The 128,656-nt window shown below is 43.5% G+C and overlaps 14 protein-coding genes across 30 annotated transcripts in view; 5 read left to right on the top strand and 9 right to left on the bottom strand.

Moving 5' to 3' along the window:
- The window catches only part of LOC114830309 (DNA ligase 1-like), a 15,000-nt gene extending 14,192 nt beyond the window's left edge, over positions 1 to 808 (top strand). The window contains exon 2 of the mRNA XM_029117690.2: positions 312 to 808. Coding sequence (XP_028973523.2) covers positions 312 to 315 — 4 coding nt within the window. The 3' untranslated portion in view covers positions 316 to 808. The remainder of the gene's footprint in view (positions 1 to 311) is intronic.
- A 10,821-nt stretch (positions 809 to 11,629) lies between these two features.
- Positions 11,630 to 16,552, bottom strand: LOC105031477. The gene is made up of 18 exons (XM_010905937.5): positions 16,402 to 16,552; positions 16,260 to 16,315; positions 16,016 to 16,102; positions 15,746 to 15,873; positions 15,496 to 15,639; positions 15,328 to 15,399; positions 15,057 to 15,230; positions 14,866 to 14,962; positions 14,269 to 14,492; positions 13,993 to 14,146; positions 13,700 to 13,911; positions 13,471 to 13,588; positions 13,116 to 13,321; positions 12,920 to 13,037; positions 12,647 to 12,816; positions 12,352 to 12,440; positions 12,118 to 12,236; positions 11,630 to 12,033 (listed from the first exon to the last, which is right to left on the bottom strand). Exons 1-18 carry the CDS (start codon positions 16,422 to 16,424, stop codon positions 11,789 to 11,791), a joined length of 2,436 nt encoding a protein of 811 aa, XP_010904239.2. The 5' UTR covers positions 16,425 to 16,552; the 3' UTR covers positions 11,630 to 11,788.
- A 1,602-nt stretch (positions 16,553 to 18,154) lies between these two features.
- Positions 18,155 to 23,730, bottom strand: LOC105031495. Of its 2 annotated transcripts, none has more exons than XM_020043336.3 (16): positions 23,550 to 23,730; positions 23,363 to 23,415; positions 22,825 to 22,914; positions 22,476 to 22,600; positions 22,235 to 22,378; positions 21,891 to 22,097; positions 21,686 to 21,782; positions 21,348 to 21,565; positions 21,112 to 21,265; positions 20,736 to 20,917; positions 20,491 to 20,611; positions 20,064 to 20,293; positions 19,221 to 19,338; positions 18,960 to 19,129; positions 18,742 to 18,830; positions 18,155 to 18,387 (listed from the first exon to the last, which is right to left on the bottom strand). In XM_020043336.3, exons 1-16 carry the CDS (start codon positions 23,597 to 23,599, stop codon positions 18,177 to 18,179), a joined length of 2,259 nt encoding a protein of 752 aa, XP_019898895.1. In that variant the 5' UTR covers positions 23,600 to 23,730; the 3' UTR covers positions 18,155 to 18,176. The 2 variants fall into 2 exon arrangements, with proteins under 2 accessions (XP_019898895.1, XP_010904266.1); XM_010905964.5 differs by having other exon boundaries at positions 20,733 to 20,917; positions 23,550 to 23,726.
- Positions 23,731 to 23,850: 120 nt separating this feature from the next.
- si:dkey-19b23.7 lies at positions 23,851 to 27,286 on the top strand. 2 transcript variants are annotated; one of them, XM_010905938.3, is made up of 8 exons: positions 23,851 to 24,345; positions 24,737 to 24,808; positions 24,918 to 24,989; positions 25,193 to 25,386; positions 25,676 to 25,727; positions 25,805 to 25,970; positions 26,099 to 26,296; positions 26,528 to 27,286. In XM_010905938.3, the coding sequence occupies exons 1-8, from the start codon at positions 24,328 to 24,330 to the stop codon at positions 26,650 to 26,652; spliced, it is 897 nt and encodes a 298-aa protein (XP_010904240.1). In that variant the 5' UTR covers positions 23,851 to 24,327; the 3' UTR covers positions 26,653 to 27,286. The 2 variants fall into 2 exon arrangements, with proteins under 2 accessions (XP_010904240.1, XP_019898899.1); XM_020043340.2 differs by lacking the exon at positions 24,737 to 24,808.
- A 302-nt stretch (positions 27,287 to 27,588) lies between these two features.
- si:dkey-19b23.8 lies at positions 27,589 to 32,161 on the bottom strand. The gene is made up of 3 exons (XM_010905939.3): positions 31,816 to 32,161; positions 29,412 to 30,179; positions 27,589 to 29,201 (listed from the first exon to the last, which is right to left on the bottom strand). Exons 1-3 carry the CDS (start codon positions 31,829 to 31,831, stop codon positions 29,116 to 29,118), a joined length of 870 nt encoding a protein of 289 aa, XP_010904241.1. The 5' UTR covers positions 31,832 to 32,161; the 3' UTR covers positions 27,589 to 29,115.
- A 10,301-nt stretch (positions 32,162 to 42,462) lies between these two features.
- LOC105031480 (diamine acetyltransferase 2) lies at positions 42,463 to 46,740 on the top strand. Of its 7 annotated transcripts, none has more exons than XM_029117691.2 (8): positions 42,464 to 42,785; positions 42,906 to 43,002; positions 43,377 to 43,428; positions 43,560 to 43,643; positions 44,210 to 44,288; positions 44,975 to 45,032; positions 45,293 to 45,333; positions 45,672 to 45,789. In XM_029117691.2, the coding sequence occupies exons 1-7, from the start codon at positions 42,691 to 42,693 to the stop codon at positions 45,314 to 45,316; spliced, it is 489 nt and encodes a 162-aa protein (XP_028973524.1). In that variant the 5' UTR covers positions 42,464 to 42,690; the 3' UTR covers positions 45,317 to 45,333; positions 45,672 to 45,789. The 7 variants fall into 7 exon arrangements, 5 of the variants coding, with proteins under 5 accessions (XP_028973524.1, XP_019898904.1, XP_028973525.1 ...); XM_020043345.2 differs by having other exon boundaries at positions 42,465 to 42,785; positions 44,210 to 44,311; positions 45,672 to 45,729; XR_004575368.1 differs by having other exon boundaries at positions 42,463 to 42,785; positions 44,975 to 45,333; positions 45,672 to 45,755.
- A 4,383-nt stretch (positions 46,741 to 51,123) lies between these two features.
- tnfsf12 (TNF superfamily member 12) lies at positions 51,124 to 59,529 on the top strand. Its single transcript, XM_010905946.3, has 6 exons — positions 51,124 to 51,811; positions 53,088 to 53,169; positions 55,140 to 55,196; positions 55,405 to 55,428; positions 55,906 to 56,036; positions 56,190 to 59,529. The coding sequence occupies exons 1-6, from the start codon at positions 51,611 to 51,613 to the stop codon at positions 56,454 to 56,456; spliced, it is 762 nt and encodes a 253-aa protein (XP_010904248.1). The 5' UTR covers positions 51,124 to 51,610; the 3' UTR covers positions 56,457 to 59,529.
- Positions 59,530 to 59,874: 345 nt separating this feature from the next.
- Positions 59,875 to 92,401, bottom strand: chd3 (chromodomain helicase DNA binding protein 3). 6 transcript variants are annotated; one of them, XM_029117686.2, is made up of 39 exons: positions 92,011 to 92,400; positions 89,908 to 90,035; positions 89,432 to 89,611; positions 89,182 to 89,306; positions 88,673 to 88,950; positions 88,410 to 88,561; positions 88,183 to 88,315; positions 87,782 to 87,963; positions 87,329 to 87,598; positions 86,947 to 87,150; positions 86,502 to 86,719; positions 86,279 to 86,410; positions 85,685 to 85,781; positions 85,393 to 85,584; positions 84,928 to 85,128; positions 83,623 to 83,760; positions 83,390 to 83,511; positions 82,794 to 82,967; positions 82,515 to 82,656; positions 82,022 to 82,153; positions 81,746 to 81,863; positions 81,524 to 81,648; positions 81,016 to 81,247; positions 80,489 to 80,706; positions 79,962 to 80,139; positions 79,323 to 79,409; positions 78,910 to 78,998; positions 78,566 to 78,699; positions 77,402 to 77,546; positions 76,731 to 76,941; positions 76,386 to 76,543; positions 75,929 to 76,277; positions 75,568 to 75,708; positions 75,076 to 75,184; positions 74,566 to 74,698; positions 73,660 to 73,855; positions 71,825 to 71,988; positions 70,360 to 70,486; positions 59,875 to 61,847 (listed from the first exon to the last, which is right to left on the bottom strand). In XM_029117686.2, exons 1-39 carry the CDS (start codon positions 92,174 to 92,176, stop codon positions 61,744 to 61,746), a joined length of 6,384 nt encoding a protein of 2,127 aa, XP_028973519.2. In that variant the 5' UTR covers positions 92,177 to 92,400; the 3' UTR covers positions 59,875 to 61,743. The 6 variants fall into 6 exon arrangements, with proteins under 6 accessions (XP_028973519.2, XP_028973520.2, XP_028973515.2 ...); XM_029117687.2 differs by having other exon boundaries at positions 79,323 to 79,388; positions 80,489 to 80,658; XM_029117682.2 differs by lacking the exon at positions 59,875 to 61,847 and adding an exon at positions 65,874 to 66,106 and having other exon boundaries at positions 92,011 to 92,401.
- A 1,063-nt stretch (positions 92,402 to 93,464) lies between these two features.
- LOC105031483 (cytochrome b5 domain-containing protein 1) lies at positions 93,465 to 96,347 on the bottom strand. The gene is made up of 4 exons (XM_010905947.4): positions 95,915 to 96,347; positions 95,763 to 95,839; positions 95,460 to 95,678; positions 93,465 to 93,891 (listed from the first exon to the last, which is right to left on the bottom strand). The coding sequence occupies exons 1-4, from the start codon at positions 96,033 to 96,035 to the stop codon at positions 93,661 to 93,663; spliced, it is 648 nt and encodes a 215-aa protein (XP_010904249.1). The 5' UTR covers positions 96,036 to 96,347; the 3' UTR covers positions 93,465 to 93,660.
- An 84-nt stretch (positions 96,348 to 96,431) lies between these two features.
- naa38 (N-alpha-acetyltransferase 38, NatC auxiliary subunit) lies at positions 96,432 to 98,576 on the top strand. 2 transcript variants are annotated; one of them, XM_020043346.2, is made up of 3 exons: positions 96,432 to 96,518; positions 97,189 to 97,360; positions 97,632 to 98,576. In XM_020043346.2, exons 1-3 carry the CDS (start codon positions 96,474 to 96,476, stop codon positions 97,754 to 97,756), a joined length of 342 nt encoding a protein of 113 aa, XP_019898905.1. In that variant the 5' UTR covers positions 96,432 to 96,473; the 3' UTR covers positions 97,757 to 98,576. The 2 variants fall into 2 exon arrangements, with proteins under 2 accessions (XP_019898905.1, XP_010904251.1); XM_010905949.3 differs by having other exon boundaries at positions 97,183 to 97,360.
- Positions 98,384 to 105,784, bottom strand: dnajc3b (DnaJ (Hsp40) homolog, subfamily C, member 3b). Its single transcript, XM_010905948.4, has 12 exons — positions 105,276 to 105,784; positions 104,762 to 104,872; positions 103,849 to 103,973; positions 103,649 to 103,723; positions 102,608 to 102,751; positions 102,338 to 102,519; positions 102,108 to 102,227; positions 101,658 to 101,763; positions 101,323 to 101,443; positions 100,968 to 101,100; positions 100,610 to 100,758; positions 98,384 to 100,243 (listed from the first exon to the last, which is right to left on the bottom strand). The coding sequence occupies exons 1-12, from the start codon at positions 105,358 to 105,360 to the stop codon at positions 100,101 to 100,103; spliced, it is 1,494 nt and encodes a 497-aa protein (XP_010904250.1). The 5' UTR covers positions 105,361 to 105,784; the 3' UTR covers positions 98,384 to 100,100.
- A 525-nt stretch (positions 105,785 to 106,309) lies between these two features.
- cldn15a (claudin 15a) lies at positions 106,310 to 109,200 on the bottom strand. 2 transcript variants are annotated; one of them, XM_034290616.1, is made up of 5 exons: positions 108,498 to 109,200; positions 107,894 to 108,058; positions 107,292 to 107,373; positions 107,024 to 107,131; positions 106,310 to 106,909 (listed from the first exon to the last, which is right to left on the bottom strand). In XM_034290616.1, the coding sequence occupies exons 1-5, from the start codon at positions 108,712 to 108,714 to the stop codon at positions 106,804 to 106,806; spliced, it is 678 nt and encodes a 225-aa protein (XP_034146507.1). In that variant the 5' UTR covers positions 108,715 to 109,200; the 3' UTR covers positions 106,310 to 106,803. The 2 variants fall into 2 exon arrangements, with proteins under 2 accessions (XP_034146507.1, XP_034146508.1); XM_034290617.1 differs by having other exon boundaries at positions 106,310 to 106,900; positions 108,498 to 109,179.
- Positions 109,201 to 113,567: 4,367 nt separating this feature from the next.
- Positions 113,568 to 116,233, bottom strand: fis1 (fission, mitochondrial 1). Its single transcript, NM_001310899.1, is given in 5 exon segments — positions 113,568 to 114,462; positions 114,593 to 114,698; positions 114,811 to 114,887; positions 115,070 to 115,202; positions 116,177 to 116,233. Coding segments are annotated over 5 exon segments (468 nt in total). The 5' UTR covers positions 116,222 to 116,233; the 3' UTR covers positions 113,568 to 114,355.
- A 541-nt stretch (positions 116,234 to 116,774) lies between these two features.
- zgc:103586 lies at positions 116,775 to 123,863 on the bottom strand. 2 transcript variants are annotated; one of them, XM_010905954.2, is made up of 9 exons: positions 123,753 to 123,863; positions 123,442 to 123,504; positions 123,292 to 123,342; positions 122,970 to 123,161; positions 122,590 to 122,712; positions 117,867 to 117,989; positions 117,660 to 117,771; positions 117,444 to 117,501; positions 116,775 to 117,171 (listed from the first exon to the last, which is right to left on the bottom strand). In XM_010905954.2, exons 2-9 carry the CDS (start codon positions 123,482 to 123,484, stop codon positions 117,061 to 117,063), a joined length of 813 nt encoding a protein of 270 aa, XP_010904256.2. In that variant the 5' UTR covers positions 123,485 to 123,504; positions 123,753 to 123,863; the 3' UTR covers positions 116,775 to 117,060. The 2 variants fall into 2 exon arrangements, with proteins under 2 accessions (XP_010904256.2, XP_010904257.2); XM_010905955.2 differs by having other exon boundaries at positions 122,605 to 122,712.
- Between the last annotated feature and the right edge of the window lie 4,793 nt (positions 123,864 to 128,656).

Below are 128,656 nucleotides of genomic sequence, written 5' to 3'. Positions count from 1 at the left end.
TTTTAGCCTCTTAGATTTCTGAATAAACCAAGGCTTTAGCCTCTTATAGCATCTGAATAGGAACAGGGTTTAGCCTCTAAAAGTCTAAATAGAATCAGGCTTTAAAGTAATTAGAATCTGAATAGAGGCTGATGCGGAGTGCATTCACTGTGCATCTGCTTTGCTGTTCCATACCGTTTATGTATCTCTCAAGTGTGATACTATATAATATAGCCTCCCTATCCAGGCTTTGAGCATTATTACACATGGTTCATAAAGTCAAGTATAGGTTTGTCTCAGAATCAAAGCTAACTGCTATGTTTGTGTTACAGGTGAAGACTAAATGCCCAGTCACTTGACATGCAACAGATTTCAAAAGGAGTTAGGGAAGGAAAGTGGTAAAAAGATTGAAAGCTAAGAGACATCTATTATGGATACAAGATGCATAAGAAACATCTACTAGCAGAGATCTTTATATGACACCTAAGCAGCTAAAAGATCTTAAATTGCCATCACCATAATCTTATGTCTTTGAATAAAGGATTACATGCAGCAGCAAAAGCCAACATTGTATCCAGATCTGACATTTCTAAATAGATAAAACTTTACATTCTGCTGTATTGGTTGCTTGTTTCAATTAAACAATTTTCAAATCACCCTTTCTGGAAGACAACAAGACAAAATAAACTCCCACGACTCTCCCATTTTACTCAGGGGGAAGTCATTGAAAGAAAGACCTTCATATTTTGTTGAATAGTAAAAGCTGGCAATGTAAAATGTAAAATGGTATGTGTTCCTGGGTCTAAAATAAAGTTAATTATGCCCAACGACTCAGGGATGACTCCAAGGTCATGTGTTCCCGGGCCTAACCAAACTGCTTTGAGAATTCCAGGACTCAGGGACTCCAAGTCTGGTCGCTTAGACTTACTAATGAGTGTGTAATTACCAGTATCCCTACGAGCTTGAGTATGGAGATGAACGAGGAGTGCCATCGTAATCTATATTCCAAAGTAACACAATTTATTCCACTTGTTAGAAATCGGCCGTTTTGTATAGTGGTTGTAATAATTAGCATACCCGTTTGTCAGGGGAGAGAGAAAGTATATTATTTATTGCAGCATTAGAAAGTCTTGTTCATGAGGTTACGGACCTGATCTTCCTTACACAACCTCAATCTCATCTCAGTCAATCTCTTCTCACTGTAATGTTGGTTACAAGCTGATATATACATTGAAGGGTGTGTCTACCTAGCAAAGATCAGGTTTCCAAGACAGTAACCCCCATGCCAAATGGCCAATCGTAAACATTCTTTTGGTCATTAGAGCACAACCTATAGAGAGATAATCTAAACAGAGAGGTTTCTGTTGTTCTCATTATCTAGGCACATGCACTTCCAATGAAATGTACATTCATATTGTAATTATCAATGCTCATATTCCACACACTCAAGTAATAAAGTTACAATACAAAACATAGTTACATGCCAACACGATTCAACGTCCTCCCAACTAGCCTAACGGTCTACTAATTATACCATAAGTATTTAAGACACTATAGCATGAAGGTATGCTAGGAGCTTCTGTTAAAGATAGACTTGCAGAACTAAGTTCAATCACTATTCATCCCACCCAGACAGGCTGTACTCGCCCATTGCATCTATAATAGGATCACCTCACCTTGGCTAAAACAAAAAAAACAAATAAACTGGCATTCACACATTTACATATATCCAATTAGCACCATCCAAAGCTGGACACATGGTTTTGCATTTTTCTTCATCTGGTAAACATTTACCTGTAACAAATGTTACATGACATGTACAGCATTGAAACCTATTGGAGAGTTCATCCCTTTATGGGACACACATGAAAAGACCAAACATCAGTGCAGTTAATCCAACAGAAGTCATACTTCTACTTTGTTGAATTTTCCATCCTCACACCTGGTTTGTCTGAGCAGATGGGGCTACCTTGACCCCCACAGTGTATGTCTGTTCCTTTCAGGATGTAAATAGGCCCATTGGTGTGAGATTAGGATGTTCCACTGAGTTGAGACACCAGAAAACACAGTACCTTCACAAACCTTCCAAAACACATCTTTCATTACACTACATGTTCCATGAGAAAAACTTTATTTTTCCTGAAAATAAAAGGGAAATGACCGTGGCATCAGAATAGCCTTTGAATAGCAACCTGTCAAACCAAAATAGGAACATTAGTTTGCAATGGGAAAAGTTTAGAAAAACATGATGAGTAAAAGACATCACATTCTCTTCCAAACCAAATCATGATCTTGCATATTGCACCCTGCAAGTTTTTTAATTGAGTTTATAATGTGTTATTGCTGAAAAAATTTAAATATTTGTTTATGACCTTGATGAAACTATGTACACAGCTAGTCTATATGACCCGACGTCTTGTTCTAGATGTGGGCACCTATATCAAAGGGAACAGGAGAGACTCCATGTTCTAAAGCCAGAAGAAAATATAAAAGTCCATCTTTCTTGCACCCAGTTTATTTATATGAACACCACTACATCATTGTCAGAATAAGAATTGCCCCTGTGCATCCCTCTGCCTAGAAGGCCAGCATCCCAGAGTTGTCTCTTCACTGTTGACATTGAGACTCATGTTTTGTGGGTACTATTTAATGATTCTGCCAGTTGAGGACCTGTGAGGCTTCTGTTTCTCAATCTAGACACTCTAATGTATTTGTCCTCTTTCTCAGTTGTGGACCGGGGCCTCCCACTCCTCTTTGTATTCTGGTTTGAGCCAGTTTCCGCTGCTCTGTTCTGTGACTACTACACATCGTTTAACGAGATTATCTTTTTGTTGGCATTGACTTGCCCTCATTTCTCTGAACATAAATAGACTGATGCTTTTCAGAAGAAATTATTTGTTTCTGATTAGCAAAGACAACGTGCCACTGGAACAGAGGGGTAATGCTTTCTTCAGCCGTTTCCAGCTACAATAGACTCTACAACATTAACAATGTCAACACTGTAGGCTTACATTAAATATGAAAATTAATAAAACTTCAGTTAAACCGTTTATTTCTAACATTGAAAAGGCCATAATCTGTGATACACTTCAGAAGGTTACCTGCTTTCCTACATTTTCAACAGTAGACTACAATGCGTGCCTTCAGGTTCCACAGTTCCACTGAGAATGTATTGACACTTATTAGGGCAAGTCGGTGTAATTCCGAGCCATACAAATACGATATTCAGATGTAAAACAATTGAACTTCTACCAGAGGCGTAGCTATGATCACAATATATTCGGGACTTAGCCCACCCCCCTGCCCCGCCCGGGACAGAAAGTACAGGCTTTTGAATGTTCATGCGGAAATGTTCGATGTACACGCTAGCGGCCTACTTGTCATAATGCGTGATCGGAATTATAGATGAATAGATTAGGGGCTATTTTTTTTTATTATTATTTTGGGTCAATTTGAGATCCGGGGCTATTCATAAAAGATCGGGAGCTATAGCCCGGGACGCCCAGGCCTACCGACAGGGGCGTCGGACTGGGGGTAAAACCGATACTGATTACCAGCGCCCAAGGGGAGAGAGGGCCCTTGAAAAGTCTGGAATATACTTTATTTCACCTGAATATTTTCATATCCTAATTACATTTCATAATGCATGTCAGATGAAATGTAAAGTGTATTGGCTGAATAACTTGGTTGATTGACTGACTACATTTTGTATACAAAAAATAATATCTAAGGTCTCACCCACCCCTTGCTAATGCGCCAAATGGTTTAGTCCACCTGCACGCATTTTGTTTAGTTCAGTTGAGCATCTGGTGGAGACGTGGAGCGCTAGGTGGAAAATAAAGGAAAGACAGGATAAAGAGAGAAAACTAAATGAGTGAAAGCAATTGCTGCCTGACTTATTTTCAAAGAAAGGTGAGCACAAACTAGAAAAATGGTGCTAAACTACTTGAATATCTCCGCGACCGTTAGTGCTAAAAACGGATTGAGACAACCAATATAAGAGCAGAACATACACTTTCAAATGAAAATTTGGTTATACATGAAATCTGAGGTAAAGGCTTAATTAATAAACTCCACTAACAATGCTGTTTGCATACAACACAACATTATAGTATCCTAATTAAAAACATGTTTAATTTTAAATTAATAGGCTATAATATCTATAATTAGCAATAATAGGCTAATCAGTGTCATAGGTAGCTTGGTAGCTCATTGGTAGATAGATATCCTGTCAACATTATAGTTATGTCAGATTCAGTAGAAGCAGATGTTAACATTGTGAAACACATGGCCCTCAGTTGAGGTGAGCTTATATCAATATTAAAACAAACCATGTTTAGCCATTTTGACTGAAATGTGTCAAGTAACACTAATATCTTAATGTATTTTATTATATCACATTACAATTAGGATAAGAGATCATTATCAAGTGTATCCTTCTTAGAGAAAGATGATAGAGAAGATGTAATTGAGGATGATGGGAGTGAAGACAGCAGGGAGCACAGTGGAAATGAGAGATGAGGAACTGGAAAGTAGGCAGAGCAGTACAGAAGAGTTTTTTCCAGAGGATCCAGGACTATGGCCAGATAAATTAACGAAAAATTTAGTAACCACAGTAAAGTAGGGTAGAGAATGTTGGGAAAGGTTTGAAATGTGTGTAGAGAAATTATCAGGCTACTCTAAGCAGTACAGTTAATAGTTATTACCCTATAAACATCTAGGCCTACAGATTCATGTGTACAGAGGCCTGATTATTATTAATTTTAATCAGGACTCTCTATGCATAGGGCCCAGGATCTTGTGCTACGCCCCTGCCTACCGATGCCACTGACTTGTACTAATTTCAGTGTTGAACTTGTTTTGTTGATTACACATGCCAGCACGGAGTTGATTTGGTCTGCGTTATTGTGACGTGTGCCGGGTGACAACGTCATGTCTCATGTGGGGAGTTGATTGAGAATCGGTTCAGATTTGAGTACGACACCGCTGCTATAACTACGGTTCTATTGTGACGCGTGCCAGGTGAGAATCTCTCGCGTGCCTGGTCACATCTCTGTTTAAATGGACAGTTGATTGAAAATTAGTTCAAATAGAGTTCGACACCGCTGCGATAAGTAAGTTGTAGCCCAGACCTACATTTGATTGATTTAACGACACGACCCTGAGATATTTATTCTGATTGAACTATATAGCACAATAATAAGACAGAGATTGACACATAATATGTAAGTCTATTAATAACACCATGGGTTAAATTATATATAATTATGCGTAGTCCTTTTGCAGAATGATTGCATTGGAGTTTCCATAGCATTAGTAGGACTTGGTATGTGCCATTTTTTCCAGGATTGTGTGTAATCTTAATTCTTAATCCCCAAGTAGTGTAGTGGAGATTAACACCGTGTCAATTAATGGGACGCGTTGAAAATATCAGAATAATCTGCTTACAATATTGATCAACTTTTTTAAAGTTTAAGCGCATCGTGCACGCTGATAAGGACACGAATTTGAAAATGTAATGCCGCACATTCGAGCGGTTTCCTGAGTGACAGCTAATAGCTGTAGGTTACATGGTCTATGCACTTTCTTAATAACTATAAGAAACATATGCATACTCATTCCTGACTTCAGAGTACTTTTATGTCCCAAACAGTGAGTGAGAATTGAGTGGGCTGTACAGAATCCATTGTGACCAAATAGTAAATAATATTGAATCCACCAATGGCAAAATGGTAGGCCTACCTTGATTTGGCCAGTGACGGGTGTTCATTTTAGGCCCTGTTGTCTCTAGTAAATGTTCTGCCCTCTTCTATTTGTACTTCTGGTTAGATGCTAAAGGCATTTCGTTGTACTGTGCTTGTACTTGTTCAATGATAATAACGTTGAAATTAATCTAATCTAAAAAATGTTTATATTGTGTGTGTGTGTATATATATATGTATATTCTTTATTTTTCCTTTTTTTTTTAATAAAATATATTCTTTGTGTCAGTGTAACAGCACGATGTCTTGAGGGAAAGAATTGTGATACAATGAATCAATTGTTGACCCCTAGTTGCTTCGACACATAAAAAGAGTACTGACAGCCCTCACGGAGCTGATGATGAAGAGGAAGAGCCAGTTTAATTCGGAGAGCGACAAAGGCCCTTCCCGAAAACACTCAAAAAAACGAAAACAGGCCACTGCCAAGAGTATTTCCCCGGTGCCCCCTGGAGTGTGTAGTCCCCGTTCAAGGGACTTCCCCTTCGTGTAGGAGACGGGTGATTAAAACCAGGGCTTCAGCCACAAGGAAACAGCCACAGGCATGCCGGTCAGTCCAGAGTTCCAAGAGAAAGAGGGACACCTCTTCCCTGGACTCGGACACAGAGGAGTAAGTCACAGTCAATGCTGGTCAGTCTATTGTCGGATAGATTGGACTCAGTCTGTGAGTGTTGGTCTACCTAGCAACAGCAAGCACATTCAGACCAATGCAGTGTGCTTATCAACTTCTCTTTAGCCTAGAACATTTTGCATGTGTGTTGACCAACTTGGCTTAGCCTGGAACACCATGACTCTGTGTTAACCGACCTCCCCACTTTAGCCCGAAACGTCACACAGACTGCCCCTGGAGGTGGCCCTGCATTTGCTCATGTCCCAGCCCCCGGCGTGTGACCCCATCGCGGGGCTTCTGGATTGGTTCAACCAGCCCGACCAGATCGTCCTGGTCATGGAGCATCCCGCGCCGTGAGCAGACGTGTACGACTACTTGTGCACCGTGGCGGGCGGGCCTCTGTCTCAGGCACCGTTGAGTACTGCCAGCCGGAGTGTTTCACCAAAGGCATGTACAACGGGCACAAGGCCACCGTCTGGTCTCTCGGCGTGACGCTGTTTACCCTGGTCAACGGGAAGCTGCCCTACAAAGACGAGTACAGCATCCGCAGAGGACACAGGCTGTGCTTTAAAGCAGGCGTTTCTAAAGGTATGCACACAGGGAGAGAATGGTACGGTTTCTCACCTTGCATGGGATTTGAACCAACAACCTCTCGTTTACTGGTCCAACACTCTTGACCACTAGGTGACCATTCCATGGGGATTCTGTCACAAAGAAATTCTGAAAACAGCATAGCCTGGTCTAATTATTAACGGTCATCAAAATGGCTGATTCGTCTAAAGGCAAAGTCCATGTTAGAATTTCTCCCAGATGTCTCCTGTAACAATCTCTACATTTGTGAAATTTCCCACATATTCCTCCCAGAACAAGGATGCATTTTGTGACTCCACTGTTCTTGCTAATTCTGTTTTCCCATAGAATGCAGGGATGTGATTCACTGGTGCCTAAGACGAAATGCTAAAGCTAGGCCAATGCTTGAGGAAATCCTGCTAAATGATTGGCTGTTGAACTAAGGTCAGTGTCTTTTGCAGGTGTCACAACAACATGTATATTAAATTCTGTGTCACCAGTTCCCTATTATATCAGATTCTGTATGATTAGAAACCTACCAGATATGTTGATACTGTATGATGTCATACTTGTCAGGTCTTAGAAACTGTTTAGTGTCACGTCAATCAGATTTCATGTTTTAAAAAAGATTATGTTATAGCTACCTATCAAATTGTATGTCCCTGCTTGATGATATACCTACCAGATATTTACGTCTTTTAAATTTTGTATCTGATATATATATATATATACACACACACACACACACACACACACACACACACACACACATATACATACATATATATAGCCTTACATTTAATTGATTTAACGACACAAACCTGAGATATAACTATATAGCACAATAATAAGACGGAGATTGACACATAATATTTATGTCTATTAATAACACCATGAGTTAAATTAAATATAGTTATGCATAGGTGTAACGAATAACGCTGTGGCCTCAGGATGCAAGTGCTCAAAGAAAGGTTTTAATAAACAAATATTCCAGCGAACACAAAACACTCCTTGGAGCGATATAACGTCTAGGCAATAGGATGAACAACTGAGACAGAGAGTGACCTGGGTTCTGACCGAAACAATACTCAACATCCGTGAATCCGTGATAGAGGCGTACCGGAGACGACGATCCTGGCAACTGGGAAACTGCGGTACGGGGCATGGTGCACTGGGAACCGGAGGACTGTGCTCGTGATACTGGCGTGACAGACGTTACAACAGGCCTTTTGCAGAATGATTGCATTGGAGCTTCCATAGTATTTGTAGGACCGTACACTTTTTTTTATATATAGCTCTGGAAAACATTAAGAGACCACTACAAATTATTCTTAAATCAGCATCTCTACATGTATGGTAGCCATTCCATTCCAGTGTCTGTTAAACTCCAACACAGGCACACCTCATTTTACTTAATGAGGTACTGATTAGGTGATTACCTGAACCATATCTAATTTAACGAGGAAAAGTAAAAACCACTGCTGTGATCATCATTATCCTCTTACAATAGGACCAGCTGGATGGCAAAAACAGTGCATGTAGTACCTCAAAGGTACTTTGAATAAAATAATTACTATTCAGCTTGGCAAAAGAGTTTAAAAGAAAAGCTTTGAGTGAGGAAAAGAAGGGTTCAATTCTGTCTTTACTGGCAGAGGGATACAGTGAGCATCAGTTTGCGTCCATCCTGAAAATGTCAAAGACAGCGGTTCATAAGAACAAGGCCAAGCAACAGACATTGGGGACAACAAAGCTACAGACTGGCAGAGGGCGAAAACGTCTGTCCACTGACCGAGATGACTGTCAACTCATTCGAATGTCACTCAACAACCGTAGGATGACATCAAGTGACCTACAAAAAGAATGGCAAACAGCAGCTGGGGTGAAATGCACGGCGAGGACGGTTCGAAACAGGCTCCTAGGGGCAGGGCTAAAGTTGTGCAAAGCTAGAAAAAAGCCCTTCATCAATGAGATGCAAAGAAGAGCCAGGCTGAAGTTTGCCAAAGACCATAAGGATTGGACCGTAGAGGAATGGAGTAAGGTCATCTTCTCTGACGAGTCAAATTTTTCTAATAGTTAGACAGAGACCTGGAGAGGCCTACAAGCCACAGTGTCTCGAACCCACTTTTAAATTTGTTGGAGGATCGGTGATGATCTGGGGATGCATCAGCAAGAATCGGGCAGATTTGACACGTGAATCAAGCCAAGTACAAGGTTATTCTGGAAGAATACCTGCTTCCTTCTGCTCTGACAATGTTCCCCAACTCTAAGAATTGGTTCTTCCAGCAGAACAATGCTCCATGCCACACAGCCAGGTCAATCAAGGTGTGGATGGAGGACCACCAGATCAAGACCCTGTCATGGCCAGCCTAATCTCCAGACCTGAGCCCCATTGAAAACCTCTGGAATTTGATCAAGAGGAAGATGGATGGTCACAAGTCATCAAACAAAGCCGAGGCTACTTGAATTTCTGTGCCAGGAGTGGCATAAAGTCACCTAACAGCAATGTGACAGACTGGTGGAGAGCATGCCAAGACGCATGAAAGCTGTGATAAAAAATCAGGGTACTGTGCATGTGTGCAATTCTTTATTGGAACAATAACCTATGAGCTTCATATTCATTGTGCCTTCTGACACCACCCCCATATAACACCATGTTCATTTGTTTGCTGATATCTGAAAGCACGGCGAAAGGGCACCTGCCAGAAATCTGACCATTTTCAACACAAGCTAATGCTAATAAATGCATTTACAATTCTTCTTTTGAACTGTACATCGGATTTACTTGCCAGTAGATTTTCACACTCTAGGGCATACTTCTGAACAGGGCTGATAATGAAACTAGTTGGTTTGTCAAAAGTCGACTGAACAATGACTTCACAAAGTTTGCCCTTTATGCTAACTCCAATTACCACTCTAAAAATGCCATTAAAATCAACCGGTAATCCGATTGACCTGACTGTTGGTGTACAGGTGTCTCATATGTGCCTCCCTATAGGGTTCTAAGGAATAAGAGATATATTACAAGATGACGGACAAAATGGCTGACCTGTGTAAAACGTATCGATACATACACTTGGCACAATGAAAATACAAATCAGGTATATCATCCACACTAACCCAATTCCTCCACAAGGGGGTACCACAGGCCACGCCTTCATGCATTTCCCCCACAAATATGCCATTTCCACCCCGACTGACCTAGAATGCTGATTTTGTGTACTTGCCTCATTCCCCAGGATTTACAAAATTGCATCAAGACCCTATCATTTCTGCCATGTTAGATATTTTTTGGTGAAAATTTCATGAAACCTCTAAAACATCTACATTAACACTGCAAATGTGTCTAATAGGTGTCTCCCTATAGGGTGTTTAAAACTAAGAGAAATAATCCAAGATGGTGGACAATATGGCTGACCACAGTAAAAAAATATATGAAAGTACTACCCATGTGATTATTTCTGCTGCCATATGCTTTCAACGTTGACTGCTACCCTATGCTCACCATATCACAGCAGACCCAGTCTCATGGTTGCTTACAACTACATTTTCACCTTGCTTTGACATCTTTGTGGACTCATTAGCTGGTTGTTTCAACATGAGGGCTGTCTGTGTTTTAGAGTAAACAGGGTCAGTGCTTTCATAGTATTGGACAGGTTTAAAAGCTTGTTTCCAGAGGCAGTTCATTTTCCTACTGATGTTTATAAGTGCATGTAGGCAAACCTAAACACAGACCTGCTTTATAGTAAAATCCTATTGAAAACATTTAGATTTGTGTGCACATCCAAAAGTTGGAGTATACCAGCAAACACCACATTGTGCTTTTGAATAAGTGGAGTGATTATTCAAATTCCTCTTAACCTGCAGAATGTCATAGATTGTTTGACACCCCTAGTTAAATTGCTTAAATCACTGTTCTAAAATTGTATTTATATAAACAAAGTATTTAATACCAGGCTTCATGATTGGATGTTGACCAGGCTCTGCTAATTAGAGAGCAGGCTGACTGAATACACAGCATGGTAGTCGATTGGGCTCCACTTATAAATATCAGGGCATGTGAAAAGCATACAGATGACCTAATAGATGTTTGAAGGGTGTTCTTTTTCACCTGTTTCAATGTGACAATTTAAAAGCTTACTTTCAGGATCCCAACACAGTTTTTTGTATCTGGCAGTTCCATAATCTTTTAAAGGCCAGAAATAATGCACTGTCAAGTCAATTCTCAAACATCTTGCTATATGTTAGTTTCCTGTAACAATTTGTCAATTCCAGGCTAGGCTGAGACTGCCATTTCACAACACTAAAGAACCAGCTGTGTGCTCAGCTTTCTCACAATGATAGAAGACTGCTTGGCTGAAAAATTGGTTGGTAGACTATGGTAATACCTATCACACTAAGGACTCTATTTTCTTGGCTGAAGGCAATGATTACAACATTGTGACAAGGACATGCCCTTCTAGAGCCATAGGTTTGAGAAAGGCAGATTACAAATTGCTTCAGGACTTAAGGTGGTTTCAAGACAGGCAGCACAAATACAATACTCAGGAGGACCTCAGCATCATGTGGCCTGATGTTTAACTGTTCCTGTCCTTTTAGAAACATACAGGTCACAACAGAAGAGCTAAGGTTTCCCCATTTTTACCTGACTGAACTGTTGTCAATGCATCACAAGACCATAGTAAATACAGCCCCCCAAAGAAAATGCCATCTATACCTTGCTGTGATGGGTAAGACTTTTATTAACAGACATTTAAAATAGCCTAACAGCATTTACGCAATTCAGTGGCTTCATTAATTATTGTGGAGACTCTGGTAATACAATAGAAGTGGAACATCTGAGAAGAACATCTTATACTATTTTCTAGATCAACTACAGTCTGGGTGTAGTTGGTTCCTTTGAATTGTTCATTTGCCAGCTGAAAAGTCTGACATATTCAGCTGTAGGTTGGATGGCAGGCAGATTCCTCCAAGGTGTTAATCTTGTATGGGGGTTGTTGACATAGCGATCAATCTTACTGAAGAGTGGTCTTCTGGGGCGTTTGTGAGAAGTGGACAGAGAGCGGGTAGCACTAATTGTAGGCTTGACAGTGGTGGGCAGAGACAACGTAGGTGGACCTAGAGGGGTCAGGAACAGAGGCTGTACCAACGCCACCCTCAGCTTCACGACCAACTACTCAATAAACCAGATGGGATACTTGCTTTTCTCTGGAACTTCAGTCACCATCATGGTGCCAACTCCAGGGGAGTCTGCTTCAAACCTCCGATAGGCAAACAGCTTGTGTAGCCCACTCAGGGGATACACACATCGCACCGTCACACTGGAGAAGAAAAACAGTTGAAGCAAACGTTAGAGCCAGAGCAGTTTCTGCAGTGATCAAACCGATGACTGACGAGACCATGGACGTGCCGCTCCTTAACTAAAACTTAACTTACACTAAGGGACTGGTTTTTACTGGTGCCTCGGAGTCAGACACCTGCTCAATAAGGATCTCGTTTTCATAGGCTACATGTGGGTAGTCAACCTGGAAGAGTACAAGATGAGAATTCAACTCTGATAAAAATGGCAGGTGGCCATTCATGTGTACATTGAATGGCCACCTGCAATATCTGAGAATTTAAGTCAGACTCAAAGCTGTAGATTCTTAAGTGAAGACATTATATTAAACTTTTGCATTTAGTTCAGTGACAGGTTCCCAGTAGCTTAAATCAATGATATTCTCAACTTTACCATGACTCTGGTTCCACAGGTGTCAAGACCAAAGTTAAAGAGAACCCTGGTGTCATCAGTCTCTTGGGGCCTGCACGTGCGATTTGCAAGAGAGGTCCTGCTGGGTTCTGCTTCCGGTATAACCAGTGTTACATCTTTCACTACGGTCATCACTCCTTTGGTGGAACATACTAGAGACAGAGTTACTGATTGAACAACATGCCCACAAGTTGCTATAAGTCATTGCTATGCAAACACCAAACTCAAGCTGCAGGTTAGTGTGGCACAAGGTACCTATGAGCTCAGTAGTTTGGAAGACACAGCGCATCGACAATGATCGTGCCACTTCCAAGGTCCTGGAAAATCTTGAGAGGATTTCAAATGTGCCAGAAAACTGCTCCAAATGGATATCCTGGAAAACACTAAAGGGTTAGAATTTCTGCTTTTGTATTAGTCAATGACCATTCAGTTTGACCGGCGAGCGTCTCACCTCATAGGTGTATCCAACAGTGAAAAGGGGCACTTCCAGGGTCAGACTATTGCTATCGTTTTGCATTACATAGCCACGCTTGGATGCCAGACTCGGGGTCAGAAGGTAAGGACCAATAGCCGCCTCCCACAGGTAGTCAAATGGCTGGTGGTCCATCTGGAAACTTATGTTCCTGGAGTTGCAGACCGCACTGAATACTGGAGCAACTGATGGAGAAACATTCCAAAGGCCGGGTAAGTTGTGTTTTACTTGTTCCAAGACAATAGCAGTCGTCAACATACAAGGTTGAAACAAACCCACTGGAGTAGGTTCATGCCATCCACCCTGAATTAAGTGACAGACCAAGTCCACTTACAGACATCATGGAAGTGAGCAACTATTGATGTCAGGTGGTAGAAGGGCTCCCCCTGGGGCAGGACAGCCAATGTGAAGTTGATGTACAACATGTAGAGGAAGAGCCCCTCTGTAGAGTACTACAGACAGAAAAAACAAGCTTAGCCACAAAGACCAGGGCAAATGGGCTCTTAATGCTGGAGACACTTCAGAGCAGTAATCCCTTTAAGCATGTTAAGGATTCATCTTACGAGTTTGTGGACAATGACGTCTTCAAACGGCACTCTGAGAATGTAGCCGTGCAGGGTGCTGTTCAACTGGTGGACCGCTGTTATGTTGTAGTTGCTCTCATTAGCCTCCTGCACGGTGAAGGCATGGCCGTTAAGCTTCACAGCCACGAGGTTGACCATGTCTGTGAGGTTCCCCAGGTACACCGTGAAGACACGCTCTGCCAGGTCCGTCTCTGCATTAGACCAAGAACAGGTTATTGAACCGGTCAGCGTACAACGTTGGAGCAACTTCATTAGTTCCCAGAATGCCTTACGGTTTATGACCGAGGGGTCCTGCCATAGAAGGGGTGTACTCATGGGTCTGTGGAAGCGGATTCTGGTCTCCACACCACCCTCATCCACCAGGAGTTGTTCAAAATAGAGATGGAGTATGTAGACCTCATGGTACGTGTTGTTCATCACAAAGCTCTGGAAAGACAAAAGACACGGTTTGAAAGACAAAAGACAAAAGACACCATGATAAACCAGGCCATGACTTCAGCCAGCTGGTCAATGGGAGGTAAACTCGACACACAAAACCGCCTACTAACATGTCTGTATCCTCCCTCTGCGTTAAAGGGGATGCTGAGACGGATGGTGTCGTCACTGATCTCCAGGCTGTAGCCACGGCCTGCTGCGGTCGCCTTGTCCAGGAGCTGGCCATCCACCCCCATGCTGACCTGCATGCTGTCCAGCCCAGCCAGTCCAGAAGCCAGAGAGGACAGTAGAGTGGGAGTCTCCCAGATCAGATCCACACCGTCAAAGACTCCATCATCTGGAAACACACAACCGGTTAGAACCGGTCAGACTTAATCATCCAGTCAGTTCACGGTGCTCTAGTGAAAGGTTAGGGCCCTTCACTGCCAGTCTTATGGGGCCAAACCGCCTGACAGTTTGTTACTCACCAGCTGTTCTGATGGCAGACTAAAGTGGAATGAAAAACTAGTGGTAGATCTTCATATGGCCCTCAAGGACCAACATTAAGTCATGGGATACACTTGAGCTTCCATTACTGCTAACTTCTTCCCAGTCTTTGTTTGTCTCACCTTATCCCAAGATCAAATGCCATCATTACTACAACGCCAGCTGGTGGACAGGATCACAGGCTGAACCTTAACAGATACAACTGACATGGATTTGAGACTTACTAGTACTGCAAGCAACGACCAAATCCACCATCATGACCACCCATCGCTGCCTGGAGAACAGTATTGGATGGACCTGCTCCACCCTGGTGCCATTCACCTAGAATTAACAGATCAAAAGGGTCCATGCTGATACTGTACTGGGGGGGGGGGGGGGGGCTTAAGTCAGGGTTTGAAAAGGAAATAGTTCTCACCATGACGAGAGACGAGTGTGGTTGTCTGTAAGGCGAGCGGAACACCAGCCTCCCTTGGGTGAGGTGGAACACATAGCCCAGAACCCGGGCCTCGGGGATGGACATGGGACTGAACTGCTGCTCCCCCTCCTTCTGGAACATCACCTGCCAGGCAGGAGTGGCAACACGGTGGGCCTGATGTGGGCGGGGAGACAGGGCATGAGATTGGACTCAGCAAGTGAGGAGACACCGATGTCTAAAGCCGTCAAATCCAACACTGCATGTTGCCTACCGTAAGTTGGGCAGCCATCCAGTAGTCCTCCGTTTTACTGAACACACAGGACATGTCATTCCTCACCGACACCTAGGTCACAAGAGAGGTTATTCTTCCACAGGCTTAGGAGGATATAGTGGAACTCCCTTCTAGAGAAAGACCCCTGGATACGCAGTCCCTCACTACCTCCATGTAGTTCTCCTCACAGCGGATTTCTCTGGGGGACCAGGGCAGAGGGAGGTAGCAGGTCTCATTTATTCTGTAGGTCATCTCCTCACCAGTCTCATCAGCTGCGATCAAGTTGAAACTAAAAACAAACACCTCATCACCCTGAGAGAATAAAAAAAGAAACAACGACATTAGTTTGTTCCCAATGCAACGGTCTGCACATGTTTAGGAGCCCTTGTAGCCTTCACAGGGAAGGGTTAGGATGTACCTGGTTGTCAGTGTGACAGGAGTAGTAAGAGGCTCGAAGCTCAGCATGGCCATGCAGGGGGAGGATACTGAACATGTAGCCACACTCTGAACCATACAGCTCTGTAATAGCATGAACACCATCGGCATCTGAAACAGTAAGAGTCAGTCACAGTCAAACAAGTCACCCACAGGGTACAAAATGCAGGCCTGGCACACTAAAGGCAATCTCATTAAACTCTAAGCAAAACAAAAGAAACACATTCATAAAAAGATAAATAAGTTTACTAACCAACAGCTTCAAAGCGTGGTTCATTCTCAGCAATTAGGCGGGTTGTTACCAATAGGTATCTATCCCGACATTCAGTCTCCACAGCCACTATAGGAACCGACAAGGTTAGGACCAGTTTGAATTAAGCAATTAAATTCACAATTGGTATGACAACTGTACATATTGCCAAAGTACAAACAATGTTTGCACATGTTTTTTTAAATCACTCCTTGCCAGTTCTGTAGTTTGTTCAAAAATGTCTTACCTCCTAGAACATCAGCACAACTTACTCTTGGCCACACAGATAGGAGTACCAATACTCTGCAAGAAAGAAAGTCACAAGTCTTAAGCTGTGTTGATTGATATGTACTCTAATGCATATCACTCTGCCCACTACAAACACTTACCCCAACAAAAACCCCAAAGCCATTGTCACTGATCAAAGAAGTGTCTCAGCCTAGCCAGGAACTGCTAGGGAACTACACCTACTGACCACACACTAACATAAATCATGCACTTTTAATATCCAGGACCAAACAGCAATGCATGAGTACTAGCCTTTGCTACCTGACACCTTTATATGAAGTTGGTGCCTTAATTGACTCATTAGAAGCTTAATGATGTGCATGTAGGCAATTAGCTAATTGGGTCGCATGTTTGGTCAGTTTAACACAGAGGTTGATAGAGGACTTATCTGGGTGAAAATACACATAGACATTTGCTTTTTTAATGTAGTCAGTAAATGTCTTAATGTTAATGTCTTATTGTTTTAAGACAGTTGTGAAAGATAGGAGAGTAGTGTGTTAAGAGCAGTGCGCTGGACTCTAACCCATGCTACAACTGTACATGTGAAAGATATAGGAGAGTAGTGTGTTAAGAGCAGTGGGCAGGACTCCAACCCATGTTACAACAGTACATATGAAAGATATAGGAGAGTTGTGTGTTATGAGCAGTGGGCAGGACTCCAACCCATGTTACAACAGTACATATGAAAGATATAGGAGAGTTGTGTGTTATGAGCAGTGGGCAGGACTCCAACCCATGTTACAACAGTACATATGAAAGATATAGGAGAGTAGTGTGTTAAGAGCAGTGGGCAGGACTCCAACCCATGTTACAACAGTACATATGAAAGATATAGGAGAGTTGTGTGTTATGAGCAGTGGGCAGGACTCCAACCCATGCTACAACAGTACATATGAAAGATATAGGAGAGTAGTGTGTTAAGAGCAGTGGACAGGACTCTAACCCATGCTACAACAGTACATTTGAAAGATATAGGAGAGTTGTGTGTTAAGAGCAGTGGACAGGACTAACCCATGCTACAACAGTACATATGCAGTGGAGACTGCAATTTAGACCACTGGACCAACCTAGATAGAGGGGCACTCAACTTCACATCACAGTTGGGAAACTAAGACTCTATAATGGGACAATACGGATGCTTCTGAATTTTAAAATAGCCTTTGTAGATTTGGATGTGACCGAATTTAGATGTCATTTATGTGAACACAGACAAATGGCAAGTTAAATTGCAAGGAATTAACAGAAATGCAGCCTGCAGCTTGTCCTTCCCACTGAAGTGTTGCCATGACAAATGCAGTAATCCTGGTGCATTGTGGAAACGTTCACCTGACAAGCTGAACATGTACAAAGCAATGGATTAAAAGCCAGGGTGATGCACTGCACTATTTGTCCACATGGAATACACTTTGCCTTGTCGGAGTTATTTGCTCATTTCCAATTTGCAAGTCAGGTTGAATTCATAACCATTGGGACAATAAAAACTGTGCCTAGGCATGCATTTTTATTTTAACTCTTACTGTACCAGGTAAGTTAACCAAAAACACATTCTAATTCACTGCAACAACCTCCAGCAAAATGAAGGTTAACTACCTTGCTCAGATTCAGACCAGCAGTTCAATAGATACAAGTAGAGTGCAAATAGGACTTTGGTATATCATGTATGTAGGGTACTTAAGCCTGAACCATCAATGAAATATTTGTAGATCAGTCACATTTTAGCCATGATACAATGCGGTTTATAAATGCATTCAAAAACATCCTTCATCGGTCTGTCTTGTCCATGAAGGGTTTTTTCCATTGGGATTATTACTGTAAATATAATTAGGAAGGATTTGAACCAACAGCAAACATGTTTAGATTTCTTTTTATTAGGAAGTCAGAGGCGCATCTTCAAAGCAATCAAAGTTCCCACTAGAATGACTGCCACTCCCACCACCGCCACATACAGCCCAACTCCTCTGCCGGAGGCCTCCCTGCGAGTGTGCTTCAGGGGCGGCAGAGGTGAAAGGTCAAAGGTCGAGTTGACCGGCTGTGCACTGAAGACGGTGCCTGGGTCACTTTTGGGGTAGCGACATTGGATGGTCAGCCTGAAACAGACAATTTAGATCCATTAAAAGGTGGTGGAAAACAGTTCGTGTTCCAGATAGGAAGGTTTCAGAAACCCTATATACATGACATTACAACATACTGGGACATAGAAAACGATCTGTGGACAGTGGGGGTTTTGGAGTAAAGATCGATTCATTCTACTACTGACCCAGTCCCTGTGAGCAGAGAGCGGATAGAGGCCGAAGTAAGCCTTTGGTTGCTTTCTGAGTATTGTTTGGTTGTGTGGGTTTGGATGGGACAGGCAGGAAAATGGAGGACCATGAAAGGGGAATTTTGAAATGTGTGGTGGAATGCCATGAGGAAATTGAAATATAGTTCTAGACAACATTTACCAGTCACTGTGGACGAGCGGGTGATCCCCGGAGAGAGGTTCTTGCAGATACAGCACCCGGTTTTCATACACTACTAAATCCCCCATTACCTAGAAAAGACATATCAGCATGTCTATTCGTTTTAACGCCAACAGGAACTTTGGATGCACTTGAACCTAGAACAACGTCCCAGAAATAAGAGCAGCGTTGTTCCCAGCTAACGCTCAGCACGCACTCACGGTTTCCGTGGTACCGCAGGAGTCCAGGGAGAAGTTGAATAGGGCCCTGACGCCATCCGTCTCCCGGGGAACACAGCTGGGATCCAATAGGCTGGTGCGGATGGACTGGGTGGGTGGGACCGTGCGTGACGTGTCCGTCACTATCAACATTCTCTTGTCCGGTAAGCACACTGGAAGTCACGACAAGCATTAGTGCTCACAACACCTCGGGATAAGAAGTGTGTGTGTGTGTGTGTTTGTGTGCGTGCGTGCATGTCATACCCTGTAGTTCTCTGACATGGAAGATGCAGTTCTGGATAACACGGTCCTCCACTTTGAGTGTGTTTATGTCCACCACACTCACCTCCACCTGGGCTACAAGACCCTGCAAACTCAGTTCCTGCATGCAGAGGAGGCCGAGGGGGAAATGATGAACGCCTCCATTTAGGAACATTGATGTCAGATCAAGTATCATGATAATTATAAATCACTGTAGGCTCTCCAATGGCCAACAGTACATAGTCAGAGAAACCCATTATTTAAAGTGAATCCTAAATGGACACCGATTGGGCTTACTTGTTCTGAACACAGATGGCTCCTGTATCATATCACTGGTTTTGAATGACATTAGGGCTGACTTGAGTTAATTACAGATTAAAAGAGGCTGTTGAAGACAAGCCTCCAGTGCCTGCCGATCCCCATGTGATCTAGTAACAGCGGGTTTCCCCTAATACGTGTTGCAACGCTTCTGTAGTTTTGTGTTAAGAGACCACAGGTGGCATCACATGAACAGGTACTTTCCTAGTCTGACTATAAAGAGACGGGGGGGCAATAGAGCAATGGGTATCCTTAATTTAAAAAAGGATCACAATTAAATGGGTTTTTATCCCTTCACACATTTGGAATCGACACGTAAAAGTTACTTTGCTTTTCTGACGAGCGAGTAGAAAAGCCAAGGGAGCACATTCGCTTTAGAGCAATCAAAGACCCTGTCTATGTGGTTAAGAATACGGAGATGTATAAAGATGAAAGGATCGAAAAATGAAATAACGGTTTTAATTTGACTGAGAGCTGAAGCCATGAGGAGAGCCCGGGCAGCGGGTCACCAAACCTCTCACTCCTCACCTGGAAGATAATGCCTGGACTAAAGAGGGGGATCCTCACACTGAAGTACTCCTCTTCCGTTTCCACCTTGAAGCCCCCCGTCTTCACCAGTTCCCAGTCCAGCTGGCGGGCCCCTAGGAAGAGCTCCCAGCTCCGCCCCTGGGCCCCATAATGCAGCAGTACCAGGAAGCCGTTCTCCATGCACCTACCCTCCAGTCTTGGAGGGGCTGGGATGGGCGTGGGGAGGGTGGCTGAAACATTGAGAGGTGTATGGGGAGAGAGGGAGAATGAGGGATTTCAAAGCAAGATAGGAAGGCTGAAATAGTAACCAACCGTTTTGGGGAATGTATTCTCTATAAAGGCATATTTAGCGTTACCCTGAAGCACAGTAGGACATGCAACTCTATTGGGTTCCATGTGCTGTACAGATCTTAGCATGAATATCCACCTGTTGGTTCGTGAACATCACTCACAATGGTGGCGTTATGGTAGAAAACCTCGCCAGGGGGCGAGATGCTCAGGGCAAAGGTGAGAGAGAGGGAGTACTTCCTATAGCCCCCTTCCCCGAACTGACAGAAGGGAGACACTGTTACATTACGAAGCTTGACAATACTATTAGTGAGGTATTCTACAGAACCGCAAAACCCAGTAGAACCGGTGCTCATATTGTTGTCTCTGGGTTACTCTGACCTCCTGGAGAACGAGGGGGTGCGAGAAGGGGACGTGCAGCTGGTAGGAGTGTGTCCTGTTGGGGTTGAGGACCTGGTCCCAGGGCAGGGGGTCACCCTGACCCCCCACGGTGACATTGTGCAGGGACACATCCAGAGGAAACGCCCCCAGGGTGACCCAGAACACCTCCTGGGATGGGCTGGTGTCTGTGCAGGGAGAACACACGGCGTTCAGAGTCGGACCCGGAGCAGAGTAAAACCACTGCCTGACATGGGTTTCGGGGACTAATTATTATTAGTCGGCAGCCTACAGCATCACCACAGGCCAATGGCTGCACTATTACATTCACATCAGTTTTGCATGAGCCGATTAACCACAGCGGAAGCAGAAAGATACTGACTGTCAGTGAGTGTGGGATTCCGGGGGACGTAGGGGGTCTTGAGCAACCTGAAGGAGCGGTGCTGGGTGAGGGGCCAGCGCTCCTCCTCCCATTGGTGCATGTAGAACAGGTCCATTGACGCCGACTGGCTGTACCGGCCGTCCAACACGCCGCTCTGGGACCAGAACACGGGGTTAAGAGTGCGCGCTCGTGTCTCGGCCTGGGTGCGTGTGCGCACGTGCGTGCACTTTATATACCTTAATGTGCGTCCCCTCTGCGCCGAACGGAACGCTAACCTCCATCAATCCGTCGCTCAGGCGGAGCTGGTAACCCCGGTCCTTGACCGCGCACTCCCCCAGGACGAGTGTCTCCACCCCCATCCTCATTCCCCAGTTCCGGGGCCGCTCGCGCACCAGGGGGGTGAGGACGTGGGGCGCAGACCACAGCAAGCGGGCCCCCTCCGCCGTAGCCTCGTCTGGGGGAGCCATGGGGGGGACGCGTGGAGGAAAGGCCGGTCAGGAAGGAGGAAATCAGAGGTGGAAAAACGAGGGACGGTAAACCGGTTCAAACTGGCACAGAGAGAAGGTGTACTCACTGAGGGGACAGGCCGCGGTGAAGCTGATGGCGAGGGTCTGGCCCTGATGCGGGTAGAGGACCGTGGCGTTGACCACCTCCAGCTCCACGCCGGTGTCCTGTGTGCGTCGGTTACACCGACAGGCAGAGTACTGGGGGTCACGGTCAACACGAACACGGGGGGGGGGGGGCACGAACCCTCTGTCTAAGTAGCAGCAACTTCTAACCTTAAGGGTGAAGGAGAAGGGCGAGGAGTAGGGGCAGCGCATGACGATTCGGGAGCTCGACACAGAGACGTGGTAGCCAAGGGCCCCGGCCTCCGTCACGGGTCTGGGTCTGGACTCTTCCGTGTGGAGGCCCGGTCCGTGGAACATCACCCCACTCCTCACCACGTCGGAGCCTAACGGAGCGGGGAGCGGTCGCTTTACGGACACCTTGAAGAGCATTTCAGAGGAGAGACACGAGGAGGTGAAATGAAAGCAGGCGATTTGAAACATGTGGGTTAGGGTTCTCAAGTTCCATGCTTGGATGGACGGTCGGGTTCTACTGATGACGGGGGGCCGTCAGTCACCTCCATGTAGTTCTCCTCACAGACCATTTCCCGGCTGGCCCAGGGCCAATGGGGAGAACACTGCAGGAGGAAAGGGTAGGCTAGGTCCTTCCCCTCCAGCTGCTTGGTCACAAGCCATCCCCTCAGACGCACCTCCGAGTCGCCCTGCACAACAGACACCACGATGAGCCATAACAAATACATGAGGACAAGAGCTTTTTCCCGACCAAACCTATGGCACAAATCGATCAGTGGGGTCAACCTGGTTGTCAACGTGGCAGGCCAGGAACGAGGCGCGGAACACCAGGTCTCCGCGGTGATTGAAGAAGACTGTGTAGCCACACTCTGCGGCCCGCTGACCAGACAGGAAGTGGACACCACGGTGGTCTGATGACATCAGAGGTTTACAGGTAGTGAGTGGGAATGTTCACTGTTGGCTATGGCATTCTAGTCACATTTGGCTTCCTCGGAAAACACATCTATATGTGTGTACAGTTACGCATGACACAAACCAGGGCCAGTTGGGTAAAACATTTCTTCAGCCTGTGGCTCTAACCTAACGGGCTGGCTAAACTCTGTCCCATTTCTCAACCATTACGTTGGACATTCACCTTCAACTTCAATCCGGACCATGGGGCTAAGGAAGCCAGACTTGACGACCAGCCAGAAGTGGCGCTCATGACACTCAGTCTGGAATGTTCCTAAAAGACAAATGAATTGACACAAAGCGTGTTTTCTTTTATAGGAATAGGGTCACTCATAAAAGCTAACAGAATAATTTCGTCTCGTGCAGGCTGAATGGATATTTGACATGTATTTTACGGGTCTATAACGCATATGAACCATATTTCATCATCTACAGTTTGAAAAATTATGCTCAGAATTTTAAATCATGTTCAAAATTCATAAGTGGATCTGAGAAAATGAATTGTGTCCAAATAACGTATTATATATATTTTCCATTAAAGCATTTTTCGGTATTTCTCCTCATTTTCGAATGGGTGTGGCAGTCTCCTCTCTCCTACAAAGCGTTAAGGCAGACGTCTCGGTTACCGTATTGACAATAAGGCATGTTGTGCTGTAGATGGCCACCGGGGGGAGACACTTTCACATGACACAGAAAGTCGCTGTAAATTTAAACAAACTTACCAACTGGAGCAAGAGGTATAGTGTGATTGACTGTAACACAGAGTAACAGTATCCTGGAAGAAATCGTTCAAAAGTAGTTAAAATATATGCTGAACCGTAACCAATATTGTTTCTAGCACTGACTCTCCTGGCTACAGATTCCCATAGTTTAGTTCACATGTCACTAGCTTCCACTTTCTAAACTCACCCCAGCAGGACTTTAAGCAAAGTAACTTTCATTTTACAATTTACGGTCATGTTTGGTACAGTACAAACTCGATAAAGATTTCCGTATCTTTCTCAAATGTATTTAGTAATTTGTGTTGACGTGAATGATTCGCGAGATTTTGACTGTTGGTGGCATTCACACCTGTCCACTGGCTAATTGGTGGATAGTTGATTGCTGTAGAAGGATCTACCAATCAACACTGGCACACGAAGAAAATATGTTTTCTTACCTTTTAAGATAAAAAATGTGTCATAAAATGTAAGTATATTAATTTATTATTTCTGAAATAAATATAGTTATGTAGGATACGTAGAACTGTAAGCCAGACTTAGAGTTCCACACAATTCCTCACGCTGTTTTGTTTTGTACCTTATGTAAAGCTTCTTTGGATCCTAGCAAACACCTATATACGTTTAATGTATTATTATTGTATCGTTTAAACCGAATTCTACGTTTCGTTATTTCACGGGAATATACAGAGGACCCCTTGCGTATGAGACAACACCCGAGAGATGAGATCGAAGAACAAGGAATCTCCCGAAATGAAAAAGGATATAGACTAGATCTCTATCCTTGAAGAAAATCTAAGCTATATCATTTTTAGATCACTCGCAGAAATGGGCATCTAATGATGTAGACTTCTAAAAATGAAGACTAGCAAAAAAGGGGAATGGATGTGTGCATATGCAATTGCTTCTTGTGGGACAGCGCACATAAATAACGCTCATTTCAAGGTTTAGATCGTTACATTGACAAGATGAGCAGCAGCAGCGGTGTAAGTAACCTGCCTAAAAGGCATATTTTATTTAGAAGAACGAGACATTTAATAATTTTGTTGCAATTAAAGGGGTGATGTATACCACTCAATTCAACATAGTTAAACATGTATTCGGATAACACATTTCTCAAACCGACCTCACGCTTGTCTTATTTATGTAATTTGCATGATTGCATAAAAATCGAAGGCTACTTGTCATGGATGCTGATGCTGACGCGTTGCTTGGAAACAAGACGTGTGTTTTTATTTTACATACACGCTAACAGGTCCTTCCTCTTAGATGCAAGCAATTCAATTAACATGTTTAAAAATATAACACTTACAAAATTAGATTCTATATGTGTGCGTGTGTGTATGTGGTGTGTATGTGCGGGCATATGTGTGGCAGAAGCGAGAGAGGGAACAAAAGCAGAAACTGCAGCACTTCCTGACTGACCTGGCCTTGCTGGGATCGCTGCAGGTTAGTTGTCATGGTTTTAGAACCGGATAGCGCCCCATCCAGCCCGTGAATGATCCATTTAAATGTACACATCATCACCAGGACACCCCTTTCTTGTCTTACCATGTAGGGTTTCCAGTACTTTCAACCATGGCTAAGGGGAAGAGAGGAACTACTTCTTACCGTAGTCAATGAGGACCTGGTTAGTCTCTCTAACTCCGCAGTTTATATATAAACCCCGAACATCCAGTACATCCAGGCTCTTCTTTATTCCTAGAGTTATGTTGCTTAGGATGTGCCATAAGTGTACCATATCTCACCGGGGACTGAAAACCTGTGTTACAAGAAGTTCAGGTTATGTAACTTCCTTCCTGCCTATTCCTCCCCACTGGTCCCTCCCCCCAGGGTTGGCGCTCCCCTGGGTTTGCCGTGTCCGAAGCCTCCTCCTTCAGTAGCGGTTTGTCCTCCAGCAGCACCAGTAGCACCTTCAGCCTGGCTAGTGATCCTGGCTCCCCCCTACCAGAGGACCCAGAGGGGCCCCATCAGGCTCCGCAACCGAGGCAGCGCCACTCCCAGAGGCCTGACCATCCTGGCCACACGTAAGGAGCCGATGTACAAGTAGAAACGTGCACACACCAATGCACGTGTGTAAGCATGGAACTAACACATGCATAAATTAATACACGCATGCAGTGCCGGGTCTAGCATTTTTGGGGCCCTAAGCTAAATTTGATTTGGCAGTCGGAGGCCCCCTAGCGGTCAGGGGCCCTAAGCCACCGCTTTTGTTGCTTATGCCAGGAGCCGGCCCTGCACACATGCACTCATATACACACACACAGACACACACACACTGAATAACTGAACTCTCTTTTTCCACTGGGCCGATAGCGAGGACCATCTCCTGCCAGCGTCCCCCAGTGAGAGGGAGATTGCGGTGCCTGTGAGTAGTCAAGTCATAATTCCACTCAGTTTAAATTGGGAACCAGTCAGTGTTTTATACTGATTCTCTGTCTCCAGGAAGTGAACTGCACTCTTTTCCTATTGGCTGGCTACGCCAAGTACGGCCGCCCGTATGCCTGGATACGGTCCAATCACGAGCGCCTGGTCAACATTGGTGGCACCGATTCGATGGTGAAGGACACGCCTATGAAACTCAAGTCCATTACGGACTGGGGCTCCCAAGGTTTAGAACATTTACTTTTATGTGTTTTCTAGTTTGGATCCCGCTATGACAATAACACTTCCAAAGCACTATATCACTCTCTAGTCTGATCAGCCATAATGCTGTTTCCCCTCTGTCTCACCCTCTAGGAATAAGAGTGTGGGATATCGTGAGTGAGCTGGTGTGTCTTTGCACCATTCCATCTCCCTCCAACCCCTTTGCCCTGGACATGCGCTACCTGAAAAGCCTTCCACTCTCAGAGCGCTTCCTAGTCTCTGGAGCCCTGCTTAACTTTCTGGAGACATATGTTGTCTACGGCAACCGGGATGAGCTGCACTACGAAAAAGGTGAGCCGTTGTCACTTTTCGGGGGGGGGGGGGGGGGGGCTTGAGATGCCTTGTACCTGAACTACATTTAATATCCCAAGATTACAGCTTGATATGCTGTCTATAGTCTACAGCAGGAAGGTGGCACTGTTGGGCTGTAGACGTCTGGCGAACAGTTCTATTCTAATTTCTCTCTTCACTCTTATTTCTCCCTTACATCCTCATGGCCCATCTCACAACCATCACCCCCAGTCCTAGAAGAGGTGAAGTCTCTGCGGCGACTCCACGTCCAGACCCTGTTGGAGGTCCAGAGACGACAGGGCAGTATTGCCAAGCCAGTCCAACCCGCTGTAGCCGAGCCCTCGGAGAAAGACTGACCAGGATGTTCCCCTGGAGTGGTTTTCTCAGTCAACACTGTGCGGGATGGAGAGGAAATAGTGGTTTCCATATTCCTCCAAGTCTCTGGGTCAGAAAAGCACAGTGACATTTATTTTTTCAATAAGACCAGAATGTTACCACAGTGATATTCATAAGTGCACTAGAAAAACCATGGACAAGTCCCCATAGTCTGTCCTTGTTCCAGGACATTTTCTTATTTTTGGTACCCAGTGAATGAAGTCCTAATGAGCTGCTCAGTAGAGGTTGAAGGATGGAGGGAGATGAGCAGCTTCAAGGTAAGGAGGTTGGTGGAATTATCGGTTTCCATAATGAATCGGTGTCTGCTCCACAGCTAAAGGGAATTGTGAATTTATACTTTAAGTCAAAGAAGCAGTACTGAATAATTAATCTTCTGCAGAGATGAGAACAATGTGCCAAAACCAAAACGGGAACCATTGTCTAAACATTGCTCTAATCTGAAAGTGCCAGAGCCAAGATCCTGAAGGGCACATATAATGTATGACACTCCATTTTTGGGGACACTGTAAATCCACCATCTGTGAGTGAAGTGGAGGTGAATGCCTGTTTTAAATGATGTTATGACACACAAGAATAAAACACCCTGAGAAATAAGCTTCTTGACTTTCAGCTTATCCCACGACCCCTGGTGACCTCCGGTCTTGCCAGCTCAGCCAGCCCCACAGTGGAATGTTGTTGCAAGTCCAAGATAGACCAACCCTTTAAGAAACGGGCAAAATGCCTCTAAAATACTTGTGAATCGTCTTGTTTTTCTATCATTAATCAAATCTTCAGCAACAGTACTAAAAAAGGAAATAGTACATGCTAACTTCAGCTTAAACAAGCCTCTGCTACCAAGTCAGGGTGTCTTGGATATGTTGCGTCATCACGAAGATAAACAGACATACACACAAACATGCAATAATCATGGTATAAAAGTTTATTGTTTTATAGAATACATTTAAATATGATATGACAAAGATATTAAAAACATAGAAAATATAAAACAAAGCAGGCAGTTGCACTCCCAAGAAGGGTTGTCACCATTTGTAGTTTGATATAAATCTGAATATATAAATTCATTTTAAATAAATGGTTAAAAACATCCATTGACATCACTGACATCACTTGTCAAGTCAAAGAACCACATTAAAAAAAATAAAAACAGAAGCACCTTTCATTGTAAAACATTTGTTGTCACTAAACAAGTGGTAAGGTATAAGTCTAAAAGAGATGACCCCACAGAATGGGAAGAATCTGTCCTATTCCACACCTTCACTTCCATAGACCAGCAGTCTCCAGCATAAACCCTATACAAACACAGCTGGTTAATCATTCAACTCGAATGCAATGCAGCGCAAAGTGTTGTGACGGATTAAATGCATTGGGACTAAGCCGAGGTGTGACGTGACTATTGGTGTTGGTTGTCAGAGACGTCATTATGGCCTGGAATGCGCTGACTTGGCATAATAATGTGTGAAGAGAGTAGTGTTTGGGCGGAAACCAGTATTTGAGCTTAAGGCCACACTAATGCTATGAGGCATGCCGAGCTCCAGAACAACCAAAGTTGAAGCAGACAGGAGCAGGCAAGGCCAGAGCAAGATTTTAGAACTTGTGGAGAAATCCAAGTGGAGAAATGAAAATCAGAAAATTCCAATCTGAAATCACGTAAGCAGCGTTTTCATCCCAGTGTCCCATGTAGAAGAGACACTGGAAAAGTAAGAACCGAGGGTCATGGCAAAGGCTTTTCTTTTTACCACAAGTACAAATATCTTACAAAGCCGCTCAAAAAAAACGATTAACAAAACACACCTCACAACCAGCCCAAGTTCCTCTGTGCTGGTCCGCTCAAAAAAAAGCGTAGATGACGTGTTTGGTTGTAACCACTCAAGTTTACATTAAATCAAATGTTACAAACACGTTATCAGAGTGACTGTCTGTAACCGTCTTAAACCATTCCAGGCTGTGATCGCCACTGACAGACGACATCCTCTCTCAATCAAGGCACCCAAGAGCTCATGCTTTATTCACTGAAGTGTAACTCACATTTCAGAGGGTCAAGGCCACTCTGGAAAACAAGGACCGGAAGCAATGACGGAAATGAGCATTTGAGCCTTGAACTCCCAGAAGCGCACCATGGTAAACCTGACCGGTGCCACCAGAGTGCGATACAACGCTGTAAACCAAATGCCACGTTCACTAGCTTTCCAAATTCAAAGGCCCAGATAGCTAGAAATTACTGTTAATTTCACTCATTTACTAAGAAAATGTCCCATTTGAAAAAGACCAGGAGTTCTCCCTCAGTTAATCCTTTTTTTCAGTGTGGTCCAGTTGAGAACAGTTGTACAATAGTGGTGGGTCCTTGCAGCCCCTTCTGCTCCCAGTGCTGTATTTGATCCCCAGGGCTCTTGCCCAGCCACTGTCACACAAAGACCTGTGAATCTTCAGTGCCAAATGTCTGAGGCGGATCCCTTCCTGGTAATGGCTCTGAGGGGACTATGGGACAGTGAGCTCCTCTTCTTCCAGCGTGCTACAAACAAGAGGGAGTGGGTTAAACAGGCAGGCTGGATTTGATTTAACTCTGCACAAAGACAGGCATTACGCCCCAAAAGGTGAAGACATGCGTTAACCGTCAAATTATCCTATTGGCATGGAGCCAAACCCTTTACAAATCTTCCTAAAATGACTTTTCTATTGATTTGAATTGAATCTGTCAGCTTGTCAGGTCAAGTGCTCTCACCTTTCCCACAGCTGGCTGGTAACGTGAAGCTTTGGGAGGTCGTAGGGGTGGTCGCCATCTCCTCTCCCCCCTTCACACACACATCTGCCGGGATGAGCGTGCCGGTACTCCCCCCTAACCCGACGACGCCGTCCCCCTGCCAGTCGCTCAGTGCCCTTTGGAAGGAGTGGGCCAGGCAGGCCGTCATGTCCCGTGCCCGCTCCGCCCGGCTACACCAGAACACCCGGCACTGCAGCTGCTGCCCGCGCTGTTTACAGATGTACAGGAACACGTTGGGCCTCGCCGAGTCTGCCGCGCAGTACGCAATGTCCTGGAGGTACGTTTTGGTGAGCTGCCGTCCCGTGCTGAGCTCCTTGACCTCGACGTAGCGTGGGCGGACGACGAGCGCGTGGTCTTTGTTCAGCTTCTTTCCGTTGGCGGCCCCATCCAGGAGTCGGGCAATGGCGTCCTGGGCCTGTTCCCGATCCAGGGAGAAGATTTTCTCCGTGCCCAGATAGTGGACTTTGAAGAGGGGGTCGCCGTGTGACAGGGACTCGGTGCGGTCCCGGCGGAAGCGGCGGCGTAAGGCAGCCGGCGAGTTCTTGAGGGTCTGCATCAGGTGGAAGGTGTTGAGATTCATGGTGGACTTGAGGTTGGATGTGGTGCCAGGGGTCAGGGGAGGGTCAGGGTTGGGAGGGGACACTACACAGCCGGTGAGGGAGTCAGTCCCATGTGTTGGGATTGTCACTTTCTCCTTGAATCGAGTGCAGCAAGACTCAACGTCTTCATCTGGAACGCGAAAGAGAGAAACACAAGAGGTTACGTCAAGGCCTGGGTAAATAAATGACCACAAATCAGAAACTTTAACTTCCCACATCGTCCCCCCCCCCCCTTTATCTAGTGATTCACAATTATGACCATGACTCATCACATCAACTCCTAAGCGAGTTTGGAAGAAAGGTTGAGATCATGTGTCCTCCAATGCGCATTTTGCCAAATCATTCTGAGTCTTATCACATTGATCACTCAAACCAGAAGTATATTGACACAGACACGGTTGGGGGAGAATCACACACAAACACACTAACACACAACCTAGGCTGTCAAACTGGAAACAGTCATAGTCCAGTGAGGTGTCCTTTTTCATCTTAATACTCCATTCCTAAAAGATAACTATAGTATGCTTAACCTTCGCCTTGGAAAGGACGTGGAATTCAGTTGGGGAACACTAAAGAACAGGAGAAAGCCTTGTTTCATTTAAAACAGTATTTTTCTTTTACATCAAATATCTATTAAGTGATCTGAAGTATACAGAACATTAGGTGTAAAGCGGAGTGCAAGTTGACGCCATTTTAATTTCACCTTCATTTCAATACCAGTCATGGTATTAAATTGACCTGTGGTCCTGAATGGCACAGTATGCAGGCACAAATTTGATTCCATTGTGACCTAACAAGACACCGTCTAACAGAGGTCATGCCTCAACACACCCCAGCAGGACCTACACTGCTGAAGTTTCCCATTCCCTTGAATGGGAAAGTGTATCCATACGTTTGCCTGGTACTGTACATTCTTTAGCCCTCCCATTGTCTTGAAGTCCGCCAAAACACCTCTCTCCTCTGGGTACACATTGTGAGCGCTGCTGCCAAAGCCATTGTGTCGCACAATCCTTTCCCCTTTCTCCCTGCCCTTCGCTCAACATCCTACAGCCACCCTCAGATGTTGCTTTGGACGGAGAACCGCCGACTGTTTTGAGATGATGGCCATTGTTAGGCGGGCCTTTCTCAGGAAATAGCTTTGCTTTCTACCTCCCACCTCCCCCCAAAACCACCTAAACTATTTCTCCTAAAAACAATGGCATGCTTTGGTGTGTGTGTGTCACGATCAGATGCCAACTGACCAAGACCCATGACTGACCATAGGGACAGATATACACACACACACACACACACTTTTAGAATGTGGTAAGACTGCTTTTCTCTATAAGGTGTTTCAAGTCCATAAGTAAATAGAGTACTGTGTTTCTAATCCCAGATAATGTTCTCGGCTGAACTGTCAATGTGCTGTCCTATCAGCAGCCTGTAAGAGGAATTTGAAGACAGAAAGGACTGCAGTTACCCATTAATACATATGCGGATTTTCTTTCAGTGAAACAGCTATATAGTTATTAGATGGAGCTGAGGTTAGGTTATGGGAAGTCAACAGCATCTCGAAGTTTACTGCCTTTACAAGCTCACACCACAGCTGTACAACATTGCCATGCAATATAACACGAAGACAGATTTAAAACTAAATTAATTTACAAATGCCATAGTTATAATACCGACGAATAACTTAAAGCACTTTCGTTCCCTCTAAAACATAACTGTGACAGTCACATGAAATTGGTTAATCAGACGACTACAAATACTATAGCGCATCTTACCTGGCTGCAGTTTCATGCAAACGATATCGTGTGGCGCTTCTATAAATCTTGAGTGCCAGTGTACACAACTGGCTCAGGTAATTAAGTTATTTACCTGCGTTAAAATGTTCTTTTAGTAATCTCAAATTAATAATAGAAGTCAGACCCAACCAGCAATTTTAAATCAAAGCAGGGAACAACACTGCTTCGCGTCTCTTTAGAATATTTTAAATCCTTCTGAACCAGGTTTGTTTAATATTTACTGACTTCTCAATAAGTATAAAACACGTGGGTAATGTTCGGCTATGAAACTTCGGTACTAAACGCTCACTCTCTCCTCGCCCGTTCTGCTCGGAAAAAGCAAATATTCGACCAGACTAGAATGACTGGTCACGCCTCACCGAGATGCTTTATAAACTGCGAAGGCGTGCCACGGACCGCGACGCAAATTGACGAGGTGAGTAAAAGGGAGGAGTGTGAGAGTAATACGCGCCTGTGTACAGGACCTGATGTCCCCACAAAGCTAGAAAAGCATGAGGTCCCCACAGCCGCTTTTTGGGATTGGGGAAAAAAGTACAATTAGGCATAGTGTTAGCATTGGTGTAACGTTTAGGCGTAGGCATTACCCTTTGGCATGAGTTATTATACGTGAGGACTAAATGAAGTTTAGGTATAAAAGTTAGGATTTCTGGCTCTGGCTTGTCTCAGGGCCCCAAGGAAAGACAGACACAAGTTTGCATCCCTGCTTTCGTGAGAGAAAGATAAACTATAAGACACTTTTGTGTGTACTAATATTTATTTGAAAAATAAATCTCACTTTAATTATTTATTATTTATCTTGCTTATTTTCCTCTGGTTTTGGCAATGTAAACAACCGTTTCCCATGCTAATAAAGCCATTTAAATTTAATTTCGGAGGGATAGGTGCACAAGATGAGAAAACCCCTATATAAGTGAAAATACAAATATAGGCACATTTTGCTGATTATAGTGGTATAACCCACAGTCATCTATTAAGAATAATGTACATGATTCTGGTATAGCAATATGTAAATACAAACAAAACTACAGATCAATTCATTGATAAAGGAAGAAGCACACAATACAAACACCTTCACTTCAACATGAAATCTTGTAAGAAAAGCAAGTTGCTTTTAAAAGGTCATTCATGGTTTTCATGGCCATTTAGTGACACTGATAAGTGACTGCAGTAGTTGAGGCCTATAACAACATCTGAAAACGACTATGGCTCATCAGTACAGGATTGCGTCACTTGTAGCCTCTCGCTAACGAGGGTCTTTAACCCTACTTTCACTGTTCTGTTTTCTCTGTTTATTTTGGGGGCACTGGAACAGCACAGAAGGAAAACATTAAACGGTTCCTTGTGTGTGAGTGTGTGTTTCAGAGGGGAACAGTGTGCCCCTGTCTAATCTGGGTCTGGCCCAGCAGGAACTGTTACGGTTTGGACACCACACCCGCCAAAGTACCTCAGAGGACACAGTGGAACTATTATTGAGCAGCGTTGATGACGCCATGTACCATCGCACATCGTTTGCCTATTTGGAACAAACACGTATACGCCCATCTTATTAACAGTACCAGTCAAAGAGAGCACAAATGCACAATTTTGAACAGGAGTCTGTTTCTAAAATACTTTGTAGAGCTTACGTTAAATTAACTGGAGTTAGTGCATGAACGTTTTTTGCGTTAACAAAGCCTTCTGGAAACTCACCCCAGAGGTTTGGTTGAAGCGGGTTGTGACAGTTGGCTAAATCTGTCAAGCCACCCTGTCTATAGTCACATCATAGAGGTCAGTGACCTCTGTTTGGGTTTCCATGTTTTTCCTGCATCTCTGGAACAGAAGATATTAATTTGGGAGGTGGTGTCAATTTAACAAGCAACCTTAGATGTTTTTCTTTGGGCAACCCCCCACTATCTCCTTCTAGTGGAACAGTATGTAAACAAGGTGTTGCGTAGATTAACCTGTTGAGCCTACAGCATGTGCCTGCAGTATCAACATGGGGACCACAGTTGTAGTATTCTGTCAACTCAGTAGAGTGAATTAAAAAGTTTAGGTTTGTCTGATTGTTTACACGTTTTTATTTTCAGGATATTCTTTCCCCATCTGAATCTCAGTACGTTCTTTTAGCCCTGATGTCCAAAAACACTCTTCTTCTCGAGTCAAAATTTGTCCTGAGATATTGGCTCTGGGTTAATATTTCAGGTGATTAAGAGAGAAACATTGATTCTTGTGTGAACTGTGAAGTGACACACTCTGGAGACACTTTCTCAAACTTATTTTGCCATTGCCATTTTCACAAATTAATAACTGTATGTACTGTAACCATTTCCCTGAAACCGTACTTTTCAGGTAAGTAGTTGTGCCAACTGCAAAGCAACCAATAGCAGTCTAGACACTCTTTGTGGTTTATGTTAAACAAAACTAGGCGTCATGTTCTCAAATGTTTTTTTGCAAATGAGTTACTGAAAAAGGAAGTGTGATAAGGTTAAGGGATGCAAATAGAAATAGCTACCATGATTTGTGGCTCTCAAAACACCATACTACAGTACTTTAATTTACTAGAATGTGTGTACTGGTACAAGCCGTGTGTGTGTGTGTTTGTGTGTGTGTGTGTGTGTGTATTTGTTTGATAATTGGAAAGGCAGTAACACCTGAACCTATTCTAAATTGGGATTATTGTGATTGGTTGTGATATGTCTGGGACTGGGTGAGGTCACTTTCAGACAACTTTACATTTATAAGAACATTGGCTGGGGTCCATTTACAAGTTAGAGAGCCCCCAAGTACTTGCCGTAGCAACCTTCCCCTGGGGGAACCCAACTTCAAAACCATTTGATTGCCATCTACAGTCCCGGTCAAATGTAGCTTCAGAGAATGAATGAACAAGATCCCTCACTTGCCGGGTTGGAATCACCCACACCTCAATGCTGACCGTATGTCTAAGACTGTATGTCTAACACCGTATGTCTTACACCGTATGTCTAACACCGTATGTCTTACACCGTATGTCTAACATCGTATGTCTAACACCGTATGTCTAACATCGTATGTCTAACACCGTATGTCTAACACCGTATGTCTTACACGTATGTCTAACATCGTATGTCTAACACCGTATGTCTAACACCGTATGTCTAACACCGTATGTCTAAGACTGTATGTCTAACACTGTATGTCTTACACGGTATGTCTAACACCGTATGTCTAACATCGTATGTCTAACACCGTATGTCTAACACCGTATGTCTAAGACTGTATGTCTAACACCGTATGTCTAACACCGTATGTCTAACACCGGTGATTGCCAAGTGCCAAATTCAATTAATACGACTACATTTTTGTGTCAGACCCGAACGTCATTGGTCAGACGCCTCCGTGAGACACATAGCTAATCTGCTAGGGCAGTCTATTGTGTTTTTGGTGGATGGAGCTTTACAATAACATTGATGTGATTGTATTTGCTTGATAGAACCTTGTGTGCCTTTGACAATCCTTAATTAATCCTGTATGTCTTTGTAACAACGTGTCAGTCCTTCAATCACCAGCTGTTGGATTTCAGTGTCAATAATCAAAAACATAGATTTTTGCAGATTTACCGTGTGTGTGTGTGTCTGTGTGTGTGCGTGTGTGAGTGTTCGCCTGTTCACCCTTTAAAAAAGGAATTCCAATCAGTGTCCATTGACTTCAGTGAAAACTATTCTAATTCCAGCGAAGGTGTTTCAGATGGAAGACAAAAGGTTCCCACTCACCCTGCCCAACCCTCCCTCCAGCAGAATAACAAAAGCCACTGGACCATGATAGGCCGCTAGCCAATGCCTTCCCAAAAGGAAATGTTATTTGGCTTTCTGGGGAATTAGCGTAAAAGCGGATATTTAAACCATTGTCTCAAAACAGTTATTGACATATTTTCATGCTGGGCCCAATTCTAGGAACGTTTGAAAGCGTTCATGTTCCCAACTCTCCGTTGTGTACACTGAAACCCCACTTAGTTGCATAATACTGACCAAGATGGTGGCCTTTGAAGGGTGGTTACTGTAAGCTCTGTTATGGTAAACTTCCTCAGGATGTCTCTGTCCTGTGTGTTGCATCCTTCTGAAGTAGGCCTAACATATGTGTCTACAGTAAATCACAGACCGGCCTGTTTAAATGTTAACTTAAAATTTACAACAGCAAGAGGCCTCTTATGTTCTGGGCCCACACTTTTTATCTGTACGTATACGGTATACAGCTATGAGATATAGCTGTACAGTGAAAATTGAGTCTACACACCCCTGTGAAAATGCCAGGTTTTTGTGATGTAAAAGAATGAGACAAAGATAAATCATGTCAGAACTTTTCCCACTTTTAATGTGACCTATAATGTGAACAATTCAATTGAAAAACAAACTGAAACCTTCGAGGGGGGAAAATGATAAATAAAAACCTTACAATAACCTGGTAGCATTAGTGTGCACACCCTTAAACTAATACTTTGTTGAAGCAACTTATATCTTTCAACAATGAGATCAACAATGACACCATACCCACAGTCAAGCATGGTGGTGGTTTGTTTTTCAATTGAATTGTTCACGTTATAGGTCACATTAAAGGTGGACAATCAAAACATCAACAGACAGTATTTTATAAGTATAATGTACGCAAGTAGATATTTCTCCATTGATCAATCTGTCTCTGTAGAAATGTATGTCCAAAGCCCAAATGTTAGTCCACCACCAGGCTGGCTATATGAACTCTGTAGCCCAGGACTAGTACTTCCAAAGTTATGCTACTTGTGTTTAATAGTAACACATTCCTGTACATGTTAGCTGGACACACATTTTACCTTGGGCAATAGTGGCAGTGGTGTTGTCAACAAAACAGCAAACAGAGACTAATATACTGAGTTTTAAAATATTTGGGTAGATATTGAAAGTGATTTGAACAACATCATGAATACATCTATTTCATTTTAGCCTGTACAGCCACCATTTCATTAGGGAGTAAATAACTTAATGTAGAATGTCTAAAATAGTTACATTTTCCAGTTTTCTAGGGAAAACAGGCTATGTTAAAGTGACTGTATTTCTGAAAATGTTTTTGTTTTCTAGTAAAACAAAAAAATCAACCAATATGTTTAAAATGTCCATTAGAGTGTGGTTAATGAGTACATTTTATTATGTAAAAAAAAAAAATGTTTTTAAATTAGCTGTTACCCACTGGTTTGTTGGAGTTATTTTCATTTTTTTTGTGTATATATTTTAGTTTAGCTCGCTACCTTGAAGCTGAAGAAACTCGTATTTAGTGTTTGTGATATGTTCTGTTTTTGTGCAGTTCTGTTACATCATAGTACATAGTTAGCATTTTACTTGTTTTGATTACATACTTCAAAATGCCCAAAAAGTGTTGTTAAGTAATGGAGCCTGAGCTTGTGTTTACTGCAGATTTTATTTTTCATGTTTCTTTGACTAAATAGCTACATCTGGGAATAGGCCTGGCCTTCCTTTTTACAGTAAATTATTTAAAATGTAGTCCTATTTAATATCAAGTCAACAGCAAACACTTGGTGGAACTGTATATTATCTGATTTACCGAAAATGGAAGACATTGGGTTATTGTTTAATTTTCTTCTCTAAACGTCTCAGTGCGTCAGACAAAGAGTGACCTGACCTTCTTGAGTCACATGTTTTTTTTTCTCAGACACAGTAGGTGTGAGCCGTGAGGGCTGGTCAAATAAATATGGTTCGATGCCTCATGCTGTAGTGTGCAAGGTTACTGAGGTGACACATGACGACAACTCATTTCCTTATATGGTTTACAGATGAGAGTTTAAAGTCTGCGAACTGGATGCGAACGACTTATAGAGGCATAGTGAGATTGTGTGGGCTTTTTTTCTTCTCCATTTTTCTTTCTCAGCTACTTGCAGCCGAGTTACGTAAGCCCACTGATGATCTAATTTCCCCTTTTTCCGCCCAGACCACCAGACCAAGTAGTGACTGGTAGTTTTTTATGAAGGGGAGTTTATTTTAAATAGACTAGGCTACGGTTGAGAACAAATGTAAGGGTAATTCCTTTACATGTTGCAATGCTGTTGACATTCCTTAAGGTTTGATCTTTTTATAATATGTTACTTCATGGCCTAGGCTACGGTGCTGTCCTGATCTGTCTTGACAAATGTTCATTTATTAACATTAACAAATAATTACAGTTAAAGTCTGCAATCTCCCAATTATGAACACAAATGCTGCTACAGAAACATGCACGTGGAGCTTTAGTAGCCATCCACAAAAAAGAATAGAATGAGAACGACAGAGTAAATGAAAGACAAAGAGAAATAAGAGAGGAAGGGCAACAAGGACAAGTGAGAATGAGACAGAGAGACTGATAGAAAAATCCAGTTATATTCCTGAATTAGTACTAGTAGTCTTTAAATCAGTAAATTGTCTAAGATCAATCTCTTTTTAATGTCATTATCACAACATTGTACCTCAGAACTAAATATAAATATTTTGTTAATAAGTCAATTTATCCCAAAAGAGTATGAATGTCAGCATCAGAATTTCAAGATGAAACACTTTAAGTACAGAAACAATATGGAGATAACATGCATCATTATGCCAAACTCACATTTCTTCTTGACTAAGAGTGCTCTATCTTAAAACCTTTAGGGGGATTTTCATGTGAAGTTATGAACAAAATACTCAAATAGAGTTTTGGGGTAAAATATCTGTGCTCATTGTGCAGTGAGAGAGAGAGAGAGAGCGATAGCGAGAGAGAGATCCTTGTTGAGTAACAGCCTTGAACAGAGCAACGAATAATGCCTTTTTAATGGACTGCTCTGATTCCTATGGGACGGACCGTCAACCTACACACATCCACACAACATAAGGAGTCTCGCCATTAAAATAGCTCCCTTATCACAATGTCCTATATTCCCAATGCACTGGGTTGGGCTGTTCTTTGTGCTCCAGACCATGCTATCTCATCAGAAACGTGCTTACAGCACAGTTTGTCTATCACGATGAATTTCTCCACAACACATAACCAGGAAAAGTCGTAAAACAATCGGTGGGTCAACTCTGTTCACCGTTTGTGCTAACATACAAAAAAGGAAAACTCTCTGTATTTTGAATGTATTTTTCCACAAAATGTAGGTAAAATGTCAAGTGAAATATATAAGAAATGTTTACCACATCACATTTCTGAACCTGACCAAAATATCTAAACATGTTTTTTGCTGGTGAGGTCACTTGGCCAGGAAAACATTGTTATTTTGTGGATTATTTTTATGGACCATGAAACACCTTTTTTTTAAGCCTTTTATATTGTGAGTAAGATATCTTGAAACTGTCTTTTCAATGTCTTTCCAACCAGAGACGTCTTTTCGATATCTTGTACTAATGGGAATAGGTTTATTTTACATTTTGTTATTTATTTATTAGATTTATTAGACAGTTATCATTGTTTTACATAGTGACTTTTTTTTACATTAGACTAGAAGTGGACTGAAGGAGTAGACAGGTGCCAGGTAGACATCGTTGTGTTTATCAGCCTTTTATTTTGAATATCTCTCATTGGCTTTTGTCTGATCCTGTTATCATGAGGTTTGGTGATGACGGAACTGCCATGAAAATACTTTTCAGCTCACTAACCAATCACGTTTTAGACTAAACAGGAAAAGGATGCAGCGTCCTGTGCTGGCCTAAATTATTTAAGAGTTGCAACAAGACGCAACACCAGACCATTCAAACTGACAAAGAGAAGGCCTTGGTGATCAGTTGGCCCATTACAAAACTATACGTAATAAGTAATTTTATTCTCAGTGAAATCAAGAATGTCTATAAATGCAATTAGACACAGGCATCTTAAAAGAGTTCTGGGCCTTTATTCACAAAGTGCCTAAAAGTCGGTGTGCTAATAAGATCAGTAATTCAATAATGAATTAAGATTTAAAAGGCTAAACTGATTGGAATGCTCTTATCAGTTGTATTTAATACATAAGTGTGCCCAGCCTCCAGAAGCCCTGCTTGCAACATGATCCAAATCTTTTTTGGTCAGGGTCTGTAAAACTCTTATAGGCTTTCAGGCTCCTTCACTTTCTCTGAAATTTGTTTTGTTATAGACTTGATTGATAATTGATTAAACATATTTATTTTGGCATCACACAATACCCCATAATGGCAAAACATGTTGATAAGTATTCAGAGAATTTGCCATGACACTAAATTAAGTTAAGATATATCCTGTCCTTTGTTTGGCCATGAGATGTCTCTATAACTTGATTGGAGACTACATGTGGCAAAGTCAATTGATTGTACATGATTTAGAAAGGTAAACCACATTTTACATGGCAGACCCAGCCATGGAGGCTAAGGACCTCTCCATAGACCTTAGAGAATCGTGTTGAGGCATTGGGAGGTTTTAAAAAATGGCTAAAAAATTGAAAGTTCCAAGGAGCACAGTGGGCTTCATCATTGTGAAATGGAAGAAGTTTGAATCCACCAAGACTCTTCCTAGAAGTGGCCCAAAAAAAAAATCCCCAATGCCCTGAAACACACAGTCAGACAACATTTGGCTTTGGGATAAGTCAGTGAATGTCGTTGAGTGGCCCAGCCAAAGCCAGGACTTAAACCCCATTGAACATCTGGGGGGAGACCTAAATATTGCAGATCATTGACGCTCCGCATGCAGTCTGTCAGAACATGGGAGGATCTGCAAGTGAATGTGAGAAACTGTCCAAATGCCCAAGTGAACACTTTGAAACAGAATGTTTGAAAAGCGTTAAATTAGAAGGAAAATACAGCTATTTTGCAACTCAGCACACACTCTTATCCAAAGCAACCAACAGGAAAAATGTGTATTAAGGGCCTTGCTCAGGGACAATAGATGTTTCACCTCAAAACAGCAACCCTTCCATTGCGGACCAGCACAATTATGGTTTAAAAAATATCTAGACATTCTACGGAATTCAAAATATGTATTAAACGTGTATTACAATATGCATGTATATCAATCCTTCTTTTAGTGAAATAATAAAATGTAGGATATTGATGTTGTACATATAATCTTAGCTTTAATATGATCTTAAGACTTTTTCTGCGATCTAGTCCTTAAGGCGAATTATGAGTGTCTTGGTGTCCTACTATGATCTCCCTTTTCTGTCTCTTACCGTTGACACACGTAATATGGCGATTTTACACTTTCCACACAGATGTCCATATATAATTGCATGCGAACTGTAAACTTCCTCTGAAAATCTCCAAGGACGTCGCGCACGTCAGTACTAGTCACAGGGGCTCATGGGTTGATGAAAAGACTTGCAACTCTGCTTTTTCTTCTAATGAAAGAAAGAACTGTTCCAAGACTGGATTGGCTGTTAATAGCTGGCACTAGTCAACCTAGTATTCTTTCCGATGCTTCCTAGTTTTCTAGAACCCACAAGAGGGCGATGCTATCCGAATTATCGGTTGACGCAGTGTCTACAACATGTGCCAACCAGCGTCTATGGCATTTAAATGTGTGTTATTTTTAGATACAAGTAGACGTTTTTCGAAGGGAATATCTTGTCATGACGGATTCGAAGCCCGCGCGCCCCCTCCTGCCCACTTCCTCCCCACCCATCACACCACTGAATACCTTGGACTGTAAAAACCCCTATTTTCTTTTTCGTCCAAATCTAATTTTAGCCGGCAATGGCCAGCCCTTTTCTATTTTTAGTGTAGTCACTTTACTTGTCACTCTATGTGGGTCTAATATTTAACCAGGGGTGCTTGGTAGGCTATTGGTGTTATAAACGACGTTATTTTATAACCTACAGAAGAGGAAATGGAACACAACCTGCAATAGCCTATCACAAAATGTTGTTCTTTTATGTAATCGTTCAAATCATTTATGTCTGATAGGCTTCACGTTTTCACGATAATAACACTGAAAATGAATGGCATTGCATCCATACAGTAGGCTATTTCAGTGCAAAATGCAACGGATGTTTCAGAAGTTTAGATATATTAAAATGATAAAAATACATATGCAACGTGCTTCCAACAGGTGAAATGTATTACTTTTACCAAAAAATCTAGTTAATTAAATACATTTGAAGATAACATATATTGTATAATTAATAGCAAGGATTAAACGGGAAATGATATGTATAACCCTAGAATGACAATTTACAGGGAGGACCATTGCCAGGGGAGGATCTGGGTCAGTTATGTTTATATAGCCTACACGATGTAGTGGCAGTAGTAATAAACAGTAGAATTAATAATGTACTATACACTATGTGATAAGTTTGATGGGTTCGTGTGTGTGTGTGCATGTCAGGGACAAATCTGGGAATTGTGTGTCATTAATGAACGGACAGATAAAAAAAATTGAGGAAATTCATTGTTACTGACATTTGATCATCTTTTATTTTGCAGCCTTGTTTAACGTCGTAATGGCCTGTGGGTATACGATATGTAAGGTCCTGAAGGTTAAAGACTGAAGGAACTTGTGACTTATTCCATGCCTTCAAAGTGGAGCTTGTATAGGATTTCTGTAGGCATGGGTCATGGGTTTATGATGAAACTAGGGGGTCTATGAGTTCCCATGTTCTCCACCTCCACACAGGGGGCGCTATTAGGTTATAAACAACCTCCATTTTATTAAAGATTGTTGAACTATACCAAGATATGTCATTTCTGTAGCCCACGTTAGAAGCAAATGCAACTCTATGAGACTGGCAGAAGCAAGAGCTTATTGGCGTATATTATTTTTATTACAATATTTTCGCTGGGGAACGGTTTAACGTGTGCAAGAACTCGAAACTAACGTTAGCAAAGTGTCAAGTTTACAAAGCGTTGTGCACTTTGTTCTTAAAATAATCTACTCGTGGGAGCAGAGAACCGATTTAGATACATGTTTAATAGATGGGAAGATTTGTGTAACGTAATTTCGCTCCGTCCCCTTCTGCCTGCCGTTGGACTTCCTACTCCTGTACTACCAACTTGGTGGTGAGTTTAAATAACCGGATGCTTCAGATTTGGATCTGGGTTACCCATTTGATCTTTAGTGAAATAATTCATTTCTTTCTCCTTTCTCCTATCTTATCTTATCTCCTTCGTATCTTGTAGCCTAATTCTCTATTTCCTTGATATATTTCACAATATGGATTTCTCTATTCGCCCTGCTACCCTGGAGGACTGCAAAGACATCGCGCGAATGCTTTTGGTAAGCTGTCAGAAATGCTAGCGTGTCTACAAATAAATGTAAACATTTTATTTGTTGTTGTTGTTGAACTATCCCCAACTCTACGATTATATGCAAAGTTAATCTTGTATGCTGAAACCATGTTTTTACATTTACCATGGTATAAATGTTTCATCAAACGTTTTTAACGTCACGTTTTACAACATGGTTCAGCTGGTTGCCATTAATTTGAGACCTCTCTTTTTTAAAGAATTAATTTAATAACATAACATTTAAATCCATAAATATATACTTTTCACATAATAATATCCTTAAATTAAAAATCAATAACATATTCCATGTTGTTTATTGTTTATAAGGTCTAATGTTTATTTGATGTCCTCTTGTGTACTCAGGAACTGGCTGAATACGAGAAAGTATTGGACCAAATCAAAGTGACACAGAAAGGCATGCTAATAAAATCCAACTATGAAAATATCCACTTCACTCAACTCACAGTGATCAGTTATAGTCATGTTAACAGATTACGAAATTAACAGTATATGCACTTATATATCCTTGTCAACTCTCTTCCCCAGATTTGGAGCAGGATGGATTCATTAAAAACCCATTCTTTCATGGTATCGTGGCTGAAGTACCTGAAGAACACAGGAGCAAAGAGGGTGAGGGAAGAACTTACTCTCTGTTTTGAAATATTTTCACATCATTTATCAATCCAAAATGTTTGATCAATTAGCAACATTTCAGAACAGTTATTATGCATAAAACATGTTAGCGCCCTACAGCATGTTCATAAGCTCTTACTGTTACCTAACCATCATCTGGCAGAGTTGCTTCTCTCTGTCTCTTTCAACTAATTACGTAAGCGACCTCACATCTTTTTTATGAGACCTCCTGAAAGAGAAAAGTATGCATTCCTGTTGCCACCAGCCTCTCTTTACCTTCCATGACGTCTCTTTTTCCACATTCAGAAGAGAAGCTGTCTGCCTGGCAACCCTGCTGGACACCTGGTTAATTTTCCTAACAGCCACCTCTTCACATCCATTTTTCTTACTTGTATGTTTGTGTCTATACTTGTGCATGAACCTACTCTTGGGGATAGGTTTGTGGGTATACACACATCGAACAGTATGTGTGAGTTTTAAGAGGGTGTGTTTTTTTTTGAGTGTTCAGCATTATATATACATAATATCCTGAGGCGTTAACCGAAACTGTGTTTTGATTGCAGGACATACCAAGGTGGGCTACGCCCTCTACTTCTACTCCTATAGCTCATGGAAAGGCCGGGCCGTCTACATGGAAGACCTGTACGTAATGCCGGAGTTCAGAGGTCAGACTGAGACGCCATCCTTAGTAATTATGTATCAAAAACTGATCCTAGTTTGGGAATCCTGCTCTAAAACACTGGGAATATGGGCCTTGGTTTTATCCAGTTTTGCTTTCACAAATATGGAATAAGAATGTGTTCTGTGTGGTCTTTTGGACCACTGCTGTAATCATTTCAGGGAACAGAACCGGGAACTGGAAAACAAAATCCAAAAACATAAAAGAAACCAGGATTAAACATGATCTCTTGTGTTCTGAGACAGAACAGTTATTTTTAATGAGAACTATTTTATTTCCTTGATTTTGTTTCCAGTTCCAGATAAAATGGAGGGTACTCACTCACTTTGTCACAAATGGTTGAGTAGAGTTGTCTTTACCAACTGTCGTTTTGAAACTACCACCATAACTTTTGGAAGGTATTTTTATCTGGACCCTTCACTGGCTAATCCAGACCAGTCTAGTGTATTGTTGTTCTACTATTCTGGGGTGCTTCTTATGTGTGTATGGGGTTTTAGTCTAACTGGAACAACCTTTAACAGAGACTGTGTTTGCACACAGGATTGAACTGTGTATCCCCAGGAAAATTGTTCTGTGGACCAATTACACAAAATTAGAACTATTTGATCAATGCTGATCATGTAATAAATACTTAATGTCATTATGCCAGCACTTCAAGCCAAGAAGCATCCTCAATCCCTCTGTCCCAGGCAGACCACCTGCCAAATGTATGTTGCATCATGCGTCCTACACTGCGACTGCGACTCAAACATGAAACAACTAGCTAGCTAGCCTTTTCAATAGCTAGCTCTTTCTCCATTGATGAGCGTAATTTCATTAGTCAAATGTAAAACAAATAGACATTTCAAAGGTTAAAAAGGGAACAAAAATGTACTTGTACATTTGGGGGAGAGTTTGAACCAGTTCAGAAATGTAGCTTTCGATGGTCGACAGTGAACTGTGGTATGTCTCTGTTTTGGTACCACAGGTAAAGGTATCGGGAAGGCACTGATGAGCAAAGTAGCTCAGGTGAGTGGTGCTGCAATGTTACTCCTTTGCCATTAGAAGATAACCCTCTGTTTATATGGTTATAGTAATGACAAAGATTCACCTTGAGAGCAACCGATGTGCCTTTGTGCAGGTTTGTATGAACTTCACTGTAGTTTACCCTGATGCCTTTGCCTTTCTTCTTTTAAGTCCAATATACACTTGAACTGTGTGTCATGAAGTGGTATTACAGTGGTTATTTATGTTTGTGAAAAGGTCAACTTTATCCTGATGCCTTTTCATTCATTATATGACTATATATTACTATATTATATTTAACTTTTTCCTCCCGGTCTCTTACACTCACCCCTGTGCTGTAGCTGGGCCTGGCCGCTGGCTGCTCCCTGCTCAACTTCAGTGTGCTGGACTGGAACAAACCATCTCTTGATTTCTACCTCAGCCAGGGGTGTTCAGATATTACGGCTGACATGGGGTACCACTGCATGCGCTGTGAAGGGGACGAGCTGGAGAAATTAGCCCAGGGAGGCACCTAAACACTGTCCACTATCTTCGGATGACTCGTTACTGTGAATTCTTTGCATTGTTCTAATTAATCTAATTAATCTAGGAACATTGACTAATACCTTTAGGGAAGACATGGTATTTTAAAGTGTTGTACTAACCTTTTAAAGGTTAGTACAAACAAATGTTAGACAGTAAATGAACCAGCTGTAAGTATTTTGACATGACTTGTGTGTATAGTAATGTGTTTCTACTTGTGACCCCATAGCTTTCCCTGAATCCTAAGCTAAGATGAAATGTCTGAAATCTGGCTTAACAAGAACTATGCAATAACACCAAACAAAACAGTAATTTAATTTGTTATTGTTTTAAAGTACTATTTTCCTTAAACAACAAATTACAACATGTTATTCAAACTCAACCAGTGAACTAAGCAAAAATGTTCCAGCCTTGCAATTACTCTTAATGCAGCTACAATACAACAAATGCCACCTTCTGGCATCTAGGTTAGCTTCTTTTGGCTCATGTACATCCTACCTATGGATGCATACAGTCCACCAAAGCCATACACCCTATGTATGCACGTTATCTTAGAGGGTTTGACTGGTGTAATCATTCTACACTAGGCTAGGTGTAAGATTGACCACATGACCTACTCTAATCAAATAGTCGTAGATCTGGCTTATAGAGTCAGAGAGGTGATATAGTTATGAGATGGTAGACCGTTGGCAGTAGAACAGTGATCATTGTATTCGTACTGAAAACTCTTGGGTGCCAAAGCTCTGCCTGTTAACTGTCTTAATGTGGACCGAACCTTATTTGAATAATTTCTTAGATTTTTGATGTGGGTTTGCTAGGCTTGTGAATATGCATAGTCCATGTTGAATTTGAACAGGCATATCGAAATAAAAATAATGTTCAAAGTTGTCAAGATATCATGTGTCTCATATATTACATATACCATTTTTTCCAGAGCTGTATATACAGTACCTATACACTCACCTAAAGGATTATTAGGAACACCTGTTAAATTTCTCATTAATGCAATTATCTAATCAACCAATCACATGGCAGTTGCTTCAATGCATTTAGGGGTGTGGTCCTGGTCAAGACAATCTCCTGAACTCCAAACTGAATGTCAGAATGGGAAAGAAAGGTGATTTAAGCAATTTTGAGTGTGGCATGGTTGTTGGTGCCAGACGGGCCGGTCTGAGTATTTCACAATCTGCTCAGTTACTGGGATTTTCACGCACAACCATTTCTAGGGTTTACAAAGAATGGTGTGAAAAGGGAAAAACATCCAGTACGCGGCAGTCCTGTGGGCGAAAATGCCTTGTTGATGCTAGGGGTCAGAGGAGAATGGGCCGACTGATTCAAGCTGATAGAAGAGCAACTTTGACTGAAATAACCACTCGTTACAACCGAGGTATGCAGCAAAGCATTTGTGAAGCCACAACACGCACAACCTTGAGGCGGATGGGCTACAACAGCAGAAGACCCCACCGGGTACCACTCATCTCCAATACAAATAGGAAAAAGTTGCCTTGTCTGATGAGTCACGATTTCTGTTGAGACATTCAAATGGTACTGTCAGAATTTGGCGTAAACAGAATGAGAACATGGATCCGTCATGCCTTGTTACCACTGTGCAGGCTGGTGGTGCTGGTGTAATGGTGTGGGGGATGTTTTCTTGGCACACTTTAGGCCCCTTAGTGCCAATTGGGCATCGTTTAAATGCCACGGCCTACCTGAGCATTGTTTCTGACCATGTCCATCCCTTTATGACCACCATGTACCCATCCTCTGATGGCTACTTCCAGCAGGATAATGCACAATGTCACAAAGCTCGAATCATTTCAAATCCGTTTCTTGAACATGACAATGAGTTCACTGTACTGAAATGGCCCCCACAGTCACCAGATCTCAGCCCAATAGAGCATCTTTGGGATGTGGCGGAATGGGAGCTTTGTGCCCTGGATGTGCATCCCACAAATCTCCATCAACTGCAAGATGCTATCCTATCAATATGAGCCAACATTTCTAAAGAATGCTTTCAGCACTGTATTGAATCAATGCCACGTAGAATTAAGGCAGTTCTGAAGGCGAAAGGGGGTCAAACACAGTATTAGTATGGTGTTCCTAATAATCCTTTAGGTGAGTGTATATATACATACACACTAAGCAAAGAAAGTTGGAAATACTTTTTGCCTAGAATTATTTTGCTAAGTGGGAAGCACACTCGAAACAACAACATTTCCAAACTTCTAGATCAAGCCTCATTTAGGAAATAAGCACTAAAATATTATTTGGACCAAATTTGACACTGTTATTGACCACCATAAACATTTGTTTAACTCCTCGCTTGATGGACTGATTTTTCTGCCAAGTTGGAGATCTTGCATTGCTTCTTCCTTCTCAGCTGTGTACACAGGAGACTGTTTTTTTTAAACCAGAGACCCTGCATCCCAAAACCCCAGTGAATAGGCGCAAAGCAGTCTCACATGTATTTAGTTTACCTTTATTTACTGAGAAATCAACTGAGACCAAAGGTCTTCTTCACAGGTGAGCCCTGTATTACAACAATAAACGCTGAAACTAAAATAACATACATTAAGTAAAACTATCAAAATTGACAAAAATATAATTCACAAGACATTTAAATTGTCTTAAATGCATGTTTAACATATAATCACTCTGAACAGTATTCCATGAGTGTGGAGCAAAATATTCAAATAGCTATTTTACAAATGAGTGGTTATCAAAACTTTAGGTACATCCCCAGAAATGAATGTCACATTAAATATATGCGTTAAAGCTCCAGAGATAATGGTTGCAGCACTAAGCAATAAGCCAGCAAAGAATCATGGACCCCCCCCCCCCCACCATTTCAGTTATCAGACAAAGCAAAAACCGTTTGCTCTTAACATCAGTATTCCTGCATAATTCTAACATTTATTCTTCTGTCATTTGGGGTAAGTTTCGTTTTTTTATCAATAAAGATCACCTGCTGCAATAAAACGGCAATTAAAAGCATCAGCACTTGCATTTTCACCAGTACAGGTACACAGTCCAACACTACCTGTTGTTTCAGAGGGGTGGCGGCACCGTTCTTCGAGGTTTTTACTGTTTTCTAGAATTTGGAAGGACCTACAGTGCAGTTAGATGTCTCACGCACGCCACATTTGCAAAACATATTCTCGAGCCAATGTCTTCAGGTAGCTGAAAACAATATTACTAGAACCAAGGGTGTAGCTTTGTTTTCACAATCGTTGGGGACACTTTCAGCCAGCCCTATCGCTAAAATAATATACTAATATACCCGTAGTTATCGGGCAGAAGAAAAAAACAACAAATTTAGGTTGATTCCGTGTGTAGTCACAGTAACATTGTCTTTTGAGTCATGTAATTAACAAAAAGTCCATCTAATTTAACACCAGCATGCTTCTACCTAAGTTAACTGTTAAACTGTTTTAATCACTAGTTTAACCCCACATATGACCCGGTTTCTCTACCCCTTCATACGTACATTACTGCTGCTTTAAACAGCTGGAACTTCAATTGCCTGGTAAATGCTGAGGTGATGAGTGCTGTTTAGAGATGAAGTACAAGACTGCTTCATTTGTAAATGAGATGCCTTTTCTCTACGAATTATCAACTTGTGTGTAGACTACCTACACCTAAAGAGACCGGTAAGGTACTACTGTAACTATCCAAAGTGGTTAGGAGTGGGAAGGATGCGTTAAGTGGCAGAAGTAAGCAGGTTACCAGTCAATGCAAACTGATGGACAGACCGGCGAGTTTAATGGGGAATATGTCAGAAATTCTGATAAACATGGTTGTAAAAAATATGTGAATCATTAACTTACAACATTAACTGCAGATGTTTACTGGTCGTTTTTGTTTGTTTTTATGGTGGTAGTAGTACAGTAAAAATCATTCTCGACGTGATGTTGTCGTAGTCCATCAGTTGCACAGCGGGAAGGCAAAAGGAGAAGTAATTCCTATTCCTATCCAAGTTTCAAGTTTGTTCATCAAAATACCGAACAACACAGTGTCATCCTGCCGAATTAAATTATTGTTACACGGCACCCGACATCTACGTAGTAAGAATTAAGAAAAAAATATAAAGCAAAATATATTGCAAAACAATAAAAGGATAATATACAACACAGTATAAAAGTACATGCAGCAATTTAAGAGTACTGTAAACAAGCAGCAAATGGATAGTAGTAGCTGGCTATTACCCATCAAATGGGTATAGTAGCCTATCCTAAACTATTTTGATTTTACACTTTTCAGCATTTTATAGGCTGCACGTACATTACGTTTTTTTAAATGCATTGGTCAAGCAAAACACCATCGATATTTTTTGTGAAGGTCGATTCTTATAAATGTAACGTCTGGATCAAATTGTTTAGTATTGATCCGCCCATCCCTGGTGGGTCCCTAGTCCCTACTGTCCCACCCTCACGTATACGCCCAGGACTAACCCGCTACGTTGGGGTGCACAAATTAGCCTACACATGAAGTATTTGATGTCCTGCTTAATTCGCAGTTTGCCATGACTTGATTAACATTTTATGCGCTTGGGCTAAGCAACAATCGTCATGAAATCGCCTACAAGTTGTCAGGGATTATTATTGGAGAAATGATTTGCCTATCTTCATAGTAAAATTATCTTGGCTTTATTTGGTCCATTTTGCATTAGGTTTAGGCTGAACGGATCCTAGCGCGGAAGAGTACATATCTGGAACACCCATTTGAATAAAAACAAACATCATGTTACTTATTTTTATTAATATGTCTTGTACAACAAAATGACTTATAACCAGAACTTCCTTTTCGGATCAACTCCTGTAAACGTAAGTTGTTCAACGACACGTGAGTGTAGAAGGCGGGAGTAGGACCATCACAAGTCGTACAAGAGCAATTTCGTGCACGGTCACGCTTGACTCTTCACCTTGATTAGCTCTGAACTTTTGAAAAAGAGGCCTGAGTGGACGAATGAGAAAGTACAGGAGGCGAGGGAATTTATTTGAGAAAACCCCTTTGTTTTGCCCTATACATCAGAGCCACCGTGTGGACAATTCTGGATTAGTTTAGTCCAAAGCTGTTCTTTCCTCCCTGCAACAAGTTGATGCAGATCGTTGTTGTGATTCATCCAATGGAGCAAAATTAATTAGACTAACGCTTTCATAAATCATTAGTGGCCTTTGAGAGAGTACATCCTAGTTGCGGACTGAAGCCTGAAGCTTGAAGTCTTGGCTTTCGTGCATTCGGTACCACGACGGCCGGGTGCACTTCTGCATTGAAACCTCTAGAGAAGAAAAAATGATGCGTTAGTGCAGGATCATACGTGATCTATGCCAGATATCATATGACCCCCCAGTGAGGCTGAAAAGGCAATGAGAAGACAAGGAAGTTGAATCAAGTCAACGAATCAAGTGGCAGAAGTATGAAATCATTGTGGATGTTAGCAAGGCTACAACTGCACCGGGCTGCATATATCTCGACATAGCGCATTTGGATACGACATGGCAGCTAGACAGTCCAAGATATTTTGTTATTTTTTTTGATTAATGTATTGATTAAAGATACAGCATTGGCCGTATACTTGCTGTTTTGAAATCCATGCAATTATTTAATCTTTCACATTACTTAAACTTTCATCAGTAGGATTTAGATCTTACTCGTAACTGTAGCCAATAACACTTGCGCACCTTTCTGGAAATGTTTTTGGATGGGGGGAAACGTGTCGCCAGAATTAAGTAAAAATGGACATTTCGAATAGTCTGCGATGGTAAACGGGGAATGTGCAACGACCATGCATCGAATTCTGCAGAGGAGAAAAGTACGCAAACTTCGCTTTGTGTGGGCATTTATGGCCATGGTGGCTCTGTCGCTCGCCGCCTGCAGCGCAGTTTTTACGGCGTGGACCTGGAGACAGACGCGGGACCTGTCCCAGTCATTTAAAACCCTGCAAGACCGGTTGGATGAAGTAAGTAACCGTGATATGTAACAGTGTAAGCATTTTACGAATGTACTTTGCACACATCATTTTGGGGGCTACTGAAGTGACTGTTACGCAATTTCTTTGTGTCACTTGCGTCTGGTGTTTACGGGAACCCTCGTGGGGTGGTTTTTTAAACACAAAGCCAAATCAATTCATCCTTCCCTTCCCCGGTCTTAGTGTTTATAAATTGTAGACAGATAGATTGCCAATTCTGTGCGGTCCTGCTGATTCTGCGTATTTTAACAGGCAGTTTTATTGCTTACCAATAAGTGCGCTCAAGCCGTGGAGTGAGTGCTTTGCGTCTGCAGTCTCTCTGCCAAGTTGAATCCTTCTACTGCCAGTTGTGTTCCAATTTTAGACCAATTTACTGGAATCCCTTGACTTTTTGGCTCGAGAGCGCATTATAGCAAACTGACTTTGCCCTGAAGCAGTGGGCTGCGTAAAACATTATTGTGGCTAAGCGATTTGCAACATGTAAAGCCCACTTACTGCAGGCTACCAGAATTATGCAGTTCGAAAGGAATAGGAAACAATGCTTGCTGAGGCATGACTTGTAATGCACCTGTATTCCATTTTATCACTGCTCTAGACTTTTATTATGAGTGGTTATTATTTGAAATAATTTAAAATGAGATAGCCTACCTGTGCATTTATACCGTGGTGTATGGTGTGTTTAACAGTATCAGTGGCCTGCTGTCAACCTACCTGTCAGGCGTTTTTGCTAGCGGCTGATGTTTCAACTCTCCACTCACCAGTAGAAGCTGTCTCCAGTTTGGGCAGATTTGCTAATAGCAAGCTGACACCCCCCTCCGCCCCATCGCTATAACAAACAATAAACCCCTTTGACATATATTGGGTAGTACCATAAGAGTTTTAATAATGTTTGGTCTGCCAAATTTCAGGACTTTTTTTTATTCTTCTCACTTCTCTGCCTCGACGGGGGGGGGGTAAGAAATGTCAGGAACGCAGGGCACTAAAAACATGCATAAGGTGTCGCAACCAGTTTAGGAGGAAGTGGTTGACCTATTATAAGCATTGGCATTGCAGTGGGATGCTGTCAGACACTGGAATACTGTTTGTTTATGCGGTTTTGCTAGAATCTTCTGTTTGTGTAAATTTGCAACAGGAGCCAATTTGACGACCGTCATAATAACCCAGTGGCTTTCTGGCGGTTCTCGTCCTTTCTCCTTTTCACTCTCTTGTTTTCTTGCTTTGGCCTGTGTCTCTCTCTCTCTCCTCTCTCCTTCCCTCTCTGCAACAGGTGAATACACAGCGCAAGGCAATTGTCCAACTACTCATGGAGAAGAGAGAGTTGCTGGTGGGCCAAAGGGTGAAGAGAGATGGTAAATGTGTGTGTGCGTGCATGTGTCTATGTGTGTGTGTGTGTGTGTCTGTGTGTGTGGGACTGAGTCAGTGAGCATACAGGTAATAAAGGATCCAAATGGCAGTTCACTTAAGTATAAGAGCAGAGAGAATCACCATACATGCAGTACCTAATGAACAACATTCAAGCTGATGAGAGGTCCTTTGGCTGCTGCTCTGCTTTGTTTTCACCAAGCCGGGCTCGCGTTTAACTACAGCGACCAGACCAGGGGAATGTTGGCTCCGCGTTGCACCTTGGTCAGGCCCCATGGGCACCCGCTACCCGCTGCTAAAAGTTGACACAGGAAACAGTAGGCAGCTGGATGACCGATGCACAAATTACAGGTCTGCTCTGAGCCGACAAGAACCCAGAGGAACAGTCTGGCACGAGAAAGGAGACCACGTCGTATGCTTCAGGAGCCTAAAGTGATTTTTACCCCGATGAGACTGGCCGTAGCTATGATCCGCTGTGGAAGATCGAGCAGATTGGCAAAAGGTGTATGATCAACCATTGGATTAGATATAGAATAGGGTCTCTAGGCCCCACACACCTCATACACCATTTCTGAATAGTAGAAATGCTGAGGATGGCCAACAATGAACTTGTGCGGAATTCGCCAGGAGTTGTTCAGCTGCTCCAGACTCATGACTTGATGTCCGGTCAGTTCAGTTCATAACGAAGGATCCCAGAATCGACCACATCATGAATGGTCTAAATGTGAAATGTTGTTTTTGATCGACAGCCTACTGAAAAAACAGTATCGCTGGAGGCTCACGCTTAGAAAATGCTATGGGATCGCCCACCTGCTAGTCATTTATGCAGGGGCACTAAGCTTAGCGACCTCCCAGTGTTCAGCATTACCTTCCCTTTTCTATAACATATCTGATCCTACAGTGAATAACTAACGTGTGTGTGTGTGTGTATCAGTGCCTGAAATCCCTCCCTGCAGGCCTGATACTGGAGCTAAAGCAAACCTCTGGAGGAGAACAAGGCCTGTCTCACCCCCCCCCCCCCCCCGTCAGTTTTCAAGATGGATTTTATTTATTGTATTTATTTGAATGGTGGCCATGACTGTTGCTCTTGATTTTTTTCGACATCGTCTTTATAGCACATTTGGGTAATAGAGCAGCCAAAGACCTCTCTCCTTTTTTCGTCTTTCCCCGCTCTACCCCCCCCCCCCCTTACTCTCTCACTGTGCCTCTCTTTCGTTCCCCTCTGTGTGCCTCCCTCCCTTCATCTCTTTTTCCCTCTCTTCAACTCTCTGCTCTGGTCTTAGTTGACTGGACCCAGTTGGCACAAAAAGTAGACTGGGGAAAGTAGGCTACACTGGGGCTGGACTCAATCTGGTCTTGTAAGGTATGCAAGTATGGTATTCGCATACCAGTGTCAGTTTTTACAATACCATTTATACAGGTGTTTTGATCCGGTGCTAAGTAAATGAGAGGTTGACAAAATAGGACCTTTTTGCTAGTTTTATTGAGTGCACAAGAATCTGAATTGAGAAAGCCCAGTAACTCTGTTGCAGTCGTCATTGGTTTACACACTACTCATAAACCGTATTTAGAACCTTGTTTTTAGAAACGTCGAAAAACCGTCAGATACCACCACAAACCAGAAAAATATTGTGATGTGATGTTTAGCCAATCTAACCTGACCCCAGTCTACTCTCGCCGAAAACACGAGGTTAAAAAAAGATATAGTAGCCAAGCAGCAGGAGATGCAGAGAGAGAAACTCCTCCGTCTGCTAGAGACATTTAGGTTCCGAGGTGACGGATAAACGACTGTGAATGTGTACATTATGGTTGCTGTGACAAGCACGCAGGCACACACACACTCCACATGCATGCACCACACGCACCACAGCTGCGACCAATGACACAATCTCTGGGAACTTGGAACTGGCCCGTCATATTAACTCAAGTCGCTTCTTCTTCTTCCTCCCCCTGCAAGCGGGACCTGTGAACGGGAACGGCGGAAACAAAAGGAAAGTGGCTTCTCAGTTTGAGAGTAAGTGACTTGGCAGGTCATCGTCATAGGTGGAGTGCAAAATGGCGTCCTATTCCTTAGGTAGTGCAGTACTTTGTACCAGTGCACGGTTTTGGAATAGGGCACCATTTTGGAGCCACGCACGGTGCAGTAACGTAGCATCTGTCGAAGTGGTTTCAATTACAGTTATAAAATCCTAATTGCCCCTTCCTCTCTCTCTTTCCGCCAGTAACCAAGGAGTCCTTTCAGAAAGGTAAGGTTTATTAACGTGGATGATGACAACTGGGGAGGGCGCACGTGCAGATGGAGGAGTTCAGATGTGACATCGTCATCATCTTAGTCCCAGTGGTTTTATAACTGCGGCACGGAGTATGGCAGCAAATCAGCCCACTCTGCTTCTTTGTTTCTTCAAATTGCCGCCGTTATTGCTCTAGAGTTGGGGTCGTCACTCCTAATTCCATTACAAAGGAAAGTAGCATAGCGCAGTGTGATGTACAGCAGACATAGCAAATGAGGCATCTGTAGTAAGGATGTGGGAGCTGCCATCTATACTGCTCCTTCACAGCATAGATTTTGGAAGATCTTTGTCCCTCATGACAGTGATACTAACTGTCAACACATCAACCCTATGCAGACAAATCTATAGGATAAAGAAAAGACAATAATAATATGATGTATTTAGGTTCCAGACCCTCTCTACTTTACATGTATATGCGTGTGTGTCTTTCAGTGGGATCCGACGGTTTGATAAGAGGATGGACAGATTCAGACCAGTTGAATATGAGCAAGGCGGTGAAGTACAACGTAGACAGAGGCACCTTCACAGTGGAGAAAACTGGAGTATACTTCCTGTACTGTCAGGTGAGCATCTGGGAGTTGTAGTCCCGTGTCCACATGACATGCAAAACTACATCAGTCAAAAAAAAAGCACAGGATGAATCAAACCCTTGTTGAATAGATTTCTTCTTCCTTTGATGTGCTCTATCTCTCACCCTACATCTCTCTGTCTGCCAGGTGTTGTTCAATGAAAACCAGACTCAGGTGGTGAAGCTGGATGTGGTGGTGTTGAAGGGGGGCCAGCAGCTACCCAAGCTGCAGTGCAGGGAGGGTTACGGGACCACACCGGCAGCCGGATCCCACCAATTCCACTTCCTGAAACCCTGCCAGGTGTCTGGCCTGCTGCGGCTGGAGAGAGGGGCAGAGATACAGGCCGTCACGGGCCAATCCTACAGCCTTAACACCAATGGAAAGCACTACTTCGGTCTCTTTAAGGTCAACTGAACTGCCGGCGAGGATGGAAATGTTCTAAGGAAGTAGGGAAACTTCCTGAAAGGAAATGTTTTGTCTTACACCGAACTGCGTTAAAGAGACACGCCCACGTGACATTTACAGATTGTTTTTTTTATTGTGAAATCTGAACCAACGATCTGGATCGTTTGAAGAACTTTGGCTCATGTTACCTGCAAACACTCTGTACAACACCTTTTTTATAGACAGAAATGGAAGGAAGACTATATTATGCACTAGACTCGACTAACTAGAGTTGCTGTTTCTGCTTTAAGTGAACCCTCATGGAATTGTTCTCTGGATCAATCGATGGCGCTCCTTTAGAGTGAAATTTGTCTGCCTGACTCGGCCTGAGAACAGCTGGGAACTGACCCATGGTGCACCTCTGAAGAGCTAGGCTGGACCACTGGTGGGCTACTGAATAAGGATTCTGGGTAATGAGGAGAAAAACATACCATATGCTATGCAATCCTATATTATCTCAGCAGCTGGATTTTGAGCCTTGAATGAATATGACTGTTTTTCACATGTTAACGATATATATAAACATCACTAGATTCTAGCTAGGTTTCCATCCAATTGGCAACAGATTTTAACACAAATGTTCTGAACTCTTCATAAACAAAATATGCAAATGTTGCACCAGTGCAGTTAAGTGGTGCGTGATGACATAGTGCAGATAAAAAGGTACTTTATTTTCATGGACCGAATAAAAATATTTTATTCGGTCCATGAAATGTGTTTAATGTGTTTCTCAAAGGATTTTCCATTATACCGATAGTTATGTAAGAAAAAAAAAGGTTAGGTAGCCTTGATTTGCACTTTAGCTAACAGCTTCACATAAAGTGTGGGTCAGCTTGCCTACTGTCCATGAAGTATTTTGTCAAACAGCAGACCATCATTATCCTATCACCAGAGAAGTATCCCTTTACTTTTATTGGAATGGAGCATGATAGCAACTCCGTTTGGACACGCTGAAGATATGGAACATATTAAACCATAGCCTAATAAACTGCATGGGATCCTGAGAGGAAAAGAGGCCCACACGACATACCACTGTGGGACTTATAGTTTACTTTCATATGATGGTTATTCTATTAATATTTTGCACGCAAAACCGTTTCTACCACCATTTCTCGCATTACTAATTGTATTGATTTGAAAAGATCCCACCTTATCCTGCGGTTTGATTTCTAAGTCTGGCCCCGCCTGCATAAAAACGTTGGATGGAAACCTAGCTCATATGACCTTGCAGCCTAGAGACTTCAATACGATGTGTCTTAATCTGTAAAAAAAAAAAAAAAAAAGGTAGGCATAGACACACTAGAACCAAGGTAAACCCAGACTTAACATGTAGCCATGAGCCAGAGCAGTCTTCCATGAAGTGGGCTTGGACACCCGGGAAGTGGTGCGTCGGCTCAAGTGTATTTCCCGTGTCGCTGCATTGGATTAAAACCTGGGCTGGATTTGAAGGTATGTGTTTATCTGGAGATTCACCATGTAACCCCATGAGGGTTTTCCTCTCATTCCCAGGACTCCTACATCCCGCCTGATGTTATAGAGCAGATTAGATTCAACATTGGCATTGAACGGTACCGGTACAGTACAAGGAAATGCAGAAGGCTGCTGTGTGTTTCTAGCAGGTGGTCTTACTCCCGTTGATAAGTAGTAAAGGGCACCTCGTTGACTTCTCAGCAATGTACGCGTGCCAAATGGCAAACGTCATGTCATACAAGTCCCAGCTCACCACAGACCTCATTCCTTCTCATTAGATCACAAGGGGAGAATGTAGTATTGCAGTATTTCCTGTTTGATTTGCTAATGCTTCCCCGCTTCCCTTTTGTTTTAACCTCACTTTACCCCTTTTGCACCTCACATTCCCCATTTCAGAACGCACTCAGCTCTCCAACTGTCAGATCTTGAACCGAATCGCTGAAAGCTCTTGAGGAAAAACATGCCTGGAACAAACACGCACACGCACACACTTGTGAGGAGTTTTTGGGGACAAAATGGATTCCCATTCTAAAGGCTATTTCCTGCGGCCTGGCGTGGTCTGGCGTTGTGAGCCCAGTGTACGCCTGTGTCCTGCTGCAGCACGGCTCCCAGTCTGTCCCATTCCACTGCCTTCTCAGCAAAAACCTTCCTAGATTAAAAAAAAAACAAATAAGCCAGAAAATGTTTTTTGAAAACTTCTTTTGTCCTCACTTATTTTCCGAGGCTCACTGTTCTTGCGAGGACTACGCGTACACACACCCACGCACTTCCCTACCCTGAATTCCTATTTTTCGAAATGTCAAAGTTTATTGCCGCCTTATAAACCCTGCCTGTGTCATGCCAGTACGGGGCTTAAAGGGATGTTGTGTGGACATGTTTGCGAAATTGTCTGCAATGCTGCTTGTACTATGCTCACTTCCTATAAAGTTGTAAACCTTTTAAAATATATTTTCCCTTTAAATTTCTCTGTCAAGTTTTCTTTTGAGTACAGGGATTAATACTGTACTATATGGCAGTATGACAGAAAGCTAATAGTATTCCCTTCTATCTTTCCCCAGCTTCCCCCAGTGACATCACTATATTGCAGAATAGAATGCGTGGAACACTCTGACATTCTAGTTCTTTAATCATGAAACACTGTCAGCTGGTGTTTCCACCAGTGATTCATACACGAGTTAATATAGTCAGGCTAGGATAACCCCATTTATAGGCTGGAGGAAAGGCTCATTCACAAATCACCTGCAACACATCCTGAAGCAGGGTCACTATCCCAGTGTCCTGTGGCATTGTAGAGTGGCTAGTATGTCGTTCAGCTGATGATGTCAATACAAACCAAAGATAGTCATTGTGAGTGCGTGTGCGTGTGCGCGCGCGTGTGTGTCTAATGTAAATAGAAAATGTTCATCCCATGCCCACACACTTTTAATTCTGAAAGTGTCACCCTGGTTAAAGCTGTAGGTTTGTTTATATAGTACCCCAGACTAGTCTGTGAGTTAATTTGACAACTGGCAACAGGGCTCCTGTGTAAATACCGCAATCCAGACTTAAGTGAAATTAATACTCATGTTTGGTTTTTAAGCATCCATTCACAAGCCAAATGTTTTTTTTTTTAAATGTCATTTGATTTTATTACAAACAAAACCCCAAATAAAAGACAAAGAGATGCATTATTATTATTATTGACATGTTTCACTGCCACTCATTTTTTCATCGATCGGAACCACCACAACATACATAGTGACACAAGATATCAAGAAATGAAAAACAAAAACACAAAATCTGAAAAAAGAACAAGATAAGAGAGAAGTGCTGGATTTGACTGTATACATTTTAGTTAAGGGGTTGCCAAATATAATCGGCGAAATGTTGTTTAGACTCTACACTTGGAACACCAGTGTGGAGTATCTGGGGTATTAGGGAAATAAATTAACTTTTTTTTTACTTTCATTATTTGAAATAATTAAAGGGAACTGAAACTGGACTATTCCAACAAGCAAGTAAAGAGTCAACATCTGATGAATTCAGACTTATTTCAGACGTAACTTCCTCTACAGTTATTTCAGCGATGTTATGTTTAAGGCATATTTATGGATGCGGTATATAAAATGATTCTACTAACGGCCTCTGAATCGATTCCACTATAACAGCCTGTTAAATTTCCAGAGAATATGTACTTAAACTGGTGTTGTTGAAATAGTAGCCTAAGTACTCTGATTCATTTTGTCTTAATGCATTTAGGGTTACATATGTAATCTGTTATATAGGTTATTTGCAAGCCCCAAATCTAGAATGTAAGCAATATGTTTATGTTTTGCATTATATCCATTTCCGAAGTTCAAAGGTCAACCTCTTCGTTTGGTTTCTCTTGTGATTATAAGATGTCAGATATAAGAAGTGCATTTGTGCACAAAATGTAACATTTTACCGTTTTCTCATTTTCTCATTTGGTAGAAGCTCTTTTTTCAATAGTAACAGCAAAGACAACAGCAACGTGGACGACGACAATAATAATAATCATAGTCGCAGTAAGATAACAAGTAAAAACACAAGAGAACACGAATAAGCCAAGTTTAAATATGCAAAGAATATCACAGAATTCGTAGAAAGAAGTAGAAACTCGAAAAATAAAACAGGAAGAATTGATGGAGAAGGTGATTAGGAAGGTAGAGGGTGATAGAAGCCAAAGGAGGGTTGAAGAGAGCACTGTATGTATCTTGTCTTGCAGGGGGTATTGAAACTATCCGTGTGACTGTTGTGAACGAGGCCTAGTGAACTGGCACCCAGAACCTCCCACGCTAAAAACCCAAAGATATAAACTCTATCCAGGTCTATAGCCTTACATACTCGGCGCTTTCCCCAACAACCAGAAGTTAGTTTTTTCGGGGGAAATGCGAAGACACAATTTCAACTTTAGGTCGTTAACAAGGAGACATTACGTCTTTACTCCTCCACGTTTACTGTATCGGCAAAGAGGGAAGACCTCCCCCCGAGAATCTTCTTGTCAAGACCATTATATAGGGGATCTGATTTTAGACATTAATTTGAACACAAGACCATCCTCTGGCATACCTGTTATACCTGATTTAGTCCCTATAACACTGAGTTGGGTTGAACTGACCGAGTCTTCAGAACTCCTACGAGTACCGTAAGGTCTATGTCAAATAGAGGTGGGCACAGGCTTTCCGGCGATGTATAGTGCTGTCTCCAACGGGACGTTTGATAAATGGTTTTCCCGAAAGCCTCGGATAAAATCGGGCGCTAAAATAAAACACTGCAGACGCGCAGCTTGCGTAGCACAACCCTGACCTCCATGGCACAGCGTAGTGTGATTATTAGCATTGCATGCGCCAGAGGACGAACGGCAGGAATGGTGTTAGAGACCCGAACTGTTGTATCATGCAGCTTCCTGTCACTGAAGGATCAAAGGGTCGGGTTCTGTAGCGGTTGTCTGTTCTCAGACATCCCGGGTCGACTGTGAGCGATGCGATGGCTGAGTGGTCTGGCTTACAGAACGCTCGTGTTCTGGAGCCGAGTCCTTGAATGACTAGCGCTGCTTGTGAGGAGTACTGGTTGGTTTGAGGCAGACAATGAGAGATCGAGCAGGTAAGGGTGTGTATGTGACAGCATGGACCACAAGTGTGTGTGTGTGTGTGTCTGTATTTTAGTGTGTATGCACACGCGGGGTGGGGTTCGTTTTAACATGGACTGTAAGTCTGCAGAGAGTGTGTGTGTATATATATATGTCCACCTGTTTGTGTGTGTGTGTGTGGTCAGTAAGTGGTGTAGTTTAGTCGTCGATACAGATGACCTCCCCACATCGCTGGTCCCTCCTGCTCAAGAGAAGCTCGGCCTCTCTCTCTTTCTTCACGGACATGGGAGGCCCGTTCAACACTATAGTGGAAAGAGACCAAGAGACAGTTACGGACACCCACACAAACATGAATAACTACACATCTCTCTGAACATTATGGACTTAGTGTAAAATCCCAAACATATGAACACACCCATCAAAAACTTGTAGTTTGATCTTGTCTTTCAGCTTTAATCTTTTCTTCCCTTTATGGTTAACAGAGGTCATTAACGTGTTGTTTTGAACAAAATAACTGCTCTCCAGCAGAATGACTCTAGCACTCTCTTAATCATTACCCTCCATTATGCATGTGGGGAAGGAGAATAATAAACACACACACACACACTGTTTACAGTATAAATGATACACACTTTATAGAGATTGATACACACTGACTACCAAGGCCTTATGATAACCTTTTTAATGAGCGAGCTGCATATACATTCAGAATATCATATACTGCACTGTATGTTAAGGTAACAAGAATCATACAAAATCCAACAGCTTATAGTCAATGTTTAATGGGGGGTCTGCTTTAGGAGGAGGAGCTGGCATTCATACACTTGCACCCCCCCCCCTCCCCCACACACACACACACACATACACACACTCTTCCAGCATCTCAGTGGTAGAACTAGTCTTACAAGGCACGAGGAAGCGCAGTCATTAAAACTCTGCCTTGCCAAGTATTATTAGAGGTTCTCACACTACGCTGACATTTGATTGGAGAACGGAAATATCTATGAAACGTGCTGTAGTTTGCGGTCATGTCTATGGCTGCTTCTACTGTCGCTCTTCCATTGGAAACTGTGAGGACACACACACTACTTGTTATTAGTCTACACAGGAAGTCTACATTGATATACATGTTTTTTCCCTCGGTTTTCATGACCTTCAACACCCCTAAACTTACGAACACACAGCATCTACTCTGCCCAGAGCAGAGGGGGGCCCCCGTCCTGGGAGACAGTGTTGTTTACATGCTCCTCTGGGTGAGGGCCTGTCCGCTAAAAGACCCCCCGACTCCAGACACACAGGAAGAACGGGTGCTGGGAGAGCTGCAGACCTCCCCAAGTTAAGACATCAGCACCCCCTGATGAGGTCTTCTGGGGCGGTTGCGCTACGCTCAGGAAAGTTAACACACTGGAAGTTATCCAGGAGTAACCCATGGGAGGTTATCCAGGGGTAACCCACAGGAAGTGAGCCAGGAGTAACCAAGGGGATATTATCTAGAGCACTGCGGCTCACCTGGTGTCCGACCTTCCCAAGTTCTCCCACATCATCCCGCTTGTCTGCACATGCCAATCGCGTTCATTTGAAGTTCACATCCACCACAGGCACTTTCCCTCCCTAATTCCAAGTGAAAGCTCCAACCCCCGCAATCCTACCAGAGCTTTTCGTTCTGCCACTTCTGGCCTCCTGGCTTTCGCGCTCCTTGCTCAGCCCAGTCAAAACACTTTGTTGTTATTCCCCCTCGAAGCTCCACCGGAGTTCCTGCCCATTTTCTTTTTTTTTTATTAACAAAACCATACTTTTTAGATCAGCTAAAACAACTCACCCTGTCTATCTTTAATTATTTCACTTTGTGAGCTCTCTTCCTTTCACCGCCGATAGCTGCTTCACTTACTATAACTGGGCTGCGTGGCTGTTCGACCTGAGGGAACGCTAACTCCGCATAAGAGTGTCTGTGGAATGACTCAAGTGTGAACGTAAGAGGTATGGAGCCGAGCTGTGTGACGATATGATCTGCGGCTGCACGGAGACGGACGGACGGAAGGGGAACATGGAAGTCTTGTGGCGCGCAGCCCAAATGGGGGCCACTGCAAGGAAAGAGAGGTGGAGGGACTTTAGTTGCTGCTGGGCAACTGTGTGTGTCAGAGTCCAAATCTGATTAACGGCAATAAAATTAAGCTGGAAAGTTATGCGTGTGAGTGTGTTGTGAGTGTGTGTTGGGGGAGGGGGTGGGTGGGGGGGGGGGCACAGAAAGTTAGCAAGAGAAATGTGAAGAAAGAGAAATAGACCGATAAGGAGAATGAGGGAGGTGAAAAACGAGAGGCTGAAAGAGAAGAAAATAAGGAGAAGGAGCAAGCACAAGACAATGTGAGTAGGAGGAATGTTCTGGACCACTGGGACTGTTTAAAGGACTCCTTCAGATGTCTCATATCATTTACAGTGCTACACTCTCAATGGAAACCCATCCAAGCGTACCCCCCCCCCCCCTCATCCCCCATTCCCTCCCCCTCTCAGGACCGTAGTGTAATTCCTACTTCATTCTGTTCTATGTTTGCTTTGTTCCTGCAGCTTTTTTTGTGGCCTATCAGAGAGACCGAGAGACCGAGAGAGACAGAGAGTGTTTCGTCCTGGCAGTTGTTCCCTCCTGAGCCTCCCTGTCTAAACAGCCAATGCAGTAGTGCGATCTATCATTCACCTCAGACACATTTAAAGCAGGAATTGAGAAGACCTGGCAACCACAATGAGAGCAGGCAGAAAAGGTTTTGGAGTTCATAAGCTGGCACAGAACCAGAGAACGCTTGAAGATACAGACCTGCAGCTTTATGCAGGCTAACATTCAATACCCACAATGCCACTGCCAGAGATGTGTGATGCAAGTATTTATTTTCCTGTGTGTGTGTGTGTGTGTGTGTGTGCGCGCGCGTGTGCATGTGTATGCGTGTGTGTCTGTGTGTGTCCATGCATTGGCATGTGGGCGTGTGCATTCCCACGTTTGTACGCCCACACGTTTTTCTCATGCACGGCCTGCGCTTGCACATGTGAACAGGCTTGTCCTGTATGATTTCACTCTCCCTTCTTACGGATCCAACCTAATCTCTGAGTAGTGTTGATCTGTTCAGGAATCTGGGTGAACAAGTCCAGCCACGCTTTGTGCTTTGAGGTACAGGAAATGCTAGCCGTGCACATCTCCTACACACACACACCCCCCCCCTAACACTAGACCCCCCACATCCCAGAACGGAACCTGCATTGGTTTCGTCCTTACATCCGTCAAAATAAAGGAAGTCCTAAGGTAAGTGTCACTGGCCAGTACAGTACAAAGAATACATGAACCCACGCCAAGCTCTCTTCCCATAGGTCTCTGCCCTCTCAAAGTCTTCTGTTGATTGGTTCATTGCGACGATGACAGACACATGAAAACACAAAATCGTTCTTGTATCCTACATCGGAACCGCTTCACGATTTCTGCAGGGGGGGTTAAAGGTCAGGGGGAAAGTGAGGGTGTTTTACTCAAAGGACGTTTTCTTTCCGTCCCTCTGTTTATCTCATGCTCCTTTTTCTTAGTCAGAATGAGGAAATCCAGGGTGATCCACTTTGGCCTGCACTGGCCTGACTTCGCCGTGTGTCGGTGTCTTCGGGGAGAGACTGGTCTTAGTAGAGGTCGATAACGCTGAGCTGGTCTCCCGTGTTGCTGGGTGTGTGTGTGGTTGTGAGTAAGAGAGCGGGTGGGGGAAGGGGGAGCTGCGCTGGATTCAGAGAGGGATTCTGGAGGAATGAAGGAGTACGAGGTCGGAGAGAGGCGATAGCCTTGCTCCCTCAGCCGTCGGATAAAATATGATTCCTGAGGGAAAAACGGTCCAAACGGTAGAAAGAAGGGGGGAAAAACGGACGGTTGATTTGTCTGATAAGGGGAAGGAGGAATGAAAAAGGACAAATCTCCCCTTTTTTGCATTTTTCTCTGGTTCAGCAGCTCATTCCTACATTCTTGAAACCCTTCTCTCCTGATTACATTAACATACTCTCCTTTCCCCCCCATTCTCTTTTTCGCTCTGCCAACACTTCTCCCCCAAGAGTCCGAGGTTTGGGCCTCTTTCCTTCTTTCCTCCCCCATTTTCTCCCTCATTTTTTTTTTTGTTGGCCAGACAGTTCACCCTCTCTCACTTTCTATCATCCATGTTTTACTTTATTTTGCATACTCTCTAGCCAATCCGTCTCTCTTTCTCCCTTTACTTCAATGCCTCGTCTCCACTCTCCTCCTCTTTGATTCCATCAGGCTATGTCTCTCCCTCTGACCCCCCCACCCACCCAACCACCCCCCCCACCACCCCCCGCCCTCAGGGTTTCTTGGGCCGTCCATTGCGGGGCAGGTTCTCCACAGTGTTACTGAGGCGGTACTTGACGATGATGCTGTGCACCGTAGACTTGGGCATCCTCAGCTCCTGCCCTATGGACCCCTCCGACTTGCCGTCCTTCCACAGGTCAACCACGCGCTGCCGCTGTATGATGTCGTGTTCCTTGGTCTTCAGGAAGCCGGCGCTGGCGCCACCCCCCGGGGCTTCTGGGGCTTCTGTGAAGGCAGACAAGCGGCAGAGCTGTAGAGACTGGGTGGGACTGGGTGGGAGAGGTAGGGGGTTGCCGCGCAACGGCGACGTCACGGCGACGCCGTGGCATAACCAGCCAGTTGGGACAGTCACCGTGGCTGAGACAACACTTTGTATGGCCCTCAACACTTCCAAGAGTCAGCTTCCTGGTGGTGCCGTGGGAACGGGGACAACCACAACGGTATTGTTACACTTCCCGGGAAGGGCACTGCATTTTGGAGGACTTTCAAAGTAGCTGCAGCGAAAGAACACATTTACGTTCCCCCAGTTCAGGTGTGTGTTGAACTGTACAGAAAAGGGAGTGTAATAACAGTCCAATTCGTCCCTGCGTTTCGCTTGGAGTTCACCAAGTTCATCTCAAAGTTACATGATGAGAAAACAAGAAGGGCTGACAGAAGTTGTTTATTTGGAGATGGCGGCTCAGGGGCTAGGATGAGGTGATCGACCTGACCGTTGTAGTGAGGTTATCGAGAGGTTATTAGGAGGTCAGCAAAGGGTTTTTATTCCCAGTTGTTCTCCCTCATTCCTTTTCCTCACCCCTCCTTCTCTTCTCTTTTAAAAAAAAAAACAGGGTAATCAACCACAGCAACCCCAATCAAGAGAACAAACAAAAATGTTCCTGCTTGTAACAAATATTTAACTGTGCCTCCAGGGAGATAGGGATCAGTGTGTCTGTTCGGTAAGCTGCTGCATTGAGCTGCCTGCGTTCAACTCTGCATGGTACACAGACTCAACACCCATGGAAAACAGACCAACGGCATCTGATCTGGTGGCTATTTCTGAATACCAGTGTTCAGCCCATCGTTTAGCCCATCATTTAGCCCAGAGTTTAGCCCAGCGTTTAGCCCAGTGTTCAGCCCAGCGTTTAGCCCAGTGTTCAGCCCAGCGTTTAGCCCAGCGTTCAGCCCAGCGTTTAGCCCAGCCTCAGAGTTCGGCACAGAGTCTACAGAGGCAACTTCTGTGTGGTTTCATGTGCTCTTAAAATACCTTTCAACAAAGTCCTTAGGGACTGAAATGCAACTTGGCACCACGACTGAAATGAAAAAAAAAAGAACTGCAACTCAGTGACATATTCAGAAAGAGAAAAGGCAAAGTATCTCCCAAAATACTTTGTCCTGGCAGATGAATCCTTCTGAAATGACATAAATCAATATGTACAGCGTCATCTGGAAAGTATTCAATCCCCATGACATTCTCACTGAAACGTTAGATAACATTCTTTTTTTGACAACTATCTACACAAACTACTTGAGTATAAAGCATTTTTTTATGTATAACATATGTATCGTTAATATAAACTTGAGCACATAAAGTACTCACAACCTCGAATCAATACATGAAACACATTTGGCAGCAATTTCAGTTTAGTCTGTTAAGTCAAGTCTCTAATTGTTCCATTTCATTTACAAAATATGAAAGCTCTGTCCAGTGAGTGTACTGGGTGTGTGTTTGTGTTTGGGGGGGGGGGGGGTTCCTGTTTGCATGTATTCATTGAACATACATATTTGCAACATATATGAAACAAACAAAAAAAAAGACTTCTTGCCTCATGGTGAAATCCCTGACTGGTTTCCTTCCTCTCCTGCAACTGAGTTTGGAAGTATGCCTCGATCTTTGTAGTTACTGACACACCACCAAAATCCTAATTCATCAAAACTCATGCTAACCACTATAATTTCACTATAAAATAACACTTTGGCATAAGGAGGAATTGAGTGTGGCAGAGACACTCAACCTTAACTGAATCCATTTAAACCCTTACATGCGTCTGCATCCAGTTCTACTTGATTTGCATCATTTAAAGCCCCATGCAGATATGACACTAACTTCAAAGTGACACCTTTGCACATGTTTTATGTTAGTATCTCTTCTTGATGACTGGAATTTGTTTTCATGTGCACTGCAGTTTACATGCAACACTGGGCTGTCTAGGGCTAAATCAGTTACTGTTGAAAAACATTTGGATAAAGCTGGAGGGTGGCTGAATACTTTCTGAAGCACTGTAGAAATATAGTCGCCCAGAAAACAGACAGGACTGGACCGCCAAGTACACAGGTTCAGTCGGGCCAATTACAGGCAATACCAGGAGGGAGTATCGGATTGAACATGTATTTGTGTTATTGAAAAGCCCCGGAACACAAACACACACTCCGAGCAGACGTATATCTGGTCAACATCCACCGTAGCAAAGCTAATGGAGGAAAAATAAATTCCCTCGTTGGCAGTTGGAGTAGAATGAGAAAGGTTGGAAGGAGTTGGACAATGAGCCAAAAAAACTCAGAGGATTTTAATTAAAAAGCACTTACGCTAATGAATAAACCGTTACAAGGGGAAAAAAGAAACATCTGCAAATATTTTACAAAAATTCTTGGTAGGTTTCCAAAGTACTGAATTCCTTTTATTGTCCTATAGGCTCTATTCACAATAGGCTTGGTCTCAAAAGAAAAAAGTCTGAATCCTAGCTTGAATTTAATGTTGTATTTCTAAATCTAAAGCTAAATAAATTGAACCCAGGCAAATTAAGGTAGGACGTGCTTACTCCGTGTTATTCAATAAACACAGCTTAGAAGGGCATTGTAAACCAAGCAGGGTTCCCACTGCGCAGGCAGAATCAAAGTCAACATAGTCAACATTCAGATTTTGAAATATTGTAGTACTTGAAAAAACCTAATGAAAGATCCACAGCAGGGAGTATTTCAGCCTCTCCTCTCCCTGTGTTCTCTGTCCACAAAATATATGACCAAAGATGCTACATTCACAAAATGTATCTGCAACAGAAGTTGCCAAAGCCAGAAATATATAAATTCAGAGGTTAACCTTCAGTATCACACACACATATAGTGAACAAGTCTTGTATACTAACACTCTAGGGTGTCCTGCAGATAAGTGGATCTGTTTGTTTGGATTGTGCAGACCACCTACTGGGAACAAGCACAAATACGCCCACACACACAAATGTTCACGTCTTCATAGACATGCAGACCTACACACACACACACTCACAGAGACCCACACATTACTCTTTTTCTATCCTTCTGTGGACCTGAAACCTAACCCAGAAATCCGATTTTATGTCTAAACTTAACCTAGCTCAAAAAACCTAACCAGTAATGTCTTTAACGTAACCTAGCTCTAAAACCTAACCATTAATGCCTAAACTTAAAAGTTAACCCAATTCCAACACTATGCCCACTTGTAAGTTTTTCACTAAAACTAACCGGAAATAGAATTCTCCCTACTGGAAACCTGCCAAAACATCTTGTGGGAATTCATATCCATAAACAGTTTTTCTATCTTTATGGGGATTTCAGGTCCCCACATGCACACATACTCTATGTATCACACAGTCAAACAAAAACATGAATTTCTTCTTCAAAAGCTTGAACTGAAGGAAAATGTGTGTAGTGATCTGTTGAGTTTCTCAGAAAGTAAATTAATGATTTAGGTGTTGTGTAGCATGGCACCCAGAATTTCTGTTTATTAACCACTTTTTTGTAATATAAAATTGTTTCTACGACCCTGTTTCAACACAGTGACCCTGTCTCAAAACAGTGAACCTGTGTCATAACAATGACCATGTCTCAATACAGTGATTCTGTGTCAACATAGTGACCCTGTCTCAACACAGCGACCCTGTCTCAATACAATGACCCCGTGTCAAAACAGTGATCCTGTCTCAACACAGTGACCCTGTCTCAACACAGTGACTCTGTGTCAACATAGTGACCCTGTCTCAACACAGTGACCCTGTGTCAAAACAGTGTCCCTGTCTAAACACATTGAATCCCACATTTTTCTGAACTTGACAATAGCAACAATCCTTCCTCATAAGCATCCGCATCAAGCCATTCAGTTTTTCTCTCCAAACCAACCAGTCAACCAGCAAGTCATGTTTGTCAACACCCAACAGTCCACCCTCCCTCCTGTTATAACCACAGTTAGCCTCTTATGTACCAGAAAACCTATGAAATACCTTCTGACGATGCCTGCCCCTCCCTGGGCAATGCTGGCCTATTTCCATCCCACACTACCTAACACCATAGTCAAGGCTCAAACCTACACTGTGGTGGTCAGCTTGGCACTTCAAAAGGGTAGCTTGGACTGCTGTGCCACTTGGTAGGCCACAATACACTTCTAACTTATGAGATCTGCAAATCCTCCATCCGTTGTTTTGGAAAGCTCTTATCAGTGAATGCGTGTTACACCGCTGGACACTGACCTGATATGAAGGATCCAGGGGGCATCTGGCTGTAGTTTGCCCCTCCCATGGGTAGAACTCCCGGGGGCGCAGGGGTGAATGGGGCCCCAAAATTCTGAGGGGTGGCGTAGGGTCCAGGAGGGATGGTCTGGAGGTAAAGGGAGGGGGATGATCGATAACAATCTAAAGGAATAGGCGTATTTGTGTGTGTGTCACTTCATAGGTAGTTGTGTGTGTGTGTTGAGTTTGTCTGTTCATGGGTAGTTGAGCATGTTCCTGTGTGTCTAGTGAGTCTACTCACTGGGGAGATGTGTGTGTAGTGAGTCTACTCACCGGGGGATGTGTGTAGTGAGTTTACTCACACGGGGGATGTGTGTAGTGAGTCTACTCACAGGGGGGATGTGTGTAGTCAGTTTTCTCACCGGGGGATGTGTGTAGTGAGTTTACTCACCGGGGGATGTGTGTAGTGAGTTTACTCACACGGGGGATGTGTGTAGTGAGTTTACTCACAGGGGGGATATGTGTGTAGTGAGTTTACTCACAGGGGGGATATGTGTGTAGTGAGTTTACTCACAGGGGGGATGTGTGTGGTGAGTCGACTCACAGGGGGTATGTGTGTGTAGTGAGTCTACTCACTGGGGGATGTGTGTAGTGAGTTTACTCACAGGGGGGATGTGTGTGTAGTGAGTCTACTCACTAGGGGATGTGTGTAGTGAGTTTACTCACAGGGGGATGTATGTAGTGAGTTTACTCACACAGGGGATGTGTGTGTAGTCTACTCACCTGGGGGATGTGTGTAGTGAGTTTACTCACCGGGGGGATGTGTGTGTAGTCTACTCACTGGGGGGATGTGTGTGTAGTGAGTTTACTCACAGGGGGGATATGTGTGGTGAGTCGACTCACAGGGGGTATGTGTGTGTAATGAGTCTACTCACTGGGGGATGTGTGTAGTGAGTTTACTCACAGGGGGGATGTGTGTGTAGTGAGTCTACTCACTAGGGGATGTGTGTAGTGAGTTTACTCACAGGGGGGATGTGTGTAGTGAGTTTACTCACCGGGGGATGTATATAGTGAGTTTACTCACACGGGGGATGTGTGTGTAGTCTACTCACCGGGGGGATGTGTGTAGTGAGTTTACTCACCGGGGGGATGTGTGTGTAGTCTACTCACTGGGGGGATGTGTGTGTAGTCTACTCACCGGTGGGATGTGTGTAGTGAGTCTACTCACCGGGGGGATGTGTGTGTAGTCTACTCACCGGTGGGATGTGTGTAGTGAGTTTACTCACCGGGGGGATGTGTGTGTAGTCTACTCACCGGGGGGATGTGTGTGTAGTCTACTCACCGGGGGGATGTGTGTGTAGTCTACTCACCGGGGGAATGTGTGTGTAGTGAGTCTACTCACCGGGGGGATGTGTGTGTAGTCTACCCACAGGGGGGATGTGTGTGTAGTCTACTCACCGGGGGGATGTGTGTGTAGTCTACTCACCGGGGGGATGTGTGTGTCGGTGCCCTTGCTGGCCAGCCGGCTGAGGATGCTTCTCTCAGACATCTGAAGGCGGGCAGCGATGGGTGGGACCCGGGACAGAGTGGCAGGAAGCCGTGTCACATCAGCTTTCATGTCGCTTAGCAGTTCCTCCAACTGGTTTAGGACTGACATTAGCACAACAAAACAGCCAACTTATTCCATGAACCTGTCACTGACATCACCACAACACAACAGCCAACTTATTTCATCACGTCACTGACATTACCACAACAGATTTCGGCCAACTTATTCCATTAACCAGTCACATGCACCTACTGTAAAAGCATTGCCCTCATCTGGGATCCTCTCCCAGGTCCTAGAGACTCACTTGTAATACTTTCTGAGGTCCTAGACTCTAATAGACAAAGAACCACAGCTGATTATCTTGGGAGTATCCAAGCCTCTGAATGTCTTTACTCTTGTTTGACTTTCTTGTTTGTTTTCTAATATGTAAAATTCTCAGACTGTCTACATTTGTAATTGCTTTACTTTAACTGATTTTAACAGTACTGTTTAAAGTCTTGGGCACCTGAAAGTCAAACTAAAGTCATTTATTTGGACAGTAAGTGTTTATTTGCAAAAAAAAATTATAATATACCCCATTTCCAAAAAGGTTTGGGACACTGTATAAAATGCAAATTAAAATAGAATGGAATGATGTGCAAATCATTTAAACCCTATATTATATAGAAAATAGTACAAAGACAACATCAAATGTTGTTATTTCAGACAGCTTTGTTGTCTTTGGACTATTTTCTATATAATATATATATATATATATATATATAATATAGGGATTAAATGATTTGCACATTACATTCGGGTTTTATTTACATTTTACGCAGAGTTCAAATTTTGGGGGAAACAAGGTTGTATATTATATTAGTGTATTAATATATATTATATATATTTTTTAAATTAAAATATTTACTACCCAAATGAATGGCCTTAATTCGACAGTGAGACTTTTGCACAGTACTGTATATTTGAAACAAAGAAACGTTTTTTTTTTTAAGGAGGACTCAGGAACAGTGTTGGAGAGGCAGGATGCATTGGTGGTGGGGGAGATGAAGGCCTTGATTCAAACCCTGCTCATTCCGGGGCGCCACGGTAAGCAGTGTAGACCACTAGACCACCCTAGGCCACTTCGGTTAATACTAGCCATCAAGCACCAGATTTCTATCTACCGTTTGAGTAGCATGACAGTTAGACAATGTAGGCCAGCAAGCATGCACAATCAGGAGTGGTGGTGCCGGACTGAAACGAAAGACTGCCTGCCCCCCCCCCCCCCCCCCCCCCCCCGCTCCAGACCATCGATAATGAACACTAGTTATTGTCTTTTTTTTTTTTTTATAAAATAGAACCACAAAAATGATGTGGATAAAACACATTTACAGACCTCTGATCACTCAGAAACCCTCGAACATTGAAGAAGGAAAGGCATTTTTAACATGCCCCAAGTGTGTGTTGTCCTTTTAAATCAACCATACAAAGACATCAGGTTTTTCCGCAGTCAGATGAGGAGATGTTCTGACCAAACAAGCCTTTTAAGTGAGATTGTAATTCGATCCTGATGATGATATTGTGACATTCTAGCTTCTGGCAGCAGCCGTTTTGTCAGGCCAGCTGGACCGACTTAGTCGGGGGCAAGGAATGTTAAAGAGGTATATTTTGGGAGCTGTGTCTCTTTGTCTTCATCCCTGATATAAACAGACATGCACACAAATAAAACGGGGAGGTTCTGCATTCGTGCGTGAGCGTCCTGATGTTTGTTTACGTGCATATTTCCTCCTCACCCTTGTGCAGCACGGCGTTCGCCGGCTTGTTGCCGGCCAAGGACTCCTTGCTGAGGTGCTGGTGGGACTCGGCGAGACACTCCACCTCAGCGAAGCGGGCGTTCAGGGCCATTGCCGGGTGGACTGGGTCCTGGGTCATGTTCAGGTACGCCGCCCTTCTCAGCTGTTCTTCTATCACCAGGGCCTGCTCCAATAACTGAAGAGAGGGGTGGTTGTGGGGGGTCATTTCATAATGATCGTCTTAAAGCCACTGTGCTCCTTCAAAGTCTCGGAAATAACGTATAAGTATGTACTGTATTTCTGGGACATAAAGTTGCATTGAATCTAAACTGTAATGAGAAACATTTGAAGAAATGTGAAGAGTGAGGAGAGAGAGAGAGAGAGAGAAAGAGAGCGATAGATTGCATTAGGAGAAGGAGAAAAGACTGGGTCGGAAAAAGACATCACGTGTCTGGAGAAATTCTAGAGAAAACAATGTTATTTCAGCCAGCGGTAATTTAGAATTTCTTCAGGGTGAGGAACAATTGAATATGACATAAAAAAATACCACCCCGTAACTTTTAGTCCATTCAGAGTGAGGGAGTGAGGGGGGAGTGAGGGAGTGAGAGTGAGAATGCGGATGTTGAGGTCAGGGCTCGAAACATGTGAGGCCGTCAAAAACAGGATGAGTGCCATTTCACAAACGCAGCGGTCAGCAATATACCACCCCCTGATAAGTCCATCAACCAAACACTCCATCAGACAGTCTGGTTCTTACATCCTTCAAGCAGATCCTTTCTCTAGCTGTATGGTAGTATGCCTTGATAGATGCACTGTGATGTTTGTCCTAGTTTGGTCACATGGTCAGGAAGCTACGTATGATATACCATGCTGCACTGCTAAGCTACGCAGTCCTGTGTGTCTTACCTTAAAGCGCCGAGCCAGGAACTTGTTCTTCATCTCGAGGAAATTGCCCTTGTTTGCCTGCGACTTGAAGGGCTCATTAACGATGGCAAACTGAGGGTCGTTCTGGATGTCCTGCCACCGTGCGTATCCATGACTGATACACAGGGGTCAAGGGTCATGCAGCTCAGCTCAATTACACTGATAAAAACATTACTCAAACCCAACACCTACATTACCCAAACACATCATCTACATTACCCAAACACAATCTCTGCATTACCCAAACCTAACCTCTAAATTACCCAATTACAGCAGTTATTCCAGTGAAAGAAAATTCTGTAAACAGAGTAGACTGATTGGTTCCTAGTGGGTCCTATTTGGATCTTATCAGTAAAAAGTTCTGGAGATACAATGCAATATTTCTCCGCAAACAAAAGTTACAAGTGACTTGTCATGCGTAACTACTGCCGGAGCATGATCGATAGATAAACATGATTAGAAAGACTCCTTGGCAACTGCTGTCAAGGATACAGCACAATTCCCGCTAGCAGCCAGAAGTCGTGCCGCCGGTGCCATATGTCATTCATCTTCCCAGAGGAGATGGCTGCTCGCTCCTCGTTTTGCCACAGAGTGTGAAGCTCTGCAGGGTGAAAGGTCGGGTCAATATAACATCAACGGGAATTTTATTTAACAAGCAAGATGACTGAAAACGTACTTTTACAGCAGTGACCCAGGAGAAATGACTGTCCCAGATGGTCAGATGGTCTACCAGCTAGATCACGTTCCACCCCCATAAAGTACTAGTATTCACATTAGTGGCATGTTGTAACAATACGTGCCATCTAGCGTGGCACATCAACAGAAACCGGTCAGTGTTTTTTTAACAGCCTGGTGATACTAAGTGACTTTTATGGATGTCACCAGAGTGACGTCCACATAACGCTGAATCAATCTAGAACCTGTGATATTTACAGAGTTTCATCAAAGCGTGAGGAACTCCAGCAATGTCAAAACAATAAATACCTGTGAAACCGCCATCAGCGATGTTAAACATGAAGCGCCGACGCTCAGGAGGGACAATGGGGGGTTTCGGCAAGGTGTCTATAGCAACCTCCTTGGCAACCTCCTCTTTCGCCAGTTCTTTCCCATCAGCCTTTGTTTCCTCTGTGGAAACATAAGCAGGTTCCTCCAGATCAGTGAAGTCCATTAAAATATACCTTATAGTGTATGAATACTACTAACCAGTTCATAAATTACTAACAGACGGGGACAGACAGAGACAGACAGGTACCGACACAGAGACAGACAGGTACAGACACAGAGACAGACAGGTACAGATACAGAGACAGACAGACACAGACAGGTACAGAGAGACAGATCACACCTTTTTTCACATCAGAGGACGTCTGGCTCCCCGTCTTCTCCTTATTGTCTATTCCTTCTGAGGTGACAGGGGCCTCTTCACCCTGGCTCTTCTTCTCCTTCTCCTCATCCTCCTTCTCACCAGGTGAGAGCGTTACATGACCTCGTACCTCATCTTTGACCTCTGACCCCGGCTTAGTTATTTCTTTCTCCTTCTTGTCGTCTTCCCCATTCCGCTCCTGTTCCTGTGTGGACGCGGGGCTGTCAGAGGTTCTCGGTCCTCTTCTCTCCTCTTTCTTCTCGCCCTCTTCCGTCTCTGCTTTCGTACTCAGTGATAAATCTGGTGGAGCGTCTTTGGCAGGGATCGGAGGCTGGGGACGAGACATCACATGCAGTGTTCATTGATGGTTATCGCAGATCTTAAAAACAATGATTGGAGGATGTGTTAGGTCTGTAGTAAATAACAGCCGGTGTCTCACCTCGTCAGGGTCTACAATCTTATTGCTGTCTCCCTCCGTCCCCTCCTCCGCCTCCTCCTCTTTCTCAGGCTCAGAGACCTTCCTCTCCTCCCTCTCTCTCTCGTCCCTCTCTCCATCTCTCCCGTTCTTCTCGTGTTTGTCTGAGGGAGCCGGGGTCGCTGGCCACAACACACAGACGGTCAGCTCACAGTCAAATGTGTTGCACACACAGTCACACACCCACATAAACACCTACCCACCCACCCCCACCCCAGACACACACACACACACACACACACACACACACGAATCCCAGATTGACTTGAAGTGCCCTCTATGTATATCAGCGTGTGCCTGTTGACCCACCTGGTTTGGAGGTGCAGGGGGTGTTGTCGGAGGTACAGCTGGGGTCAGAGGTCGGCGTGGCGGTCTTCAGGGTCCCACCGGGGGAGGAGGCTCTGGAGGAGCACATGCTGGCCTCGGGTCTCACCACAGCCTCGGGCTTCATCTCAGGTTTCATCTCAGGCTTCAGCTCTGGGAGACTCCAGCGGCCATTGATGTGCTCAAACTCCTGGACCTGGGGGGGGTTGAGTGATTGGACAGAACAGCTGTCAATCGTTCACATGGGCAACAAAGTCCTGTACTTTTTCTATTCTCGCTCTTCTTCCTGTGAAGACATGAGACCTATGTGTGTATCACGTCGCTGACGGCTGTAGCCTTTTGGGGGGCCCCTAAGCAAAATATTTGGCCTCTCTAGCGGTCAGGGGCACTAAGCGACCGCCGACGTCTCTTATGCATAGAATCGGCCCTGTGTCTACTGCTTGGTAAGTTTCTGTTAGTAGAGATATGGCCTGGGACAGTCTGAGTAGAAAGGAATGTAGTCGGATGTAAAATATATTTCCATATGCTTTGTTGCGTTCTGGCTGAACTGGTTTAAATGGAAAACTGAACTACGCTATAAAAAATGCAGATAATTGCTTTCGGTTGAGATGTTAGCTTAGCATTTCTGGTCGTTGGGATCCACCCTGAGCCCTGACCTTCTTCTTAACCAGAGACATGACCCCGATGCGGGTGAGGACAGGCTGCCGGCACAGACCCTCCCTTGGCACGCCGTCGGCAAACGTCTCGGCACCGTCGGCCACAGGCTCACACAGGTGGCGCATGAACAGAGACACATATGCTCTGAGGAGTGAGAGAGAGAGAAAGAAGAGAGAGAGAGAGAGAGAAAGAAGAGAGAGAGAGAGAAAGAAGAGAGAGAGAGAGAGAAAGAAGAGAGAGAGAGAGAGAGGAGAGGGTGATTGTGATAAAAACATGAGAGGGCAGGTAGAGATAAAAGGCATTTTGTCTAAATGTTTAGAAAAATTGAAAAGAGAGATGGATCAACAGCAAGATGTTAGTAGCATTTTACATTTTACAGTAATTTAGCAAACAGTCTTATTCAGAACGACTTACAGGAGCAATAAGGGTTAAGTGCTTTGCTAAACGACACAACAACATACTTTGGACTCTCTGACACCCCATAGTTGACTCCATCTCCAGTCTATATGACTCAATGATGACCCCTGACTGTCTCAGTCCATCTCCAGTCTATATGACTCAATGATGACCCCTGGCTGTCTCAGTCCATCTCCAGTCTATATGACTCAATGAGGACCCCTGGCTGTCTCAGTCCATCTCCAGTCTATATGACTCAATGAGGACCCCTGGCTGTCTCAGTCCATCTCCAGTCTATATGACTCAATGAGGACCCCTGGCTGTCTCAGTCCATCTCCAGTCTATATGACTCAATGAGGACCCCTGGCTGTCTCAGTCCATCTCCAGTCTATATGTCTCAACAAGGAACCCTGGCTGTCTCAGTCCATCTCCAGTCTATATGACTCAATGAGGACCCCTGGCTGTCTCAGTCCATCTCCAGTCTATATGACTCAATGAGGACCCCTGGCTGTCTCAGTCCATCTCCAGTCTATATGTCTCAACAAGGAACCCTGGCTGTCTCAGTCCATCTCCAGTCTATATGACTCAATGAGGACCCCTGGCTGTCTCAGTCCATCTCCAGTCTATATGACTCAATGACGACCCCTGGCTGTCTCAGTCCATCTCCAGTCTATATGTCTCAACAAGGAACCCTGGCTGTCTCAGTCCATCTCCAGTCTATATGTCTCAACAAGGACCCCTGGCTGTCTCAGTGCATCTCCACTCACTTGAACTCCTTCTCACTCTTGCCCCTCAGGTCTCTAACCAGCCACTGGCAGGAGAAGGCGTCCTGGGCGGGCATACCCCAACGCATCACCGCATTCAGGAAGGCCTTCCGCTGGCGTGTGTTGAAGCCCAAAACCTAGATGGGGAAGAGCATGAGCAAGAACATGTTCATAGCATGTTCATAACCCCTGCATAACGCATCGATACGCAGTTCAAAAGCTAAAAAGGCGGGGCTGGCTAGGAGGGGTGACTTAATGAGGAGACTAGGGGAACATATATAAAAACGTAAGGACGCTCTCAAGAACACACAGTCGCCAAGAATAGCCAATAGGTCACTGAGTTTCACCTCCAGGTTGCCGCCCACTCTGGCCAACAGCGGGGGCAGCGGCTTGTCCCTCTCGTTCCTCATCTGGCGACGGGACTGTCTACGGGAACCTGGAGGGAGGAACGGGAAGGGGGAGGGGGGCGGAGTCAGATGCTTAGGAGGAGCCTACATAGTGGGAGGCAACCAATATTTAATGATGTTACGAATAATTCCAAAGTACACATAACATCTCAGAAGGGTCCTCAAAATCTATCCACTAAGCTGAGAGTAAAATCATCAGTTTTTTAAAGACACTGGTATGGTATGTTTAATGGCGTGTTTGAATTAAGACTAAGATCGTCCGTCTTATAACATTCAATGAGGACCCCATTCAATAGAGAAGGCTTGGTTCCAAATGTGTCATGCCTTGTTGTACTCGTGTCCTCAGGTCCTACCTTCTGGCCTCTCGTCGAAGTCTTCATCCTCCTCCTCGGAGCCAACAGAGTACTCGGACTGGTTATCTGAAATACCAGCATGCCACTCTGAAACAGCACATGGTGTACCGTCAATAGGCTAGGCCTACTGGCTCCACGCGCCTATCGCTAACAGTGTTTCATCCATGTTTTAGCAATACTTACCTAAATATAGCACATAGACTATGCACAATGTGATAAATGTAATTACTGTTTTATATGCCTTCCCTTTTGTTCGTCCCTCCATTTTCTCCCCTCTAACCTCCCAGATGTCCTGATATCCAATTGAAACTATCACCTTGCCTCGTCACAGCAACTCTCAGCGAGCTCGGAAGAGCTGAAGATTACATTGCGCATTCCTTCTATGCCTCTGGGCCGAGTCATTCAGCATCTCCTCCCACGCCCTGCGCCTAACTGTTCCAGCGTGCGAAGACGCTCTCACTTGGCTGATGGTTTTGGCTTTTGAGGGAGTCAGAGGGAGTTGCTGTAGCGAGGCCATTCAAGGAAATCCCGGCTGACGCCGCCGCCCCACCCCCTCCCAGCCAGAGTGACACTCTGCCAGAATTCTTCGGTTGTCCGGCAGCCGGCAACAACCGGGATAAACGGTGGATAGACACCTACCTTGGTCCTCCTGGGCGGCGTCGTTGTAGTTGACAGGCTTGCGGTTCCTCTTGCCTTTCCCTAGTTTGCTGGCCAGGTCCTCTTGCTGTTGCTCATAGTGATGCCGGAGCAGCTTCTCCCAGTATTCTGGGTCCACACACTCCTCCTGTTTAATTATCTCACGCTCCACCTCTTCAATCTGGAAACACACACCAGAACACGAAAAGAAAGTTGAACTAAAAACTGTGTCAAACCCTGAAAGCTGATTGGCTGAAAGCCGTGGTATAACGGAACATATACCAGGGGTATGACAAGACATATCCCGGTTCTAAATTTGTTGGTAACTGGTTTATAACTGGAATAAGGCACTTTGGGGGTTTGTGGTGTGTATCCAATATACATACAACAGACTGCATCTACTGTGTCGAGGCATTCTGTCTTGACATTCTAGTGTAGTTCAATATACAGTGTTTAGATGTAGACAAACACAAATGTCTCAGAGACCAGCAGCCACTTCTCCCTCTCCCTCGTTGCCCTCCCTCTCTCACCTTATCCTCCTCTCGGACCATGTAGCGGGCCACTTTGAAGGAGCTCAGGTACTCGTTCATATTCTGCATGTCGGTGTCGTCTGTAGCGTCCTGGCTCCGGTCCAGCAGCCTCTCGATGGCCGAGCTGTCGTAGTGGATGACGCTGCCCTCGTCATCCCTGTTGTCCCCCGCTGGACAGCGTAGGGATGAGAGAGCAGACATACGCGGTGGTGAGAGGACTTTGGAAGAACAGGAAACAGTGGTGAAGTAAAGACGAGGATGAGACAAAACTCTATGTGTGTGCACAATATGAAACATATGGCCAACATCTTATGATACAGCCATCTGACAAATCTCTGAAATCTAAACATTCATCCTATATGAAAGCAAGGCTGTCCAATTCCTGTCCTTGCATTTCTCCATCTGAAATCCCCCACAACGCCCCTGAGTTTCTTCCATCCCCCTCAATCCCTTTATAAGGACCATGAATCACAATCACATCTATTACACGCTAACAGGCCGTCCGGGAGCTTAACAGCATATCTCACATTCGATCTCGTCCTTGAACAGCTCCTCCGTGCCGAACTTCAGGATGTCGTCCAGCTCCTGTTTGGACATGGAGCCGGCCTTGGAGCCCAGACCGGGCCGAACCACCAAGTGGGTCAGCATCATCTTCCTCTTGGCCACCTGGGTGATGCGCTCCTCCACGCTGGCCCGGGTCACAAAGCGGTAGATCATCACCTTGTTGGCCTGCCCAATGCGGTGGGCACGACTAAACGCCTGGGGGGGGGGGGCAGATTACGGCAGGAGAGACAGAAGGAAAGAATGGGAGGAGGGGCAGGAAAGGGGGGAGACGGGAAAAGGATGAACGAAGAAAGGAGTGAAGAACAATTCAAGGTTTTTATCAAATACTATATATTAATGTGACATTTTGATTATTATTACTTTATATGAGTATCACATTATACTACTAATACTGTACACTGTATTAGTATTTTCTTATGTTAGTATAACTTCATTTTGGTATTAATTCGTAAATGACTCTTGTGTATCTACCTGGATGTCGTTGTGGGGGTTCCAGTCAGAGTCGAAGATGATGACTGTGTCTGCGGTGGCCAAGTTGATGCCCAGACCCCCTGCTCTGGTGGAGAGCAGAAAACAAAACTGTGGAGCGCCAGGAGCTGAGAGAGAGGGGGATTACATGAGATTACTTGGACACAACGAAACCCAGAAGAAACTGAACAGGCCCGTTTCACGTGGACGGACTGTCTGTCTCACCATTAAACCGGTCTATTGCCTCCTGTCTTAGACCTCCTGTGATTCCTCCGTCAATCCTCTCGTACTTATAACCCTCAAAGTCCAGGAAGTCCTCTAACAGGTCCAACATCTTGGTCATCTACCAGGCATAAAGTGAGGTGGAGAGAGAGAAAAATACAAGGATTGAGAGAGAAATACGAGAATTCAATGGCAATGTAAACATGTTCCAATATGAACAAAGCCTTTTGAATGGAATTAAAAGTGAGCAAGAGAGAGATGTGTTTTGGGAGGTTGTACCTGGGAGAAGACCAGCACCCGATGTCCTTGGTCTTTTAGTTTCCTCATCATCTTCTGCAACAGGGTCAGTTTGCCAGAAGCCTTTGTGAGGTCCGTGCCCTCGTATGCTCCACTAGCTGTTTTACGGGCTTCCTAATACCCCCCCCCCCCCCAAAGAAATATCAGTTGATGTAAAAAATACTATTAAAATAAACAGGGCTGTCTTAGTTGAACTCATCTGCTGAAAGGCTGTCTAAACACGAGCATCTGATCTTCTAATTAGCTTAATTGATTTACATTCAACCATTTTCATAACCCTTTCTCATTGTGCTTCAGAGCAGAAATGAGCTATGGTGAATCTGCACATTAATCTGAAAATCAATGAACCAAACCAACCAGAAGGTGTCACTGCACTGTAATTCAAAGAAAGTTTGTTTAAAAAACCCACATGGTTTATAGTAATACTATTGGTATCTTTCTGTAAGTTAAAATACTCGATTATCATTGGTGTTACCATGGAGGCAACAGGGAAGAGGTAGGGATGGTTGCAGCACTTCTTCAGGTCCATCATGATGTTCAGTAGAGAGACCTGGTTGCCTCCTCCTTTAGAGTTCAGAGCCTCAAAGTTCCTGGTCAGAATCAACTTGTAGTATTTCCTGTTCAAACAGACCAATAGACAACGAGGTTGCGGTGTCTGTTTTGAATAATGAACCTGTCCTATCCTTCTTCATGCTCTCTTTCCCCCCTCCTCTCTGTCCGAGTCCAATCCCCTCATCCCTCCGCCCCTGCTTACTTCTGCATGGGGCTGAGTTCCACCCGGACGATGAGCTCCGTTTTTGCCGGCATGTTCTTAAAAACGTCGGCCTTCAGTCTCCTGAGCATGTGGGGCCCCAGAAGGTCATGGAGCTTCTTGATCTGGTCCTCCTTAGAGATGTCTGCAAACTCCTCAAGAAAACCTTCCAGGTTACTACAAAAGAAGGAGAGAGAGGGAGAAAGAACCTCAGGGGAAGGGAGATAGTATTATAATTATATTTCATATGTGAATGCTGTGTTGTGAGTGAGTGGTTCTATGTTTGTATTGTTCTATGTGTATAGCCGTGTTTGCACGGGATGCCGCATTTTGATCCTTTTTTACACTAATTGATCTCCTGACCAATCACATTGGATCTTATTACAGCTTATCTGATTGGTCAAAATAATTGAGCTGCCCATGTAAACCCATCTTCAGCACATGGTATGTATGTAAGTGTTCCCATGGGTCTGTTCACACTGGCAGCCCTAATCTGATCTTTGCCCAGTCATTGATAAAATATCTACACAGACTGGTGACAAGACCAATAAGTGGCAGAATATGACAGTAGGGCTGCCTGTGGGTGTGCCTGGACTTACTTGAAGCGGTTAGGAGTGAGGAAGTTGAGCAGGTGGAAAAGCTCTTCCAAGTTGTTCTGTAGAGGAGTCCCTGTCAGCAGCAGCTTGTGGTCAATCTTGTAGTCATTTAACCGCCTGAAGAACTGACCGGGAATAGATAACACGGAAAATCGTTAATTCGTTCATCGACAGTGATTTTTCGTCTTTCAAGAGGAAATCCTGTGAGGACACATGCATTCGACAGACATCCCTACCTTTGATTGGTTGTTTTTGAGGCGGTGGGCCTCGTCCACGACCAGACAGGCCCAGTCTATGGACTTGAGAGAGGTCTGGTCTATGGTCACCAGCTCATAGGAGGTCAGCAGCACATGGAACTTTATAGGGGCTTCTCTCTGGGGAAGAGTGAGAGGGAAGAAAGACTAGTTTGTAATGGTTGAATGGTTGACAGTGGAGGAGGACGGGAGAGTAGATGCAGAGATCTGCCCTGAATGGAAGTGAAGGGTGGGGTCCTTAAACCAATCAAAACCTGCATACACTGAGATAAACATCCAATTGAAATCTTGAATGCAGAGGAATTCTGCATCCAGATTCATATACTGCATCCAGATTTAGGCAGAATTAGGCCAATGTTGATCATACAAAATAAATAAATAAATCTAATTTCATAACCACCTAAAAACAAGCAACCCTTAGACCTACCAATATAAAGCCCTGAAATCCAAAGAAATGAACATAGAGGGGAAAAAAGTCCTGTTAGTACTGACACTACCGAGGAAGTCCTCTCATCCCTTTCAACCCACCTCAGACAATCTGGTCCAAACAGATTATAACCAAACAAAAAAGAATCTATTTTAACTATTGGGAAAACATGACCAAATCTCAAAATATTTGGCTCCAAACAGGTAATAAACAGTGGCCCTGCTATCTGACCAATGTGACTGATAGAAAACTGAGAAAGAAATTGACGGTGTACAAACTCAGCGAGCACAACCTGGCCATAAAGACTGGCCATCACAGGCAAATCTGGTTGCCCAAAGAGGGCAAGTGGTGCCAACTCTGCTCCCAGGGAGGCGTGAAGAACAAGCTACGTTGCCTATTACATGTGACAAACACCAAGAACCTAAGAGAAGCTTTCTTTCTTAAAACGATCAGTCACTACAATGAATTTGAAACAATATAATAAAAAAATGAATGTGTATATTTGGCATATAAATATGTGGTCTCTTCCCACAATCTGGGGCAGAGGTTTTTTTTTTGTCTTGTTGATCATTTCAGCACTGGCACCCTATTATTTTAGTATTATATTCCAGTACTACTGTCATTAGTTATAATAAGTCTTTGTGTAGCAACTGTTGTGAATCATTTATGTATACTGTGACAACGTAAGTAACCTAACGTTCCATGTCAACAAATTCCATTGAACTGAATTGAATTGCAGAGATGAGAGAAGGTCATCATAACATTGATGCACAGATTTGAGCTTGCACCCCTCTCTTTTTTCTAAGCCCCCGCGCCCCCCTCCCCACCCTCCTCTCCCATTCCCTCCCCTTCTCTCTCACCCTCAGTTTAAAGGCCTTCTTCCCTCCCCTGCCAGCCGAGTCGTCGAAGGTCAGCTCATTCTCCCTGATGATGGCCCTGCTCTCCTTGTCCCCAGTGTAGGTCACCACGTAGAAATCGGGGGCCCACATTTCAAACTCCCTCTCCCAGTTAATGATGGTGGAGAGGGGGGCACTAACCAGGAACGGGCCCCTTGTGTGGCCCTTGGTATTGGGAAGAAAATGAATATATTTTTACCACAGAGAACAGGATGCAAAAAGAGTCAATGATTATAAATAAAATTCCATGTAAATAAATAGTTACATTATCCCTTTACTGACCCTCAAAAGGGATTTTGCTTTGCAATGCATGAGGTACTAACAACATAACATCCGGCTGTAGATTGCGCATAGTCCACAAAGTTCATAGTCCACAAAGTTTATAGTCCACAGAGTTCAGAGTTCATGGTCCACAGTTCATTGCCCTACCTCTTTGAAGAGTGAGTAGAGGAACACGATGGTCTGGATGGTCTTGCCCAGCCCCATTTCGTCTGCCAGAATCGTGTCGGTGCCCTGTGACCAGGAGAAGCGCAGCCAATTGAGACCTTCCAGCTGGTACAGGTGGAGTGTACCCCCCGTCGCCGTCACAAAGTCAGGCTGCTCCTCGTACTTAATGGTGGGCTGGAGGAGTGAAGGAGGGCAGGGTCAATCGGTTGGCCGTCAATTGGCAGTGGCAAATAAAAAATATGCATACCATCAGAGGAAGCCAATCCCAACTCACGTCATTCACAGGTGATCTGTGGGGGTCTTCGTTCTCCTCCATCCTCATGCTCCTCATTCTCCTAGGCATGTCGGGGGCCTCCTTCATCACCTCATCCCTGAATCAACCAATCAACAAATCAGTGCCCCTTATCCATTTACAACATGATAGAAAATACCAAGACATAGGACATGTTAGTACATGGATACCAGTTGTACAGTAGTACAGTACATGTTAGTATTTGGAGCCAACATGATTGCCTGTTAACTAGTACAGTAGCACAGTACATGTTGGTATTTGGAGCCAACATGGAATCCAGTTGACCAGTACAGAAATACAGTACATGTTAGTATTTGGAGCCAACATGATGGCCAGTAGACTAGAACAGTACATGTTGCTATTTGGAGCCAACATGATTGCCTGTTAACTAGTACAGTAGCACAGTACATGTTGGTATTTGTGGCCAACATGGACTTCAGTTGACCAGTACAGTAATACAGTACTTGTTAGTATTTGGAGCCAACATGATGGCCAGTACACTTATACAGTAATACAGTACATGTTAGTATTTGGAGCCAACATGACTGCCAGTTAACTAGTAGATTAGTACAGTACCTGTGTGCCCAGTAGTTGGCCTTATGGATTGGAAACTCTGGGATCTCTAGATCGTCTCTCTCCCACGTGCACTGATCATAGGCCAGGTCTCTCCACTTCACCAGGTAGTGGTATATCCCTTTCTTGTCAACACTAGGAAACACCAACACAATGAAAAAGATACTAGTCTAAAATGCTCACAGCAAAACCACCTGAATTAGTGCCCACACCCTCATCCATGTACCTGTGGTGGATGATACGGTGGATCATCATCCACTCAGGCTTGATGCCGTATTTATAGAACTTGTCATCGAGGGCAGCATAGTCCGGGTCCTTAAGCCTCCTCTTCTCACTCTTGGTACTGTCCTCCTCACCCCCCGACCCGTAGTCCAGGCTGGGAGGCTCGTCCATGTCAGTCTTCCTCTGGTAGTTGCGGAACATCACAGAGTGGAAGATCTCCAGCTGTACAAGTCAGGGATGAAGGGATGGGGAAAAAAAGGAGAGAGGATGTAAAGAACAGGCGGGGATGACAACAAGGAGAGAGAGAATAGGGGAAGACGCTTACATCCTAAGCATCTCAGAGTTTTTCATATCATTACATCAGCCTCTTCACCAACTGTTTCACTCTGTTTTCAGCCTGCCTCATTTCCCCTTCCATCTCTCTGTCTCCCTCCCTCCCTCTCCCTCACCTGTAGCTCAGTAATCCATGTGCAGTGCCAGTAGGACTGTCCGGCCAACTTGACGAAGAACTCCCTCTCCGCCCTGCCTTTCATGGGAGGCGGCAGGGGGGCATCAGGGGGAGCATCGGGGTCTGGGGGAACGGGTACAGGCTGGGGGGGCTCACCCCACCGCCAGTGAAGGATCTTCTGTACCCTGCCTTTGATTGGAGGACACTGGGGGAAGAGACAAAGAACAGGAATGTATTTTGCTATTGTATTGTACTGATTTATTTCCTGTGACAGTGGTAAAGAAAAAAGAAGTAAAATACAATACTGAATAATTCCACCACACAAAATGAACCTTTCACAGTGACACTGCCGGTAAAAAAAAACACGATCATGTGTGACTTACGGTGCAGCGCGGGCACAGCCACTCCCCATTAGGGATCTCGGGCAGGGGTGGGTTCAGACAGTGGATGTGATAGGAGGAGGTGCAGGTGTCACAGCATAATAGTTCCCCTCCGTCCTTACAGACCCGGCAGAACTCCATGTGGTCGTCTTCCTCCTCAAACCCTACCAGCAGCCCGACTCCTGGCACCTCCGGTACGACCAGGTCCTCGATGTCTTCCTCAAACTCCTCAAAGTCGTCATCCTTCGCTTCCCACTGAATCCCCTCTTTCTCCTGCAGGACGGGCGGCGAGAGGAGAAGAGGGGCGTACTAAGACCAGTGAACTTGGAGAAGAGCACTAACACATTTCCAATATGAGTCGTGACGTTTAGACAGTGTTCAACACCGATCACATTTTCCATCATTTTAAAAGGGACCACAACGACGGCGCTGTCAACTTGGACGTCCCGCACTCACACAGTGGGGGCAGCTCCACTTGCCCTCGGGAGCCTTCTCTAGCTCAGGCTCCAGACACACCAGGTGGTAGGCCCGGGGGCAGGTGTCACACAGGATGATCTCCCCGCCCTGCTGGCACACCTCACAGTAGTCCTGGTGGTCCGTTTCATAGCCGTCACCCTCCGCCTCACCCTCGCCGAGCACTGGCACATAGACCGGGCAGACGTTAGGGAGACGAGGAACGATAAAACAGCGATGACAAGAGGGGTGACGGGACTATAGACATTTAGTGAGAGAAAAGGCGAGTGGAGAGAGACAGAGCGGGGAAATGGAGGGAGATAGATGGAGTGAGAAAGAGAGAGGGGGAGAGAGGCAGACACCAGAATGGAACAGATGATTAGGTGTCTCATAAGGAGAATTACTTTTCTTCTTCTTCTTGGATGGCCGTCCTCTCCTGTTTTTTTTCACGCGGGGGGAGCTGTCCGAGCGGACCGAAGAGCTGTGGACGCTGGAGTCCTCCTGTTCCGAATCCTCCTCGTCGACGTCTTCACCACTCTGAGAGCAAAGAAAGAGGGAAAGCGTCCCAGTCAGAGGTGACACCATGTCCTAGCCCAACACATCTACAGATCCCTAACCAAGTGATCCTCACAGAGCTGCTCTTCTTCCTCTTGTTGCCTAGGGCGCCCAGTTTGATGCGTATGGGGGCCATCTTTTTCGCTTTAGCTGCCGCGGCCGCTACCGCCTTTTTCCTCTCAGCCAGAACGCGAGGACTCTTACTGCGACTCTTCTTGTAACCGGGGCCTGAAAAACCGGAAGAGAGGTGAAAGGTTAGGAGCAACTCCATTCCGATTCAGCGGCAGAGAAACAATGTGCACTGGAAGCGATTCCCCCACGCTGTCGTCTTCATCTAACCTTTGCCCTCTTTGGTCTTGGCTTTGCGGAGCGGGGCCGGCGGGGGCGCCGGCCGAGGGGTCTGGGGCTGCTTCCGGGGCGGCTCCGGGGACGGCGACGGGGTCGCTGCGGAGACCTGTTCGGCGACGGCGATTGCGGCGGCTGCGGCCGCAGCGGCCACGGCCGCAGCGCCGGAGCCCTTGAAGGGGTTGTTGGAGCTGAACTCCCTCCACTTGGCCCCCAGGATGGTCATCATCTTGGACATGGGGATCTTCGGGTTCTTCTTAGCGATCATGGGCCTTGGGGGGGGGGGGGGGGGTGGAGGAGATTAGGCAGCTCCATCAGTATCATTATAAAGGTAATCTCAGTTGGTAACTCAGTAAATTGTCTCATTTGACACAATGTCTACACCATCTGTCTCAAGGATACACCTGGCTCCATGTTTCGAGGCTAAACACTCGGATGCCAGCGACCCTGTCTGCTTTCAGCTCAAAATGAAGTCAGCTCCGTCGGTCACGTCTACACGGTACCTCATGAACTGACTGAAGGCTTTGTAGTTGGTTAGTGTGCGATAGTCGTCCTCAGTGAAGGTATGATCCACATCCTCCAGGCCCCAGTCCTTAGCCAGCTGGGCAGACGTCTTCTGTTCTATTGGCTGCCAGGGAGAAACAACAAATGCCAGAGCTGGAAGACTTTGACGAAATCTGAGTGAGACCAAGTAGCGAACGGACGATAACAACCAGAAGAGTAAACCAACAACAATACTTGTTTCCCTCCTACCTTGGTGGTCTCCTCGTGCGTGTTGTCCCCATCGTCTTTTTTCTTTTTTTTTGTTTTCTTCTCTTTCTTCTCCTTGTGTTTCTTCTTCTTCTTTTTCTCCCCAGCGAAGTCGCTGGCTGCGCTGTCAGAGTTCTCGCCATAGTCTCTCTCTCTCTCTGAGTCTCTCTCTACATCACTGTCCTGAGAGGGGAAAAACAGTTCGGGCAGAACAATCAGAAAGTTGAGGAGGGTGGGCAATAGAAAGATAGAGATAGTAAGAGACAGTGAGAGAGAGGTATAGCAAGAGAAAGGGAAAGAGAGGGATAGAAAGACCAAGAGATGAATGGTGAGATGGGGAGATGAAAGGGAGAAAGTAGAAGATAATGGGAGAAGTTGAGAGATGCTAAATCAATATGTAATGTCACAGATATCAAGATCAATCCCTTCATCGTGTACAGCGGTAGACAGCAGAGTACCGTCATGTTGGAGATGCTTACAATCTTTTTCCGTTTTTTTGCTTTGGGGAGTTTTCCTTCCTTCTCCTTCTTTTTTGTCTCCTTTTTCTTCTTGGGCCCTCGTTTCTTCCTCCCAAGACTGTCCCTGTCTGATGCTTCACCTTCTTCCTCTACACAGGGTTGAAGTGAAGAAACGGGGGTGAAAAGCAAAAGAAAGGGTTGTGACTAAATCATATTGACTATAATCCTCTTTGAAAGCTTTGAATTGTCTATCTAATCTCTTGTGAACACAATTAAGCACAACAAAGCCTCTAACCGGCCTGCTGGGATGTGTGCATTGACACCAGTTTTGTCTCGGGTGAGATTTAACACAACTTCTGACCTTGACTGAATTGTGACAACTTTCATTTTGTTCCAGACAGTGTGATTACCAGATAAGTGGATTTGAAAGCTGTTAGGTAAGCCTATCAGTAAAATAACAATCAAATCCATCACTGGATTTTATGGACATTATGTGAATGAATGTTTGGCTTTGGAAATATGAAGCTGATACAAAAGAGTGCTTTTGGCTTCTACCATTAAAAATGGTTATATCCATAATGTATTTACTGCAATTAATAACTGGGAAAATAACATCCAATCAAACATATGTATCCTAAAAACCAACCGTTTTTAGGATAACTGACTGAACTCATTCAATGAGTCTTTTCCTCTTTATTCCAAGTTTTTCACTTGGAATAAAAGAGAGCCAGTTGCGTTATGAGCCACAGAGAGATAAGCCTTGGGTTTGTCAGAGGACAAAAGGGGAGGAAAAAAACATCACCGAAAACTATCGCTTGCGGCCGCCATTGCACTTGATACAAATGTGTTCGATTTTAGTGTTTCTTTGTTGGTACAGAGTAGGCTACAACATGCAGCGCGAGCCCAGAATCCGCATATATCTGCTGCAGAGTGCAGCCAGAGGCGGCAGCAGCACGCACGCGGAGCTCGGTGATTTTGAGGCCGCAAGCAAGTCATTTTATCCGATGAACTGAAACGACCCCCTACACCACGACCCCCTACAGATACCGCCGTAAAATTTCCACACCTGGGGTCCCAAACACAACAGCAACAACCCCATGCGGAGGTCGCGTGGCCGCTGCGGGAGGCGCACTAATTGATTTGCGCGCTTGTCTGTCGGTCTCTAGACATGCGTCATGGTAGGCTACTCGTTCAGTTGTGCTAAAAGGGCCCTCAATTATTATATGTTTTGTCAAATTTTACTATTGTACACAGGCCAATGCATTTAATTGTATTAATTAAAAGCAACAGTACAACAATTAGAACATCTTATTTGGTGAGCAGGTACCGGGTAGGCCAATCCCTTGAAAAAGAAACTTATTTGGAGTTGGCTAAAATAAGCCATGTTTACTACTGTTTTACACATTTTATTGTTCTAGGCAAGTTCGTTTTTTTATATAGCTTTATTGTTTTTCTAATGTGTTTATTATAGACCTACGTAAACATTAAGTATGTCTATGTCTGCTATGACGAAAGAGAAAGAAACCAAAAGCCCTGTGGGCTACACATAACGGTTCTATTAAAAAACTTGTGTAGAGTGTCAGTGTCCTATCATGAACCGTCTGTGGAGACAGTCAGGGGGTAGGGTCAAGTTTATTTACACGCTGTCATACCAGCCCTCACTCCATCATCCGGTTTTAACGCTCACGCCTCGGCAACACCTAAAGATCACTATCAGAAAGCTTATTGCTCGGGAGTCCATGTTTTCTGCCAGGGATGTCGTGAGCTTTACCCTTCATGGCGACCTATCAACGTTAAGATTTATGAAAATGGCATCACTCTAAGGAATATATGAAACGTTGGAGGAGGATAAACTTTGTGAATTGTATTGGTGATAAAAACAAAAAGCGCGGTCTCAAGTTGGTTTAGAAGTTGGAATCTTCAACTCTTTGAACTACAACCCTACGCTATCCTTTGGAGCAACGGGCGCACAACTAATTCTATTGCAGCAACAGATTACTATTAAGATGAGCTGCACAAGCCGGTGTCCTGGAGTACTTTTACATTTTTTTGGCGTATGTGTTTCTATTTTGTGTGCGCGCTCCCGAGTCTTTCGCAAGTGTCTGTCTCTTTTGCCTACTATACCTGGCGCGGCTAGTGTTGCAGTTTCTTGAGGCGCCGCCGGCGAGTTTATGTCGCTTGCGTTCTCGTCTAGATCTCCGTCGTCCTCTTCTTCTTCATCAAAATCTCCTCCCTCGGAATTAACCAACATGCCCTCGTCTTCCTCACAGGACCGGAGAGGAGCGGACATTATATTCCTGTCATCGGTTCCGTCCTCGAAATCAGAAATCCTCCGGAATTATGATATTTATTTAATATTCAAATCGACACAAGAAAAAAGTGGGGGGCGTTTTGGAATATTTTACACTACAAGGCAAGGAAACAAAGATGGCCGCCCTTATATTTATTTTTTAACAACCCCCCCAATAAGAAAAATCCCCTTACATAAAAAATGGCTGACTATATTATTTCAGAACGCCCCCCCCCTCCTTTCTCCTTCTCCTATCTGCCTCTCTCTCCCTCTCTCCGTGCACCCCTCCCTCCTTCAGAAAAAAAACTCACATTGTTACATGAAAGGGGTTTTTATCTGCTTGTAGGTTACATTGTAACTTATTTGTTTCCCTTCTAAGATCAGACACAAGGCAGACGTGCATATAACAGTCTTCATCACCCACAACAACTCTGCGTTCAGCACTGCAAAACGCGACACTAATCTATCAAACATGGCCACCTTAAATATTCTTAAAGGCCCCCACCATGGTATAAAATTATTTTGGAGCAAGAGGGCTGTGTATGTGTGCGTGCGTGAAAGAGAGAGAGAGAGAGAGAGAGAGAGCGAGCAAGGGAAGGAGCTTGAGAGTGGGGGGGTTGGGAAAATCTGCCGCAGCCATACCCAGACAGATTGGATTGCTTAAAAATTAACCACTTGTGGTGAGGATGAAAACAATGCATCATTCAAACTGCTCTTCTTTTCAACTGAGGATCACTTTACAGTATGCATTCAAATTATTTAGATCTGTTTCAACATGCTGCACTCACTGCAGTAAAAGACAACATATTTTTAACTCATCTAGCACAGTTAGACTGTTAGTCTCTATTATCTGGATGGCAGTAAGGCCATGAAAACCTCTAGCGCTTAGACCCTGCCTGGGCTCTTCATGCAGCTCAGTTCTGACAAAGCGTTCTAGGATTAGATTTACATATGCACATTCTACAGTAAAAGGAGTGAGAATAATATTGTGAATCATGGATCTAGGATCTGCCAACCATGAATTCAATTGTTTTTTAAAAGTCTCTAGAACCAGACTGACTAGAACTGATATTGCTATTTTAGTAGATCTAGTTTCCTGACCTGCACATTCTGTACACCTAGTACAGGAAATTAAAACTCAGCTGAGCCACAAAGGAGCTGTTGAGAGGAAGTACCCTACTGTTGCAAATCACATCAACAATTACCATGGTTACCACGCAGTGTTATTGACAGTGTTGGCAGACTATTGTTCATTTCTGAATGTATGTAGGCCTATTGGGTAGACACAATATGCTTTGAAGGAACCACAAAAGGAAGATGCTTGAATGGAATGATTGGAATTGATTGTAACGATAGGATAGTCCATTTCTGACAGAAACTTGCTGTAATCCATGTTTTTATAAGAATATTAAAACAAATAACACAGATTTATTTTGTCTGCACATCTGTCTCGCCGTCATTTTGTGACACAAGACAACATGGCATCAAAGTTCAGTGAGGTCATCATTGAAGTACAGGCATATGGACTCGGAGAAGAGGTCACGGTCCATTCCCCCTCTGTAAAAGTCCCCGCCCTCGTCCGGGATGCCGTTCTCCTCCAGGGTTTTACTCATGTCCAACTTGACAGAGTTATATTTCCAGGTGTAGCTGGTGGCGTGGGAGTTGTAGCGGAGGTAGCGCTGGAGAATCTCATTCAATGTCTCCTCGGAGCATACCTGGTTAAAAAAAAATAATAATACGTTAATTGGTTTCTGTCTTAAAATGATTCTGCGATCTATGGGCACATATTGCTACAGGCTGGGAAAGGGTCACTGTGTAGAATCCTGCCTCTAAACAATAACACGACCTGTTTCCTTATTAGCTGGTCCAGGGTGGTTTAGAGTGGGAAGGGCAGCAACGCAAGTGTCTAAGTATAAGGAGATTACAAGTCAATGCAAACTGATCGAAAACTTTTAAATGGGGAATATGTCAGTCACTCTGACTAATTGTATAGAAAAGGATTATTTGAAACTATAACTTAGGACATCAATTGCAGATATCTAATGGTTATTTTGGCTTGTTTCTATACTAGTAGTACAGTAAAAATCATACAGATTTCCCCTTTAAACCCATGCTATTTGGCTTCCAAGGATGCCCCCCCCCTCCCCCGCCCCCAAGAAAGAATACCATTTGTCTATGCCAGGACCAATGTGCACATTTGGCAAGAACCTCAAGTGAACGTGATGGGGGACTGAGAAGGCAGTGAACGAGAGAAAGGAGAAGAGACTTGTCTGCGGGAGAGGAGTGTGAGTGTCTGTTTTAAAGAGAGCGGGAGCATATGTTGGACAGTGTGAGTGGAGAGTGGATCACCCACATTAAGCCTCTGGCCCAGGAGAAGGCTACAAGTGCCAGCTGAGGCGGGTTGGCGGGAAAGCCAGCTCTCCCACCGCGCTGGAGAGGAGAGGCTTGCTCCGCTGGGGATGAGAGTGTGTGTGTGTGTGTCTGGGCTGTGGGAAGAATGAGTGAACCCAGCCAGCACTCATTCCCCCAGGGTTTTGACAGTGACACAGTGCACTACTGAGCTACTCAGTCCACGTGGCTGTGTCCCCTTGGAGATCTGCGACATACAGGCCAGGGCTACCTAAGGTCTAGTGCGCTAATCCATACTGTTGCAGCCAGTGACAGGACGAGGGTGGAAGACACAGCACCTGGGCTCCAGTCGGCAATATTCCGCTGTGTGGGTGAAACCGGGCCGGCTGAAAGGAGACACCTCTCTAACAGACTGCTACTGTGATATGCTGATACTGATAAGGCTTTGTTGATAAGGGGAGGGGAGGCTTGCTGTTCATTCATGGCTATGAGGGTTATGCATGTACACACATTGGGCATGCATGAAGGTGATGCTGTGTCAGTGTTTGTGTAGACTGTCTGAAGGTTGCATGGATATAAATAGCATATCTCGGATGCATGTGCAACACTTGGTTTGACTACATGACTACACAGCCAATGCATTGTTCAAATTTTTCGTAAGATAGGTAGGTGGGACCTCCACATATCCAACATATAGGAAGGACGTGTTAATGAAACTCAGAGCTTGAGGGAAGGACATTTCTTTGTAAAAATAACATGCATTCGTTGCTTCACAAACGTTAACAATGTATGGGGGCGGGGTTCAGGGTGGGATGGACAAGAGGCCAGACGTGGCAAAACGAAAAGCTCATGTAGGGATGGAGCACTGCCAATGATTCAGTGCGCAGCCAAGTACAATGCAGGATTTTCTTTGCTGAGACTAAGGATGACTTACCTCCAGACCCTGCTCCTGGGACGTGAGGGTGTTGATGATACGGACCCACCTTGTCTTAACAGAAAGTACCCCCACCTCATATTGCATATCCTTCCACCAGGGTCGCCCAAAGTCATTGGACCAGTCAGTACGAGGGCAGGGTGGGGGCACATGAACAAAGCGCCCCCTAGGAGTGTAGTACTTCAGACACCCAGACTGTGGGTCGATGTGAGTCAGAATCTAAGAACACAATTGCTTTAAAAAACACAAGGAAAAGATATACTACACATTCTTGACAACTTTTCTTTGTTTTTTTTCACTCACATCTTTTGTCTTTGGGTCAAACCAGTGACTGATGTCCTTCCCTGCACACTCAATAATAGGCTTCAGAAGTACATCCCCTGAAACAGTAAGTAATGTAATTCAACTGCTGTAGTCTAATAGCCTATTTGAAATACATGCATTCGAAAACTTACCTTGAAACTCTTTCATCAATGGTGTCAGATCGTACACTTTGCCCAGGTATGAAACCCACAAGTCATCTGGTTTGTTGTGAAGGGACACCTCTTTTGGAGTGAAATACTTTGGTCGCAGCATTTGTAGTCATTCGAGTTTACACAATTTAGTCACAGAGGAGAATGCATCATTTAACAACTGAACATACATTTATTTGCAATTTCATTCGTAAGCTACATGTTTCAGCAAACACACAAACAAAAGGCTTGAGCTCCGTTACTGTGGTAACCACGGACGCTTACGCGATACCCAAATCTTTGCCGGATCTCACGAGCAGTATCACAGTCCAAACATATCAAAATACACACACTGGACCGATGTAATGAACAAACCGAAAATATAATAGGTGGAACGTTTCAGTTAAGTTTGAACAATGAAATTGTTCTGTCAAATGGTTAAAACAATTTTTTTTACCTACCTTACATACTACAATAACAACAATGCATCGTATTTACTAATGCATTTCCGGGTGTACGTCTGAGAAATTATTCCGCAAGAAGAATTACAAGAAAGGGTGGAATGGCAACAATGATTGAAGAAAATGGTCCATCAAGTCATATAGGGGTGATAAAAATTTATTATGATCGAATTTACACACGTTTAGTGCATACAATTAATTCAGTTAAACTGAAAGCAGATCGTGTCTAGCCGATTCATCCTCAAACAAGATGGATCAACTGGTTACCGTAGCTAGCTAAGCCTCAGTAGGCTACAAAACGACATGTTAGCTGAAATGAACGCGGCTCAGTAGTAACGTTAGCCGGCTGGCTAGTCATCTCACTCCGTACAGTATTATTACGGCAAATATAAAGAATGACATGTTTTTGCCATTCAGTCGAGTAGTCTTAGATGCTTAATAGCGGTAAGGAACAATAAAAATGAAGACCAGATCGTATGTGTTGCACTACACAACTCGATTCCTTGCAGCAACTGCCTCTGCAACGCATTGTTTTAAGGCAACAGCGTTAAATTGTAAATCTTGTATATCAAATAGCTTCTGGTCAATGCTCATGCGTCGATACGGTAACCATATGTTTGTGCCCCAAACGCATGTGCGTAAACCAGTGCTGTGTTGTCAGAGAAAACGCATCTCATTGTCAGCCCTGCCGATTGGGGGTTTGCCAAACATACAGTAAAAGTAAAAGAAACCACTTTAAAAGACGACATATCACATCATACTTCCTCATGTGGGAATAGGACTATCATCTAATTTCTACACTATCCCTAGATGCAGGGCGAACTGTCATTGTCTTCTTCCAGAGGGCGTCAGAAGCTGGAGAGTTTGCTGAACAAGAACATGAGAATCAGAATGACAGATGGACGGACCCTGGTGGGACTATTCTTGTGCACAGATAGAGACTGCAACGTCATCTTGGGGTCTGCTCAGGAGTTCCTCAAATCCTCAGGTAACCGAAGGAAAATATTAGGCTACATGCTCTATCCAAGGTCACTGCTTTGTAACTCTTTCCCTGCAAAACCATGAATGCAGGGTTATGTATCAACCCATTCAGTTTCTACAAGTAATTGTTTTGAACATATGCAATTTAGCTCTCCAGGACTGGGATGGGAAAACAAGCTTTCTAAATGACGCATATTTGACTATGATTTAACTTTGTGATAACGTAGCATGCAATAATTCACTTTATACGTTGATGTTTTTTTTGTCTTCTGCATTAGACTCCTTCTCACAAGGTGAGCCCCGAGTGCTGGGGTTAGCCATGATTCCCGGTCACCACGTGGTCTCCATCGAGGTCGAGTCAGACAGCCTGGTCGACACGCAGCGGTTCGGCTCAAGCCACTGAAGAACGAGTTGAACTCACCCAGAAACGGAGGAAACTAGCATTCAGCCTGGTCTATGGCTCAGCAGCCTAGAAAAGACTACATAACATGAAAATGAAATAGGAGAATTCCATATGCAGCTCATCACTGTCACCAGTGTTATGGCTTCTCCAGAGCCAAGACAGCATCCCCAGAGACATTACTATGTGTATAATGTTGCTGTACTAAGTATAACAGATGTTTGCATAAGGACTAAGCCAGGCCAAGTATTTGTGTTTTGTGGAACATGGATACATGTTTTTCAATACATTTCAGAATCGAAACAAGTCTCTGTAGATCTCTAGTCTCTTGACATTGGCCAATATGGGAGGTCATCAGTGTCTCTAAGTGTTGTGCAGCTTGTTTCATGACTCTGTGGTGCATAAGTTAGCCTTCATTACTTGGTAGTGTGTGTTGTTATTGGTGGGGAGTGGCATATCCTGGGTGACACATAGGTGTGTTAAACAAATAATCCAAAACACACATGAACTACTAATCAGACCTAGCTGCAACATATTATTGGACCTTTGCACAACCATATTACACTCTGTACCAAAATGATAGCTGAACAACCTGAGTGGGATTGCGATTAGTGGCATTATTGAAAGAAATTACCAGGGAGATCCATATTTTAATACCTTTTCCATTGATTCTGTTTGACAACATAAAAACAAGCCAGAAAACATCCCTATAAACCACAGGGGTGTTAAACAAACAACCTGTGGTTAGGGGGTCCAATCCAGCCAACAGGTGTAACCGCTAGTTAATAATCAGAATAAAAGCCAGACAGTCAGGGATCATCAACAAATCTAAACACAATGGACAGAAGACTATTTTTTGCAAATCTTGATTGTAAGAAAATTTTTGTGCCCCACTCCCTGTAGTTCGTGGGGAAAATAAGTTTGACACCTTTTATATAAAGGAACACTAGAAAAGAACTCATCCTAGGCCAGTTAACACAATGGTTTTGTCACATAAAAAAAAAAAGTTGTTGAGCAGTTACATTCAAAGCTTTCAATTACAGCTAAACTGTGTCTTCAGAAGTCAAATTCAGCTTATGGTAAGAGTTCATTTATGAGTATGATATTGACCAGCAATGTTCTGTGGTCAAATTTTATAATCCATTGTTTGTTTGAGCTTTCGCCTCTGGGATTGGCAGATGCTGTCAATTAAAATTACTCCGGCCATCCTATGTTCCTCCAAGTTGCTTCCAGCCTGGGAACACTATAAGCAACACATTAGGAGTAGTGGACTAGCGTGTTTTTTTAAATGGAAAAAAAGACAGACTAACAGTACACATTTTCAAAGACATGCCTTGCAATCAATGAAAAGGGGAGAATGCAACAATTCAGGGGCTTTCCGATTATAGGCAGAATTCACTCCAGCTTTGATTGGGTACACAACCAGGAAGTCGTTGGTCAGCCACCAAATCTTCCAGTACACCTATTGTGTTAATTAAAGCTGGAATTCAATGCAAAAATGGGCATGGTTAAATTGTTTTCTTAAAGGCAGTGTTTGAAGAGATAACCATTCACAGTAAAGCCTACTGCTCAATATGTAAATTGTCCCAAAATTCCACAATGACTATAACCCATTTTCAGATTGAGTCCATGCTTAACTCAATAATATATTCAGCGGGGAACAACCTCCAGAGCTTTGCAAATAGAATATGACAAATAGAAATAACTTTTATTATAAAACACCCTAAAAGCTCTGAGTGTTGTTTTATTCTGAATATAATCGGAGTAGCATGGGTGCTAGTTTGAATATTCTTTTGTCAGACTTGAACTTTTATGAGTATTATTGAATAAAAGCAGAAACGTTCCAGCACCATGGCTGTTCAAGTATAGCGGGAAAAAAAAGAGCTCTTATGCTACCAAAAGAGCAACTTCTGGGCAGAATTGGTGAAAAATGGCACGAACACAGTAAAAGCAGAAAACGTCCCCAGATAAAAACAACATGGGCACTGGAAGGATGCAGTGACAGCATCTACAGCCTGGGAGTAAGTGGAAGGACAGCACACCAACGCAGCGCTATTCTCACGTCTGTTTCCTCAAGTGCTCCCGAGTCAACAGCCGATAACACTGTCACTCAGTTTTGTTGTGGCAGACGTCTTGCATTAGATACTCCACCCCTCGCGGTACAGCAGTAGTCAATACTCACTACATAACCCACAATGCCCCATAACCACAACCAAATCACCAAAATCCAACCCTTGGGTACATCCATCAGTCACTCTGTGGGTTTTCATCAGCCGAACATCCTTTAATGGTAAGTCCTCCCCGGTTCCGTCACTCGGCCCGCCCCGTGTTTCTCTTCGCGTCCTCATTAGTGGTGGAACTTGAAGTGGTAGTTGCCGCCAGACTCGAAGGGGTTGAAGTGGAAGGGCCACCCCTGGCCCCCCTGGCCTCCTCCCTGCTGACTCTCCGGATCCAGGGGGTCCTCGCCGGAGTCAAACTTCTGACGCATTTCTAATGGTGTTGGGGGTAGAAGGACAGGACGAATAAATGGGTGTCCAGCCATGTCAGCAACACAAATGCAGATTCCAAAAAAAAAAAAACGTCAGAGTGACGATGAGGAGATTTAAGAAGTGTATGTATATTTTGGTCGTTATTATTTTTTTAATTACTGGACAGGAGGAATCAGAGGCTTGAATAGAGGGAGACAGATAGGACACCGTCACATTCAGGACATGTGTGGCACATGGGATGACATCATACTGTAGTTTACAGCTTCCCAGATACTATTCAACCAGACATTTCTCCGAACGGTATAGGTTAGTTGCTAGGCTCTTATCTACAAGCAAGATAAATGTTATCAGATGCAACACACAGTACCTGGGTCAGTGAGCACCTCTTTAGCAGAGGCAATGTCAATGAACTTCTTCTCTGCCTCCTTCTTATCCGACTCCTCTCTGAAGTTGTCGGGATGCCACTGTTGAGCAAGCTTCCTATACGCCTTGATGATTTCCTGTTTGTTGGCACTCCTTAAGAAAGGTAACATGTTGGAAAGGTGAAAGACTGAAAACATAGCAGCAAACGAGTCCCTATTTCCTGGAGTGGAACACAGGTGAAAATATTACTATTGAAATGAACACATTTTAATAAAATGAACTTGCCCTCCTCAAGCCACATATAAGTTACACATACAGTAGATTATGTGAAAAGTAATTGACCATTCCCTTCTCCGCCATACCTATTTACACCAAGAATCTTATAGTAGTCTCGCTTGCGGGAGAGTTTGAGCAGTTTCTGGGCTCTCTCCAGACCTTCTCTGATTTCATTATTATCCATGTCAAACTCCCTCGCCTCCTGATAGTCCTCGACCGCTAGAGAGAGAGAGAGACAGAGAGTGAGAGAGAGGGAAACGAATAATACAATGAAAGCTGGCCCAATGACCACAGTGAGATTTGCCTTGTGACTACAAAACAAAGGGCTTGTATCCATGGCAGACTGGAAAGCCAAGGTTTGAGTGCAGGGGGAGATGAAAGAAAAGGGGGTACAAAGTGTCAACACTCCCTCTGCTACTGTAATACTGTGATGAAACGTACCTTTCTCATAGTCCTGGTTGAGGATGAAGGCCTCCGCTCTGTCTCTGAGGATGTTAATATTACGTGGGTCTCTCTGGTGGGCTTCTGAACAGGTGTCTATTGCCTCAGTGGCCATCTTTTTCTGGCAAAGAAAGAAAGTAATGTTCATAAAGAAATAAGGGGAGTTCCCAGTCAATTAGTAATAAACCATTGAATTAACTAAATCAATTCTAAGCAACAATTTGACAAGTATTGTTAAGCAGTCCAATGCACTACCATTTATTAGACTTGTAGAGGAAAAGGTCACCCTGACATTAATAGATGTCTAATAAATTAATCTACAAGATAAGACACACCTTGACCAGGCAGAAGCAGATCCTCTCCTTGGCCTTGTTGTTATAGTACATTACATTAGGCTCTGTCCTCATCACTGACTCATACTGATCTATGGCCTCCTGATACCTGGGAACATCAAGTGGGACGTCATACGACTTTAGGACAACATCTGAAACTATAGTAAAAATCAAGTATGCGAGTCGAATTTTAGAGACACTGACGCATATAGATGGTTTAGTGATTTAAAATAAACAAAAAAAATATCAAAGACTTGTGAAAGAACTTAAACAATAAAACTGGGATTGACAGGGACTGAGATATGAAACCCATGTAGGATCTGATACAAAAGGCCATAGGGACGGACGAACATATGATCGGACGTGGGCAATGAGACCGCAGAACACATATGAATCCAGTAAGACAAACCCAGACAGGGGCTAGACTGACACACTGGATGCAGTGGTACAGACCTCTCCTCCTGGATGAGCTCCTCAGCGGAGTCCAGCTGCTTGCTGAGCTTCTTCACCTGCTTGTAGTGGGAAAAACACTCTCTGTCATCCTGGTCCAGCTTCAGACACTCACGGACGTGGCTGGAGACGGAGAGGAGGAAAGAGTTAAACGTGTAACACTGGGAGCTGGCTCTAAAATTATACCGCAAGCAGAGACTGCCAACGAAGATGTGGATTTCCAGGAAGCTTACTTTAGTGACTCGTGATGCTCCCCTAGGCTGTAGTGCAAAGTGCTGAGTTTGAGGAAGGCAGCGCGGTTGTCGTTCCTGAGACGGGTGGTCGGAGTCAGGTCCTGGATGGCCTTCCGAGGGTCTCCGAGGCGGATGTAGCATTCCGCCCGGAGTTCCCTGAAATCCGGGTCCCAAGGGGACAACTAGAGATAGGCAGGAGGTGATCAGCGAGGTCATCTTTGTGCATTTCCAACACCTCCCTTAAACCAAGCCAACGACCAATCTCCTCACCTCCACAACGCGGTCCAGCACAGTGATGGTTGTGCCGTAGTCTCCTCTGTGGTGGGCCGCGTGGGCCTCCTCCTGCAGCTCCTCCAGCTCGTTGGCCTTCATCAGCTGCTCCTGTGCCTCCTTTTGGTCCGGGGAGCGCTGCAGCTTGGGTGATGGAGAGAATCGAAAGGTGACTTTTTGGCCTAACTAATTGTATCCTGACAAATGTTTACACTGGTGGTTAACGCACAACTGATGAAAGCTCTCTAATCCAACCCTTCAGATTTTTCTGTAGCAAAGGGAAGACAGGAGATAAGGAGAGGACTGGATGATTATCATACGGTATTAGCATGTGAAAGTACAGCAGCGAGATTGATTGACAGCAGATAACATGTGTCTGGACTGTAGACCTATAACAGCAGATAATGTGTGTCTGGACTGTAGACCTACCCCAGCAGATAATGTGTGTCTGGACTGTAGACCTATAACAGCAGATAATGTGTGTCTGGACTGTAGACATACCCCAGCAGATAATGTGTGTCTGGACTGTAGACCTATAACAGCAGATAATGTGTGTCTGGACTGTAGACCTATAACAGCAGATAATGTGTGTCTGGACTGTAGACCTATAACAGCAGATAATGTGTGTCTGGACTGTAGACCTACCCCAGCAGATAATGTGTGTCTGGACTGTAGACCTACCCCAGCAGATAATGTGTGTCTGGACTGTAGACCTATAACAGCAGATAATGTGTGTCTGGACTGTAGACCTACCCCAGCAGATAATGTGTGTCTGGACTGTAGACCTATAACAGCAGATAATGTGTGTCTGGACTGTAGACCTACCCCAGCAGATAATGTGTGTCTGGACTGTAGACCTATAACAGCAGATAATGTGTGTCTGGACTGTAGACCTACCCCAGCAGATAATGTGTGTCTGGACTGTAGACCTATAACAGCAGATAATGTGTGTCTGGACTGTAGACCTACCCCAGCAGATAATGTGTGTCTGGACTGTAGACCTATAACAGCAGATAATGTGTGTCTGGACTGTAGACCTACCACAGCCTCAAAGTCTTCCCGGGCCTCCTGGGTGTTGCCCTGCTTCAGGAGGATATTCCCTCTCTGCAGTCTGGCCTGGGAACATGGAGGGAACAGATTTTAGAGACAAATGTTCAGAACAATATCACCACATTGTTGTTCATACCGGATTCATCCTGACAACAGAGAGGCTATTGATGATGATCGCGGAGTCCACTCACAGCAAGGAAGTCTGGTTTGAGTTCGATGGCTCGGGTCAGGTCCGGCAGGGCTGACTTGGACTTGCCCATGGCTAGGAAGACAGCTGCCCGCTTATAGTAAGTCAGGTAGTTCTTAGAGTCACCCTCTGTGTGAAAACAAAGGATACACTGCAAAGTTGGCATACATCGACCCATCCCTTGAAGGGCTTATTCAATCTGGTAGCAGCTTTATTTTTAAGAGCCTTTACAAGCTCCAATCGATGCCCGCGGCCAGTTTCTCTGTCCCTCCCTCAGCCTTAGCTATCATTAGCAGTACAGTAGCCAAATATGCGAAGAACACACAAATTCAAGGCAGCAACCTGGGAGTAATTAGGGTTAACGGTCTTGCATAGGGGCACAGTACCTCGCCGGGGATTAGAAAGGGACCTTTCGTTAACGGGCCCAGTGCTCTTGACCACTAGGCTGCCCTGTTGCCCTCAACTGTTGAACTGACCAGGAGTTTGACTCTAACAAACCGTCTCTCATTGTTCGAGACAGATGGGGCCATGCCCAGGATGCTCCGCGTCACAAGGACTCACCGGTGTTGTTAAATCAAATAAGGTTTGAAAGAGACAAGATCGTGGGATTCACATTTAGATTATAATATGGGGAACAAAAACTGTATTTTAAAACCAGAGCATTTCCTAAACGAAAATTAAAACTGCAACTGGACATAATTTTTAAGGATCACTACATTTTGAACTATGCATCACTAATTCCAGGTTAATTAGAACATTCTCCTGCTACGCTTCAAAGTAAAGAACTCTAACGGAGGCTATGTCCCTTACAGTAGAGATTTGCTAATGGCAGCTAAGACGGAGAGACTGAAGAACAAACTGGCTCCAGGCAGGGATGCACAGAGCGATGACGATGTGTGTCAGGTGGGTAACCTTACCCACTGCCGAGTGGTAGTGGGACAGGGCCTCGGCCAGTTGACCAGCAGCCAACAGTTTACGGCCCATTTCCAAGTGCTGCTCAATCTCCACTTGGGTTGCCCCCAAGACACCTGAAACACAACACCAGAGTGACCCCCTCAGAAGCCAACTCCTTATGTGGCTTCACATGACCACCTACGAAGAGACTGGACACAATGTTCTTGCAAGACTTGCCATTTATACTGTTGATATGCTGTACACCATACCTCTTTCAATAATGTAATAATGGTATTTGCTTGTCAGTGGGGTAAAGGGTAAGAAGACATGTTGATACCCGACAGACAAAGTCTTTGGGTAGTCTACTAGGACTAGTAGCAAAAAGGGTACAAGGCTAGCTACTGGATGATGCTGATCACTAGAATACAGTGCCCAAGCTACCGGCATTTGTAATATTCACATCAAGCCTGTAGGAATTACTATTGGAGCAAAAATGCAGTTTTATCTAACTACCTAACCTGTTCGGTCTTGTCTTACCGTCCAACTGGAGGTCCAAAATGACACAGAGTAGTGACAAGGAAGACAGGACCCCGCTGATACCTTTACGTCGGCCCGACTCCATTCTTGTATACGTCACACTGGAGTTGTATATTTCACGGGTCTGATGAAACTGAATTATAAACTACGGACGAGATCATTTAAGCGGTGATCTTCTTGCTAAAATCTTCATCGTTATTTCTCCAGGTACTTTAAGGCTGCCTAATGTATTTATAGTCCGGTTACGAAATAGGTCCGACTGACACAGTGTAACGCCACTGGTTCCTACAATTACCTCGCAAAGTACATCACATGATGTTTAGACACTAAGAGTGAACAGAAAAACTGCATGAATGTAAAATATTATTTTAAAATAATGATACGTGGCATAACATGAATAACTCAGGCAGCTGGCAACTGAGGTGCTTTCTAAAGTGAAACTTCACCCGGTCACGTCGTTGTCTTCTCCTTCCCAAATTAAAGCTGCCCTACATTTCTGTGCAGCGAGTGGTCATTCCTAGCAGCACACATCCGCGTTACCAACAAACGTGGGGCAGACTCATTGGATAACCTAGTTTAGCTCGTAAACGATACTCCCATGTCCTTGTATGGGACAATTGATATGCTATCATATCAATACCAGTCTCTCAGTAAATATACACAATGATTAGATATACACAAAATTGTAATGTGAGTATATAAACAAAATGTTTATTGAGTGAAAAATTCCCAATGCCTAAAGACCGCCACACCCATCATTAAATGGATATGTATAAGTATATATTTTGCGTGTTAAACCTAATTTTCCATTTTTTTATGTCAAAATTGTAGGGGTAGTGAATGCATTCACCAGAAACAAATGCAATTTGCTCCAAAACGTCCCCAGACGAAACTCTACACCAATAAAGACTGTTCAAAAAGTTCAGAAGAAAACGCTACACACACTTAAAATTATACACATTCGTGCTCATGATAGTGGAACTGCAGGGTGTTTAGATATTGACATGTAAAACTCAAGTAAGTGGAAAATGAGATTTAACATGAAAAAATTTATCAATCTAACATAAAATATTGTAAACTGTACAAACATTACAAAACCAACCCCTATCATTATAAAACTGTACAAACAATACAAAACATCCTGATAACAAAAATACATATGAATACTTCCCAATCACCAAAGTCTGTATCTGCTGGTTTTGACCTTGCAGTTGATCTAGAAGTTTGTACATCAACAGATCATAGGACTGAGCTTCTCAAAAACACCCAACTGTCCAAATGAAATTCCAACATCAGACTATCATTATGAAAAATACAATTTATGAAATGTACAGGTAATGCATTTGTCAATCATAAAGCATCCCATCTATTCTGCATTTACTTACATACAACACATGAAAAAAATACGTATTGGCACTTTAGACCTCAATCAGTTGTTTCTACATATCTTCACCAGCTGTAGTTCATAGGCCGTGTGCCATAGTGAATAATGATGATCTATGGGGTTCAAAGGTGTCTCCTCTTCCTCTCAAACATAGGCGTTCCGGCCATATGAATTGGCACCCTGACTCCTCGATGGTGCAACTCCGGAGTACGCTGTGCCCTTGGACTGGTAAGGGTAAGGGCTGAGGAGACAGTAGCGGAAAGGAAGACTAGGTAAGCATACCCCCAAACGCACGTATGTATATACACACACACACACACACACACACACACACATATACACACACAGTATCCATTAAACATACTATTTCTCTGATGTGCCCAGTTTGCAGGAACATGTCAGACAACACCCTCCAAGGATGGCGAGAACAGCCGAGCACCAGCCAATGTAAAGGCCTTCTCCGATCTCATACCTAAAACACACAGAGGGACATACGTTTTATTCAGTTAATTTGTGTTTATAACCTGGCTTTGGGAGTGAGACTGCATTTGTGTCTGGGATACAGCAGAGGGCAGTAGCATTCAAGTCGTTTCTCTAATTGGAATAGATACTGAGATTTTCCTTTCACTTACTTAGTCCCAGGATATAATGGATCAAAGAAGACCTGGGTGATGTTGAAAGCGTACCAAGACACTGAGATCATTGTGCAGAGGCCTTTTAGAGAAAGAGAGTAAGAGATTATTATTCATTATTATGTATAATATCTATTATTATTTATTACAAATGCTTTCCATGCCAATAAATACTTTACACTGAAAATGTCATTCGAATTGAGACAGAGCAAGAGGAAAGTAGAGAGTGGGGGCGGGGGGGGTGGATAGTGCTGGGAAAAGAGCAAGATAGAATGTGTATGCACAAAGTACATGACAGGTTTTTTTTAATTGGAGGTCAACAAAACATTCTTAGTTTTTTAAATAATAAAATGTTATACTATTTTTCTTGTAATTGTTCTTGTTATTATTATTATTTTAATATTACTATTTTCATTCACTGCACGGCTTTCAAGCTTCGTGCGACTCTAGGAACTTAATTCCCGTATTTTTTAGTTGGTCCGCGTAACGTTACAAAAGTTTAGAAACCTGGGGCATAAATAAAAAGAAGTGGGGTACTTGCATTGACATACGGACACATATTGGAGCAAGCTATGAAATGCACATTGTGAATATCCCTTTACCTTGAAGCAAGAAAAACACGCCACCAACACCAGCTATTCTGCCCTTAAGAACAATGTTATCTCCCGCTGCTTTAGAACACTGCATCCCGATCAGAGTGGCAAACAGCCCGATGGTTCCAAAGACAACCGCTGAGATCATCAACGCCCGAGATGCTTGGATATAACCTGCAACACATAACATAAACAATTAACTGAAATGCTCACTTTAAACGTTACAATCACGTTAACATGTTTTTGTTTATAATAATAAACTTCATGTTAATATACTTGCTGGAAACACTTGTTTCTTTCTCGAAGAAAATGCAATGCAGCATGCATGTCACTTTATATTACAACGCATAGGAATTACTAGAGATAATAATTATACACAAAAGGTTTACAATCCTTCAAGTAACACGAATATTGAGCTAAATATCTATTATCATTTACCAATTATGAAAATAAATACTAATCTAACTAAAATATTTTCAGTATGAGAAAGTTACATGCTTATTCGTTTTATTTCAATTTGAACAAAATAACAAATGTTGAGGTCATAGTATTACTATAATTATTTTAATTATTACATTTTCAATAAAAATCTATTTCTCAAGGATATCCATACCATTGAGGGCAAGGAGAGAGGGAAATTCGCGGCAGTTGTGGACGCCAGTAGAATCCGTAGCACAGGACATCCACAGGTTTTCATAAATTGTGGAGGTAGTGATGACATTCCCATCAACGGAGGAAACCTTCCAGTAGCGGTTTGGTATAGCTATGCCCACCATCACCCATCCGCAGAACCCAAGAAGCAAGGCAACTACCTCCACTATAGGATCCATTCCGTTTTTCAAGTTAGTTGATGAATAAAAAACAGATGTATAGTCTTTGATTTTATTCGATGCAGTTATTTTTGTCTATGAACTTTGTGCTTATAGAATGATAAGCACAGGTATATTTCCCAGGTTGAAATGCTGTTGACTTGACTATTCGCCTTGGTCACGTTTGTGTTAAGTTGCCAATGAGGTTTGTTGAGAGCAACCGATATGCTTAATGATTTATCATTGTGTTCTCTCCTTCCCCTTCATTACACACATGTAGCCTATATCCGCACACACAGCACACACATACCTCCCGCTCTCTCCCCTTCTCCAGGCCTATCTCACGTTTGCATTTTACAGCCTGAAACTAAACAGGTGTTTATCAGGCAATGGAAAGTTACGAAAGTCCAATAGTTGCCCCGTTGGCCTTGATCTAGTGTGTTTATGTCTGAATAATAAATGCTCGTTGAACGGATATCGTTTGTTATGACTTGCACAAATTCAGCTGGGACATTAAGATATACATTTCTCCAACAAAACTACCTGGATATTTTTACAGTTGTGATATTATCCATATGTCCTTGTTCTTTATCTGACGCGTGGCCAACTGCGATTGTTTCTATATGAAATTCGGTCGCTGCCTTATTAGTAGACCTGTGCCAGTTCAATTTAAAACACAGGCAAACGGATATTGATGCTTACAGTCCGGGAACCTGGTAATTCAGAAAGGTGGCTGAGGAGTCCTGGGAAAAAGTTCCCCAGTTATGTTTGTTTTGGTCGTGGATCTCATTACTTCCAAGACCGACTGACAGAAGGTCAACTTGCAAAATAACAATTCCACTAAACCTGCCCTGTCCCAATTACACACGCAACTTAGCCATCCTTCATCCTTACATCCGTTGTAAGTGTAAGCTAAGTTTACGCTAACATTGCCACTTACGTCCGACCGGCCAATGTTAGTCCTATACCTGATACAGTGGCAGGTGGTTGAAGTATTGATGTTAGCAGCGTTGAAAAAAAAACTAACCCATTGGTGTGAACAACACCAATAAAATTGATCCAGAACTACGAACTGTTTCCTGGCCAATGCAGGCAATGGTGATGTGGATATTACTTCATTTTTCCTATGACATTATCAAAGCTATTAGGAAGAGATCAAGGTCTTGTTATCAAATCGATGAGATTTTAGTGTTTGGACAGAATATAAGTGAAAGTGGTGGAATGACTAAACCATTTATTTTGACCTATCGGGTCTGCTTTAAACACGGACACGGCAGGGCACGACACTGAACACACGTGTTTTAATATACTCCTTTATTAGCACCATATAGGTCATTATATTGCTATATGGTTTTCAATTCGAGTGTCATTACTTCTACGTGGTGTCTAACACACACTTTTTTATCCACTCAGCTAACAAATTGCTATAACATAGCCTGGTTACAATCCAGACACCACCAAAACACCAGATATGCACGTTTTGGCTACGGCTAATAAGCTTGTTTTAATTTCGTATAGGCCTTTGAAATAAAGCTTATTTAATGCGTTGAGGTTGGCTACTGCCCAGTCTGGTTCATGTCGTCTAGCTAGCCTGTAGCCTCCTAGCTTTGTTGTCCTCTTTCACCTCAGTTCACTTGCTCTTAAAATGATAAAGATGTATTGTGCTGGTCATAAATGTCTCATTTTATGGATGGCCATATTTACCAAAGCATAGTTTTATGACATACTCTGCAACATCACGGCTATTTAGATGTAGTTGAAGCCAATATTTCTTCATGCAATTATGTCTTTTACCGTGAAAAGCAAGTTTTTATTGTCATTTTTATGTAACACCTGGAGGGCAGTACAACTTCCCATAACTCTTTCTAGGTATTTTTTATAATTTGAATGGGTCTGCAAACCATGTGCACAGGCTAAACCTGTGAGCCAGGGGTGGGATGGGCTTACAAAAATAAATATGAAATTCCCTTAGGCTGCACGAATTGTGATTCTCCCATTATTCAATCATCCTCTACTATTAAGATGAAGGACTATCGAACTAATATAATTTGTATGTATTCTGTCAACTCATCTCTCTCACGGCCAGTGTTCTTTTTCTGCTCCTGAATCATAGTTTCAAAAGCCCCGAATCTGCATAGGTTTTGATGGTTTAGTTATACAGTGCTCTCACACAGGCAAAGTCATCTGGTTTTTCACGCTAATTGGTCTTTTGACCAATCAGACTAATGACTAGGCATTAGATTAGAATTGGGCTGCATGTATAAAGCCAATTTGGCTTGTATAAAACACATCATTTGCCAGAGCTATCCTTTTTAATGGATATTTCTCTATAATGTGCTTATTCTTGTTTCCCCGGCCTCATTACAGCAAGACAAATGAGAATGCTTGTGCCAGACGCTTTGTAACTGTTCGTTTCGGGGCTGGCAAAGAGTTAATGAGTAGCTACCCAACGTCACTGGAGGCTGATGTAGACAATGCTGACATAAGTTTATATACAAACTATCCTGTTGTAAAAAATATATCCCAAAGAGTGAAATGAATCCATTCTGGGGCCACGCTGTCTGTTTGACCCCCCAACTGAAGTAAAAGCAAGGCGGACACGTTAAAATATAAACACATGTTCTAAAATAAAGTGCCCTCTATAAATATTGGGACATTTCATCATTTCTTATTGTAGCTCAGTTCTCTGAGTGTTTGCATTTTAAATCGAACAGTTGTTATGAGGTATAAATAGTGTAAGGCACTTGAACATATAATGTCCAAATGAAGCAGCTATTTTTAGGATTTGAGAGCATAGCCTTCGCATGTAATAACTGCCTGAAGTGTATGACCCACTGACCCCACCATAGATCTCTGGTAGTTCTCTGCCTGGCCTGTATTGCAGCCATCATCAGTACCTGTTTGTTTTGAAGTCTTTTACCTGTGCATATCAGAGTAGGTTCTGCTGTTGCTGTCGGCAGAGACAGTATCTCACAAAAGTGAGTACACCCCTCACATTTGTGCAAATATTTGATTATATCTGTTCATGTGACAACACTGAAGAAATGACACTTTGCTACAATGTAAAGTAGTGAGTGTACAGCTTGTATAACAGTGTAAATTTGCTGTCCCCTCAAAATAACTCAACACACAGCCATTAATGTCTAAACCGCTGGCAACAAAGGTGAGTAAACCCCTAAGTGTCAATATTTTGTGTGGCCACCATTATCTTCCAGCACTGCTTTAACCCTCTTGGGCATGGAGTTCACCAGAGCTTCACAAGTTGCCACTGGAGTCCTCTTCCACTCCTCCATGACGACATCACAGAGCTGGTGGATGTTGGAGGCCTTGCGTTCCTCCACCTTCCGTTTGAGGATGCCCCTCAGATGCTCAATGGGGTTTAGGTCTGGAGACATGTTTGGCCATTCCATCACCTTTACCCTCAGCTTCTTTAGCAAGGCAGTGGTCGTCTTGGAGGTGTGTTTGGGGTTGTTATCATGTTGGAAAACTGCCCTGTGGCCCAGTCTCCTAAGGGAGGGGATCATGCTCTGCTTCAGTTTGTCACAGTACATGTTGGCATTCGTGGTTCCCTCAATGAACTGTAGCTCCGCAGCACTCATTCAGCCCAAGACCATGACACTCCCACCACCATGCTTGACTATAGGCATGACACACTTGTCTTTGTACTCCTCACCTGGTTGCCGCCACACACGCTTGACACCATCTGAACCAAATAATTGTATCTTGGTCTCATCAGACCACAGGACATGGTTCCAGTAATCCATGTCCTTAGTCTGCTTGTCTTCAGCAAACCTGTTTGCGGGCTTTCTTGTGCATCATCTTTAGAAGAGTCTTCCTTCTGGGATGACAGCCATGCAGACCAATTTGATGCAGTGTGCGGCGTATGGTCTGAGCACTGACAGGCTGACCCCCGACCTCTTCAACCTCTGCAGCAATGCTGGCAGCACTCATACGTCTATTTCCCAAAGACAATCTCTGCATATGGTGCTGAGCACGTGCACTCAACGTCTTTGGTCGACCATGGCGAGGCCTGTTCTGAGTGGAGGTCCTGGCCTTCCATGCCATTTGCCATTCTTAAACTCATCAGCGCTTCTCCTGGTTTTTCAGGCATTTTGTGTTTTTTTTTGTTTTTTTACATAGGAAAGTGTTAAAAAACAGGATTTCTTTTTTTGCTGAGCGAAAGTGGCCTGGATTTGAACACACACAGTAGAAGAATGTGCAAGGCAGCTGCTTAGATTGTTGGACCACCACTTATTTTTTATGATAATTTATTTTTGGTAATTCACTATAATTTATGTGGAGACAACAATAGCAAAGGCAAACACTTAGCACAAAATTAAGACTAGACATTGACAAATCTTATTTTCGCACTAATGATGTGACATGCCTAATCAGATCCCCAGGCTGCAAACACACAGCTATAAACTGTAATTTCCAAATGGTTAATCCGATATTGATTTAAAAAAATACCATTGAAGATTAAAGTCGGCACTTTAAACAAAGTGATGGAATGGAGTGCCAAAAAACATGTCACTGTCTAAACACTTCAAGTTCATCGTATGCAAAAAGAGAATGTTTGTTAGATTGACTTGGATCGAAAAGAATGACTTGGATTTAAAAGCACAAACTGGACTTTGGTCAATCAATATAAAATCTCTTTTGACAAAGACATTGATGGATTGAAGAGAATGGCACATGGTTCTGCAATCTTTGTTCACTCACAGTTCATGAAATGGAAAATTAACTGAGGGCGGCACAAAGCATCAACTACACTGATACTCAAACATCCGTGGGTGGTTTACACTATAAATCTAAAAGGATTACGAGGATTATATTACACTTATACAAATCTTTTTTTTTTTTTTTTTTTTATTACAATCAAAACTGGACAGAAGTAATGAAAAACGTTTGGTATTAACAAAATGCACTCATCTGCTAAAACACCTTTATTAGGATCCCTTGATAAAAGGGTGATAATGGAATATATAAATATAGATATGTTCTCACTTTAATCTACAGAATGTTGAATTCTGGGCTGTAAGCGAAGTATTAATGTTTTCTGTGTCCTTAAGGAAGGACACCCCCGTGTGGACATTATGGATATGACAACATCAGCTGCCAACTACACTGCAAAACTGCCACATTGCTACCAGCTTTAACACCATGCCATGATACAACTACACTTCTCTCTAAACCAAAGACACTTTCCTAAACGACAACATCCTTTTCCGTCTAAATATACAAAGCAGGCAACAATAATAAATGACGTAACATTGCACTTTTATAAATTACAAATGCCTAAATGCTTACTTAGAAAAAAGGACGCATGCAAACAAGTCAAGAAATGCCATTCCATTCTGCTACATATCTCATCATCCTTATTCACAATGTATAATATGGAAAAAGTGACACAATGTGTGAGAACATACAGTACATACCAGCAAATTAAATTACTGGGCATAGAAACACCTGTTAAAAACAAATCCCTACACATTATTCCATGAATAGTAGTAATGTGTTTGTGAGAGGTCCTTGGGGGAGCTCATCCTGGAACACGGCAGCCTTTTTCAAATCTCGGTTTAAATTAGTTATGGGGGAGGAGCTTAAGGATTGTGTAAGTCTTTCTTAGAGGGGAGTTAGAAAAGCCAGGGCCTTCCCTACATTAGGACTTTGGACCATGACCCTTGGACACAGCCAATCCAATGAGGCCTGCTAATCCAGCCACGCCCAGTCCAATTCCCCCGACGATTGCCATGCCGACCAATCCATCTGTGAAAAAAAAAAAAAAAGTAAAATTGTCAGAATGTGAAAATTTCCCTTTTAACTTTATAATATTTCATCATAACTATGATCATAACATAGCACTGATGGCTGCTCCTTGTTCGTCGCAGCCACTCACCTTTCTTTAGAGCCTTATCTATGAGCTTCTCCAAATCCAAGGCTTGTTTGTTCCCCGGCTCATTCTTCAGAAGGGTACGGATGTACTTCAGAGCCTTTTCATACTCCTGTGATGATAGAGATATACAGTTTGGCACAGTGTTACAATATCTTCTGTCTTATGAATTCAGAGAGACGGGATTGGTAGTACAATGTAAATATGAAACATAATATAGTCACCTTCAGTCTGTAGTTGGCCACTGCTAAGTAGAACAGGAAGTCTCTTGCATCGTCCTTCGATCCCTTGTTCACCAGCTCTATACAAAAAAGATGAGCAGTCAGTTACATTACAGGCAAAAAAGGCCATTGGATATAGCATTGTACAATGTCAGCATTTTATACAAATGATGTGGCATATTGACTCAAATCTGTAAATATACATTTATAACGACATGGTATTATCAGTCTTTTGTGTACAGAAATGCTTTAGACTACCAACCTTCAAGCAATACAATTCCTTTCTTAATGTCTTCTGAATACTTGCTTCGGATCAAACACCATGCATATTCAAACTTGGTCTCCTTTGATACACCTCCCTTCAACAACTCTTCTTTGTATTTCTTCTCAAATTTCTGATGACCAAAACATTTATTAAATGGTTTAAAGGAGGATATACGTTATACTCAATGTGGAAGCAGGATATATTCCAGCAACCACATTCAAACAAACAGGAATTTCTGTATTTTGGGATGCACTTTTCTATGCTCCCAAAGTAATTGCTGAGTGAATACATTTAAAACAATAACAATGTACGATTACTGACGATATATAAAAATGGACATTCTTGAATATTACAAAGCAAAACTTTCTACATATTACTCGTTTAACACCAGTACTAGTGGCTTCCAATGTGCCAAATTAATTTACAAAACTAGACAGAAAGAGTATCTATATTTCTGTAACACGTTAAAACCACACAAACGATTGTATTCATGTTGAACAAAAAAATAATGACGTCCGATATGTGGCAATTTGCTATAATGTAAACCAAATTTGTCATGTGATTACAAATTTCATTACAGTAGAGTAGCTAGTTAGATATACTGTAGTAAAATTAATGCGGTCTCAATCATGACTCATCACTCGGTCACGCGTGTTTATGTAACAATATAGCTAGCTTGCTAAGGCAAGGGGGCAGTGGCAGACAAGCTAACATTAATGTTTTTCAAACAACATTCAAGACAACATGGAACAAAATCTAGCTATATGCCGTAACATTGGGATTTTCAACTAGACTGGATTTAAATAACCATGAAAAAGGATAGATAGTAGCTAAATAGCACAGTAGTGAAAATAATTTCTGCCAGAACTCAGTTCTAGTGATGATAATGCGTTAGTGAAAGGAATGACAACTAGCAAGTATTGCTGATGCTAGTAAAGAATGATGGCTAACATTAGCTACATTGTCTAATTAAGTTCCCCTTTATTCTTACTGTGCTGCAAACTTTTGATCCAATATTGACAACTACAGCAAGCTAGCTGTGTGTGTGTCCTAGACACCATATTGTCAAAATCCGATACACCTGTGTTATAAAAATAAACTTACCAACAGGTCTTCAGGAGCTACCAAATCACTCACAACAGCCTCCATGTTTCCGGAAGTAAGTGTGTTGTGTTCGGTTGCGTTGAACAACTCAGCACCGGATTCCTGTCGATTCACGCTCCACCCCTCTTGTTCCGGTAGAAGAAACCCAGCTACATTAAAAATGGTACAACGTTGTAAAAATATTAAAAGGAGTTTTCAAAATGTTTCAGAATGAATATATAACATTTCTGGAAACATTTTAAATGTTTAAGGAACGTTTAAAAAACAGAAAGGTATTCAGAAAATTGCTAAACATTTCTGTGACAGGGATTGTTTTTTTACAATGTTCCAAAACTTTTTGGCCCTAAGACCGTTTGAATTATAAACATACATTATATTTTTGCATGAAAGGTTTTCATTAAAGGTTAGGGTTAAGAATGAGGTTGACAATGTGGTTAATATTAGGTTTCAAATCTAAGACAAATTGTAGAAATAGGCCAACTCACCACCACCCATTACTCCATGTGATAAGGTAGGCATTTCTGTTTACAATATTACATACATTTTCTAAATATGGGTGTAGAATGTAATAATTATTGATACAAGTTAAAATTGCGTTTTTATTGAATGTGAACATACATTTCAGTGAAGTTGAACAACATTTTTCTCTGTCTTCAAACAAAAGTGTTTTATTAAATTTAGATAAATTTAACGTTCTGATTGTTCCACTGGACCTAGATAGAATGTGTCCAGAAGTAATATTGGTGCTGGAAGTAGTAGTATATGAACTTTCCTATCTATACAGTTTACTTTTCTGTACAGTGTGGGCTATAGTAATTAACTACTGTAGGCTATAGTGATTAACTCTCTGTTACTATGTAACTATGGGATATGTGCTGTGTCTGTTATTTTCCTAGGTGCGCTGGTGAGAAAGGTAGGGGGAGCAATTCTTTGAGGCTGGTTTCTTTGTACGATCCATCTGGCTTAGTCAGGTACACAACCAAATCTGTTCCAAACTGTGTAGGAAAGAGATACAGAGAGAAACAGAGAGAGAGAGAAATGGAAAGACAGAGAATGACGGAGAGTGAAAAAGAGAGACATATATTCTGTAAATAGTTATCTTCATGTATACTGCAACTGTGACAAAGCAGTAATCTTTTCTGAGATAGGTTTCAATACTCAACAAGTTACATTTTACATGATTACATTGTATAAACACTGCTGTCTGTACGTTCCATGTAGTTCTGTGAATATTCTGAAACACATTAAAACCACAAGGTGCCCTTACTTCAATGAGCACCTGGCGACAAGCTCCACAAGGCCCCACAAAACTGTCTCTGATGTCACTACACAAAATGCCAAGAAAAAGACAGTGTGGATGAAAGATGGACCGGTAAACCTGGTAATTATAGACCAGGTGATACAGATCATAGGTAGGTCAATATGGTTTGTCTCGCTGCTGTTAGTAGTCATTTATAAATGATACTCTGGAGCGCTACCTCACCATGTAACAGCAATAGCAGTGAACTTCCTGTGTCCTTCTGCCACAGCTCTCTGTATTGCTGTTCGCTCAGCACACACTGTCAGTCCATAAGAGGCATTTTCCACATTGCAGCCTATTACAAAATTAGACACGCAAAAATAATGAGATTGTGGTAATAATGTGTTAATAAAATGAAAAGTTTACGTCATTCACTCAAGAAAATATTACCTGTTATTATAGCCCCACCTGCCGTCAAAATGGCGGCACCGACCGGGAACCGGCTGTACGGGCAATAGGCCCTATCCCGTGCTTGCATGCATTTTGAAACGAGCTCCCTGACTTGTGCGTTGTCTGTGCACGGGGAAATAAGGACACGGAAGAAAACAACATCAACAAATTTAAACGCGTAATGATTTTAAAGTAGCGCACAATTAATATGTTTTTAAAATTCCCAGAGTTATGGACTCTAGGCCAGCGGTTTACTGTAGTGAACTTGCCTGCCATATCAGTAGTAGTGATGGGTCGTTCGCGAATGAGCCGGCACTAAGAGCTATTCTAGGTGAACGTCGGTAGCTGGCTCGCATATCTGAAGAGCCGACTCTATTTAAAAAAAATTTAAAGCCTATATAAATTAAATGATTATGTAATAATGAAATAATGAATTATTTAGATTTTTATTTAAAATCTTGACTAATTGAAATAACTTTATATATATATATATATATATATATATATATATATATAGGCCTAAAGGCGCACACACATTCGTTTCGACTTTCTGATCAGCCTCACATTCTGTTCCTGTCAATCATACACGCGGTGTCAACCAATTATACTGCATGAGGGAGGGCTGAGCCAATTCACACAAACTAGTGATGGGCATTCCGGCTCTTTTTCCTGAGGTCGTTTGACTCAGCTCACTGAAAAGAGCCGGCTCTTTTGGCTCACAAACGGCTCTTTAAAAAATAAATATTTTATTTTTCTGCATATTCTTAGAGCTGGTGGAAGAACAAGGCCTCTATCTACAGTGGGTAGAACAAGTATTTGATACACTGCCGATTTTGCAGGTTTTCCTACTTACAAAGCATGTAGAGGTCTGTAATTTCTATCATAGGTACACTTCAACTGTGAGAGACAGAATCTAATACAATTACATACAATCACACTGTATGATTTTTAAATAATTAATTTGCATTTTATTGCTTGACATAAGTATTTGATCACCTAACAACCAGTAAGAAATCCGGCTCTCACAGACCTGATAGTTTTTCTTTAAGAAGCCCTCCTGTTCTCCACTCATTACCTGTATAAAAGACACCTGTCCACACACTCAATCAAACAGACTCCAACCTCTCCACAATGGCCCAGACCAGAGAGCTGTGTAAGGACATCAGGGATACAATTGTAGACCTGCACAAGGCTGGGATGGGCTACAGGACAATAGGCAAGCAGCTTGGTGAGAAGGTAACAACTGTTGGCGCAATTATTTGAAAATGGAAGAAGTTGAAGATGATGGTCAATCACCCTCGGTTTGGGGCTCCATGCAAGATCTCACCTCGTGGGGCATCAATGATCATGAGGAAGGTGAGGGATCAGCCCAGAACAACCTGGCAGGACCTGGTCAATGACTTGAAGAGAGCTGGGACCACTGTCTCAAAGAAAACCATTAGTAACACACTACGCTGTCACTGATTTAAATCTTGCAGCGCACGCAAGGTCCCCCTGCTCAAGCCAGTGCAGGTCCAGGCCCATCTGAAGTTTGCCAATGACCATCTGGATGATCCAGAGGAGGAATGGGAGAATGTCATGTGGTCTGATGAGACAAAAACAGAGCTTTTTGGTCTAAACTCCACTCGCCGTATTTGGAGGAAGAAGAAGGATGAGTACAACCCCAAGAACACCATCCCAACCGTGAAGCATGGAGGTGCAACCCCGAGAACACCATTCTTTGGGGATGCTTTTCTGCAAAGAGGACAGGACAACTGCACTGCATTGTGGGGAGGATGGATGGGGCCATGTATCGCTAGATCTTGGCCAGCAACCTCCTTCCCTCAGTAAGAGCATTGAAAATGGGTCGTGGCTGGATCTTCCAGCATGACAACGATCCGATAACACACAGCCAGGCAACTAAGGAGTGGTTCTGTAAGAAGCATCTCAAGGTCCTGGAGTGGCCTAGCTAGTTTCCAGACCTAAACGCAATAGAAAATCTTTGGAGGGAGCTGAAAGTCCGTATTGCCCAGCGACAGCCCCGAAACCTGAAAGATCTGGAGAAGGTCTGTATGGAGGAGTGGGCCAAAATCCCTGCTGCAGTGTGTGCAAACCTTGTCAAGAACTACAGGAAATGTATGATCTCTGTAAAGGCAAACAAAGGTTTCTTTACCAAATATTAAGTTCTGCTTTTCTGATGTATCAAATACTTATGTCATGCAATAAAATGCAAATGAATTACTTAAAAATCATACAATGTGATTTTTAGATTCCGTCACTCACAGTTGAAGAGTACCTATGATAAAAATTACAGACTTCTACATGCTTTGTAAGTGGGAAAACCTGCAAAATCGGCAGTGTATGAAATTCTTGTTCTCCCCACTGTACCCACGGCTTACTAAAGTCTTGACAGGGAGACTCTGCATAGTGGCCACATCCGTTCCCTCTGAGAGGGTCTTCTTGAAAACAGTACAAATAATTACTGAGTGAAGAAACCGCATCAGCCCCTCGAAAGTGAGGCAGCTTGCATTTCTGAATGCAAATCTCTCATAAAATAAAAATACGGTCAGCATTGTCTGTGTGTGTGTGTGTGCTGGTTAAATTAAACTTGTCAGTGTAGGTGCCCAGATTTTAGTCTGTGAGCTAGATGAGATTACTGCCTGGGAAGTCTCCCTCTCAGAAGTATGAGATGGGAAGGTCTCCCTACTGGAACACTGAGGTAATGCAATTAGTAAAACCAGTCACACAAAGAAATGCTAAAGAATAAAACACAATTCCTTCATAATACTGTAAATATATTCTTTTACAGACATTGTTGGATTTTTCCTGGTTTGTGCAAAATCGTTCAGAATAATATAAAACCTGTCTGGTTTAGTCTTGACTATTGGTTGACAGTGCTGGGGGATGGGTAATGTATTGATGCTCGAGCGCCAAATCAACACAAATGGATAAGAAAAGGTCTAAGCCTAGGTGCCCAGTTTAGGAAAGAAGAGGGAAGAGGAGACATGCGCCAAAGATAAAGGTATTCAGCTATGCCATCTCTATGAGTAATATTATGCAAGTAATGAAATGGGCTAGTTTGTTAGCCTATGTTGCTTGCTATGCGCCCATAGGGCAACAATATTTAGTTTTCTTTCCAACTAGCTTACCTAACATTGGATATCATTTCACACATATAATTTGCCTGCAGCAAAACGATTACAACCTAACTAGCACATTATTGACTTGGTTAACTTTCATTGAGGTGTCATTATATAGGTTTTCTGTGATTGTATTCACTAAGTACTCGGTAATGGTAATGTCCAATGCTGTAGGCTGACTTGTGTCTATATTATACTGATATTTTGTATCTTTTATGATATATTGACTGTTTTTGGGTGTCTTATGCCTAGAAATAGCCAAGGAGGTTGTATGGTTCATTTGTTTCCTAATCTGAAAGTTTGATAAATTGTGCATAATGACATGCATATTTAATTTTTAACAAATGTATTTAGGGTGTCAGACTCATATACTGTATTTCAATTTGAATTCAGGGACACAGATTTGGGAGCACCCTCTGACACTGGCCATCTAAGCTTCATGCAGTTTAGTTTTATTGTGTATGTTTTGCTAGCAGGGTGATAATGTTAGAATTTCATTTCTCTTTTTCATTTGTAATTATATACTACAATTTCTATTTGTCTTTTACTTCTTTTTGATATTTATGAGTCTTATTTTTGTATATCTTTTAATATTTATAGGGGGGGGGGGGCGCTGAACGGGGGGGATGAGCCCTCCTCATCCCCCCACATACATTAACCCTGCATATTTCTACAAGCTATCTTCTTTAATACTGTACCCTCACCGTAACCACAGTGTTAAACTCAGGCATATAACCTTAACCTCAAATTTAGACAACAATTTTATTGCTGTTTGCAATTTAGAATTTGTGGCTTTGCAGTAGATTGACATCTTCGATTGCAGAAGTCTAAACTTATCAGCAAACGGAGATCGGTATGGACTGGTTAGCTACCTTAATTCAGACTTATTCAAGTTACCAGAGCACACGCTCATTTTGGTTTCTTAATATAGGCCTATTGAAAGAGACAAAGCTGTGCCTCATTTTTGATATTTATATTGTGAACCCACCAATTTAATTATTCGAATGTATTGAAACTATAGATAGTAAACACACATTGACATATTTGAAATTGTTTCATTTGCTTTCTTTTTTATACAGTGATGAAATGGCTTGTGCACACATGCGAGCAGACACATTTAGGCTACTCAGATGATGGGGACATCAAAGTTGATTTAACTTAAATAAGACTACTTTCACTAATCCTAACTATAACCTTTACCATGTCCTTAACCTTAACCCCAACTGAACCTTAATCTCAACCTCCTAACATTATGCCTAAACCTAAACTTGCACTAATGCCTGACCCTAAACCTAACTTGCTATGTCTCAGGATTTCCCTAATTCTAAACCTAACCCCAATCGCCACTTAAGACAAAAAACATTTTTTCAAATTTTTCAAATTGTCCATGTTAGTTAGCTTGTTTCAGATTTACCACAGTTTGTAATAATGGTGTCGCATTGCATAATCAATTCAGAAACACACACTGGTTTAGTTTGTGTCGCAGAGTTCTCAAGTATCCACACAGTATAGTCTATTGTGTGAGTAAAATAAATTGTGGCCATTAAAGGCTGTTTTTATGCAGGCAAGGATGACAAAGTACACTCCACATGCAACAACTATACCCATACAGATGCTACCCAAGCTGTTGAACCAAAAGGCAAACAAGTAGATGGTCCTCTGACAGTACTTCTCTCCAGTGGTTGCATCATAGTTGAGAGGAAAGATGGAGTACACCCACACACACCCTAAAGATACAAAGAAACACAAGTAATCGTTTTAGACAATTACAATGGATACAATCTATTCTGTGCCTTCCTGTTTTCCAGCGTTCTGATTTCCAGTTTGTACCCCAACGTATCAACATATTGTTTCCCCTGTCCTCTCTACGCTGTTAGTGTCCCTCTGACATTCGTTGATTGCAAGCGTGACTTAAGTGTAAGTGTCAAGTGCCACCTCCTTCACTTTTCCCCTTTTTTCTAATTGCTCCGCCCCCCTCTGTCACCTGTAAGAAACCACACCAGGTTGAAGAGTTGAAGTAGGATGACACAGGAGGATGTCAGCAGGCTGAGCATGCCAGGCCCCAGTGTGTTAATGAAGTAGACCAGGAGCAGAGATGCTATGGATGTAGCACCAATCACTAGCAGATAGACAGGGATGTATGGCTGGAGGGGGCAGTCATTCAGATGCATAGCACCTAAAGGTGTCAGAGCAAGAGAGTGGAGAATAATGACATACACTTCAGTTGTCTGTTTGTTGTATCCCGTCCACCATAAAGGCCATTCCTGCAGTAAGATCTACAGTTCAGACAGTGAACGTTTCACTACCTAGTCCCAATGCTGACATCAGAACCATCCATACAATGATATTCAGCACAACTGTAAAGAAAAAAAGAGAGAGAGAAACCCAACGTGAACACTTCCCCAATGCGTTGAAGATAGCGAACTGCTATTTTTCACAAGGGGTTGCTACTGTACCTATTATAGAAATTAGGATGGAAGACCTCTGTGAAGTCTCCATCGTTTGTGATTCCTTTTAATCTATAGGGAAATAAACACAATGTTTGTCTCTTAACAATAATTTCACAATCTGACAGCCATTTCAAGGTTCAACACCTTTATTTACCAAATTGATTACTGCAAAGACAATCTCACATTAAAATATCCTATCTCAGGTTAATGTTCACAAGATAATGTGCCAATAGTAAATAAGAAAATAGATATTGATGACTCTATACAGTATTCAATTGCATAATAATATGTTGTTGTTTTCATCTTCTCTTTCTTACCTGCTCTTTTGGTGTAAATCAACCAAATCGAGTCAATCAAATGTATTCTATCAAGTCATTTATCCATCAGCCGTTGTCACAAAGTGAATAGCCACCTACACCTCCTAGACCCCAGATGGTTACAATAAAAAGCGAAAAAAGTACATCTGTCAGTTTGTTCATTTCTGTTACTGTGTTGCAACACATCTTGCTCCATATTCAGTACCCTGACACTTCTGCCATTGAGGTAGGATGTTTTGAAATGGCCCTTTACAGCAAAGCAGAATTATGACAACACAACTTGACCACACGACACAACTCATAGCCATTATAAATAAATATTTACGACAGATTTCTTTTGAAAGACTGGAAACATTTAATGACTTCAACATTGCAACTGTTCAGCATGGTGCTTTATTAACTGGACTGTCTGATCCCCAAAACCTGCCAAGTTACTGGAGAATCTTGAGAGACCAGAGACTTCAGGGATTAAAGCGGTGTAGTTTGGGTATATGGAAAGCATGTCCATCATAACGTAAAGAAAACCCACAACTGCACACTCTGATAGGATGAACCATTCACAGGATGTACGCCACATTCAGATGCTACTTCACATCACTGGTGTAATTAACCAATGCCCAGAAACATTTCAGTCATACCGATGAACTGTTCACAATTCAGCCTACAGACCAGACACTCCCACGATTCACAGTATTTATACAGCCACATTAATCTGAGGCTGGCCCCTCTGGCCCTGGCTGCTTGCTCACTGTACGTGCCTCCTCTTCAACTCACACCACCTGGATCAGTGGAATCATCCGAGAAAAGTTCTTTTCAGAACAAAAAGTGCTGTGTAGAATGCTGCGAGGATTTGCCTATGTCGTGGGGAAAATACATGTTGGTTCCTTGTAGAACTATTTCTGAGAAATTCTTTTCGCCAAAGGGTTCTAACATTTTTATTTTAGGATAATTTAAGGATTCTTCAGTGGGTGAAATCATTGAACCTGGAACCAGAAAAGGGTTTTGCCATAATCCAGACATGGTTATGATAAAACAATTTATTTAAGAATTAGATTAGTGCAGGATAAAGCATGTGATTATGCTCTTTTGGGACTATTTAAGATAAAATTGTTTCAAATATTTTACTATTGACAAGCAAATAAAATCAAAGTGAATATAAACCAAAAAAAATACAAACAGAAAAAATAACATAATAATAAAGACTCAATAGGACAAACTCAATCAAGCACAGCTTGTACTGTACATTTACAGAACAATATGGAATCCATTAGTGCTACATCCCGATATTAAAACACAATGTTTGGTTAATTATTATACATGTGTAACACAGGCAGTCTCTTAGACCTCTTGTCCACCATAAGGCACCTAACATAGAAAATTAACTTGACTAATAGAACTTGTCTAGTGTTCCCCAATTTAATGTCTATATTGTAGAATACTGTATATTTTAGACATGCCGTCATGTGATATCAGAACAGCCAATTTTAATGCATTGATGAGCAAAAAAAGTGGTCCTAAAAATCACTTCTAACACTTTATTTGGCAATGCCTCATCTTGTACAGTATCTCACAAAAGTTAGTACACCCCTCACATTTTGATAAATATTTGATTATATCTGTTCATGTGACACTGAAGAAATGACACTTTTCTACAATGTAATGTAGTGAGTGTACAGCTTGTATAACACTGTACATTTGCTGTCCCCTCAAAATAACTCAACACACAGCCATTAATGACTAAACCGCTGGCAACAAAAGTGAGTACACCCCTAAGTGAAAAGGTCCAATTTGGGCCCAAAGTTTCCAAAATATTCCAGCACTGACTTAACCCTCTTGGGCATGAAGTTCACCAGAGCTTCACAGGTTGCCACTGGAGTCCTCTTCCACTCCTCCATGATGACATCACGGGGCTGGTGGATGTTAGAGACCATTCACTCATCCACCTTTCATTTGAGGATGCCCCACAGATGCTCAATAGGGTTTAGGTCTGGAGACATGCTTGGCCATTCCATCACCTTTACCCTCAGCTTCTTTAGCAAGGCAGTGGTCATCTTGGAGGTGTGTTTGGGGTTGTTATCATGTTGGAATACTGCCCTGCAGCCCAGTCTCTGAAGGGAGGGGATCATTCAGTATGTCACAGTACATGTTGGCATTCATGGTTCCCTTAATGAACTGTAGCTCCCCAGTGCTGGCAGCACTCATGCAGCCATAGACCATGACACTCCCACCACCATGCTTGACTGTAGGCAAGACACACTTGCCTTTGTACTCCTCACCTGGTTGCCGCCACACACGCTTGACACCATCTGAACCAAATAATTGTATCTTGGTCTCATCAGACCACAGGACATGTTTCCAGTAATCCATGTCCTTAGTGTGCTTGTCTTCAGCAAACTGTTTGTGGGCTTTCTTGTGCATCATCTTTCGAAGAGGCTTCCTTCTGGGACGAGAGCCATGCAGACCAATTTGATGCAGTGTGCGGCGTATGGTCTGAGCACTGACAGGCTGACCCCCCACCCCTTCAACCTCTGCAGCAATGCTGGCAGCACTCATACGTCTATTTCCCAAAGACAAACTCTGGATATGACGCTGAGTACGTTGACTCAACTTCTTTGGTTGACCATGGCGAGGCCTGTTTTGAGTGGAACCTGTCCTGTTAAACTGCTGTATGGTCTTGGCCACCATGCTGCAGCTCACTTTCAGGAGTCAAACTTCTTATAGCCTAGCCCATCTTTATGTAGAGCAACAATTTTTTTTTCAGATCCTCAGAGAGTTCTTTGCCATGAGGTGCCATGTTGAACTTCCAGTGGCCAGTATGGGAAGTGTGAGAGTGATGACACCAGATTTTACGCACCTGCTCCCCATTCACACCTGAGACCTTGTAACACTGACGAGTCACATGACACCAGGGAGGGAAAATGGCTAATTGGGCCCAATTTGGACATTTTCAGTTAGGGATATACTCACTTTTGTTGCCAGCAAATATACACTGTTATACAAGCTGTACACTCACTAATTTACATTGTAGCAAAGTGTCATTTCTTCAGTGTTGTCACATGAAAAGATAAAATCAAATATTTACTAAAATGTGTGGGGGTGTAACCGGTGTAGTAGGTGCGTGAAATAAGGAGCCAACGCAGGGAGGTAGTTTCAATAGCTATAGATATATTAACAAAAGGGCACGCGTAAAACAAGCGTGCAGACAGCTCAATACAAACGTACACCGCACATAGAACAATACCACACAAAGACAGCCAGAAACACAGGAACTTATATAAGCGATCTAATGAGGGAATGGACACCAGGTGTGTGCAATAACAAGACAGGACAGTGCCGTGGGAGGAGGAGCGGCGTGGCTAGAAGGCCGGCGATGACGTGCGCCGAACACCACGTCGGGAGGGGTGGCGTGCGTCCTCCATGCGCGTCCTCGTTACAGTACCCCCCCCTCGACACGCGGCTCCGGCAGCGCGGCCCCGCCGGCCCCGGGGCCGACCCGGAAGACGCCGCGCAGGACGATCAGGGCGCCGACGATGGAAGTCGGCGAGGAGCTCCGGATCAAGAACATCCACCGCCGGCACCCAGCAACGCTCCTCCGGGCCGTACCCCTCCCACTCCACCAGGTACTGCAGGCCCCCCCCCCCGGCGCCTCGAGTCGAGGACAGAGCGGACCGAATACGCCGGGCCCCCCTCAATGTCCAGAGGGGGCGGAGGGACCTCCCGCACCTCAGACTGCTGGAGGGGACCAGCCACCACCGGCCTGAGGAGAGACACATGGAACGAGGCATTAATCCTGTAATCAGGGGGAAGTTGTAACTTGTAGGTTACCTCGTTCACTCTCCTCAGGACTTTGAACGGCCCCACAAACCGCGGGCCCAGCTTCCGGCAGGGCAGGCGGACCGGAGCCCCGGTCTCGGGCTGGCTCTGCCATGGTGCCAAGACCGGCTGGTACCCCAGGACGCACTGGAAAGGGGTCAAGGAAGTGGAGGAGTGGCGGAGTGAATTCTGAGCATACTCTGCCCAGGGCAGGAACTCCGACCACTCCCCCAGCCGGTCCTGGCAATAGGACCGCAGGAACCTCCCCAGGTCTTGGTTCACACGCTCCACCTGCCCATTGGCTTCGGGGTGGAACCCGGAGGTGAGGCTGACCGAGACCCCCAACCGGCCCATAAAGGCCTTCCAGACCCGAGACGTGAACTGAGGGCCCCGGTCAGAAACAATGTCCTCCGGCACCCCGTAGTGCCGGAAGACATGGGTGAATAGAGCCTCCGCGGTCTGCAGGGCCGTCGGGAGACCAGGGAGAGGAAGGAACCGGCAGGCCTTTGAGAACCGGTCCACAACAACCAGGATCGTGGTGTTGCCTAGTGAGGGGGGTAGATCAGTCAAAAAGTCAATGGACAGGTGAGACCATGGTCGTTGTGGAGCGGGCAAAGGATGTAACTTACCCGTCGGAAGGTGTCTAGGTGCCTTACACTGAGCGCACACCGAACAGGAGGACACGTACACTCTCACATCCTTGGCCAGACCAGGCCACCAGTACTTGTCGGTAAGGCAGCGCACCGTACGGTCTATGCCCGGGTGACCCGTGGAAGAGGACGTGTGGGCCCAGTAAATGAGACGGTCACGGACATCCAGCAGGACGTACTGACGACCCGCAGGACACCCAGGAGGCCCAGGATCGTCACGCAACGCCCGCTGAAGGTCCGCGTCCACGTCCCACACAACCGGCGCCACAATGCACGAGGCGGGCAGAATCGGTGTCTCATCTACCCGCCTCACACCCGCGTCACACAACCGAGACAGCGCGTCTGACTTGGCGTTTTTCGTACCCGGCACGTATGACAGCGTGAAATCAAACCGGGTAAAAAACAACGCCCACCTGGCCTGACGAGGGTTCAGTCTCCTCG

This window comes from Esox lucius, chromosome 24 (assembly GCF_011004845.1).
Source record: "Esox lucius isolate fEsoLuc1 chromosome 24, fEsoLuc1.pri, whole genome shotgun sequence".
NCBI lineage: Eukaryota > Metazoa > Chordata > Actinopteri > Esociformes > Esocidae > Esox > Esox lucius.
Note: the sequence above shows the minus strand (reverse complement) of the source record. Positions and strands in the feature narration are given on the sequence as shown.

Bases quoted from the DNA above. Each gene is read 5' to 3' on its own strand.
- LOC105031477 (XM_010905937.5), bottom strand. From the start codon at position 16,424: ATGGCTTTGGGGTTTTTGTTGGG. The intron at 13,912-13,992 runs GTAAGGCATTCT...GGTCTAATGCAG, and splicing joins GGACCCCTCGGTCATAAACC to AGACGGACCTGGCAGAGCGT. The intron at 13,038-13,115 runs GTGAGACGCTCG...AGTGTTTTCCAG, and splicing joins CTGTTGGATACACCTATGAG to GATATCCATTTGGAGCAGTT.
- LOC105031495 (XM_010905964.5), bottom strand. From the start codon at position 23,599: ATGACCGTAAATTGTAAAATGAAAGTTACTTTGCTTAAAGTCCTGCTG. The intron at 22,601-22,824 runs GTGAATGTCCAA...TGATGTCATCAG, and splicing joins GGTCCGGATTGAAGTTGAAG to ACCACCGTGGTGTCCACTTC. The intron at 19,339-20,063 runs GTGAGGAGTGAG...CTCTGCATGCAG, and splicing joins GTCCAGGCATTATCTTCCAG to GAACTGAGTTTGCAGGGTCT.
- si:dkey-19b23.7 (XM_010905938.3), top strand. The intron at 25,728-25,804 runs GTGAGTAGTCAA...CTCTGTCTCCAG, and splicing joins AGAGGGAGATTGCGGTGCCT to GAAGTGAACTGCACTCTTTT. The intron at 26,297-26,527 runs GTGAGCCGTTGT...CATCACCCCCAG, and splicing joins TGAGCTGCACTACGAAAAAG to TCCTAGAAGAGGTGAAGTCT.
- si:dkey-19b23.8 (XM_010905939.3), bottom strand. The intron at 29,202-29,411 runs GTGAGAGCACTT...TCTTGTTTGTAG, and splicing joins ACCAGCCAGCTGTGGGAAAG to CACGCTGGAAGAAGAGGAGC.
- LOC105031480 (XM_010905941.4), top strand. From the start codon at position 42,691: ATGTTTAATAGATGGGAAGATTTGTGTAACGTAATTTCGCTCCGTCCC. The intron at 43,429-43,559 runs GCATGCTAATAA...TCTCTTCCCCAG, and splicing joins AATCAAAGTGACACAGAAAG to ATTTGGAGCAGGATGGATTC. The intron at 44,312-45,292 runs GTCAGACTGAGA...TTGGTACCACAG, and splicing joins CGTAATGCCGGAGTTCAGAG to GTAAAGGTATCGGGAAGGCA.
- tnfsf12 (XM_010905946.3), top strand. From the start codon at position 51,611: ATGGTAAACGGGGAATGTGCAACGACCATGCATCGAATTCTGCAGAGG. The intron at 51,812-53,087 runs GTAAGTAACCGT...TCTCTGCAACAG, and splicing joins TGCAAGACCGGTTGGATGAA to GTGAATACACAGCGCAAGGC. The intron at 53,170-55,139 runs GTAAATGTGTGT...TCCCCCTGCAAG, and splicing joins CCAAAGGGTGAAGAGAGATG to CGGGACCTGTGAACGGGAAC.
- chd3 (XM_029117682.2), bottom strand. From the start codon at position 92,176: ATGTCCGCTCCTCTCCGGTCCTGTGAGGAAGACGAGGGCATGTTGGTT. The intron at 80,707-81,015 runs GTGAGATATGCT...GTTCTTCCAAAG, and splicing joins GTTCAAGGACGAGATCGAAT to TCCTCTCACCACCGCGTATG. The intron at 77,547-78,565 runs GTGAGTGGAGAT...CTCACTCCTCAG, and splicing joins AAGAGTGAGAAGGAGTTCAA to AGCATATGTGTCTCTGTTCA.
- LOC105031483 (XM_010905947.4), bottom strand. From the start codon at position 96,035: ATGCTGCGACCAAAGTATTTCACTCCAAAAGAGGTGTCCCTTCACAAC. The intron at 95,840-95,914 runs GTAAGTTTTCGA...TTACTGTTTCAG, and splicing joins ATTGATGAAAGAGTTTCAAG to GGGATGTACTTCTGAAGCCT. The intron at 93,892-95,459 runs GTAAGTCATCCT...TTTTTTAACCAG, and splicing joins CCCAGGAGCAGGGTCTGGAG to GTATGCTCCGAGGAGACATT.
- naa38 (XM_010905949.3), top strand. From the start codon at position 96,474: ATGGCAACAATGATTGAAGAAAATGGTCCATCAAGTCATATAGGG. The intron at 96,519-97,182 runs GTGATAAAAATT...CACTATCCCTAG, and splicing joins GTCCATCAAGTCATATAGGG to ATGCAGGGCGAACTGTCATT. The intron at 97,361-97,631 runs GTAACCGAAGGA...CTTCTGCATTAG, and splicing joins GGAGTTCCTCAAATCCTCAG to ACTCCTTCTCACAAGGTGAG.
- dnajc3b (XM_010905948.4), bottom strand. From the start codon at position 105,360: ATGGAGTCGGGCCGACGTAAAGGTATCAGCGGGGTCCTGTCTTCCTTG. The intron at 102,520-102,607 runs GTGAGGAGATTG...GCCTATCTCTAG, and splicing joins TGCTGGACCGCGTTGTGGAG to TTGTCCCCTTGGGACCCGGA. The intron at 101,444-101,657 runs GTGTGTCTTATC...TTTCTTTGCCAG, and splicing joins TCTGCTTCTGCCTGGTCAAG to AAAAAGATGGCCACTGAGGC.
- cldn15a (XM_034290616.1), bottom strand. From the start codon at position 108,714: ATGGATCCTATAGTGGAGGTAGTTGCCTTGCTTCTTGGGTTCTGCGGA. The intron at 107,132-107,291 runs GTAAGTGAAAGG...TGTGTGTTTTAG, and splicing joins CCATTATATCCTGGGACTAA to GTATGAGATCGGAGAAGGCC. The intron at 106,910-107,023 runs GTATGTTTAATG...TTTCCGCTACTG, and splicing joins CTGGGCACATCAGAGAAATA to TCTCCTCAGCCCTTACCCTT.
- zgc:103586 (XM_010905954.2), bottom strand. From the start codon at position 123,484: ATGGAGACTTCACAGAGGTCTTCCATCCTAATTTCTATAATAG. The intron at 117,502-117,659 runs GTGAGGTAGCGC...CATTTTGTGTAG, and splicing joins ACTGCTATTGCTGTTACATG to TGACATCAGAGACAGTTTTG. The intron at 117,172-117,443 runs GTAAGGGCACCT...TTTCCTACACAG, and splicing joins GTCGCCAGGTGCTCATTGAA to TTTGGAACAGATTTGGTTGT.